The sequence below is a fragment of the Pristiophorus japonicus genome, unplaced genomic scaffold, assembly GCF_044704955.1.
Source record: "Pristiophorus japonicus isolate sPriJap1 unplaced genomic scaffold, sPriJap1.hap1 HAP1_SCAFFOLD_199, whole genome shotgun sequence".
Taxonomy (NCBI): domain Eukaryota; kingdom Metazoa; phylum Chordata; class Chondrichthyes; family Pristiophoridae; genus Pristiophorus; species Pristiophorus japonicus.
The window spans coordinates 41,067-185,245 of NW_027251684.1; the positions used below are offsets into that span (position 1 = coordinate 41,067).

General features: G+C 50.6%; 1 protein-coding gene across 1 annotated transcript; it reads left to right on the forward strand.

Annotated features, from left to right (window-relative positions):
* Positions 1–13,061: 13,061 nt before the first annotated feature.
* Positions 13,062–62,898, forward strand: LOC139244011 (probable G-protein coupled receptor 139; the record flags this gene model as incomplete). The annotated part of the gene is made up of 2 exons (XM_070870946.1): positions 13,062–13,925; positions 62,824–62,898. Coding segments are annotated over 2 exons (939 nt in total), but the record flags the coding sequence as incomplete, so codon positions are not given.
* Positions 62,899–144,179: the final 81,281 nt, after the last annotated feature.

The window sequence follows — 144,179 nt, forward strand, 5'->3', positions numbered from 1 at the left end:
TAGACAAGTCCCCTAGTCCTGATGAAATGCATCCCAGGGTATTAAAAGAGATGGCGGAAGTTATAGCAGATGCATTCGTTATAATCTACCAAAATTCTTTTGAATCTGGGGAGGTACCAGCGGATTGGAAAGCTGCTAATGTAACGCTTCTGTTTAAAAAAGGGGGCAGACAAAAGGCAGGTAAATATACGCCGGTTAGTTTAACATCTGTAGTGGGGAAAATGCTTGAAACTATAATTAAGGAAGAAAAAGTGTGACATCTAGATAGGAATAGTGCAATCAAGCAGACGCAACATGGATTCATGAAAGGGAAATCATGTTTAACTAATTTACTGGAATTCTTTGAGGATATAACGAGCATGGTGGATAGAGGTATACCGATGGATGTGGTGTATTTAGATTTCCAAAAGGCATTCGATAAGGTGCCACACAAAAGGTTACTGCAGAAGATAAAGGTACGCGGAGTCAGAGGAAATGTATTAGCATGGATCGAGAATTGGCTGGCTAACAGAAAGCAGAGAGTCGGGATAAATGGGTCCTTTTCGGGTTGGAAATCGGTGGTTAGTGGTGTGCCACAGGGATCGGTGCTGGGACCACAACTGTTTACAATATAGATAGATGACCTGGAAGAGGGGACAGAGTGTAGTGTAACAAAATTTGCAGATGACACAAAGATTCGTGGGAAAGCGGGTTGTGTAGAGGACACAGAGAGGCTGCAAAGAGATTTAGATAGGTTAAGCGAATGGGCTAAGGTTTGGCAGTTGGAATACAATGTCGGAAAGTGTGAGGTCATCCACCTTGGAAAAAAACATTAAAAGGGAATATTATTTGAATGGGGAGAAATTACAACATGCTGCGGTGCAGAGGGACCTGGGGGTCCTTGTGCATGAATCCCAAAAAGTTAGTTTGCAGGTGCAGCAGGTAATCAGGAAGGCGAATGGAATGTTGGCCTTCATTGCGAGAGGGATGGAGTACAAAAGCAGGGAGGTCCTGCTGCAACTGCACAGGGTATTGGTGAGGCCGCACCTGGAGTACTGCGTGCAGTTTTGCTCACCTTATTAAAGGAAGGATATACTAGCTTTGGAGGGGGTACAGAGACAATTCACGAGGCTGATTCCGGAGATGAGGGCGTTACCTTATGATGATAGATTGAGTAGACTGGGTTTTTACTCGTTGGAGTTCAGAAGGATGAGGGGTGATCTTATACAAACATTTAAAATAATGAAAGGGATAGACAAGATAGAGGCAGAGAGGTTGTTTCTACTGGTCGGGGAGACTAGAACTAGGGGGCACAGCCTCAAAATACGGGGGAGCCAATTTAAAGCTGAGTTGAGAAGGAATTTCTTCTCCCAGAGGGTTGTGAATCTGTGGAATTCTCTGCCCAAGGAAGCAGTTGAGGCTAGCTCATTGAATGTATTCAAATCACAGATAGATAGATTTTTAACCAATAAGGGAATTAAGGGTTCCGGGGAGTGGGCGGGTAAGTGGAGCTGAGTCCACGGCCAGATCAGCCATGATCTTGTTGAATGGCGGAGCAGGCTCGAGGGGCTAGATGGCCGACTCCTGTTCCTAATTCTTATATTATGTTCTTATGTTCTTTTTGCTTTTTGCCTTGGGTTCCTCTGTCCTCCACTTTTACTTTTCTTCTTTCTATCATTTGCTTCTGCCCCCATTCTACTACGCTCTGTCTCCCGGTATAGGTTCCCATCCCCCTGCCATATTAGTTTAACTCCTCCCCAACAGCACGAGCAAACACTCCCCCGAGGACATTGGTTCCAGTCCTGCCCATGTGCAGACCATCCGGTTTGTACTGGTCCCACCTCCCCCTGAACCGGTTCCATTGTCCCAGGAATTTGAATCCCTCCCTCCTGCACCACTCCTCAAGTCACGTATTCATCTGAGCTATCCTGCGATTCCTACTCTGACTAGCACGTGGCACTGGTAGCAATCCTGAGATTAATATTTTGAGGTCCAACTTTTTAATTTAGCACTTAGCTCGCTAAATTCGTCTTGTCGGACCTCATCCCGCTTTTTACCTCTATCGTTGGTACCAATATGCACCACGACAATTGGCTGTTTACCCTCCCCCTTCAAAATTTCCTGCACCCGCTCCGTGACATCCTTGACCCTTCCACCTGATGGTAACATACCATCCTGGAGTCTCAGTTGCACACTACCTTCCTTCCACTGCTCTTCCTGTTGGTCACCCATCCCCTATCTGGCTGTGTAACCTTTACCTGCGGTAAGACCAACTCACTAAAAATGCTATTCCCGACATCCTCAGCATCGTGCATGCTCCAGAGTGAATCCACCCGCAGCTCCAGTGCCGCAATGTGGTCTGTCAGGAGCTGCATCCCGATACACTTCCCACTTATGTAGTCGTCAGGGACACTGGAAGCGTCCCTGACTTCCCACCTAGTACAGGAGGAGCATAACACATGTCCGAGCTCTCCTGCCATGAATTAACCCCTAGATTAACTTAATTTGGCAACAATAATGCTAAAGGTTACTTACTAATAAAGAAAAGAAAAAGAAAAAACTACTCACCAATCAGCAGCCAATCACTTACCCCCTTGGCTGTGACATCACCTTTCGATTTCTTTCTACTTGGACAGGTTAGATGCAGGAAGAATGTTCCCGATGTTGGGGAAGACCTGAGCCAGGATTCACAATCTAAGGATAGGGGATAAGGCATATCGGACCGAGATGAGGAGTAACCTCTTCACCCAGGGAATTGTGAACCTCTGGAATTCTCTATCACAGAAAGTTGTTGAGTCCAGTTCATTGGATATACTCAAAAGGGAGTTAGATGTGGCCCTTACGGCTAAAGGGGTCATGGGGTATGGAGAGAAGGCAGGAATGGGGTACTGAAGTTGCATGATCAGCCATGATCATATTGAATGGTGGTGCAGGCTCGAAGGGCCGAATGGCCTTCTCCTGCACCTATTTTCTATGTTTCTATGTTTCTATGTTTCTACTCCTTGCTCTGCCTGGGCGGCTGGACCGAGTGGACTCATTCCTATAAGTATTTTAATTGGAATAAAAATCCTCCAAAGCAAGGTGCAGGTCCGCTCCCCCAGCGTCAGAGTCCAGTAATACCTACACTGTAACTTTCAACATGCAGGCCACATGCACGCTTTCAAACAGGTTGTAGTCACTGAATCTGATTTCTCATCATTAAACAAGAACTGCGCAGGCACAAGACATTCTGAAGGAAAAGCATGTTTTTTTACAGTGGACTCCCGCTTTAACCTCACATGGTGGGCTCCGCTATCATCGAGGATGGACATGTTCATGATGCCTTCACCTCCCGTTAATTATTCAATAGTCACCGCCATTCACGACTGGATGTGGCAGGACTGCAGAGCTTTGATCTTTGGATCTTCCATGTGGTCTCACTTAGCTTTGTCTGACGAACACACTTGCTGCTTCCACACTTTAGCATGCATGTAGTCCTGTGTTGTTGCTTCACCAGTTTGGCACCTCCTTCACAGGTACGCCAGGTTTTGCTTCTGGCATGCTCTTCTACATTCCTATTTCCACCAATGTTGGTCACTGGCTTGATAGCAATGGGAGTGTGAGGGGTATTCTGGGCCATGAGTTTACAGATTGTCCTCTCCTGCTGATGGTGCATCATGGATGCCCACTTTTAAACGGCTATTTCTGTGCTGAATCTACATCAATCATTTAGATGAAGGAATTGTGTGTAATATCTCCAAGTTTGCAGATGACACTAAGCTGGGTGGCGGTGTGAGCTGTGAGGAGGATGCTAAGAGGCTGCAGGGTGACTTGGACAGGTTAGGTGAGTGGGCAAATGCATGGCAGATGCAGTATAATGTGGATAAATGTGAGGTTATCCACTTTGCTGGCAAAAAACATGAAGGCAGAATATTATCTGAATGGCAGCAAATTAGGAAAAGGGGAGGTGCAACGAGACTTGAGTGTCATGATACATGAGTCATTGAAAGTTGGCATGCAGGTACAGCAGGCGGTGAAGAAGGCAAATGGCATGTTGGCCTTCATAGCTAGGGGATTTGAGTATAGGAGCAGGGAGGTCTTACTGCAGTTGTACAGGGTCTTGGTAAAGCCTCACCTGGAATATTGTGTTCAGTTTTGGTATCCTAACCTGAGGAAGGACATTCTTGCTATTGACGGAGTGCAGCAAAGGTTCACCAGACTGATTCCCGGGATGGCAGGACTATCAAATGAGGAGAGTCTGGATCGACTGGGCCTGTATTCACTGGAGTTTAGAAGGATGAGAGGGGATCTCATAGAAACATATAAAATTCTGACGGAACTGGACAGGTTAGATGCAGGAAGAATGTTCCCGATGTTGGGGAAGTCCAGAACCAGGAATCACAGTCTAAGGATAAGGGGTAGGCCATTTAGGACCGAGATGAGGAGAAACTTCTTTACTCAGAGAGTTGTTAACCTGTGGAATTCTCTTCCACAGAGAGTTGTTGATGCCAGTTCATTAGCTATATTCAAGAGGGAGTTAGATATGGCCCTTATGGCCAAAGAGATCAAGGGGTATGGAGAGAAAGCAGGAAAGGGGTACTGAGTGAATGATCAGCCATGACCTTATTGAATGGTGGTGCAGGCTCGAAGGGCCGAATGCCGACACCTGCACCTATTTTCTATGTTTCTATGTCTCTATCCCATTGATCAGGGCTGGGAACTCAACATCCAGGGGTATTCAACATTCAGGAAGGATAGAATAAAAGGAAAAGGAGGTGGGGTAGCATTGCTGGTTAAAGAGGAGATTAATGCAGTAGTTAGGAAGGACATTATCTTAGATGATGTGGAATCTATATGGGTAGAGCTGCAGAACACCAAAGGGCAAAAAACGTTCGTGGGAGTTGTGTACAGACCTCCAAACAGTAGTAGTGATGTTTTGGAGGGCATCAAACAGGAAATTAGGGGTGCATGCAATAAAGGTGCAGCAGTTATCATGAGTGACTTTAATATGCATATAGATTGGGCTAACCAAACTGGAAGCAATACGGTGGAGGAGGATTTCCTGGAGTGCATAAGGGATGATTTTCGAGACCAATATGTCGAGGAACCAACTAGGGGGGAGGCCATCTTAGACTGGGTGTTGTGTAATGAGAGAGGATTAATTAGTAATCTCGTTGTGCGAGGCCCCTTGGGGAAGAGTGACCATAATATGGTGGAATTCTACATTAGGATGGCGAATGAAACAGTTAATTCAGAGACCATGGTCCAGAACTATTAGAAGGGTAACTTTGAAGGTATGAGGCATGAATTGACTAGGATAGATTGGCAAAGGCTACTTAAGAGGTTGACAGTGGATGGGCAATGGCAGACATTTAGAGACTGCATGGATGAATTACAACAATTGTACATCCCTGTCTGGCATAAAAATAAAAAAGGGAAGGTGGCTCAACCGTGGCTATCAAGGGAAATCAGGGATAGTATTATAGCCAAGGAAGTGGCATACAAATTGGCCAGAAACAGCAGTGAACCTGGGGACTGGGAGAAATGTAGAACTCAGCAGAGGAGGACAAAGGGTTTTTTAGGGCAGGGAAAATAGAGTACAAGAGGAAGCTTGCAGGGAACACTAAGACAGACTGCAAAAGTTTCTATAGATATGGAAAGAGAAAAAGGTTAGTAAAGACAACCGTAGGTCCCCTGCAGTCAGAATCAGGGGAGTCATAACGGGGAACAAAGAAATGGCAGACCAATTGAACAAGTACTTTGGTTCAGTATTCACTGAGGAGGACACAAACAACCTTCCGGATATAAAAGGGGTCAGAGGGTCTAGTAAGAAGGAGGAACTGAGGGAAATCCTTATTAGTCGGGAAATTGGGTTGGGGAAATTGATGGGATTGAAGGCCGATAAATCCCCAGGGCCTGATGGACTGCATCCCAGAGTACTCAAGGACATGGCCTTAGAAATAGCGGATGCATTGACAGTAATTTTCCAACATTCCATAGACTCTGGATCAGTTCCTATCGAGTGGAGGGTAGCCAATGTAACCCCACTTTTTAAAAAAGGAGGGAGAGAGAAAACAGGGAATTATCGACAGGTCAGCCTGACATCGGTAGTGGGTAAAATGATGGAATCAATTATTAAGGATGTCATAGCAGCGCGTTTGGAAAGAGGTGACATTATGGGTCCAAGTCAGCATGGATTTGTGAAAGGGAACTCATGCTTGACAAATCTTCTGGAATTTTTTGAGGATGTTTCCAGTAGAGTGGACAAGGGAGAACCAGTTGATTTGGTGTATTTGGACTTTCAGAAGGCTTTCGACAAGGTCCCACACAAGAGATTAATGTGCAAAGTTAGAGCACATGGGATTGGGGGTAGTGTGCTGACATGGATTGAGAACTGGTTGTCAGACAGGAGGCAAAGAGTAGGAGTAAATGGGTACTTTTCAGAATGGCAGGCAGTGACTAGTGGGGTACCGCAAGGTTCTGTGCTGGGGCCTCAGCTGTTTACTTTGTACATTAATGATTTGGACGAGGGGAATAAATGTAGTATCTCCAAATTTGCGGATGACACTAAGTTAGGTGGCAGTGTGAGCTGCGAGGAGGATGCTATGAGGCTGCAGAGTGACTTGGATAGGTTTGGTGAGTGGGCAAATGCATGGCAGATGACGTATAATGTGGATAAATGTGAGGTTATCCACTTTGGTGGTAAAAACCGAGAGACAGACTATTATCTGAATGGTGACAGATTAGGAAAAGGGGAGGTGCAACGAGACCTGGGTGTCATGGTCCATCAGTCATTGAAGGTTGGCATGCAGGTACAGTAGGCGGTTAATAAAGCAAATGGCATGTTGGCCTTCATATCGAGGGGATTTGAGTACAGGGGCTGGGAGGTATTGCTACAGTTGTACAGGGCCTTGGTGAGGCCACACCTGGAGTATTGTGTACAGTTTTGGTCTCCTAACTTGAGGAAGGACATTCTTGCTATTGAGGGAGTGCAGCGAAGATTCACCAGACTGATTCCCGGGATGGCGGGACTGACCTATCAAGAAAGACTGGATCAACTGGGCTTGTATTCACTGGAGTTCAGAAGAATGAGATGGGACCTCATAGAAACGTTTAAAATTCTGACGGGTTTAGACAGGTTAGATGCAGGAAGAATGTTCCCGATGTTGGGGAAGTCCAGAACCAGGGGACACAGTCTCAGGATAAGGGGTAAGCCATTTAGGACCGAGATGAGGAGAAACTGCTTCATTCAGAGAGTTGTTAACCTGTGGAATTCTCTACCACAGAGAGTTGTTGATGCCAGTTTGTTAGATATATTCAAGAGGGAGTTGGATATGGCCCTTATGGCTAAAGAGATGAAGGGGTATGGAGAGAAAGCAGGAAAGGGGTACTGAGTGAATGATGAGCCATGATCTTATTGAATGGTGGTGCAGGCTCGAAGGACCGAATGCCTACACCTGCACCTATTTTCTATGTTTCTATGTCTCTATCCCATTGATCACAGTGGTAGTGCCACACAGCACGATGGAGGGTGTTGTTAGTGTGAAGACAGAACTTTGTCCCCACATTGACTGTGTTGTGGTCACTGCTACCAATAATGTCTGTGAGAGGTAGATTGGGGAGGACGAGTTCAGGTCTGTTTCCCTGGTGTTGGTTCTCTCACCATTTGCCACATGCCCAGTCTGGCAGCTTTGTCCTTCATGACTCGGCTGGCTCTGTCAGTAGTGGATCTACCGAGCCACTCTTGGTGATGGACATTGAAATCTCCAACTCAGGGTACATTCTCTGACGTTGCTACTCTCAATGCTCCTTCCAAGTGTTGTTCAACATGGAGGGTTCCTCAACTGAGGGCGGGCGATATCTGGTAAACAGCATGTGCTTTCCCTGTACTAACTGTTTGACCTAATTCCACAAGAACTCATATGATCGAGAGTCAGTGTTAGGAATCTCAGAGCCAATCCTTTCCGACTGTTACACAAATGTGCCCCAACTCCACTGGGGCTGTGCTGCTGGAGGAAGTGGACCAACACTGGGATGGTGTTGGGAGAATCCACAATGTTGACTGCGAGGTATGGATCTCTGAATAAGATTATGATTATACAAGACTTCAATGTTTCGAGAGCATTTCATGGTGTATTGAGATATTTACAGAGTACTTATCTCCATGGTTAATATTTAAGCAATTTCCTTTGGTTCCTTGGGATCAAACCTTTGCTTCTTTTATTATTCCTCCCCTCGATAAAGGAGATGCTTGACTGGGTAAGGGCATTCTTTACAAATAACCTGTTGTTCCTGTTCGAGTGTCAGATAATATAGACCGTCCCGGGAATGAAATTCCTGGACTGAAGTGGAAGGACTGTAATCTAGAGGGCTTGGAATGGAATTCCTGGACTGAAGTGGAAGGACTGTAATCTAGAGGGCTTGGAATGGAATTCCTGGACTGAAGTGGAAGGACTGTAATCTAGAGGGCCTAGGAATGGAATTCCTGGACTGAAGTGGAAGGACTGTAATCTAGAGGGCTAGGAATGGAATTCCTGGACTGAAGTGGAAGGACTGTAATCTCGAGGGCCTAGGAATGGAATTCCTGGATTGAGGCTGGAGTTGTGTCACGTACGTGAGTCCCATTGATCCATTACAGCGACCATCGCTCAGATACTGCCGTTTGGGAACATTTATTGATTGGGAATGTTTTGACCCTGGTGGCCTGGGATCCAATGCATCAGAGAACAAGATTGCTGCAATCTGTCTTTTCATCTTTTATCCCTCCTTTGTTTCTGTCACTTTCTCATCTTTTGTTCTCAGTTTTAATTCAATACAGAAATATAAACTATGTTATCTTTGTCCTCGGTATTTTATGGGTGGGTAAAAAAAATCGCACATTATCTCACTTTTAATTTAAAACTGTGTACAATACGGTGAGCTGGATTAAGTTGCAGTGAAATATTGTGGTGACAATGGTTCAATGAGTCTGTTTGTTCAATGTCTGTGATTAATGTCAGTTACAGTGATGCCTAATGATGTCATCGGGGATTTCCCTCTGCTCGATGTAAGGAGCGCCCTTCAATGTTTCACCTCACACAATCAGCAGGTCTCCTCCAGCACAGACACCAAAAGAGAGTCACAGAAGGGAAGTCATGGTTGTGTCTCGCATCCCACCAGCGCCTCCCATGACTGATGAATTTCTAGCCATAGTTGCTAGTTGGCGTCTAGATGAGAAGATAACAGGAGTATTGATGAAAACACAACGTAATTACTATCCTCTAATCACTGCTTTTGGTGTTCCGAGTAAGTATCTATTTTCAGTTATTAAATATATAAACCATGTTTCACTGTAATAACATTCTTGCTCTATAACCGGGGATAATCAGTTATTAATGGTATTCTGGCTTTCAAAGTGTTGCATTTTGTTTACGTACATGTTGTTGTTTAAAAATACTGGTACATCCTCACTGCTGTTAGTGTATCTGGTACCTCGCTGTTAGTGTATCTGGTACCTCGCTGTTAGTGTATCTGGTATCTCGCTGTTAGTGTATCTGGTACCTCACTGTTAGTGTATCTGGTACCTCACTGTTACTGTATCTGGTACCTCACTGTTAGTGTATCTGCTACCTCGCTGTTAGTGTATCTGGTACCTCACTGTTACTGTATCTGGTACCTCGCTGTTAGTGTATCTGGTACCTCGCTGTTAGTGTATCTGGTACCTCGCTGTTAGTGTATCTGGTACCTCACTGTTAGTGTATCTGGTACCTCACTGTTAGTGTATCTGGTACCTCGCTGTTAGTGTATCTGGTACCTCACTGTTAGTGTATCTGGTATCACGCTGTTAGTGTATCTGGTCCCTCACTGTTAGTGTATCTGGTACCTCGCTGTTAGTGTATCTGGTACCTCACTGTTAGTGTATCTGGTATCACGCTGTTAGTGTATCTGGTCCCTCACTGTTAGTGTATCTGGTACCTCACTGTTAGTGTATCTGGTACCTCGCTGTTAGTGTATCTGGTACCTCGCTGTTAGTGTATCTGGTACCTCACTGTTAGTGTATCTGGTATCACGCTGTTAGTGTATCTGGTCCCTCACTGTTAGTGTATCTGGTACGTCACTGTTAGTGTATCTGGTACCTCACTGTTAGTGTATCTGGTACCTCGCTGTTAGTGTATCTGGTACCTCACTGTTAGTGGATCTGGTATCACGCTGTTAGTGTATCTGGTCCCTCACTGTTAGTGTATCTGGTACCTCACTGTTAGTGTATCTGGTACCTCACTGTTAGTGTATCTGGTACCTCGCTGTTAGTGTATCTGGTACCTCACTGTTAGTGTATCTGGTACCTCACTGTTAGTGTATCTGGTACCTCGCTGTTAGTGTATCTGGTACCTCACTGTTAGTGTATCTGGTACCTCACTGTTACTGTATCTGGTACCTCGCTGTTAGTGTATCTGGTACCTCGCTGTTAGTGTATCTGGTACCTCACTGTTAGCGTATCTGGTACCTCACTGTTAGTGTATCTGGTACCTCACTGTTAGTGTATCTGGTACCTCGCTGTTAGTGTATCTGGTACTTCACTGTTCGTGTATCTGGTATCTCGCTGTCAGTGTATCTGGTACCTCACTGTTAGTGTATCTGGTACCTCGCTGTTAGTGTCCATGGTACCTCACTGTTAGTGTATCTGGTATCTCGCTGTCAGTGTATCTGGTACCTCACTGTTAGTGTATCTGGTACCTCGCTGTTAGTGTCCATGGTACCTCACTGTTAGTGTATCTGGTACCTCACTGTTAGTGTCCATGGTACCTCACTGTTAGTGTATCTGGTACCTCACTGTTAGTGTATCTGGTACCTCACTGTTAGTGTATCTGGTACCTCACTGTTAGTGTATCTGGTACCTCACTGTTAGTGTATCTGGTACCTCACTGTTAGTGTATCTGGTACCTCGCTGTTAGTGTATCTGGTACCTCACTGTTAGTGTGTCTGGTACCTCACTGTTAGTGTATCTGGTACCTCACTGTTAGTCTATCTGGTACCTCACTGTTAGTGTATCTGGTACCTCACTGTTAGTGTATCTGGTACCTCGCTGTTAGTGTATCTGGTACCTCACTGTTAGTGTATCTGGTACCTCACTGTTAATGTATCTGGTACCTCACTGTTAGTGTATCTGGTACCTCACTGTTAGTGTCCCTAGGACCTCACTGTTAGTGTATCTGGTACCTCACTGTTAGTGTCCCTTGGACCTCACTGTCAGTGTATCTGGTACCTCACTGTTAGTGTATCTGGTACCTCTCTGTTAGTGTATCTGGTACCTCACTGTTAGTGTATCTGGTACCTCACTGTTAGTGTATCTGGTACCTCACTGTTAGTGCATCTGGTACCTCACTGTTAGTGCATCTGTTACCTCACTACTGTCCATCACCGTGCTGTCGGCTATTGATTCTTTAAATGATATTGTGCCATCAAGATTCAAATGTTCTGTTTTGAACTCAAGCAAAGATATTGGTTGAGACACTTTATTTCCCGAATTTCAGAATCCTCGCCACACTGCACATTTGGATCAGATCAGAAGCAGGTTTTCTGCGTTTCGGGAACTTGTCACCAAATGACGACAGGTGATTGACCTGAAACAGTCACTGTGTTTCTCTCTCCTCAGATGCTGCCTGACCTGTTGATTATATCTCGGATTTTCTATTTTTATTTCGGACGTTCATCATCCACAGTATTTTACTGTTGTGTTCACCGAATGCTCGCCATGTTTACTTACACACAGTGCGAAGAACAAATCCTGACAGATCATACACATCTTCTTAAATCACTGAAATATCTCCTATTTTCTATGTTTCTCCTATTTTCTATATTTCTATAAAGGACATCCAGTGGTATGAGGGAAAAGCGTGGTATGGTGTTGAGATAGAGGATCAGCCTTGATCATATTGAATGGTGGTGCAGACTCGAAGGGCCGAATGGCCCACTCCTGGTCCTATTTTCTATGTTTCTATGTTTCGAATCATTCAGTTCCAGCCAGTGCCTCATTTTCCACATTCTCCAGTTCTGCATTACTGCCACTGCTTCTGATGGTTGGAACAGATTTATCAGGGTCATTTGCATTCTCACTAAATGCTGTTGTACCCTGCTTTCATTCAGCATAAAGAATGTCAGCTGATTGTAACTGAAGTATTAATGATCAAACAATCCTTTGATATTTTTCCATCCAATATACGATGCACAAGTTGGAAAGCAACATGTGAAAGAAAACAAGAATAACTCATATCCATTTGTGTTCAGATACTTTACAGAAACATTGGGCAGCACTTTACCTGTGGAATAAGTCGTCCGATTTCGATGCTAAAACAAAGCATTTTGTTGGACATTCCCTGGTCAATGATAACCATTTATTTTATTCAGAGTCCATTCTTTGCCATGTTATTCGGAAATTCTTACTTTCAATGAACAACAATTTCAACAAAAAGGTGTAAAGCTCATTGTTCAATACACTTCCTGCAGCCCAGTTATCTTTCTAACTGCTGTACATTTGTATTTAATAACCTAACATCGTCATATTAGCTTCATACATTTTAAGTAGAACCACCTGTAATTATTGCACGCCAAAATTGCAGTCGATGTTTATTTCTGTTACACTCACTTTCAGTTCGAATTAGAATCCATATCCTCAGCAGGAGCAAGAATACAATGAGGGTCTCCCTCCCTCTCCCCCCATCACCGCCCCCTCCCACCAACACAGCGGCACAGAAGTGAATCCCACCGCTCTCGGTGCTGACTGATCCCGGGACACGAAGGCTTCCTGAGAGGTTCTTGACCCGTGTGTCCCTGTTACCTCGGGCAGTGTTGTTGCCTGCTGAGCTAAAGGTAGATCTATCATTTAATGTCTCATTGATCAAACATCTGTTCATTTCATGTTGTCTTTATCCCCATTTCATTTATTGATTCCTTATTATTTTTGCAATAAACCCTGCATTCATTTCCTCAGGTACGAGAATTAGATTATATCATTTCATGTCACTAATGATTTGCAGATTGCAGACCGAATCCCATCAATCTTCTGCTCTTGCTCCCAGCCTGATGTTTAATTTAACTGGTTATTTCCTTTCCTCACAGTGAACTTAGTGACGATAATGATCCTGTCCCGGGGAAAGTGTGGACTCTCCAAATGTGTCACTCGTTACCTGGTGGCCATGGCAACAGCGGATCTACTGGTCGTGATCCTGGATCTGATACTGAGGCACATTCCGATTCGTTATGAGGAACAGTTTATTTTCGTGTATTCCATCCCCCCGTGTAATATCCACGCCGTCCTGCTCTATGCAGCCACAGACTGTTCTGTCTGGTTCACCATCACTTTCACCTTCGATCGATTTGTGGCCATTTGTTGCCAGAAGCTGAAAACTAAATATAGCACCGAGAGAACGGCGGCTGTGGTTCTGGGAACAGTGACTGTGCTGAGCTGTTTAAAGAACATACCCTGGTATTTTATGTTCACAGGTTGGTATGTGCTTGGTAACAACCCCTGGTTTTGTGATCTGTATTACACTAATTATGCATCACTGGGCTGGGCAGTATTCGAACTACTTCATTATATTCTAACCCCGTGTGTCCCATTTATTCTGATCCTGCTGCTCAATGCTCTCACTGTCAGATACATTTTACTGGCCAGCAGAGCTCGCAGGAGACTCCGGGGTCACAGCAGTGGGGAGAGTCCCAGAGACCCCGAGATGGAGAGTCGCAGGAAATCCATGATTTTATTGTTTGTTATCTCGGGGAATTTCATCCTGCTGTGGGCAATGTATATGGTGGCTCTTGTGGCAAACCGGCTTGTTTGGATTTCACATCTTGTATTTATACCTGCGTTAGTAACTGAACTGGGATACATGCTGCAGCAGCTGAGTTGCTGTACAAACACTGGGATTTACGCCGTGACACAGACTAAGTTCCGGGAGCAGTGGAAGAATGTGCTGAAATATCCCTTTGTTGTAATTGTAAAATGCATTAAACGATAAGAAGCAGCAGAGACTTTACAGCCTCAGAACTCAATGCCACCAGATAATGGGGGGGAAATCCCGGTTGGGGGCTTCCTTCGGACAAATGCCTCCGACCGGAGGATATTTTACGTAAACCTTCGATTCCCATCCGAGACCTTCATTCCATGTGTAGCGTTAGGGAAATGGCCTTCCCCATACGTACAGTAAAGCTGGAGTCACATGGGCCTGAAGCACCAATCACGCTGCAGTATTCTCAGTGATAATAATGGCAACTCGCTTTTTCAGAGTTCCCATTATTATCAATGTGAATAAACACCTCAATATTGAAAAGCAACAGAATAAATTAAAAAACACCTCACACATTTAAAATTAATTGAAATTAAAGTCAATTAAATGTTTTGTTAAAAAAATGTTTTGGAATTTTTTTAACATGTTTCAATAAGGTTTAAAATAAATGATCCTTGGTGGAAAGGGTTTTTACTGTAAAAATATGTATTTAAGTTTATTTTTGATATGTTTTCGAACTCTTACACTGGTAAAAGTAATGTATCGACCTGCTTTTACCTGGTTTAAGAGTTTGAAGGACATTCTCTGGGCATGATTTGGGCAAATGACCCAATCTCACCCACACAAATGGTCTTCTCCCCGGGATTTGGAGAATCCATATGGAGAAATCTTTGACAGATCGGAAAAGCCGGTTTCCGGGGCATGTACACTTGGGCCTGACCTGGTGAGGCCGGAATTTAAGGCCCATTGTGTCCGAGCCACTCTCCCTCATGGTGAATATTATCACACTCACTCACACACTGTCTACACAGGGCTCCCTGGGCGGGGAGTGACAATCTGTCAGGATCCTCTGCAAGGTCAGCAGTGACCTGCAAAAGGATGGCACCCCCTAAAGTACCACCTAAAGTAGCTGGTCTCCTGCCTGCACTAAGGTGGCAACATCCGTTGCCTAGACAATGGAGTAGTGTTCCTCAGGACCACTCCCTGCCTCACATATGGATGTTCTCACTCGCGCTCGGCACAGCATATACAGCTCTGGTACCCAGCACAAAGCTGGCGGCAGGATCTATTCCCATTGGCTGGTTGATGTCACTGACCTTCCCCTTCCCAGAAGTGAGGCCAGGTGAGTTACAGCGAGAGTCGAGGTCAGCAGCAGATAGAGGTTTGTTCACCAAAGCAGTGAGTGAGTGGCTAGGGGGAGCCACTCGGCCCGGCCCTGCACCAATCCCCACAACCCAGCATGGTAAGGAGGAGGTCCAACACCAGGTACGATGGCAGCTCCTGTCGGCCAGGCTTTCCATCAGTGCCTGAATCTGACTGCAAGAGACCTACGTCTGTCTTCACTAATCGTTTTCTCTTCACATATCTGTGGAAGCTTTTGCAGTAAATAGGAGCACGATTAGTCCATTGAGCCCCTCGAGCCTGCTCTGCCATGCAAGATCATGGCAGATGGAGGCTTGTAATAAATGCACCGAAAGAATCCTGGGCGATTTTAACCTACATATTGATTGGACAAAGCAAATTGGCCAGCGTAGCCCCGAGGAAGAGTTCATAGAGTGTATCCTGGATGGTTTCCTTGAACAGCATGTTGCGGATCCAACCAGCGAGCAGGCTATCTTAGATCTGGTGCAGTGAAATGAATGACCATAACATGGTTCAATTTGAAATTCTGTTGGGCGGTGAGTAAGTTAGTTCTCAAACCAGTGTCCTAAGCTTAAATTATTGAGAAAACAAAGGTATGGGGGCAGAGTTGGCTAAAGTGGACTGGGAAAATAGATTAAAGTACGGGACGGTTGATGATCAGTGGCAGACATTTAAGGAGATATTTCTTAACTCGCAACTAAAATATATCCCAATGAGATGGAAAGACTGTAAGAGAACGGATAACCATCCGTGCCTAACTGAGGAAATAAGGGTCGGCATCACATTGAAAACAAGGGCCTGCAATGGGCCAAGATCAGTGGGAGACCAGAGGATTGGGAAACGTTTAAAAGCCAGCAAAGAACAAATACAAAATTGACAAAGAGAGGGAAGATAGAGTATGAAAGGAAACAAGCACGAAATATAAAAACACAGTAAGAGTTTCTACAGGTACATAACAAGGAAAACAGTGGCTAAAGTAAATGTTCCTCCCCTGGAGGATGAGACTGGGGAATGGTCGAGACATTGAACAAATATATTGTATCCGTCTTCACTGTAGAAGCCACTGAAACACCCCAATAGTGGATAAGCAAGGGGCTGTAGGGAGGTTGGAACTTCATACAATCACTATCGCTAATGAAGTAGTACTCAGTAAAATAATGGGACTAAAGGCGTACAAGTCCCCTGTGTCATGTATTTAACCATCTTGTAATGATTTGGTCATGTAACTGTAACTCATGCACACTGTACCTGTACCCTAGAAATGCACACCCTGACCACAGGGGGTCATCTTGCGGGAGACACTCCTCACCTGGGTTTCCAGGTATAAAAGGGCAGGTCCCACCCAGGGTCAGTACTCCTTAGTCCTGCCAATAAAGGTGAAGGTCACAGAGTGACCGTGTCTGATATATCCATGCCTCGTGTGAGTTTGTAGTAAGGTGCAGAGACACTACATTTGGCGACGAGAAACGGGAATCACCGAACCACGAGGATGGCCACCGGTGGCACAGAGGAACGTTACTGTGTGGGTGAGAACTGGGATGACTTTGTGGAAAGACTCCAGCAGAGCTTTGTCACAAAGGACTGGCTGGAAGAGACAGCGGCTGACAAGCGGAGGGTGCATCTACTGACCAGCTGTGGTCCACAGACGTATGCATCTACTGACCAGCTGTGGTCCACAGACGTATGCATCTACTGACCAGCTCTGGTCCACAGACGTATGCATCTACTGACCAGCTGTGGTCCACAGACGTATGCATCTACTGACCAGCTGTGGTCCACAGACATATGCATCTACTGACCAGCTGTGGTCCACAGACGTATGCATCTACTGACCAGCTGTGGTCCACAGACGTATGCACCTACTGACCAGCTGTGGACCACAGACGTATGCGCTGATGAAAGACCTGCTCGCACCCCAAAAGCCGGCGGACAAGTCTTTTGAAGAGCTCAGCCAACTGATCAGTGAGCATCTCAAGCCGGCAAGTAGTGTACACATGGCCTACACCGGTTCTACTCTCACCGGCACCGGGAGGGACAAAACATCTCGGACTTCGTGGCGGACCTGCAGTGCTTGGCCAGTTTCTGTAAGTTCTCTGATGCCTGCAGGGGGAGATATTAAGGGACTTTTGCCATCGAGGGCATTAATCATGCCAGCATTTCCAGGAAGCTCATAGAGACCAAGGACTTGACTTTAGAAGGGGCGGCGTTGAAAGCTCAGACCTTTATGGCAGGGGAAGAGGAGACCAAGCAAATTTACGCACGCAACCCTGGTCCCAACGTGGCGATGGACCAGGGAGTTAACATGGTGAAAACTGCTCGGGACCCCGCAGGCAGGCAAGGGCATTTCGAAACCACCCAGGCAGCAACAGGCTCTAGGGTGGGCCTGCAACAAGGACAATGGAGAGGGGATTGGCAATTCACGCCATCTCGAGGAACAATGCGTCCCGCGATAGGACCATTAACACCCACCATCAGAGTGCTTAGAAACAGCCAAATGGGCAATCAGAGGGGAATGCTGGGTAATAGTCCCTTTGTTAACCGCAATCTCAATCTCAGCTCATGCTGGAGATGTGGGGGGTAGACACAATGCAAGAAGCTGCAGATTCCAGCAATATACCTGTAGGATTTGTAATATCAGTGGACACTTGGCCAGGATGTGCAAAAAGGCAGTAGCGAGGCTAATCTGTGAGACAGAGGAACCAGACGAGGGATCTGCAATGCAGGATGATGCCTGGGGTAAAGCCATGGATGCTGAAGTTCAGCGGGTTCACGTGGCTGTCGTCCACAGCTCATACACTAAACGTCACCCATGATGATGCAAGTCTTACTGAATGGCATCCCGGTGCACATGAAGCTGGATACGGGAGTGAGCCAGTCACTCATGAGTGCCCAACAATTTAAGAGACTATGGCCACACAGAGCTAGCAGGCCCAAACTGGAACGCAATGAGACGCAGCTACGGACTTACACCAAAGAGATCATCCCAGTGCTGGGCAGTGCAAACTTGGTGGTAACATATAATGGATCACAGAACCGGCTGCCACTCTGGGTCGTTCCGGGAAATGGCCCCGTGCTTTTGGGGAGGAGTTGGTTAGCTGGGATGAAATGGAAATGGGGGGAAGTGCACGTCATTTCATCCGTGGAGCGAAATTCATGCTCACAGGTCCTGCAAAAATTCAGGTCACTGTTTCAACCCGGTGTCAGAACGTTCAAGGGCACTAAAGTAGTGATACACATCACTCCGGACGCCAGACCAGTGCACCACAAGGCCAGAGCGGTGCCGTATGTGATGCATAAAAATATTGAATGTGAATTGGACAGGCTCAGAGAGGGCATAATTTCGGCCGTTGAATTCAGCGACTGGGCCAGTCCCATCGTTCCTGTGTTTAAAGCAGACGGCTCGGTCAGGATTTGTGGCGACTACAAGGCCACCATCAACCGAGTGTCGCTGCAAGACCAATACCCGCTCCCGAGAGCGGAGGACCTTTTTGCCACACTGGCAGGTGGTAAGCTGTTCACGAAGCTGGACCTCACTCTGGCCGACATGACTCAGGAACAGACTGAAGAATCCAAGCTTCTGACCATCATCACGACACACAAGGGATTATTTATCTACAACAGGTGTCCGTTTGGCATTCGTTCGGCAGCAGCTATCTTTCAGAGAAACATGGAAAGTTTGCTCAAGTCCATCCCTGGAACGATTGTGTTCCAAGACGACATTCCCATAACGGGTCGAGACACCGAGGAACACCTCCACAACCTGGAGGAGATGCTACGCCGATTGGATCGGGTAGGCTTGCGGCTGAAAAAGGCCAAGTGTGTGTTTTTGACCCCAGAGGTCGAGTTTTTGGGCAGGAGGGTTGCTGTACACGGGATCAGGCCCACTGAATCAAAAACTGAGGTGATTCACCGGGCACTCAGGCCTGGAAACACGTCGGAGCTGTGATCATTCCTGGGACTTTTGAACTATTTCGGGAACTTTCTGCCGAACTGAAGCACATTGTTGGAGCCGTTACACATGTTCCTGCGTAAAGGTTGTGAATGGTTTTGTGGGGACTGTCAAGAACGGGCTTTCAATAAGGCGAGGAACTGCTGTGTTCCAACAAACGGTTGACTTTGTATGACGCCTGCAAAAAACTGGTTTTAACGTGCGATGCGTCATCCTACGGGGTTGGGTGTGTGTTGCAGGGTAACGATGACGGCCAACTCCAACCAGTGGCTTACACCTCCAGGTCGCTCTCCCAGGCAGAGCGTGGATAGGGCGCGGTCGAGAAGGAGGCACTCGCCTGTGTGTACGGTGTGAAAAAGATGCACCAGTACCTCTTCGGTAGACGGTTCGAGCTAGAGACGGACCACAAGCCGTTAACATCCCTGTTGTCCGACAGCAAGGCTGTCAATGCTAATGCATCAGCTCACATACAGCGCTGGGCCCTCACACTGGCTGCGTATGACTACACCATACGGCACCGGCCAGGCACCGAAAACTGCGCTGATGCACTCAGCAGGCTCCCACTGGCCACCACTGAGGGGGCGTCGGAGCAGAGCGCTGAGATGGTCATGGCCGTTGAGGCTTTTGACACTGCGGGCTCCCCCATCACAGCCCACCAGATCAAACTCTGGACCAACAGGGACCCCCTCCTATCCATGATAAAGAAATGTGTCCTGACTGGGGATTGTGCGCCCACACACAGGGCGTGCCCCGAGGAGGTCAGACCGTTTCAGAGACGGATGGATGAACTCTCCATCCAAGCCGACTGCCTGTTATGGGGCAGCCGGGTATTTATGCCCCAGAAAGGAAGGGAAGCGTTCATCAGGGAACTCCACAGCGAGCACCCAGGCATCGTGTTAATGAAGGCCATTGCCCGGTCACATGTATGGTGGCCGGAGATTGACTCAGACCTGGAACACTGGGTTCGCAGGTGCACGACGTGTGCCCAGCTGGGCAATGCCCCCAGGGAGGCCCCACTCAGCCCGTGGCCCTGGCCCACCAGCCCATTGTCTCGTATTCACGTAGACTACGCGGGCCCGTTCATGTGGAAAATGTTCCTGATCGTTGTCGATGCGTACTCGAAGTGGATCGAGTGCATCATATTAAACTCGTGCACGACATCCACCACCGTGGAGAGTCTGCGTATGGTTTTCGCGACCCAGGGCTTGCCGGATATCCTGGTCAGCGATAATGGCCCGTGTTTCACCAGCCATGAATTCCAGGAGTTTATGTCGGGCAATGGTATCAAGCACGTCTGGACAGCGCCTTTCAAGCCGGCCTCCAATGGTCAGGCGGAACGCGTGGTCCAAGTCATAAAGCAGGGCATGCTACGTATCCAGGGTCCCACCCTTCAGTACCACCTATCGTGCCTCCTGCTGGCCTACAGGTCCCTCCCGCACTCGCTCACGGGAGTCCCGCCAGCGGAACTCCTCATGAAACGCACGCTCAAGACGCAGCTGTCCCTCATTCACCCAGACCTGGCAAACATTGTTGAGGGCAAGCGCCAGTCCCAAACCGAGCTCCATGATCGAGGCTCAAGGGGGAGGTGGATAGAAATAGATGACCCAGTATTTGTTCTTAACCATGCTTTGGGACCCAAGTGGCTTGAGGGCAGCGTAATTGGCAAAGAAAGAAACAGGGTCATGGTGGTCAGACTAAACAATGGGCAGATATGCCGCAAACACTTGGACCAAGTAAAGACAAGGTTCAGTGCAGACACGGAGGAACCTGAAGAAGAGCATGATGGGATAGCACCCACACCACTGCCAGCGCACGAACAACAAAGACAGCCCTCAGCATGCACAGTCCCGGCGGCCAGCCCGGACAGGCCGGAATCACCTCAAGTGACAGAGACACGTGCTGAGGCTCAGCCACCAGAGTCACAACTGCAGCGCTCCACGAGAGAGCGCCGACCACCTGACAGACTTAACCTCGGAAACTAAAAGTCTCAAGGGGGGAGGTGATGTCATGTATTTCACCATCTTGCAATGACATAGTCATGTAACTGTAACTCATGCACCCTGTACCTGTACCCTAGAAATGCACACCCTGACCACAGGGGGGTGAACTTGCGGGAGACACTCCTCACCTGGGTTTCCAGGTATAAAAGGGGAGGTCCCACCCAGGGTCAGTACTCCTTGGTCCTGGGAATAAAGTGAAGGTCACAGAGTGACCGTGTCTGATATATCCATGCCTCGTGTGAGTTTGTAGTGAGGTGCAGGGATACTACACCCTGGACCTGACGCCTACATCTTCGGAGAAGTAGCGGCAGCAATAGTGGATGCTTTGGTTGTAATCGACCAAAATTCCCTGGATTCTGAGGCGGTCGCAGTGGATTACAAAACCGCAAATGTAACGCCCCTATTTAAAAAAGGATGCAGAACAAAAGCTTAATCATACTCCCTATATTCAAATCTAAATTGTTGATATATACCGCAAAAAGCAAGGGACCCAGTACTGAGCCCTGCAGAACCCCACTGGAAACATCCTTCCAGTCACAAAAACATCCATCAATCATTACCCTTTGCTTCCTACCTCCAAGCCAATTTTGGAGCCAACTTGCAATTATACATTCACCTGACTCCGACCGCAAGGGACCTACGTTTGTCTTCACTAATCTTTTTCTCTTCACATATCTATAGAAGCTTTTGCAGTCAGATTTTATGTTCCCGGCAAGCTTCTTCTCATACTCTATTTTCATCCCTCTTAATTAAACCCTTTGTCCTCCTCTGCTGAATCCTAAATTTCTCCCAGTCCTCAGGTTTGCTGCTTTTTCTGGCCAATTTCTATGCCTCTTCCTTAGATTTAACAATATCCTTAATTTCCCTTGTTAGTCACGGTTGAGCCACCTTCCCCGTTTTATTTTTACTCCAGACAGTGTTGTACAATTGCAGAAGTTCATCCATGTGACCTTTAAATGTTTGCTATTGTCTATCCACTGCCAACCCTTTAAGCATCATTTGCCAGTCTATTCTCGCCAATTCACTCCTCAAACCATCGAAGTTACCTTTCCTTAAGTTCAGCACCCTAGTTTCTGAATTAACTGTGTCACTCTCCATCCTAATAAAGAATTCGACCATATTATGGTCACTATTCCCCAAGGGGTCTCGCACAACAAGACTGCTAATTAGTCCTTTTCATTACACACCACCCAGTCTAGGATGGCCAGCTCCCTGGTTGGTTCCTCCACATATTGGTCTAGAAAACCATCCCTAATACACTCCAGGAAATCCTTCTCCACCGCATTGCTACCAGTTTGGTTAACCCAATCAATATGTAGATTAAAGTCGCCCATGATAACTGCTGTACCTTTATTGCACGCATCCCTAATTTCTTGTTTGATGCTGTCCCCAACCTTACTACTACTGTTTGGTGGTCTGTACACAACTCCCACTAGCATTTTCTGCCCCTTGGTATTCCGCAGCTCCACCCATACCGATTCCACATCATCCAAGCTAATGTCCTTCCTTACTATTGCATTAATTTCCTCTTTAACCAGCAACGCCACCCCACCTCCTTTTCCTTTCTGTCTATCCTTCCCAAAATGTTGAATACCCCTGGATGTTGAGTTCCCAGCCTTGGTCACCCTGGAGCCACGTCTCTGTGATGCTAATTACATCATACCCATTAACTGCTATCTGTGCAGTTAATTCGTCCAACTTATTCCAAATACTCCTCACTTTCAGGCACAGAACCTTCAGGATTGTCTTTGTAACACACTTTGCCCCTTTAGAGTTTTGCAGCAATGTGGCCCTTTTTGCTTTTTGCCTTGGGTTTCTCTATCCTCCACTTTTACTTTCCTTCTTTCTATCTTTTGCTTCTGCCCCCATTCTACTCTCCTCTGTCTCCCTGCACAGGTTCCCATCCCCCTGCCATATTAGTTTAACTCCTCCCCAACAGCACGAGCAAACACTCCCCCTAGGACATTGGATCCGGTCCTGCCCAGGTGCAGACTATCCGGTTTGTACTGGTCCCACCTCCCCCAGAACCGGTTCAAATGTCCCAGGAATTTGAATCCGTTCTACACCACTCCTCAAGCCACGTATTCATCTGAGCTATCCTGCGATTTCTACTCTGACTATCACGTGGCACTGGTAGCAATCCAAAGGAAAGAGGTAATCCGGATACTGCTATAGAGGAGGAGTGTAATATTCTGGAGGAAATAAATATACTGAGAGAGGAAGTATTAAAGGGGTTAGCAGGTTTGAAAGTAGATAATTCCCCAGGCCCGGATGAAATGCATCCCAGCAAATTAAAAGAGGAAATAGCCGAGGTCTTGACCATCATTTTCCAGTCCTCTTTGGATCTGGGCAAGGTGCCGGAGTGTTGGAGAACTGCTAATGTAGTACCCTTGTTTAATAAGGGACAAAAGTTATAGGCCGAGTAATTACAGGCCTGTCAGCCTAACGTCAGAGGTGGGAAAATGATTGAAAAAAATCCTAAAAGACAGGATAAATCTGCATTTGGATAGGCAAGGATTGATTCGGGACAGTCAGCACGGATTTGTTCAGGGAAGATCCTGTTTGACTAACCTGATTGACTTTTTTGAGGCAGTAACCAAGAGGGTCGATGAGGGCAATGTGTACGATGTAATATTTGGACTTTAGCAAGGCTTTAGATAAGATCCCACATGTTAGACTGGTCATGAAGGTTAAAGCCCATGGGATACAGGGCAAAGTGGCAAGTTGGATCCAAAATTGGCTTGGAGGTAGGAAGCAAAGGGTAATGGTTGATGGATGTTTTTGTGACTGTAAGGATGTTTCCAGTGGGGTTCCGCAAGGCTCAGTACTGGTTCCCTTGCTTTTTGTGGCATATATCAATGACTTAGATTTGAATATCGGGAGTAGGATTAAGAAGTTTGCAGACAATGCTAAAATTGGCTGTGTGGTTGATAATGAAGAGGAAAGTCATGGGCTGCAGGAGGATATCAATCTACTGGTCAGGTGGGCAGAGCAGTGGCAAATGGAATTTAATTCAGAGAAGTGTGAGAAAGGTGGAAACATCGAAATTAGTTGCAGGAGTAGGCCATTCGGCCCTTCGAGCCTACACCGCCATTCAATAAGATCATGGCTGATCATTCCCTCAGTACCCCATCCCTGCTTTCTCTCCATACCCCTTGCTCCCTTTGGCCGTAAGGGCCCCATCCAACTCCCTTTTGAATATATCGAACGAACTGACTTCAACAACTTTCTGCGGTAGAGAATTCCACAGGTTCACCACTCTCTGAGTGAAGAAGTTTCTCCTCATCTCGGTCCTAAATGGCTTACCCCTTATTCTTAGACTGTGACCCCTGGTTCTGTATCTCCCCAGCAATGGGAACATTCTTCCTGCATCTAACCTGTCTAATCTCGTCAGAATTGTATATGTTTCTATGAGATCCCCTCTCATTCTTCTAAACTCCAGTGGATACAAACCCAATTGATTCAGTCTCTCCACATATGTCAGTCCTGCCATCCCGGGAATCAGTCTGGTGAACCTTTGCTGCACTCCTTCAATAGCAAGAACATCCTTCCTCAGATTAGGAGACCAAAACTGAACACAATATTCCAGGTGTGGCCTCACCAAGGTTCTGTACAACTGCAGTCAGACCTCCCTGCTCCGATACACAAATCCTTGAACTATGAAGGCCAACATGCCATTTGCCTTCTTCATCGCCTGCTGTACCTGCATGCCAACCTTCAGTGACTGATGTACCATGACACCCAGGTCTCGTTGCACTTCCCCTTTTCCGAATCTGTCACAATTCAGATAATATTCTGTCTTCCAGTGTTTGCCCCCAAAGTGGATAACCTCACATTTATCCACATTATACTGCACCTGCCATGCATTTGCCCACTCACCTAACCTGTCCAAGTCAACCTGCAGCCTCTTAGCATCCTCCTCACAGCTCACACTGCCACCCAGCTTAGTGTTATCTGCAATCTTGGAGATATTACACTCAATTCCTCCATCTAAATCATTAATGTATATTGTAAAGAGCTGGGGTCCCAGCACTGAGCCCTGCGGCACCCCACTAGTGACTGCCTGCCATTCTGAAAAGGACCTGTTTATCCTAACTCTCTGCTTCCTGTCTGCCAACCAGTTCTCTATCCACGTCAGTACATTGTCCCCAATATCATGTGCTTTAATTTTGCACACTAATCTCTTGTGTGGGACTTGTCAAAAGCCTATTGAAAGACCAAATACACCACATCCACTGGTTCTCCCTTGTCCACTCGACTAGTTACATTCTCAAAAAATTCTAGAAGATTTGTTGAGCATGATTTCCCTTTCATAAATCCATGCTGACTTGGACCGATCCTATCAGTGCTTTCCAAATGGGCTGCTATTTGATTTTTAATAATTAATTCCAACATTTACCCCACCACCGATGTCAGGCTAACCGGTTTATAATTACCAGTTTTCGCTCTCCCTCCAGTCCATAGGAACTAATCCAGAGTTAATAGAATGTTGGGAAATGATCACCAATGCACCTACTAATTCTAGGGCCACATCCTTAAATACTCTGGGATGCAGCCTGTCAGGCCCTGGGGAATTATCGGCCTTCAATCCCATCAATTTCCCCAACACAATTTCCTGGCTATTAAGGATTTCCTTCAGTTCCTCCTTTTCACTAGACACTCGAACCCCTAGTATTTCCGGAAGGTTATATGTCTTCCTTAGTGAAGACAGATCCAAAGTATTTGTTCAATTGGTCTGCCATTTCTTTGTTCCCCATTATAAATTCACCTGATTCTGACTGCAAAGAACCTACGTTGGTTTTCACTAATCTTTATCTATTCACATATCGATAGAAGCTTTTGCAGTCAGTCTTTATGTTCCCTGCAAGCTTCCTCTCATACTCTATTTTCTCCTCCTAATTAGACAATTTGTCCTCCTCTGCTGAATTCTAAATTTCTCCCAGTCCTCAGGTTTGCTGCTTTTTCTGGCCAATTTATAAACCTCTTCCTTGGAGATTAACACTATCCCTAATTTCCCTTGTTAGCCACGGTTGAGCTACCTTCACTGTTTTATTTTTACTCCAGACAGGGATGTGCAATTGTTGAAGTTCTTCCATGTAATCTATAAATGTCTGGCATTGCCTATCCACTGTCAACCCTTTAAGTATAATTTGCCAGTCTATTCTAGCCAATTCTCGTTTCATACCATCGAAGTTACCTTTCCTTAAGTTCAGGACCCTAGTCTCTGAATTAACTGTGTCACTCTCCATCTTAATAAAGAATTCTACCATATTATGGTCACTCTTCCCCAAGGGGCCTCGCACAACAAGATTGCTAATTAATCCTCTCTCATTACACATCACCCAGTCTAGGATGGCCAGCTCTCTCGTTGGTTCCTCGACATATTGGTCTCGAAAACCATCCCTAATACACTCCAGGAAATCCTCCTCCACCGCATTGCTACCAGCTTAGTTAGCTCAATCTATATGTAGATTAAAGTCGCATGATAACTGCTGTACCTTTATTGCATGCATCCCTAATTTCCTGGTTGATGCCATCCCCAAACTCACTACTACTGTTTGGTGGTCTGTACATAACTGCCACGAGCATTTTCTGACCTTTGGTATTCCGCAGCTCCACCCATACAGATTCCACATCATCCAGGCTAATGTCCCTTCTTACTATTGTGTTAATTTCCTCTTTAACCAGCAATGCTACACCACCTCCTTTTCCTTTCTGTCTAACCTTCCTGAATGCTGAATACACCTGGATGTTGAGTTCCCAGCCTTGGTCACCCTGGAGCCATGTCTCCGTAATCCCAATTATATCATAATCGTTAATAGCTGCGTGCGCAGTTAATTCATCCACCTTATTACGACTACTCCTCGCATTGAGGCACAGAGCCTTCAGGCTTGTCTTTTTAACACCCTTTGTCCCTTTAGACTTTTTTTGCAATGTCACCGCTTTAGATTTTTGCCTTGGGTTTCTCTGCCCTCCACTTTTACTATTCTCCTTTCCATCTTTTGCTTCTGCCCCCATTTTATTTGCCTCTGTCTCCCTGCATTGGTTCCCATCCCCCTGCCATATTAGTTTAACTCCTCCCCAACAGCACCAGCCAACACTCCCCCTAGGATATTGGCTCCGGTCCTGCCCAGGTGCAGACCGTCCGGTTTGTACTGGTCCCACCTCCCCCAGAACCTGTTCCAATGCCCCAGGAATTTGAACCCCTCCCTGCTGCACCACTCCTCAAGCCACGTATTCATCTGAGCTATCCTGCGATTCCTACTCTGACTAGCACGTGGCACTGGTAGCAATCCTGAGATTACCACCTTTGAGGTCCTACTTTTTAATTTAACTCCTGGCTCCCTAAATTCAGCTTGTAGTACCTCATCCCGTTTTTTACCTTTATCGTTGGTACCTGTATGTACCACGACAACTGGCTGTTCACACTCCCCCTCCAGTATGCCCTGCAGCTGCTCCAAAACATCCTTGACCCTTGCACAAGGGAGGCAACATACATCCTCGAGTCTCGGTTGCGACCGCAGAAACACCTTTCTATCCCCCTTTGATGCACTTTGTGAATGCTAATAAGGAAAGGGTATACACATTAAGTGGTAACCCACTTAATCGTGTAGATGAACAAAGGGACCTTGGAGTGCTTGTCCACAGATCCCTGAAAGTAGCAGGCCAGGTGGATAAGGTGGTTAAGAAGGCATACGGAATGCTTGCCTTTATTGGCCGAGACATAGAATATAAGAGCAGGGAGGTTATGCTTAAATTGTATAATACTTTGGTTAGGCCACAGCTGGAGTACTGCATGCAGTTCTGGTTGCCATATTGCAGGAAGGATTTGATTGTACCTGAGAGGGTGCAGAGGAGATTTACTAGGATGCTGCCTGGAATGGAGAATCTTAGTTATGAGGACCGATTGGATAGGCTGGGTTTGTTCTCATTGGAACGGAGGAGGTTGAGAGGAGACCTCATCGATGTCAACAAAATATTGAGGGGCCTGGACATAGTGGATAGTAAGGGTCTATTTCCATTGGTGGAGGGGTCTATTATGAGGGGGCATAGTTTTAAGGTGGTTGCTGGAAGGTTTAGAGGGGATTTGAGAGAGGCTTCTTTACACAGAGGGTTGTGGGGATCTGGAACTCGCTGCCTGGAAGAGTGGTGGATGCAGAAACCCTCAGCACTTTTAAGAGATGGTTGGATGAGCACTTAAAGTGCAGTAACCTGCAGGGTTACAGACCTAGAGCTGGGAATTGGGATTTTACTGGATGACCTTTTGTTGGACGGTGCAGATATAATGGTAAGTACTGCAGGGAATAGAATACGGCCAGGGTGATCTCCTGGACTAGTGTCGATCGCCTGGATGTGTTGGAGAGGAATTTTCCCAGATTTTTTCTCCCTAAATTGGCCTGGGATTTTATCTGGTTTTTGCCTCTCCCAGGGGATCACATGGCTCCGGTTGGGGTGGAGTGTAGAATGTTTCAGTATAAGGGATGTCACAGTTGTGTGAGGCGGACTGGTTGGGCTGGGTGCTCTTTGCCTTTCCGTCATTGTTCATAGGTTTATATATAACCTTCAGGGCTGCTGACCGAGAGCCGTGTGGCTCTTTGTCGGCCGGTGAGGACACGATGGGATGGAATGGCCTCCTTCTGTGCTGTAAATTTCTATGTTTCTATGTTGCTATGGAATTTAGGGTGAGAAGGGTGGACCCTGCAAGGGAACAGACTCTCTGGCTCCCAGGACAAATTGATCAAAGTGAGTGTTACCCATGGGAGCCAGCGCCAGATCCAGTCAATAAAGCGAACCATCTTGCCAGCTTCTGACTGGGGATTGTCGTTGGACTCAGCTATTGACTGGGTGAAGTCTCTGAGCCACACACCAGGCAGGTCCCAGAGACAATCCCCAGTCTGCACATACAAATGTACACAAAGTCTGTCAGTAGATAAAGTCTGTCAGACAGAATAACCTGGCATGTTCCTGTCCCACCTCCCAGTAACACTATCTCTCGGAACATACAAAGAAACGTGGCCAATTCAGGAAAAGCCTCCGGGCAATTGCTCTCCAACTGCCTGAGGCTCCAGGGAGAGCACTGTTGCTCCGGTAACATCACAATCTAAAGTGTCCACTCACTCCCTGTAACTGGCAATGTCCTCTCAGAAACGTTTCAACTTCCCCTTTTAAAGGTCTGTAGTGAGCCCACACTCACTCTGAGTTCATGACCCTCCTGTCCTCCCTCAATCACTCCCTCCATGTAAATTCCTCCACCCATATTCACAGACACCTCCTTGGCCTTGCAATCTCTCGTTGCCTTGTTACTCCAACAGTGTCAATTACAGATGGGACCATCTCTGACCATTTCCTTGTATCGCTCTAGACCCACATGCCCCTTTCCCCAAGACAAACCTACTCCTTTCTGTATCTGCCCCTGGAATAAAACTCTCCCCAAACTCTCTTACAACTGCACTTATCAACTCAAAACGGTCCAACCTTTCGCCCTCTTTTAACAATGGCATTTCTGCAGTCACCGATCTGCTCAGCCAGACCCTCACCACCACCTTTCATTCCCTAGTCCCTATTAAAAATAATACGCTCTCCAATGCTTGCTGTTACCCCTGGTACAACCCTCATCCCACTGCCCCGCTCTCTCCCCATAGCCCTGTATCAATCCCCAAACTAATCCCACTGCCCCGCACTCTCCCCATAGCCCTGTATCAATCCCCAAACTAATCCCACTGCCCTGCTCTCTCCCCATAGCCCTGTATCAATCCCAAACTAAACCCACTGCCCCGCTCTCTCCCCATAGCCCCGTATCAATCCCAAACTAAACCCACTGCCCCACTCTCTCCACATAGCCCTGTATCAATCCCAAACTAATCCCACTGCCCTGCTCTTTCCCCATAGCCCTGTATCAATCCCAAACTAATTCCACTGCCCCACTCTCTCCCCAAAGCCCTGTATCAATCCCCAAACTAATCCCACTGCCCCGCTCTCTCCCCATAGCCTTGTATCAATCCCAAACTAAACCCACTGCCCCACACTCTCCCCATAGCCCTGTATCAATCCCAAACTAATCCCACTGCCCCACTCTCTCCACATAGCCCTGTATCAATCCCAAACTAATTCCACTGCCCCGCACTCTCCCCATAGCCCTGTATCAATCCCCAAACTAATCCCACTGCCCCACTCTCTCCCCATAGCCCTGTATCAATCCCAAACTATTCCCACTGCCCCACTCTCTCCCCAAAGCCCTGTATCAATCCCAAACTCATCCCACTGCCGTGCTCTCTCCCCATAGCCCTGTATCAATCCCAAACTAAACCCACTGCCCCACACTCTCCCCATAGCCCTGTATCAATCCCAAACTAATCCCACTGCCCCACTCTCTCCACATAGCCCTGTATCAATCCCAAACTAATTCCACTGCCCCGCACTCTCCCCATAGCCCTGTATCAATCCCCAAACTAATCCCACTGCCCCACTCTCTCCCCATAGCCCTGTATCAATCCCAAACTATTCCCACTGCCCCAGTCTCAGCCCATAGCCCTGTATCAATCCCCAAACTAATCCCACTGCCCCACTCTCTCCCCATAGCCCTGTATCAATCCCCAAACTAATCCCACTGCCCCACTCTCTCCCCATAGCCCTGCATCAATCCAAAACTATTCCCACTGCCCCACTCTCTGCCCATAGCCCTGTATCAATCCCAAACTAATCCCACTGCCCCACTCTCTGCCCATAGCCCTGTATCAATCCCAAACTAATCTCACTGCCCCACTCTCTGCCCATAGCCCTGTATGAATCCCAAACTAATCCCACTGCCCCACTCTCTCCCCATAGCCCTGTATCAATCCCAAACTAATCCCACTGCCCTGCTCTCTCCCCGTAGCTCTCTGTCGTTTCACAGATACTCTCAGAGTGAGATGGGTCTTCGAGACACCAGTCAGTGTACAGATGCAGTATATTGTAGATAAATGTGAGGTTATCCACTTTGGTTGCAAAAACAGGAAGGCAGAATATTATCTCAAGTTGACAGATTAGGAAAAGTGGAGGTGCAACGAGACCTGGGTGTCATGGTACATCAGTCATTGAAAGTTGGCATGCAGGTACAGCAGGCTGTGAAGAAGGCTTATTGGCATATTGGCCTTCATAGCGAGAGGATTTGAGTATAGGATCAGGGCGGTCATACTGCAGTTGTACAGAACCTTGGTAAGGCCTCACCTTGAATACTGTGTACAGCTTTGCTCTCCTAATCTGAGGAAGGACATGCTTGCTATTAGAAACATCGAAACTAGAAAATAGATGCAGGAGTAGGCCATTCGGCCCTTCGAGCCTGCACCACCATTCAATGAGTTCATGGCTGAACATGCAACTTCAGTATCCTATTCCTGCTTTCTCACCATACCCCTTGATCCCCCGAGTAGTAAGGACTGCATTTAACTCCTTTTTGAATACATTTAGTGAATTGGCCTCAACAACTTTCTGTGGTACTGAATTCCACAGGTTCACCACTCTCTGGGTGAAGAAGTTTCTCCTCATCTCGGTCCTAAATGGCTTACCCCTTATCCTTAGACTGTGACCCCTGGTTCTGGACTTCCCCAACATTGGGAACATTCTTCCTGTATCTAACCTGTCAGAATTTTAAATATTTCTATGAGATCCCCTCTCATTCTTCTTAACTCCAGTGAATACAAGCCCAGTTGATCCAGTCTTTCTTGATAGGTCAGTCCCGCCATCCCGGGAATCAGTCTGGTGAAACTTCGCTGCACTCCCTCAATAGCAAGAATGTCCTTTCTCAAGATAGGAGACCAAAACTGTACACAATACTCCAGGTGTGGCCTCACCAAGGTCCTGTACAACTGTAGCAACACCTCCCTGCTCCTGTACTCAAATCCCCTCGCTATGAAGGCCAACATGCCATTTGCTTTCTTAACTGCCTGCTGTACCTGCATGCCAACCTTCAATGACTGATGTACCATGACACCCAGGTCTCGTTGCACCTCCCCTTTTCCTAATCTGTCACCATTCAGATAATAGTCTGCCTCTCTGTTTTTACCACCAAAGTGGATAACCTCACATTTATCCACATTATACTTCATCTGCCATGCATTTGCCCACTCATCTAACCTATCCAAGTCACTCTGCGGCCACATAGCATCCTCCTCGCAGCTCACACTGCCACCCAACTTAGTGTCATCCGCAAACTTGGAGATACTACATTTAATCCTCTCGTAAATCATTAATGTACAGTGTAAACAGCTGGGGCCCCAGCACAGAACCTTGCGGTACCCCACTAGTCACTGCCTGCCATTCTGAAAAGTACCCATTTACTCCTACTCTTTGCTTCCTGTCTGACAACCAGTTTTCAATCCACTTCAGCACACTACCCCCAATCCCATGTGCTTTAACTTTGCACATTAATCTCTTGTGTGGGACCGAGTCGAAAGCCTTCTGAAAGTCCAAATACACACATCAACTAGTTCTCCCTTGTCCACTCTACTGGAAACATCCTCAAAAAATTCCAGATTTGTTAAGCTTGATTTCCTTTTCACAAATCCATGCTGACTTGGACCTATCATGTCATCTCTTTCCAAATGCACTGCTATGACATCCTTAATAATTGATTCCATCATTTTACCCACTACTGAGGTCAGGCTGACCGGTCTATAATTCCCTGCTTTCTCTCTCCCTCCTTTTTTAAAGAGTAGGGTTACATTGGCTTCCCTCCACTCCATAGGAACTGATCCAAAGTCTATGGAATGTTGGAAAATGACTGCCAATGAGGGAGTGCACCGAAAGTTCACCAGATGGATTCCCGGGATGTCAGGACTGACATATGAGGAGAGACTGGATCGACTGGGCTTGTATTCACTGGAGTTTAGAAGGATGAGAGGGGATCTCATACAAACATAAAATTCTGATGGGATTGGACAGGTTAGATACAGAAAAAATGTTCCTGATTTTGGGGAACCAGGGGTCAGTCTAGAGATAAGGGGGAAGCCATGTAGGACCGAGATGAGGAGAAACTTCTTCACTCAGTTCTCTACCACAGAATGTTGGTGAGGTCAGTTCATTAGATATATTCAAAAGGGAGGTGGATGTGGCCCTAATGGCTAAAGGGATCGAGGGGTATGCTGAGAAAGCAGGAATGGGGTACTGAAGATGAAAGATCAGCCATGATCATATTGAATGGTGGTGCAGGATCGAAGGGCTGAATGTCCGTAACCTGCACCTATTTTCTATGTTTCTATGTTTCTATGTCCGCGAGAGAGAGGGACTGAGAGACAACAGTCAGTGTACAGATATCTCCCTGAGGGAGAGGGGACTGAGAGATACCAGTCAGTGTACAGATATCTCCCTGAGGGAGAGGGACTGCGAGACAGCAGTCAGTGTACAGATATCTCCCTGAGGGAGAGGGGACTGAGAGACACCAGATAGTGCACAGATATCTCCCTGAGTGAGTGGGACTGAGTGACACCAGTCAGTGTACAGATATCTCCCTGAGGGAGAGTGAACTGAGAGACACCAGTCAGTTTACGGACATGTTCCCGAGGCAGAGGGACTGAGAGATACCAGTCAGTGTACAGATATCTCCCTGAGGGAGAAGGACTGAGAGATACCAGTCAGTGTACAGATATCTTCCTGAGGGAGAGGAGACTGAGAGATACCAGTCAGTGTACAGATATCTCCCTGAGGGAGAGGGACTGAGAGACACCAGTCAGTGTACAGATATCTCCCTGAGGGAGAGGGACTGAGAGACATCAGTCAGTGTACAGATATCTCTCCGACAGAGAGGGACTGAGAGACACCAGTCAGTGTACATATATCTCCCTGAGGGAGAGCGACTGAGAGACACCAGTCAGTATACAGATATCTCCCTGAGGAACAGGGGACTGAGAGACACCAGTCAGTGGACAGATATCTCCCTGAGGAAGAGGGGACTGAGAGACACCAGTCAGTGTACAGATATCTCCCTGAGGGAGAGGGACTGAGAGACACCAGTCAATGTACAGATATCTCCCTGAGGGAGAGGGACTGAGAGAAACCAGTCAGTGTACAGATATCTCCCTGAGGGAGAGCGGACTGAGAGATGCCAGTCAGTGTACAGATATCTCCCTGAGGGAGAGGGACTGAGAGATACCAGTCAGTGTACAGATATCTCCCTGAGGGAGAGGGACTGAGAGATACCAGTCAGTGTAGAGATATCTTCCTGAGGGAGAGGAGAGTGAGAGATACCAGTCAGTGTACAGATATCTCCCTGAGGGAGAGGGACTGAGAGACACCAGTCAGTGTACAGATATCTCCCTGAGGGAGAGGGACTGAGAGACATCAGTCAGAGTACAGATATCTCCCTGAGGGAGAGGGGACTGAGAGACACCAGTCAGTGTACAGATATCCCTGAGGAAGAAAGGGGACTGAGAGACAGCAGTCAGTGCACAGATATCTCCCTGAGGGAGAGGGACTGAGAGACAGCAGTCAATGTAAAGATATCTCCCCGAAGGAGAGGGACTGAGAGACACCAGTCAGTGTACAGATATCTCCCTGAGGGAGAGGGACTGAGAGACACCAGTCAATGTACAGATATCTCCCTAGGGAGAGTGGACTGAGAGATGCCAGTCAGTGTGCAGATATCTCCCTGAGGGAGAGGGACTGAGAGACACCAGTCAGTGTACAGATATCTCCCTGAGGGAGAGGGACTGAGAGACACCAGTCAGTGTACAGATATCTCCCTGAGTGAGAGGGGACTGAGAGATACCAGTCAGTGCACGGAAATGTTCCCGAGGGAGAGGGACTGAGAGACAGTAGTCAGTGTACAGATATCTCCCTGAGGGAGAGGGGACTGAGAGACACCAGTCAGTGTACAGATATCTCCCTGAGGGAGAGGGGACTGAGAGACACCAGTCAGTGTACAGATATCTCCCTGAGTGACAAGGGACTCAGTAACACCAGTCAGTGTGCAGATATCTCCCTGAGGGAGAGGGGACTGAGAGACACCAGTCAGTGTACAGATTTCGCTGAGGGAGAGGGACTGAGAGACAGTGTCACTGCACAGATATCTCCCTGAGGGAGAGGGGACTAAGACACACCAGTCAGTGTACAGATATCTCCCTGAGGGAGAGCGACTGAGAGACAACAGTCAGTATACAGATATCTCCCTGAGGGAGAGGGACTGAGAGATAACAGTCAGTGTACAGATATCTCCCTGAGGGAGAGTGACTGAGAGACACCAGTCAGTATACAGATATCTCCCTGAGGAACAGGGGACTGAGAGACACCAGTCAGTGGACAGATATCTCCCTGAGGGAGAGGGACTGAGAGACACCAGTCAGTGTACAGATATCTCACTGTGGGAGAGGGGACTGAGAGACACCAGTCAGTGTACAGATATCTCCCTGAGGGAGAGGGGACTGAGAGATATCAGTCAGTGTACAGATATCTCCCTGAGGGAGAGGGACTGAGAGACAGCAGTCAGTGTACTGATATCTCCCTGAGGGAGAGGGACTGAGAGATACCAGTCAGTGTACAGATATCTCCCTGAGGGAGAGGGACTGAGAGATACCAGTCAGGTTACAGATATCTCCCTGAGGGAGAGGGACTGAGAGACACCAGTCAGTGTACAGATATCTCCCTGAGGAAGAGGGACTGAGAGACACCAGTCAGTGTACAGATATTTCCCTGAGGGAGAGGGACTGAGAGATACCAGTCAGTGTACAGATATCTCCCTGAGGGAGAGGGACTGAGAGATACCAGTCAGTGTACAGATATCTCCCTGAGGGAGAGGGGACTGAGAGACACCAGTCAGTGTACAGATATCTCCCTGAGGGAGAGGGACTGAGAGACACCAGTCAGTGTACAGATATCTCCCTGAGGGAGAGGGACTGAGAGATACCAGTCAGGTTACAGATATCTCCCTGAGGGAGAGGGACTGAGAGACACCAGTCAGTGTACAGATATCTCCCTGAGGGAGAGGGACTGAGAGATACCAGTCAGGTTACAGATATCTCCCTGAGGGAGAGGGACTGAGAGACACCAGTCAGTGTACAGATATCTCCCTGAGGGAGAGGGACTGAGAGACACCAGTCAGTGTACAGATATTTCCCTGAGGAAGAGGGACTGAGAGACAGCAGTCAGTGTACAGATATTTCCCTGAGGAAGAGGGACTGAGAGACACCAGTCAGTGTACAGATATCTCCCTGAGGAAGAGGGACTGAGAGAACCAGTCAGTGTACAGATATCTCCCTGAGGGAGAGGGACTGAGAGATACCAGTCAGGTTACAGATATCTCCCTGAGGGAGAGGGACTGAGAGACACCAGTCAGTGTACAGATATCTCCCTGAGGAAGAGGGACTGAGAGACACCAGTCAGTGTACAGATATTTCCCTGAGGGAGAGGGACTGAGAGATACCAGTCAGTGTACAGATATCTCCCTGAGGGAGAGGGGACTGAGAGACACCAGTCAGTGTACAGATATCTCCCTGAGGGAGAGGGACTGAGAGACACCAGTCAGTGTACAGATATCTCCCTGAGGGAGAGGGACTGAGAGATACCAGTCAGGTTACAGATATCTCCCTGAGGGAGAGGGACTGAGAGACACCAGTCAGTGTACAGATATCTCCCTGAGGGAGAGGGACTGAGAGATACCAGTCAGGTTACAGATATATCCCTGAGGGAGAGGGACTGAGAGACACCAGTCAGTGTACAGATATCTCCCTGAGGAGAGGGACTGAGAGACACCAGTCAGTGTACAGATATTTCCCTGAGGGAGATGGACTGAGAGACAGCAGTCAGTGTACAGATATTTCCCTGAGGAAGAGGGACTGAGAGACAGCAGTCAGTGTACAGATATTTCCCTGAGGAAGAGGGACTGAGAGACACCAGTCAGTGTACAGATATCTCCCTGAGGGAGAGAGGGACTGAGAGACACCAGTCAGTGTACAGATATCTCCCTGAGGAAGAGGGACTGAGAGAACCAGTCAGTGTACAGATATTTCCCTGAGGGAGAGGGACTGAGAGACACCAGTCAGTGTACAGATATCTCCCTGAGGAAGAGGGACTGAGAGACACCAGTCAGTGTACAGATATTTCCCTGAGGAAGAGGGACTGAGGGATACCAGTCAGTGTACAGATATTTCCCTGAGGGAGAGGGACTGAGAGACACCAGTCAGTGTACAGATATTTCCCTGAGGGAGAGGGACTGAGAGACACCAGTCAGTGTACAGATATCTCCCTGAGGAAGAGGGACTGAGAGACACCAGTCAGTGTACCGATATCTCCCTGAGGGAGAGGGACTGAGAGACACCAGTCAGTGTACAGATATCTCCCTGAGGGAGAGGGACTGAGAGACACCAGTCAGTGTACAGATATCTCCCTGAGGAAGATGGACTGAGAGACACCAGTCAGTTGCAGGGGAGGACGAAAACCCCCTCATTTTACCCAGAAGGAAAAGGGCTGTGGGATCAGTCTGTGCTGTGAATTGAAACCGAGACGGTTTGACCTTGGCAGAGCAGTGATTGGACGGGGGAGGATACCGGAGGGGCAATGGTGAGACAGAGTCAGCCCGAAGCATGGGGCTCTCAAGCCAATGGGAGAGCACTTGCTCAAACTGTGGGACTGACCCACAGACATTATCGGACTATTGTCTTCCCCATGTTTACACTATGGAGGGAAATTATGCAGACCTTCAGAAAACTAGGGAACCCAAAACAACCCAAGGGCCTACACAATGGCTACAGGAGGCCAACGCAATCAACACCCACTCAAACCGTGAGTAGGTTAACATCAGTGGAAAAAACCCGCAATTATCTAAAACTGCTGCATTTTTCAAAATCACAAAGCCCACCAGTGGGAAGAATCGATTTCAGCAGGAGAGGCGGACTGGATAATCTGGCTATAAAAAGGGATATCTGACATAGATTGTGTGGTTCCCTGCCCTCGTCATCCAACAACCACAAGCCTCTCGACACTGAAGGAAAACCAATGTCTGAAGACACCAAAGATAGAAGAAACAAACCACCAGACTGCAGAAGGCACAGTAGTGAGTATAACCTCTGGTCCCCGGAACTCCCAACTCAGTTAGGCCAGGAAAGGTGGGAGGTTGGGCATTGTACTGCTAAACTGGTGTAAAGATTTTCGCTGTGTCCGTTTAGTGGGATTTAGGGGGATTCTTTTGTTGGTGTATTGCTGTTTGTTGAGTTACACCTTGTCAAATAAATTGGAAGCCCAAAGTTCCTCTTGGAATCACCTTGTCTCAGTTCTATTGTATTACATCTCCTGATCGTGAGTCTTATGTCAGAACTGTGTAAGGGAAGCGAGGAGCGCCTCGAAAACGCTCAACTGTGTGTCACCGGCTCGGGAAGAAGGGGTTAGGAGTGTTTGACACTCACAGGTGCCTCACAGGCTAGGCATAAGCTGTGGGGACGCACGAGTCTCAAAACCCCCTTCATAAGCTGTGGACACAGTCTCTCCAGGGGTGCTCTTGCAGCACTCGGGGTACCTCACAGGCCAGGCATAAGCTGTGAGGGCAGAAGCCCAGAGAGAGACACCCAAGGCACAACAACAACACTCCCCGAGAACCCCTTACAGAACATGGCGACCACGGCAGGACAGAAGCAAACAGGAGATGTTAATATCACAGATGAGGTGATAAGAGAGGAAACTAAAATGGAGGAGAGAATTTCCTCATACATATTTGGAAAGGTGAACCTCACCAAACCTTGGGTGCAAGCCCTCACTCGGGCAGAGCGCCCAGTGGATGTTGCTGCTTAGTGGACAGCAGGGAAGGACCACAACTGCAGGGTGGAAAAGGCCATCTGGCTTATCTGCCTCACCCGCCAAGTCCGAAAGCTCGACCAGCGGGTGAAGGACTTGGAACAGAGTCTTCAGAAATCAGAGGAGCTCTCTGCTATCCGGGCTGTGGTTGGGGACAACCTGCTGACCGAATTAGCTGGGGAGCAGCAAAGGAACCGGCAGTTGGAGGAGACCTTCCGAAATAGCCGGGACTATCTTCAGTGTCAGGTCACTGAGGCCAAGGGTAGTGAGGGGTCCCTCCGGGAACAGAACTCTCGGTACACCCAGAAAATGTGGGAACTGGAGAATAAATTAAAAGACGTACAGGCAGCCTATAAAGTGGCCAGTCGCAGTGAGTTTGCAGATCACGGTCCCTGCCAGGAGAGGATTAAAACTCTCAGCCACACTCTATCCCAGGCAAAGGGGATGGTCGCCCTGATAGGACCCGGAGGGTCCACAGGGGACAAAGGAGAGTATTGGGGGGTAGAGGAGAACCCAAAGGCAAGAGGCGCCCGACCACCTCCTGAGGCACCGGTGGTTTGTCCGGTGGGGTACCAGGAGGAGTGGGGCACGCAGGTAGTAGCATACCCAGGGCTGGGGGCAGGACCAATGTGTCCCGCTCGGCAGCAGGGATGTGAGGCTCCAGCCGAGGGTCAGTTAAGGGCTGGATCAGGAGACCAGGCACTGTCTGCTGCACCGGGTATGGTGGGACAGCCGGAGGTAGAGGGAACAGCGCAGAAAGATCCTGAACCAGGGCGGATGTGCCCGGTCAGGCAGCACAAGTACGGTCCTCCACAGGGAGGTGGCCAAGGTCAGGGAGCGCTGGAGAGAGACTTTATTATTCCCCATGGAGTTCAATCACTCAGGGCCATGGTGGCCCATTTGGCCAAACTCACTCGCAGTGGGGACCCATCTATCCACTTCATGGAGGTGATGCAGGCAGGGGAAATTAATGGGTGCGACGAGGAAGAGACAGCCAAGCTGCTGCTCTTCTCTCTGGACACCAAATTGTACCAGGCCCTACCGGCAGAATGCCGGAGGGGACAGCGTACATTTACTGAGGTCCAGAGGGCCGTCCTTGAGGCTATGGGCTTCGATGACGGCAGTCCTTTCGAACGGGTCGAAAGGACAAGGCAGCTCGCAGGGGAAACCCCGCAGGCGTTTGTGGACAGGCTGTGGGTGGTATACCACGCAGCCTGTGGGGAGCTCCTCGACCGGGCGAATCTTTCCGCGGTACAGACTGGCCGCTGGCTGAGGATGCTGGGGGCAAACTGCTTGCCCCGGCTCAAGGCCAGGGCAGAACTGTGGTTCGATTCCCGGGACCCCAACCTCACCGAGGGAGCAGTGGTCAGGCAACTGGCACTGGTCCAACGGAATGGAGGAGGGGAGGAGGAGAAAACCTCCAAAGGTTGGGTAAATGAGGTAAAACCCAACTCGATTCACAAAAGGGAATGGGACCAGGAGGGTGGCTGCTCGTCTGATGAAGAGGGAGTGTGCTACGGGTGCGGGAAAGCTGGGCATTTTAAAAGGGATTGCAGGAGCCCAATAAAGAGATATGGGGGGAGAAGTCCTTCAGGAGCTGCCCAGAGTGGGGGAAGTGGAGCGAGCTCCTCACCATCCCTTGACCAGATAGTAGCTGCAGTGAGGACAGTGCTGGAGGGGACTGGGAAGGTAGCCACGGCAACAGGCAGGGAAGCACCAGCAACCCTGCCAGTACAGAGGCCGTGACTAGCCCAGACCCAGCCTGTATACCTGTGTCCACTAGAATACGACCCCTGGGGACGACCCTGGGTCAAGATGGAGGTTGAGGGTGTATTGGGTACTTACCTTTTGGACACTGGTGCTTCCAGCACGATAGTCCATTCGGAGGACCCCACAACCTCACCTCTATCAAACGGGGTGCCGTATCAACTAGTTGGGTTCACAGGTAATGAGAAGGCTGGGTTTTTCTCAGTCCCGCTCACAGTTCGTTTAGGAGCACTCCAAACACAATGGAAGTGCGTCCTGATGAACTGGGAGCAGGTGGGAAAAGGGATTTTGGGGGCTGATTTTATCATCGCTCGCCAGATCCTAGTAGACTTGAGGAATCACTGTCTATGGGGCACAGTGGGCACGGGAGCAGAGGGAGAAGTCATGGTTATTGATAAGAAACAGGGAAAAGGGACTCTGTGAACAATGAAGCCAAAAGGGGGTTACGACCTGGAGGTTCTGGTCGGTAACACCCCGGCTGAGTACCGGGCCTATGTACAAGCAAATCTTGCAGCATTTGCCACCCATAAACACGACTGTGGGAGAGTCACAGGAGTGGAGGTTAGAATAGATGGGGATCCCATGTCCCGCCCGCAAAAGCAGTATGGCTTTCCCCGAGAGGCAGAAGCAGACTTGGAGACAGCTTTAAGCTCGCTTGTCGAGCAGGGTGTTTTGAGACCCATAGCCACCCATGTCAACTCCCCGCTTTGGCCGGTTAGGAAACCGGACAATTCTTGGAGGGCTACGGTGGATTATAGGGTGTTCAATAAAAACATCCCAGCTTGTGCCCCCACAGTAGCGGCGGTTGTGGATCTGATCGGGGAAATCCCTGCATCCACAACCACGTTCAGTGTTGGACATATCCAACGGGTTCTGGTGTATCCCTGTACGGAGGGAAGACCAGTACAAGTTTGCCTTCACCTTCCGGGAACAGCAGTATACATGGAGCTGCCTCCCACAGGGCATTCATAATAGTCCCAGCACCTTTCACCAATGCATGGCGAACTGCTTAACAGGTTCAGCCAGCCACACCAGCTGGTCCAGTATGTGGACGACCTGTTGTTGTTCACAGACAGCAGTGAGGAACACGGTCCACTGCTGGCCGAACTGCTGGTCTTACTGAAGGAAGGGGGTTTTAAAGTTAACCCCAAGAAAGCCCAGATAGGTCTAGGAGAGGTAAAATTCCTGGGCCTGACGATAAGGGCAGGAGAAAGGGCCATTGATGAGGCTAGAAGAAAGGCAGTGCAGGAACTCCCTGTCCCTAGGGATGTGTCGGGGGTAAGGTCTTTCCTGGGAATCACTGGCTACTGTAGGGACTTCATCGAGGACTATGCAGCCACTGCCGCCCCTCTGCTCAGACTCCTACATAAGGGGGTCGAGTGGGAATGGGACGAGGGCTGTGAGGCAGCATTTGTCCGTCTTAAGAGAGACCTACAGGAAGCACCAGCCCTCGGGGCAATTGATGGGGGGGAGGAATTCTTCCTGGAGGTGGCAGCCAGTGGTGACAGCTTAAGTGCAGTGTTGCTCCAGGGGTGAAACGGTCAGCTGAGACCAGTGGTGTACTCCTCCAGGGTCCTCACGGAGGTAGAAAAGGGATACTCCAATTGTGAGAGGCACTTGCTTGCCACCCACTGGGCAGTAAAGAGAGCTCAGATCTTTACCGGAATATCCCCCATTACACTCCTCACCCACCATACCCCGACACAGATGCTGTTGGACGGGAGGATTAAGGACGGGACAGTGAGCAGTGCTAGAATCACTCGCTGGACCCTCCTCCTCTCCCAAATTACTTTAAAGGTCAAGGGCCTCTGCGAGCCCAGGCTCTCAGCAAATGTAATCTATCCAGGGCAGCCGCATCGATGCTCTGTGGAGTGGGTGTGGGACATTAACTTTGGATTTCGGGCAGGGATACACCCCACAGGCCGCGAGATCTACGTTGATGGCTCCAGTTCAGTGTCCGCGGGTACAAGACTCACGGGCTGCGGAGTTTGGGATCCCAAGGCAGGAATTGCCTTGGCTCTTAAACTCCCATGCACGCTGAGCGCCCAGCAGGCGGAACTCTCGGCGGTGATGTATGTGGTCACACACCCCGTGGAATTCCCTACCCCATACACGATTTGCTCGGACAGCATGTTCACTTGCAATTGGTGTACAGAGTATCTGGCGATTTGGTCACGCCGGGGGTACACCTCTGTGGATGGGAAGCCCCTTGTGACCAAACCCCTGCTAGAAAAGATCGTGGCTGCAGTGGGAGAAACCGGGGATGTATATATCCATAAGGTAAAGGCCCACTCCAAAACTGAGCCACGGGGGGAAGGTAACCAGCAGGCAGACCTGCTGGCAAGGGAAGGTGCTCGTACAGGTCGCCCATGGGACCCATACGAGGCAGGCAGGATAGCAGCAGCAAGAAGCAAGCCAGGGACACAAGGGAGCGTAGGGGCAGCTGTGGCCCCGGACCTTAAAGTAGTCCAGATGCAGGATCCGATCCTGAAGGCTGCCTTGGCTGCTATTAAAAGTGGAAAAGGCGGAGGGCCCATACAGTGCTGTAGATATTGCTGTGCGGGAAGGCATGTTGTTTAAAGGGGACAAATGGGTAGTGCCCCCACAACACCGGAGGGAATTCCTTCAGCTGGCCCATGAGGGTCCAGATGCGGGACACCCTGGGCCGGAATCTACCTGGCAACGGGTAGAAAAGGCAGGGTGGTGGCCAGACCTCTGGGAAGACGTCCGCGACTTCTGTGCGGGCTGTCTGGTTTGTGCTGCAAACAACCCAGACCCTCAGAAAAGGAAGGTGTCTATGGGACACGTCAGGCGGGTAGAGGGACCATGGCAGTCGATCCAGATCGACTACATCGGACCCCTACCGGCCGCCCAGGGAGGTTATAAATACTGCCTCGTCCTGGTGGATGTGTTTTCCAAGTGGGTGGAAGCCTTCCCTTGCCGAACAGCTACCGCGGTGGGGGCTGCAGAAATCCTGGTGAGGGAGGTGTTCTCTCGGTGAGGTCTACCTCAAATCGTGGAGTCCGACCGGGGAAGCCACTTCACCGGCCAGGTGATGCAGGCCACCCTAAAGGTGCTGGGGATAAGAGCCAAATGGCATGTGGCCTACAACCCTCAGTCCTCAGGCCCCGTAGAATGCCTGAACCAGACCCTAAAGGAAAGGCTGTGCAAGGAGACGGGAGACTCACCGAACAAGTGGGTGGAGGTCTTACCGTTGGTCCTCATGGGAATCCGGGCCAGTCAGTCAAAGAGCACCGGGTACTCACCCCATGAGCTGATGACGGGCCGGATCATGAGGACCCCAGTGCATGTATTGGTGCCGATTCTCACCGAAGGGCAGCTCCGAGAGGTGAACCGGGACCGGTTTGTCAGGAACCTGTTTGAACACCTGAAACAGATTCACTGGCAGGCTGCTAGTAACATGGGCAGACAGCATCAGAGTAACCGATTGCTGCTAGAACCCAGCAAACACCACGAATGGGAGATAGGGGACCAGGCCATGGTGAGGAACTATGCTCGGGTCGGGGTATTTGAACTACTGTATATGGGACCGTACAGCATCATCGACAAGGCCAGCCCTGTGGTCTATGTGGTTCGATTGCCTCGCCGGGTGAAGTGGTATCACATTAATCAGTGTAAATTGTTTGACCCCAAAAGAGGTAAAAAACAGAGGGGACGAGCAAGGGAAGGGAATCAGGCACTGGGGGAGGAACAGGCCCCGGTGGATTTGGAGGCTCCGGAGGAGGCAGCGGGCCCCGAAACTCTACAGCCGGGGCTGGTTCACTGCTCCTGTAAGGCTATCCCACCACTGGGTAGAGGTTCCCAGCCCACTAACAGAAGTAGGGAGAAAGGCTCTACCATTAGCAAGGTCCAAGGGGAAGCTGAACCTCCCATGGTGGATCAGCTGGGGCTAGCCCAAGAGGTGGAGGAGATGGCATTGCAGCCCATAACGTGGGACTTTGCACCGACAGTAAGGAGGAGTAACAGAGTGCCACAGCCCAGGGCACCGTGGTCCCCTGTTTACTGAGCTCCCCGCCCCAGACCGAGAAGGCGAAAGACAACAGGGAGGGTGCTCTGTTGCACTAGCAAGGGTCTCCCACCGATTATCCGGGGCTCGGGAGGGCCTTGGAGGGCAGCACAAGACTCATTAAGGGGGACTATACGAGCCCCTCAGCGGAGGGCATCCTGGTCCCCAGGGTACGGTCAGACGAGTGGTCGACGACGCCTGTACAGTGACAGGATGTAGCCTGGCCACCCGGGGACGGGTGGCGGTGTGTATATTTTCCCTTCCTGTTTTGTTACTTTGTGTTGTGTGTATATGTGTTTAGGTAAGGCAGTGACGGTTGGGTACAGCATTTTATGTTCGGAACATGTTACGCGGGCCGAGCCTGGAGAGGTCTCTCAAGGCAAGGCCATGTTCTTCTTGCCTTTCAGATGTCAACACCTCCCTACTGGACGTTAGTGATGCTGGTATCGCTAAGGATCTGCACCGGGCACCGAGGGGACACCGAGGACTCCCTAGTTTTCGGATGCTCCGGGGGCAGAGCGCCGACAGTGACCACAGGAGAAGGGACTCCGGTGGTGGATGGCCGGGTCACCTACTCCCACGAGGGGAGATGGCCTGGGTGGTTGGGATCGAACTCCACCAAGTACTCCAACCATAAGGACTTTACCTACGGAGAGACCTCCATCCCCTGCCCGGAGATCACTGTGGCCACTTCCAGAGTGAGAATGACAGAAGGCAGGAAGGTATGCCTAACTTGCCAAGGGGACATACCTCTGGGACGGTGGTGGTGGCTCAGAAAGCTCAAGAGGGACATGGGAGACCGACACTCGGACTGGGAACGTCTGGATAATGATACCTACCGAACCATCATGGGGTCATCTGGCAGGGTCACGGTGTGCTGGGAGAAATGGTGGGCGTACGACCAAGGAATTTATTTGTGTATGTGGGGATCCACTCGCGTGTGTTCAGAGGGGGTCTCCATTGCTTTCTATAGGTGGGGGGAGGATGTCGGGGATGGGGTGGGATGGGATCGCAGCGGGGAGGCGTGTGTGATCCCCAATCCCCGGGTACCAGTAAATGCCACCGAACTTGTAGTTCGGGAAAGGAAGCCCCCACCCACGGCCAAGCCCACCGTCCCACACGAGTGCCCGACAACAACCAGGGGGCCGGGGAATGGTTTAGTGTTGTTCCCTACCGAGAAACTACTTTATCAGGGGGTACACTGCACGGTGACATCAGTGGTGCTAAATCTGACAGAAGTCCACCTACCCACGTGGTGTCCCCGGGAAACCGAGCTGTTAGACCAGGCTCTGCTGCGGGAGATGTTCTGGAAGTTCTCTGAACTGGACTTTGGGGATGTCAGTGTGACAGACTTGTATAAACAGTGGGATCGGGCTGAACCGGGCAGGCAGAGGCGCGGCACTTTAAATGACATTCTTACGGGGTTTAACACCGGGGCGTCCACCATAAACAGTTTGGATAACGTGCAGCTGGTCCTCCAGATAAATGGGTTAAAGAATCAGGTGCGCAAAGTCCTGGGGGACAAGAATACCGTCGTGGGATCCGCGCTCCACCAAGAGGTGGCAATGACAGTTCACTTAAAGGAGATTATCTCTCAATTGGAGGCACAGGCCAGGGCTGTAAACGCCTTGATTCGGGCGGATAGAAACGCCTCCGATCAAGCCGCCCAAAATGAGGTGTACGTGCTCTATGGGGCCTGGTTGCTGGGAGAGGGACGGAGTAACCTCGAGGATCTGAGACAGGGACAGGTCCCCTCCTGGATCAGCAACCAGCACTTAGCAGCACTGCACCCTTATGATAATGTTTTGAGTCCTTGCCAACTTCGTGTAGCGTCGGAAGCCTACCCGGTACCGGTGGACTGTGGAAAGTCAAACCATACCACCATGGGTGTGGTGGTCAGGATGCCCGTGATGGGGGCGTCCCCACGACCAGCACCCTTGTACCGAGTGGAGAATGTGGGAGTCATTCGTGGAGGGGTGCATGTTCGATTCCAAGAGGTCCCACCTTATGTCACAATGTGGGAGCACACTGTGACAGGTACAGACCTCTCGGGTTGTCGGAGCAGGGGAGCACAGGTAATCCTGTGCCCCCAGCACTTGAACGCTTTTGCAAGGCTACAATGTGGGTTCAGCACTGCTGGGGCAGAGTCTATCAATTGCACAATGGAGGTAATGGCCCCTAACCACATGCCTCCACAGGTAGCATATGTAGGCGGTGGGACATATTGTGTCACCACAAGTGCCCATCGGTATGAACACGGACCGGGAAGGTGGTGTCCAATACCATACAGCAGCTTTTGCTTTAAACCCGGGGCAGAGGTTCAAGTGGCACACACCAGAATCACACCCATCCCTGAACCTTCCACGATTCACCTCACGGTACAAAACAACCTCAGCCATCTACAACAATATGTCGCCCAGTTTGGCTATCCCATTGCCCCACTACCTGAGAAACTTACAGCCCTCCTCCAGGAAGTGCATTTGTCTCAAAAACATTTTTACACCATGGAGCAGAAAACTGAAATTCTAGCAGGGGAGATTGCCCAGATTAAATCCCCAGCATGGTGGGATTTGGGAATACGGGCAGACATACCTGCATGGATCCGGGTGGGATCGCATGCCTTAGTAATCGGCCAACTCCTGATTGTAGCTTATCTGCTGGTTACAAGCTGTAAGCTCAGGAGAAAAAGAAAAAGAACGCAGTTCCTCAGGCTACTACACAGCCAGGAGAGCCGTTGCTAAACACTCAAGGTGTGTAAACAAAGCTTGACCGCGACACTTAGGCGGTTTTGTTATTCCCAGGGATGACTGCGTTTTTCATACATGGCCCCTGGGGAGTTTGCAGGGCAGGTTTCTTTGTTTTACGGTTGAGACTGAAATGAGACTCAATGTACAATTACTGCTGTAACCTTAAGTACATATATGTTTCTGTCGTGTATTGTAACCTGTTGGATTTCTGTGTTTAGTACCGCGTTAAAAGGAATTACGATATATATCGACGGGATCAGTTTAGAGTTAAACTGGGGAAAGTTGGGCAATTTGGGAGACCGAGGGTTTTCTCACCACCCTGAACTTTGACACACTCGAGTGGTGTCTGACTGTGTCAGATGGGGGATTATGTAGGGGAGGACAAAAACCCCTCATTTTACCCAGAAGGAAAAGGGCTGTGGGATCAGTCTGTGCTGTGAATATCAAAAGGGCCAGTTTGGACATTGGAACTAATCAAATTGTCTGGGAACTGTATACCCTCGAAACTTGCCCCTTGAAAACATTAGCATTTAAACAATGCCACATACATATTCCAACACCTTTTTCATCAGGCATAGAAATATCTGGCTCAGGCCAGACTAGCACAATGGCTACAGGAGGCCAATGCAATCAACACCCACTCAAACCTTGAGTCGGTTAACATCAGTGGAAAAAAACCGTCAATCTAAAACTGCTGCATTTTTCAAAATCAAAAAGCCCACCAATGAGAAGAATCGACTTCAGCAGGAGAGGCGGACTGGATAATCTGGCTATAAAAAAGGGGTTTCTGACGTAGTGAAAAAGGAGTGAAGATTTTCCCTGCCCTCGTCATCCAACAACCACAACCAGCAAGCCTCTCGACACTGAAGAAAAACCAGTGTCTGAAGACACCGAAGATAGAAGAAACAAACCACCAGACTGCAGAAGGCACAATAGTGAGTATAACCTCTGGTCCCCAGAATTCCCAACTCAGTTAGGCCAGGAAAGGTGGGAGGTTGGGCATTTTACTGCTAAACTGGTGTAAAGATTTTCGCTGTGTCCGTTTAGTGGGATTTAGGGGGATTGTTTTGTTGGTGTATTGCTGTTTGTTGAGTTACACTTTGTCAAATAAATTGGAAGCCTAAAGTTCCTCTTGGAATCACCTTGTCTCAGTTCTATTGTATTACATCTCCTGATCGTGAGTCGTATGTCAGAACCGTGTAAGGGAAGCTAGGAACGCCTCGAAAATGCTCAATTGTGTGTCACAGGCTCGGGAAGAAGGGGTTAGGAGTGTTTGACACTCACAGGTGCCTCACAGGCTAGGCATAAGCTGTGGGGACGTACGAGTCTCAAAACCCCCTTCATAAGCTGTGGACACAGTCTCTCCAGGGGTGCTCTTGCAGCACTCAGGGTACCTCACAGGCCAGGCATAAGCTGTGGACACAGTCTCTCCAGGGGTGCTCTTGCAGCACTCAGGGTACCTCACAGGCCAGGCATAAGCTGTGAGGGCAGAAGGCCAGAGAGAGACACCCAAGGCACAACAACCCTGTGAAAACCCCTTACACCCACAGCCATCTAGCACTGTGATGAGGAAAAACTTTTGCACTATAGAATTGTGAACTTATGGAATGCTCAAACACATAAAGTTGTTGAGTCCAGTTCATTGGGTATATTCAAAGGGAGTTAGATGTGGCCCTTACAGCTAATGGGATCAGGGTGTATGGAGAGAAGGCAGGAGTTGGGTGCTGAAGTTGCATGATCAGCCATGATCATATTTAATAATGGTGCAGCCTCGAAGGGCCCAATGGCCTACTGCTGCACCTATTTTCTATGTTTCTATGTTTCTAATCCATACATTTGACATACGCCACACTTGTAAGAGGGGCAAACTATGAAGAACACTATGCATTGCAAGTGGGTAATATTAGCTTCCTGCAATACTGTGGAATGCTCCGTATCGAATTTGCTGCACATTAAATAGACTTAAAGTAATTGGTCGGAGGTTTAGAGCAGATATGAGTGGGAATGTCTTTACCCAGATTCTGGTGGGGGTCTAAATCTCACTGCCTTAAAGGTTGGTAGAGGCAGAAACCCTCCCACATTTAAAAACATATTTGGATGTGTTTCAGTCTGACTGAATCATCGCCGAGCAGAACCTGGGGAAAGTTAGCAGTGTGTTTAATCATAAAATATCCAACCACATATTGTCCCCCAAATATTTTATAGTTGAAAACTAGTGGGTAAAATGTAAATTAGACTGCATAAGAGCAGCTGCTCAGATCTCAGGTGATATCTTTGTCAGTATCCCAGAGTGCATGTTCCTGTAAGCAGAGCGAAATCAATGATTATTGAAAGACTCCTTCTCTGAGGTGTTCTCGGGATTTCCATGTTCTGATCATTAACATTTGTTACCCAAACACAAATTCTTAAGTTTGTGTTAGATGTTTTAGATGGAAAATCCAAATGGTGTTCAATGTTGTAGAGGTCTTCTCCAAACCTACATTGAGGGCTGAGTCTGACCATTTGAGGGCCAACATTTTAAACTCGCCTGTTTGGTTGAAATATTTTACTCCCCTTCTTCTGTGAGATATGAATTTTATAAAGATGGACAAGCTCTCACTTCAGCGAAAGACCACAAGTATTATATCAAGCAGACATCTCGGCCGGACGGTTGGGGGATTTACTTTGAACAGTGAGGTGAAAAAACCGAGAAATCCGGTTTCAGTTTCAGTCAGACGTCAGTAACATTTACTGCAATTATCATCTTTCTTCCACATTATTCCTAACAAATTCTCACACAGGAATTTCCCAGTCTCGAAGTGGGCCTTACCTATATGTTTAACACATACTTTGTAACATAGTAAATACATCGATACATAGAAAACCAGAGTAATAAAGACATGTATGTTTGTATGGCACACTCATTTGGCCTCAATCACTGCGTGCAATTTATGGCGTCAATTCTAAAGAGAATTTTAAAATAATAGAAAACGGACAGGATGTCACTGGGATGGATACATTTATTCTTCAGGTGAAACTTGAACTACTGGGAAAAATATTGCAAGAGTAACCAAAGCAGCTTTGTCATTTAGCACTGGTTATTTTTAAAGTTAAGGGTGAGGTTAAAGTAAATAGGGGAAGGTTTTTTGTCGAAATGTGAAATATATAAGGATGGATGATCAATGCATAATGATCACTAAAGACGGGAAGTGCAGAGCTTGGAACTTCTTTCTGATGACGAGTGCTGGAGGTTAAGATTTGCCACGTAGAGTGGAGGAGTTGGACACCATTGCTTTTAGTTAGATTAGTGGCCATGGCACGGGGATAGTGCAGAGCTCCTGCCTTTGACGAGCAGAGTCAGTACGAATCAGAACCGGACCAGAGATAGTAGGTTGGCTGCATGAGGACTCAGTAACGTTCCACAATCGCACTTTCCTCAATTACCTCTAACTACTGCTAAAGTAGAAGGGGGAGACGGGCGCCCAATATTGGTGTGGTGATCTCAGTGACCAGGCTCTTAATTACGATGAGAGTCCGATTTGACTTTAAAACTGACGTGACAACTTCAACCAAAGCAAAGTAATTAACAAGTGGATATATTGCCAGGAGTCCCAGTGTCAATTCCAGATTTTTCAATCAGGCCATGTAATGAGTTAATAAAAGGAGGCGAAGCGTTGTTAACCTGCTCAGTGACCAGCAGTTCGACCCGAGGACCTTCCTCGTTCTGCAAAGACCCGGATAAAGAAGTCCACCAAGAGGAGTCCAGTATAACCGGGATTACTTACCAAACCAGTAAATTCAACAACGGCGGCAGAAACTCCTATACACAGCGAATCTGTTGCTGTTTTAGTGAGTTACTATAAGTACCTCTGTGGCAAAACGAAACAAGTGACTCAAAGACAGGCCATTGCTGCCTGGATGTTGAAACTTCTTCTTTCACATTCATCTGTTTGATGGAAGCCACTGCACTATTTATTTTAAAAGACGAATGCCAAAACAGAACAAGGAATGTCATCTGAATATCAAGTATTGAATATAAACCGCAAACATTACTTGATGGTTTCAAGAAGCTGATCACACTGTTTAATTGGCAATATGACAGAAGTTATTCGGATAGCTTAATGCTCCAAAGCGTAATACCGTAGGCACTAATTTCTGGGTTATGAATTTAATTTCATATTTTCTCAGCCATTATTGCTAATAAGAACATAAAAACATATGGAATAGGAACAGGGGTAGGCTATACCGCCCCTGGAGCCTGCTCTGCCATTCTATCCGAGAGGCCTATAAAGGCCGTGAGAGGCAGCGGGAGTTCGTGGTCGCTGAGGCCTGAGTCCGGGGTCAGCGAGAGGCCTATAAAGGCCGCGAGAGGCAGCGGGAGTTCGTGGTCACTGAGGTGTGAGTCCGGGGTCGGCGAGAGGCCTATAAAGACCGCGAGAGGCAGCGGGAGTTCGTGGTCGCTGAGGCCTGTGTCCGGGGTCAGCGAGAGGCCTATAAAGGCCGTGAGAGGCAGCGGGAGTTCGTGGTCGCTGAGGCCTGAGTCCAGGGTCAGCGAGAGGCCTATAAAGGCCGCGAGAGGCAGCGGGAGTTCGTGGTCGCTGAGGCCTGTGTCCGGGGTCAGCGAGAGGCCTATAAAGGCCGTGAGAGGCAGCGGGAGTTAGTGGTCGCTGAGGCCTGAGTCCAGGGTCGGCGAGAGGCCTATAAAGGCCGCGAGAGGCAGCGGGAGTTCGTGGTCGCTGAGGCCTGTGTCCGGGGTCAGCGAGAGGCCTATAAAGGCCGTGAGAGGCAGCGGGAGTTCGTGGTCGCTGAGGCCTGAGTCCAGGGTCAGCGAGAGGCCTATAAAGGCCGCGAGAGGCAGCGGGAGCTCGTGGTCGCTGAGGCCTGAGTCCGGGGTCAGCGAGAGGCCTATACAGGCCGCGGGAGGCAGCGGGAGTTCGTGGTCACTGAGGCCTGTGTCCGGGGTCAGCGAGAGGCCTATAAAGGCCGTGAGAGGCAGCGGGAGTTCGTGGTCGCTGAGGTGTGAGTCCGGGGTCGGCGAGAGGCCGATAAAGGCTGTGAGAGGCAGCGGGAGTTCGTGGTCGCTGAGGTGTGAGTCCGGGGTCAGTGAGAGGCCTATAAAGTCCGAAAGAGGCAGCGGGAGTTCGTGGTCACTGAGGCCTGTGTCCGGGGTCAGCGAGAGGCCTATAAAGGCCGTGAGAGGCAGCGGGAGTTCGTGGTCGCTGAGGCCTGAGTCCGGGGTCAGCGAGAGGCCTATAAAGGCCGCGAGAGGCAGCGGGAGTTCGTGGTCGCTGAGGCCTGAGTCCGGGGTCAGCGAGAGGCCTATAAAGGCCGCGAGAGGCAGCGGGAGTTCGTGGTCGCTGAGGCCTGAGTCCGGGGTCGGCGAGAGGCCTATAAAGGCCGCGAGAGGCAGCGGGAGTTCGTGGTCGCTGAGGCCTGAGTCCGGGGTCAGCGAGAGGCCTATAAAGGCCGCGAGAGGCAGCGGGAGTTCGTGGTCGCTGAGGCCTGAGTCCGGGGTCAGCGAGAGGCCTATAAAGGCCGTGAGAGGCAGCGGGAGTTCGTGGTCGCTGAGGCCTGAGTCCGGGGTCGGCGAGAGGCCTATAAAGGCCGTGAGAGGCAGCAGGAGTTCGTGGTCGCTGAGGTGGGAGTCCGGGGTCAGTGAGAGGCCTATAAAGGCCGAAAGAGGCAGCGGGAGTTCGTGGTCACTGAGGCCTGTGTCCGGGGTCAGCGAGAGGCCTATAAAGGCCGTGAGAGGCAGCGGGAGTTCGTGGTCGCTGAGGCCTGAGTCCAGGGTCGGCGAGAGGCCTATAAAGGCCGTGAGAGGCAGCGGGAGTTCGTGGTCGCTGAGGCCTCAGTCCGGGGTCGGCGAGAGGCCTATAAATGCCGTGAGAGGTAACGGGAGTTCGTGGTCGCTGAGGCCTGAGTCCGGGGTCGGCGAGAGGACTATAAAGGCCGCGAGAGGCAGCAGGAGTTCGTGGTCGCTGAGGCCTGAGTCCGGGGTCAGCGAGAGGACTATAAAAGGCGTGACTTGTGCAGCTACAGGGAGAAGGCAAAAAGAAGAAGAAAGAAACAGAAAGGTGACATCACAGCCAAGGGGGTAAGTGATTGGCTGGTGATTGGTGAGTAGTTTTTCCTTTTGCTTTTCTATATCAGTAAGTAACATTTAGCATTGTTGCTGCCAATTTAAGTGTATCTAAGGGATAAGTCATGGCAGGACAGCTCGGACACGTGTTATGCTCCTCCTGTACTATGTGGAAAATCAGGAAAAAGAGGCGGGGTGGCGTTGCTGGTTAAAGAGGAAATTAATGCAATTGTAAGGAGGGACATTAGCCTGGATAATGTGGAATCGGTATGGGTGGAGATGCGGAATTCCAAAGTGCAGAAAACGCGAGTGGGTGTTGTGTATAGAGCACCAAATAGTAGTAGTGAGGTTGGGGACAGCATCAAAGAAGAAATAATGGATGTGTGCAATAAAGGTACAGCAGTAACAATGGGTGACATTGATTGGGCTAACCTAACTGGCAGCAATCCGGTGCAGGAGGATTTCCTGGAGTGTACTAGTGGTGGTTTTCGAAACCAATATGTTGAGGAATCAACCAGGGAGCTGCCCATCCTCGACTGGCTATTGTGTAATGAGAAAGGACTAATTAGCAATCTTGTTGTGGGAGGCCCCTTGGGGAAGAGTGACCATAATATGGTAGATTTCCTTATTAAGATGGAGAGTGACACAGTTAATTCGGAAACTAGGGTCCTGAACTTAAGGAAAGGTAACTTTGATGGTATGAGGCGTGAATTGGCTAGAATAGACTGGCAAAGGATACTTAAAGGGTTGACGGTGGATAAGCAATGGCAAACATTTATAGATCACATGGACGTACTTCAGCAAATGTACATCCCTGTCTGGAGTAAAAATAAAACTGGGAAGGTGGCTCAACCGTGGCTAACAAGGGAAATTAAGGATAGTGTTAAAGACAAGGAAGAGGCATATAAATTGGCTAGAAAAAGCAACAAGCCTGAGGACTGGGAGAAATTTAGAATTCAACAGAGGAGGAGAAACAGTTTAATTAAGAGGGGGATATAGAGTACGAGAGGAAGCTTGCAGGGAATATAAAAACTGACTGCAAACCCTTCCATAAATATGTGAAGCGAAAAAGATTAGTAAAGACAAACGTAGGTCCCTTGCAGTCGGATTCAGGTGAAATTATAATGGGGAAGAAAGAAATGGCAGACCAATTGAACCAATACTTTGGTTCTGTCTTCACGAAGGAAGATACAACTAACCTTCCGAAGGGACGAGGGGACAGTGGTTCGAGTGAGAAGGAGAAACTGAAGGAAATCCTTATTAGGTGGGAAATTGTGTTCGGGAAATTGATGGGATTGAAGGCCTGATAGTCTGCATCCCAGAGTGCTCGAGGAAGTGGCCCTAGAAATAGTGAATGCATTGGTGATCATTTTCCAACAGTCTATCGACTCTGGATCAGTTCCCATGGAGTGCAGGGTAGCTAATGTAATACCACTTTTTAAAAAAGGAGTGAGGGAGAAAACGGGTAATTGTAGACTGGTTAGCCTGACATCAGTAGTGGGGAAAATGTTGGAATCAATCATGAAGGACGAAATAGCAGCGCATTTGGAAAGCAGTGACAGGATCGGATCAAGTCAGCATGGATTTATGAAAGGGAAATCATGCTTGACAAATCTTCTGGAATTTTTTGAGGATGTAACGAGTAGAGTGGACAAGGGGGAACCAGTGGATGTCATCTATTTGGACTTTCAAAAGGCCTTTGACAAGGTCCCACACAAGAGATTGCTGTGCAAAATCAAAGCACATGGTATTGGGGATAATATACTGATGTGGATAGGGAACTGGTTGGCAGACAGGAAGCAGAGAGTTGGGATAAACGGGTCCTTTTCAGAATGGCAGGCAGTGACTAGTGGAGTGCCGCAGGGCTCAGTGCTGGGACCCCAGCTATTTACAATATACATTAACGATTTCGATGAAGAAATAGAGTGTAATATCTCCAAGTTTGCAGATGACACTAAGCTGGGTGGCGGTGTGAGCTGTCAGGAGGATGCTAAGAGGCTGCAGGGTGACTTGGACAGGTTAGGTGAATGGGAAAATGCATGGCTGATGCAGTATAATGTGGATAAATATGAGGTTATTCATTTTGGGGCAAAAACACGAAGGCAGAATTTTATCTGAATGGCGGCAGACTAGGAAAAGCGGAGGTGCACTGAGACCTGTGTGTCATGGTTCATCAATCATTGAAGATTGGCATGCAGGTACAGCAGACGGTGAAGAAGGCAAATGGTATGTTGGCCTTCATAGCTAGGGGATTTGAGTATAGGAGCAGGGAGGTCTTACTGCAGTTGTCCAGGGCCTTGGTGAGGCCACACCTAAAATATTGTGTTCAGTTTTGGTCTCCTAATCTGAGGAAGGACATTTTTGCTATTGAGGGAGTGCAGCGAAGGTTCACCAGACTGATTCCTGAGATGGTAGGACTGACATATGAGGAGAGACTGGACCAACTGGGCCTTTATACACTGGAGTTTAAAAGGATGAGAGGAGATTTCATAGAAACATGCAAGATTCTGATGGGACTGGACAGGTTAAATGCGGGAAGAATGTTCTCGATGTTGGGGAAGTCCAGAACCAGGGGTCACAGTCTAAGGATAAGTGGTAGACCATTTAGGACCGAGATGAGGAGAAACTTCTTCAACCAGAGAGTTGTTAACCTGTGGAATTCCGTGCCGCAGAGAGTTGTTGATGCAAATTAATTGGATATATTCAAGAGGGAGTTAGATATGGCCCTTACAGCTAAAGGGATCGAGGGGTATGGAGAGAAAGCAGGAAAGGGGTACTGAGGGAATGATCAGCTATCATCTTATTGAATGGCGGTGCAGGCTCGAAGGGCCGAATGACCTACTCCTGCACCTATTTTCTATGTTTCTATGTTTCTAAATATCCCTAGGTCCAGCTGTACTGCAGCACTTTGCAATTTATCTCCATTTAAGTAATAACTTGCTCTTTAATTTTTTTCTGGCAAAGTTCATGACCTCACACTTTCCAATGTTATACTCCATCTGCCAAGTTTTTGCCCACTCACTTAGCATGTCTATGTGCTTTTGCATGTTTTTTGTGTCCTCCTCACACATTGCTTTTCCTCCCACCTTTGTTTCGATGCAAACTTGGCTACATTACACTCGGTCCCTTCTTCCAAGTCGTTAATATAGATTGTAAATAGTTGGGGTCCCAACACTGATCCCTGCGGCACCCCATTAGTTACTGGTTGCCAACCTGAGAATTAACCATTTATCCCGACTCTCTGGTTTCTGTTAGTTCGCCAATCCTCCATCCATGCTAATATATTACCCCCAACCCGGTCAACTTTTATCTTGTGCAATAACCTTTTATGTGGCATCTTGTCAAATGCCTTCTGAAAATCTAAATACACCACATCCACTGGTTCCCCTTTATCCACCCTGTTCATTACATCCTCAAGGAATTCCAGTAAATTTGTCAAACATGACTTCCCCTTCATGAATCGATGCTGACTCTGCCTGACCAAATTATGCTTTTCCAAATGTCCTGTGTCGGGGTAACAGGAGAACTCTCTCCCTCAAGGTGCACTAACTGATATAGTTAATCAATACCTCACCCGTCTGTTGGGGTAACAGGAGAACTCTCTCCCTCAAGGTGCACTAACTGATATAGTTAATCAATACCTCACCCGTCTGTTGGGGTAACAGGAGAACTCTCTCCCTCAAGGTGCACTAACTGATATAGTTAATCAATACCTCACCCGTCTGTTGGGGTAACAGGAGAACTCTCTCCCTCAAGGTGCACTAACTGATATAGTTAATCAATACCTCACCCGTCTGTTGGGGTAACAGGAGAACTCTCTCCCTCAAGGTGCACTAACTGATATAGTTAATCAATACCTCACCCATCTGTTGGGGTAACATGATGCCTCTCTCCTTTGGGTGAATTAACTAATATCGTTAATCGACACCTCGCCCTTCTCCTGTGCTACATCCACCATGGAAGTGAACACACGAAATCGCAGGTCCAACCAGTTTTATTACGAGCGATGCACGGGAAGTTCCGTCGTGGAACCGCCGAAATACAAGAGTTTTCAAGCATACTTTATACAGGTTTTGGAGAGGAGCTATCCTCCTCAACATCTTCGATAGGTTTATTGTTATCACCAAAGTAATGTTGATTTGTGGACTCTTATCATAGAACATAGAAACAGAGAAAATAGGTGCAGGAGTAGGCCATTCGGCCCTTCGAGCCTGCACCGCCATTCAATGAGTTCATGGCTGAACATGCAACTTCAGTACCCCATTCCTGCTTTCTCACCATACCCCTTGATCCCCCGAGTAGTAAGGACTACATCTAACTCCTTTTGGAATATATTTAGTGAATTGGCCTCAACAACTTTCTGTGGTAGAGAATTCCACAGGTTCACCATTCTCTGAGTGCAGAAGTTTCTCCTCATCTCAGTCCTAAATGGCCTACCCCTTATCCTAAGACTATGTCCCCTGGTTCTGGACTTCCCCAACATCGGGAAGCTTCTTCCCACACATAACTTATCCAGTCATAAGAACATAAGAATTAGGAACAGGAGTAGGCCATCTAGCCCCAGGAGCCTGCTCCACCATTCAACAAGATCATGGCTGATCTGGCCGTGGACTCAGCTCCACTTACCCGCCCGCTCCCCGTAACCCTTAATTCCCTTATTGCTTAAAAATCTATCTATCTGTGACTTGAATACATTCAATGAGCTAGCCTCAACTGCTTCCTTGGGCAGAGAATTCCACAGATTCACAACCCTCTGGGAGAAGAAATTCCTTCTCAACTCAGTTTTAAATTGGCTCCCCCGTATTTTGAGGCTGTGCCCCCTAGTTCTGGTCACCCCGACCAGTGGAAACAACCTCTCTGCCTCTATCTTGTCTATCCCTTTCATGATTTTAAATGTTTCTATAAGATCACCCCTCATCCTTCTGAACTCCAACGAGTAAAGACCCAGTCTACTCAATCTATCATCATAAGGTAACCCCCTCATCTCCGGAATCAGCCTAGTGAATCGTCTCTGTACCCCCTCCAAAGCTAGTATATCCTTCCTTCAGTAAGGTGACCAAAACTGCACGCAGTACTCCAGGTGCGGCCTCACCAATACCCTATACAGTTGCAGAAGGATCTCCCTGCTTTTGTACTCCATCCCTCTCGCAATGAAGGCCAACATCCCATTCGCCTTCCTGATTACCTGCTGCACCTGCAAACTAACTTTTTGGGATTCATGCACAAGGACCCCCAGGTACCTCTGCACCGCAGCATGTTGTAATTTCTCCCCATTCAAATAATATTCCCTTTTACTGTTTTTTTTTCCAAGGTGGATGACCTCACACTTTTCGACATTGTATTCCATCTGCCAAACCTTAGCCCATTCGCTTTACCTATCTAAATCTCTTTGCAGCCTCTCTGTGTCCTCTACACAACCCGCTTTCCCACTAATCTTTGAGTCATCTGCAAATTTTGTTACACTACACTCTGTCCCCTCTTCCAGGTCATCTATGTATATTGTAAACAGTTGTGGTCCCAGCACCGATCCCTGTGGCACACCACTAACCACCGATTTCCAACCCGAAAAGGACCCATTTATCCCGACTCTCTGCTTTCTGCTCGCCAGCCAATTCTCTATCCATGCTAATACATTTCCTCTGACTCCGTGTACCTTTATCTTCTGCAGTAACCTTTTGTGTGGCACCTTATCGAATGCCTTTTGAAAATCTAAATACACCACATCCATCGGTACACCTCTATCTACCATGCTCATTATATCCTCAAAGAATTTCAGTAAATTAGTTAAATATGGTTTCCCCTTCATGAATCCATGTTGCGTCTGCTTGATTGCACTATTCCTATCTAGATGTCCCGCTATTTCTTCCTTAATGATAATTTCAAGCATTTTCCCCACTACAGATGTTAAACTAACCGGCCTATAGTTACCTGCCTTTTGTCTGACCACTTTTTTAAACAGAGGCGTTACATTAGCTGCTTTCCAATCCGCTGGTACCTCCCCAGAGTCCAGAGAATTTTGGTAGATTATACTGAATGCATCTGCTATAACTTCCGCCATCTCCTTTAATACCTTGGGATGCATTTCATCAGGACCAGGGGACTTGTCTACCTTGAGTCCCATTAGCCTGTCCAGCACTACTACCCCCCTAGTGATAGTGATTATCTCAAGGTCCTCCCTTCCCACATTCCTGTGACCAGCAATTTCTGGCATGGTTTTTGTGTCTTCCACTGTGAAGACCAAAGCAAAATAATTGTTGAAGGTCTCAGCCATTTCCACATTTCCCATTATTAAATCCCCCTTCTCACCCCTGAATGTTGAGTTCCCAGCCTTGGTCACCCTGGAGCCATGTCTCCGTGATGCCAATTACTTCATATTCGTTAACTGCTTTCTGCACAGTTAATTAGTCCAGCTTATTCCGAATACTCCTCACATTGAGGCACAGAGCCTTCAGGCTTGTCTTTTTCACACACTTTGCCCCTTTAGAATTTTGCTGTAATGTGGCCCTTTTTGTTTTTTGCCTTGGGTTTCTCTGCCCTCCACTTTTACTATTCTCCTTTCTATCTTTTGCTTCTGCCTCCATTTTATTTCCCTCTGTCTCCCTGCATAGGTTCCCATCCCCCTGCCATATTCATTTAACTCCTCCCCAACAGCAAGTGTTACACACATCGGCAATCATACAGACCCTCCTACTACTGATAAGTTCACTACCTTCACCATAATTCTGACCACCTATTTGCAACCTGACAATTTATCCCTTACATTTCCCCCCGAATGGCCCTTGGCTATATGCCCAAGATAAGGTATTTCCCAATTAATCCCTCTTGGGTGACCTTCCAGGGTTGTGCTTTCGCTTGGGTAGCGCTTCTTCCCGAGCTGCAGGATCAACCTATTGACTTTCCCATCAAGTTATACTAAGTAAGTCATTTCTGCCTTTATTCAACGTTTTAACTCTAGTACGAGCTCGGGCCTGCCTCTTATGTCGGTTACACCTTTTTACAGGATAATACGAGCAAGACGAGTTCCCTTGCACTACTACCAGTATATTTAGTGCAGCATAGTTCGTGTATAAGTCCTTTCCAGCCAACATTTTCTCAGTTTTTAATTCCTGCCCCTCCTGGGGTCCTGGGGTATCCTCTGTTTATTCTATCTTTCCTCCACTTGGGGTATTCTGTATCCTGCCGAATTCCTGCCCCTCCTGGGGTATCCTCGATGTTGTGGAATGGTTTCCAATTCTGCCACATTCTGCCGCAGTCAGCATTTATTGCCCATCTCTAATTGCCCCTTTAGTGTGCCACCCTCTTGAACCGCTGCAGTCCGTGTGGTGATGGTAATTCCACAGTGCTGTTAGGGAGGGAGCTCCAGGTTTTGATTCAGTGCCGATGAAGAAACGGCCAATATATTTCCAAGTCAGGGTGGTGTGTATTTTGGAGGGGAACGTGGAGCTGCTCATGTTCCCATGTGCCTGCTGCCACTGTCTATCTCGGTGGTAGAGGTCGCGGGTTTGTGAGCCTTGGCGAAATGCTGTCGTGCTTCTTCACGATGATATGCACTGCAGCCACAGTGCACTGGTGCTGGATGGTGTGAAGGTTTAAGGCAACATCCCATTATGTGAAAAGAAACTTCCTGATTTCCATCCTAAATGGCTTATCACTAATTTTTAAAATGATTGTTTTTGACAGAACAGGAGAACTCAGTGGCTCTCACAACAATGAATAATTTAAATGTTAGACATTTTCCTTTCATCTGACATCATGTTTCCATTTATCCTCAGACCATTAGGATCTTCAAATAAATTATATTTGTTCCTGTGCAGGTAATTTGAATAGTTGGATGCATTCATATTTTACATATACTTCGATTGAACTGAATACGTAACGACACCTATAGACTGGCGGAAAATGTGTAACCGATTGTTCTGCATTCTGCCGCAGTCGAATTTCACCACTGAGTGTTTCTTCTCTTCAGCTGCTTTAGAGTTTAGCAGCTTAGGTTAATCATGTCGATGGTCACAGATAATAAGAAATAGGAGCAGGAGTAGGCCATATGGCCCCTCGAGCCTGCTCCGCCATTCAAGACAATCATGGCTGATCCGATCATGGACTCAGCTCCACTTCCCACCCGCTCCCCGTAACCCCTTCTCCCTTATCGTGTAAGAAACAGTCTATTTCTGTCTTAAATGTATTCAATGTCCCAACCTCCACCGCTCTCTGAGGCAGTGAGTTCCAAAGATCCACAATCCTCTGAGAGAAGACGTTTCTCCTCATCACAGTTTTATATGGTCGGCCCCTTATTCTAAGATAAGGAAATAGGAGCAGGAGTAGGCCATATGACCCCTCGAGTTCTAGTCTCCTCTATCAGTGGAAACATCCTCTCTGCATCCACCTTGTCAAGCCCCCTCATAATCTTATACATTTCAATAAGATCACCTCTCATTCTTCTGAATTCCAATGAGTAGAGGCCCAACCTACTCAACCTTTCCTCATAATACAACCCCCTCATCTCCGAAATCAACCTTGTGAACCTTCTCTGAAGTGCCTCCAAAGCAAGTATACCCTTACATAAATATAGAAACCAAAACTGCACGCAGTACTCCAGGTGTGGCCCCCCCCATACCCTGTATAACTGTAGCAAGACTTCCCTGCTTTTATACTCCATCCCCTTTGCAATAAAGGCCAAGATACCATTGGCCTTCCTGATCACTTGCTGTACCTGCATACTATCCTTTTGTGTTTCATGTACAAGTACCCCCAGGTCCCGATGTACTGCGGCACTTTGCAATTTTTCTCCATTTAAATAATAACTTGCTCTTTGAATTTTTCTGCCAAAGTGCATGACCTCACACTTTCCAACATTGTACTCCATCTGCAAAATGTTTGCCCACTCACTTAGCCTGTCTCTGTCCTTTTGCAGATTTTTTGTGTCCTCCTCACACATTGCTTTTCCTCCCATCTTTATATCATCAGCAGACTTGGCTACGTTACATTCAGTCCCTTCTTCCAAGTCATTAATATATATATTATACATATTTGGGGTCCCAGAGCTGATCGCTCCCTCTCCCGACTTATCTCTCGTCCCCTCTCGCTAGGATTATCTCTCTCCCTTCGGTATTCTCTTCTCCCCTCCCCCACCGCTGGCCAGCACGGATCCCATGCAGGCTATTCTCCTCCGGAGCTGAACAATTTGGCCCACGCTGAACTGCAGCGACAATTGTGGGTTACTGCACATGCGTGGACCAGCTGCTAGTTCGCATATGCCTAAGGTGATCAGTGAATTGCACAGGAAAGCCTGGTCCCACCGCCCGCATGCACACAAGGGCACAATATATTGTGCAGATAATCAGTTTGAGTACATATATAGCAGGATTCTTTAAGCACTAATTTAACTTTAGCACTGGATTGCCTATTCTATGCTCTGCTTAGGAGTTGCTTCCCACCCAGGTGGAACAGCTGGAGATGTACATATGTGGCTTGGATGAGCTGCACGTCCTCATGGTTCAACATGGAACAATCTGACCTCATTAGCGTGGAACTTCATTAGAAACTCTACTCCTCGCCACATTATGTCGTCAGTTAGCTCTCGACGAATAGTTCCCATTTACCAGCTGTTCCCAACATAGTTTAATTTCAGAGATGCAACTTCAGAAGATTTGGGTCGCATAGTGGAAACTTGCGGCTCGAGGAGAGAAATATGAATTAACGGCAATTGAAACCATGCAGCAATTAAACTCAGCTTCCTTCCTGTTCTTCACTTGCCCGAGGCTGGATTGGAGTTCGAATTAGGGCTGGGTGCAGGAGCAGGGACTGTGAAACAGGATTCATGGAAATCGATATTAGTGTTACATTTATTCAGTGCAACAAAGGCAGGACACGGGAAAGTTGGAAACCTGAACTTTAACTTGCCGGTTTTTTTTGGACGGCTTTACAGAAAGATCTTTGTGTGAGTTAAACAGGTGATGCATTCTAACCAGGACACTTTGCTCCCAATTAGATGGCGATGTGACCTTACAGGTCGATCCGCCTTCGGTTCTGGAAGGAGATGCTCTGATGCTCAAGAGTCAGTATAGATTTTACTATTGTGGTATCATTATCACGTTGGATTTTATCAAGACAATACTAGGATCCATTCAATGAAGCTAACAAACCGCGAAAATCTGCATCGATTTAAGATCAATAGTTCCGAACATAACGGACCTTTTCATTGCACAGTTGCCAATCAGAAATCATAAAGTGTCCGCGTTCACGTTCGCGGTAAGTATGGCGGATATTTAAATGGGAGAAACCTGAATTGTTTTTCTCCCTGGTGTACACATCTGAGAATTTCTGAATCTGTACAAAAGTATACATCGCTATATGATCTCCAAGGATGTTGCTGTGTTAGATCGTCTAATATATTTTCTAAGTGCATGCAACTTGAACCAATGATTCATAATTGCTGACACATTTGACTTCAGTTTGATAAGTGTGATTAATAATGTGCCGCTTATTCTTTGTCTATTTAAAAATAGGCACGTATGGTAACTTTTTTACTTTTCCTTAAACGACACCTGTCGACCTAATTGGCAATGTTTTGAATGAGTTAGCCTGATTTCACTCGTTTCCCCCTTCCTTCCTCAGTCCTGCTATCATTGGTCCGCCCATTATACATGTGTCTCCATGATTAACTTCTCACTGCCGAAACTATTTCATAAAGATGCCAGAATGGATGATACCAGAAAGGCAAAGTTATACCAACCAGGAAAAGATGAACAGGCTGCATCTGTGTCTCAAGTGACACACAAGGCTGAGCGGTGAACTAATAGAGGGCATTACATTTACTCGCAGCAGGGAGCGCCTTCCCTCTTGTGGCGAAGAGCAAAACTAGAGGCCATCAATGTAAGATAGACACCAAGAAATCAAATACGGAATTCAGCAGAAAATGATTTACTGAGAGAGTGGTGAGATTGTGGCAGCAGTTGCTCAAACAGTGGTTGAAGCGAATAGTATAGACACATGTAAAGGGAGACTTAGATAAGCATAACACAATAGCTTTTAATTATATAGCTCATTTAACATACAGAAAGGCCCCTGCTGCACAAGAGGTTTGAGTTAAACATTTGGTACCTAGCCACATGGGTAGAAATTAGCGCAGGTGACCAAAAATGTGGTAACGTTTAAGGAATGTCTTCTGTTGCCATGAAGACGCATTTCGACCTGTTCAGCCGCAGCCCCACGTGATCCAGTCGCTGGAGGACCTCCTCCAGGTTTTGTAGGTGCTCGACGGTGTCCCGACCCGTGACCAATATGTCGTCCTGAAAGACCACCGTGTGTGGTACCGACTTGAGTAGGCTCTCCATGTTTCTCTGGAAGATCCTGCAGCCGACCGAATTCCAAACAGGCATCTGTTGTAGATGGACAGTCCCTTGTGTGTGTTGATGCAGGTGAGGCCCTTCGAAGACTCCTCCAGCTCCTGCGTCATGTAGGCCGAAGTCAGGTCGAGCTTGGTGAACGTCTAGCCTCCTGCCAGCGTCATCTGCCTTAGGTAGCGGGTATTGGTCCTGTAGCGAGAAACGATTAATAGTTACTTTATAACCGCCGCAAATCCAGACCGTGCCATCACTTTTGAGTACTGGAACAATGGGACTGGCCCACTCGCTGAATTCCACTGGGGAGATGATGCCCTCGCATTGCAGCCTGTCCAGCTCGATTTCCACTCTCTCCCTCATCATGTGAGGTACCGCTCGCACCTTGTGGTGAATGGGTTGTGCCTCTGGGACCAAGTAGATCCGCACTTTCGCCCCAGAAAAGTTTCCAATGCCTGGCTCAAAAAGGGAAGAAAATTTGTTAAGACCTGGGTACATGAGGCCTTATCGACATGTGATAGCGCTCAGATGTCATCAAAGTTCCAACGGATTTTGCCCAGCCTGCTCCTTCCAAGCAGTGTGGGGCCATCGCCCGGGACAATCCAGAGTGGCAGTTCATGCACCGTGCCCTCGTAGGTGACCTTGACCATGGCGCTGCCCAGGACAGTGATAAGCTCTTTGGTGTACGTTCTCAGTTTCGTGTGGATGGGGCTCAGGGCTGGTCTGAATGTCTTGTTGCACCACAGTCTCTCAAACATCTTTTTACTCATGATGGATTGGCTAGCGCCAGTGCCCAGTTCCATGGCTACGGGTAAGCCATTCAATTTTACGTTTAGCATTATAGGTGGACATTTTGTCAAAAATGTGTGCACCCCTTGTACTTCAGTATCTGCCTCCTCTCTCTGAGGCTCGAAATTGCTTTGATCCACCATGGACCGATCTTCCTCTGCCACGTGGTGGTTAGCAGGTTTTGCAGCTCGTTTGCAAGCTCGTTGGAGGTGCCCCATTGTTCCACAGCTCTTGCAAACATACTCTTTGAAGTGGCATGAATAGGCTAAATGGAAGCCTCCACAACGTCAAAGGTGTGAATTGCCTTGCATTCATCCTTTGTTGGGGACTCTCCGTCATCTGGGTCACCTGAGGCCTGCTGGCAGTTGCAGACTCGTGGGTTCTGACCTGTACATTTCTGCTCGCAAACACAGTTCCAGTTAATTTATGAACATTGTGAACACTTGTGTGCTGAGAGATTTGTTTGGTGTTATCACTGGTGGACATAAGTGCCTGTGCTATCACAATGGCCTTACTGAGGGTCGGTGTCTCTATAGTCAAAAGTTTTCATAGGATGGTCTCGTGGCCAATGCCCAGTACAAAAACGTCTCGGAGCATTTGCTCCAGGTAGCCCTCAAACTCACATTGTCCTGCAAGTCGCCTTAGCTCGGTGACTTAGCTCGCCACTTCCTGACCTTCAGATCGCTGGCACGTGTAGAACCAATACCTCACCATCAGCACGCTCTCCCTCGGGTTAAGATGCTCCTGAACCAGTGTACACAGCTCCTCATACGACTTATCTGTGGGTTTCACCGGAGCCAGAAGATTCTTCATGAGGCTGAAGGTCGGTGCCCCGCAGACCGTGAGGAGGACCGTCTGATTTTTGCAGCGCTTCCTTCTCCGTCCAGCTCGTTAGCTACAAAGTACTGGTCTAGCCGTTCGACATAGGCCTCCCAGTCCTCACCCTCCGAGAACTTCTCCAGGATTCCCACAGTTTGCTGCATCTTTGCGTTGGATTCGTATACTCGTCGCCAGTTATTGTGTTCCTAACACAGATGAGGCTACACACAGGGAGGTTAATGTAACAGTGACCTCAGTCTTTAATAAGACACTCCAGAGTGAGGAACAGGTCTTAGGGGCTGGCTTATATACAGTGCTCCCAAGGGATGCTTTGGGACTTCAGGGGATGAGCCCCCTGGTGGCGGAACATGGGAGTGCATGCTTTACAGATACACAAGAGAACCAAAATAAGGCTCAACACACAAATCTGATAAAGAATAAAAATATATTTATTTTTGAATACCTATAGCTTGGCCAAGGGAGAACAGCAATATAGCAAAATTCACACAACTCGTACCATGCCGTCTCAACCCTTGCTTACCACCGTACAATATTTAAAGCCAAAAACCGCAACGTGTCATCAATACCATTACATTGGGGCCTTTTTACTTTTTCGCGATGAAGCACAGACCATTTTTCCTGTTGTTCAACACCTTGCCTATCCACAAGTCACATTCTGTTACTTTTGCTGTGAAGCACAAGCCATGTTTTCTGTTATTCAATGTCTATCTTTGTCAAATTTGCCACCACATTTTCTTGCAGATAAACTTCTTTCTGATTGGCCTTGCGAGTTGTTGCCAGGCAATAACACTTTACCCAGACCGCACCTGCTTACTGGCTTGTCCAATTTTCTGAACACATTTCCCAGACTGCAACACTTATTGCACTATGGTGGGTTTCTAAAAATCCCACTTCAATTCCCCCTTTGGTCCCTGGCTAACCCCAGCCCATGAGACCACCAGAGCTAATCTTAGATAATGCTTTCGACTTCCCGCCCCATTTTACAGTGATCTGCCGCCAAGTTTGGTTATTGCTTAACAGGGCTTTAAATTTCTCCATGCATCAACAGTCCTTCTTTCTCCTGCATACGAGTGATTGCTTTAGCTTGCTGCCTATGTCTACACTTCCGACAAGCTGCACAAGTCATTATCAACCAGCACAGTGCCAAAATCAGTTGTACTTCCACCAATATGTGCAAAATAACGTTCAGTCCCCAGTTCCATGCCTTCTCGTACCGGGGGGTATGTTAAAGGTCTTTTGCAATGTCCTTGCACAGTTCGTGCAGCTCCTGTTTGAGCACGTGATATTGTTTTGTGCTTGCCAGCAGAGGATTATTTATGTCTTCCAGGTCCTCGGGCAGGTGGGATATTGGTGCAGCCAGTTCACTTTCATATTGGTGCAAATCTTGTTTAATTTCATCAGTCAGGTTCAGGGTAATGGTTTCTCGAGCATGGATATACGTCATTCGTGTTCGTCTGATTGTAACCGGTAGTCTCGGGGTGAAGCAGAAGTTGTGATTAGTGATATTACATTGATAAATACCATTGTCATAAGATGGTTGTTTGGTTAACACAGTGCTCCCCCTTTCCGCGGTCGGCTGTGTGGGTGTATTCGGATTCTGATGGGTTTATTTCTAAGACACACCCAATGGTTTGATTAAAGCCGCACCCATCCCCGCTTCCCTGGCCTACTGGATGTGGACATATCGTTAGGCTTCTTACCCTGGGGGACCCCTCGCATGGTTCCATTCTGTTTGATCGCATATTAATCCATTGGGCAGTACCGCATATAGTTCTCACCCCGGATTAGCCCCAAGTTTTCTACCTCAAACTGGGGATGTGGTCCAGACTCCCCCTTCGCCATTACTGGATTCATTAGGACCATCCCCACCAGGGCAGAATGTGAATCTGTGCATCTGCATGTCACCGGAAAGACTCTTGTCATTCCTTTCATGGTGCATGCGTCCAGTGACCCTGGGTGCTGTGCCAGGCGGACCAGGTGGGTGCTGTTAATCCAGTCTGGGACTTGGCCCCTGTGTATTTGCTCCAGGTTCTCCCTGACCTGCCCATCATCCATCCACTGTAAGCATGACGGGGCTCTCGCTGAACCTCTGCTTTTTCCGCATCGAATTCTTGGTCAATCAGGAGGTTAATGGTGACAGCATGGCCCTCCATCCTTTTGACTAAGCTCCCTGCTGCTTCATCGTCTACCCACACATCCTCTTTGGCTGCGTCTATCTGTCTCTGCAGCAACTTCCTGGCTGTGTCTTTATAGCTTGTATGTCTAGGGCTGTTGACTGCTGTTACGAGGTCATTGAGTAGACCCCGTTTCTGTCGGTGGGTCTGACCCACTTTCAGAGGGCTCCAGTATCTCGATGCCCCCGAGGCATCCTGGGATTCTTTTAACACTATTCGAGTAAAGGTCACATTTTTCTGGTAGCCCTATGTCCGTCAGGTTTACTATTACAGGTAATATCTCATGGTGTACATTTTCATACAATTGAATTCCCTCCCTTCTCAGGACCAACCCGCTTGGGGGTCCTGCGGTAGGTAGGGGACATTCTAACGGTTTTGGTGCTGTCGTTAGTGGCCACTCGCCTGCCCATCTCACCCATATTATTGGCGAGGGACATGACCCGTCTTTATAAATGCAATTGTAATACCTGGGTCGAAATGTTCATTCTGCCCTGAGGCATACCGTAATGACATTAGGCTTATGATTTCTAACGTGTGAATCTATGTCACAGTATTCTTACATTTCTTTTTGCATAAGATTCCTCAAAGTCCTTATGGTCATAATAATGGTTGCGATAATAGTTACAATCGCTGATGGGTGTCCATATAGAGACACTAGCAAGGTTACAGGATATACATGCCGTTCGGTGGGATATCAGAGATTCCTAACATTTTCGGTTGGGCCCCCTTGCATCTTCAGATGATGCCATTTAGTGGCAGACCAAAGTCCACCAGACCTCCTTCGAACCAAAAGATCCCCGATATGTGGGGATTCCATCCACCACAATTATTCATCTGAATTCGGGACCCTTGGGTCTTCGTCATGATGTTCCGTTGTCTGGATCATCCATAACAGTATCATCATCCGCCAGGCCATCCTGTAAAAGGAAGGGACGCCCCTGGGCCATCCACTATATGTCAATGTAGCTTTTCAACTGGGACCAATGTTTCCACCATCCTATTCCATTCATATTCACATATGCAAACGTCTCGCCTCTGACCAATATCTCGTATGGTCCCAACCACCGTGGCATGAATCCGGTTCATCCCGGTAACCATTACTTTCTCCCACACTTGGGGAAGATGCATACGGGATTGTTTCTGAGAACAGTATGTTACAGAACCTACAAGGGAGCAAGCTATCTTAGATCTGGTCCTGTATAATGAGACCGGAATAATAAACGATCTCCTTGTAAAAGATCCTCTCGGAATGAGTGATCACAATATGGTTGAATTTGTAATACAGATTGAGGGTGAGGAAGTAGTGTCTCAAACGAGCGTACTATGCTTAAACAAAGGGGACTATAGTGGGATGAGGGCAGAGTTGGCTAAAGTAGACTGGAAACACAGACTAAACGGTGGCACAATTGAGGAACAGTGGAGGACTTTTAAGGAGCTCTTTCATAGTGCTGTACAAAAATATATTCCAGTGAAAAAGAAGGGCGGTAAGAGAAGGGATAACCAGCCGTGGATAACCATGGAAATTAAGGAGAGTATCAAATTAAAAACCAATGCGTATAAGGTGCCCAAGGTTAGTGGGAAAATAGAAGATTGGGAAAATTTTAAACGACAGCAAAGAATGACTAAGAAAGCAATAAAGAAAGGAAAGATAGATTACGAAGGTAAACTTACGCAAAACATAAAAACGGATAGTAAAAGCTTTTACAGATATATAAAACGGAAAAGAGTGACTGAAGTAAATGTTGGTCCCTTAGAAGATGAGAAGGGGGATTTCAAAATGGGAAATGTGGAAATGGCTGAGACTTTAAACAATTATTTTGCTTCGGTCTTCACAGTGGAAGACACAAAAACCATGCCAAAAATTGCTGGTCACAGGAATGTGGGAAGGGAGGACCTTGAGACAATCACTATCACTAGGGGGGTAGTGCTGGACAGGCTAATGGGACTCAAGGTAGACAAGTCCCCTGGTCCTGATGAAATGCATCCCAGGATATTAAAAAAGATGGCGGAAGTTATAGCAGATGCATTTGTTATAATCTACCAAAATTCTCTGGACTCTGGGGAGGTACCAGCGGATTGGAAAACAGCTAATGTAACACCTCTGTTTAAAAAAGGGGGCAGACAAAAGGCAGGTAACTATAGGCCGGTTAGTTTAACATCTGTAGTGGGGAAAATGCTTGAAATTATCATTAAGGAAGAAATAGCGGGACATCTAGATAGGAATAGTGCAATCAAGCAGAAGCAACATGGATTCATGAAGGGGAAATCATGTTTAACTAATTTACTGGAATTCTTTGAGGATATAACGAGCATGGTGGATAGAGGTGTACCGATGGATGTGGTGTATTTAGATTTCCAAAAGGCATTCGATAAGGTGCCACACAAAAGGTTACTGCAGAAGATAAAAGTACGCGGAGTCAGAGGAAATGTATTAGCATGGATAGAGAATTGGCTGGTTAACAGAAAGCAGAGAGTCGGGATAAATGGGTCCTTTTCGGGTTGGAAATCGGTGGTTAGTGGTGTGCCACAGGGATCGGTGCTGGGACCACAACTGTTTACAATATACATAGATGACCTGGAAGAGGGGACAGAGTGTAGTGTAACAACATTTGCAGATGACACAAAGATTAGTGGGAAAGCGGGTTGTGTAGAGGACACAGAGAGGCTGCAAAGAGATTTAGATAGGTTAAGCGAATGGGCTAAGGTTTGGCAGATGGAATACAATGTCGGAAATTGTGAGGTCATCCACCTTGGAGAAAAAAAACAGTAAAAGGGAATATTATTTGAATGGGGAGAAATTACAACATGCTGCGGTGCAGAGGGACCTGGGGGTCCTTGTGCATGAAACTCTTTTGAGTTCACCTGTGAAAACATAAAAACAATAAACGGTGCCACCCGACCTGGGTGACACTCCAGACATTTTCAAGGCCCTTTTTTTCCCCCCTTTTTTCCTTTTTTTTGTTTTTTTTGTGTTTTTTTTGTTTTTTTTTTTTTGCTTTTTTTTTGGGCACTAAAATCACAATTTCTCCGGTGCCCCCTATAAAAGGGAAGGGGACACTAAAAGCACCGGCAATTAAAACAACTTAAACTTTAAAACGTAAAATCAAATTAAAATTTGGTTGCCGGGCGTGATGATGCACTCCAGTCCCTCCGGTGCCCACCTCTCGCGGAAGGCCGCGAGCGTACCGGTGGACACCGCGTGCTCCATCTCCAAGGACACCCTGGACCGGATGTAAGAGCGGAAGAGAGGCAGGCAGTCAGGTTGAACGACCCCCTCGACCGCCCGCTGCCTGGACCGGCTGATGGCACCCTTGGCCGTGCCCAGGAGCAGTCCTACGAGGAGGCCTTCGGACCTACCCGCTCCCCTCCGCACAGGGTGCCCAAAGATCAGGAGAGTGGGACTGAAGTGCAGCCAGAATTTCAGGAGCAGCCCCTTCAAATAGTGGAACAGGGGCTGCAACCTTGTGCATTCAATAAAAACATGGAACACGGACTCCTCCAGACCGCAGAAATTGCAGGTGGCCTGGGAGTCCGTGAACCGGCTTAAAAATTTATTGCACGGCACTGCTCCGTGCACCATCCTCCAGGCCAAGTCCCCGATGAATAGTGGGAGGACCCCTGCGTAGAGTGCCCTCCATCGGGGACCCCCGCCTCCTCCGGACGGCAAGATGGTACGCCATGGCGTGTCCGGACGGCCGGCGAGGATGGCAAAGTTGAGGGTGTGCAGGAGCAGCCCGTACAGGAAACCCCTCCGCGCGGAACTGAAAGGCACGGAGGGGATTTCCCCGAGGCGGCTCAAGTTGTGAGGCGCCGGCCCCCGAGGGAGGTTCCGGGGTTTGGCGCCGATGAGGAATTCCGTCCGGACGGGGGTCAGTTCGGACGGGATCTCCCCACGTGCTTGAGCCTCCTCGATACACCTAACGGAGTCAGGGCCCAGAGCTGTTTTTAGCGACTCGATGGCATCGGCCGCGCGGCGGACGTTGGCAGAATTTAGGCGCCGCGCCAACGTGACTGGCGCCATCCAGCCCGCTCCTCCGCCATCGAGCAGGTCCCTGACCCTGGTCACCTCACCAGCCACAGCCCTCTCTTCCGACCGCCACATAAAACCTCGGCCGTGGAGGTACGGATTCCCGAGCAGCGGCTCCTGCAGGACGGCCGCCACTCCAGCCGGCGGAGAGCTGCGCTTGGTGGAGACTTTGTTCCAGACCCTGATGAGTTCCCTGTAAAAGACAGGCAGCTCCCGGAGGGCGGTCCTGGCACCCCCCAAGTTCACAAACAGGAGCTGCGTGTCATAATTGAGGTCGAGCTGCTGGCGGAAGAAATACCTCGCCAGAGCACACCACCTAGGAGGGGGCTCGACGTAAAGGTATCTCTGCAGGGTCTGAAGACGGAAAGTCGCGAGCTGGGCGCTGACGCACACCAACGACTGACCGCCCTCCTCAAGCGGGAGACTCAAGACCGCGGCAGAGACCCAGTGCTTCCTGTTGTTCCAGAAGAAGTCCACCAGCTTCTTCTGTATCTTGGCGACAAACGCAGGGGGAGGGGTCAAAGTGACCAGCCGGTACCACAGCATTGCGGCCACCAGCTGGTTTATGACTAGCGCTCGACCCCTGTAGGACAGCACTCGGAGCAGTCCTGTCCAGCGCCCTAGGCGAGCGGCGACCTTGGCCTCGAGCTCCTGCCAGTTCGCCGGCCAGGCTCCCTCGTCGGGGCTAAGGTAGACTCCCAGATAGAGGAGATGGGTCGTGCTCCAGGCAAAAGGCCTGAGCTCCTCCGGCAGGGAGTCCACCCGCCACTGACCCACCAGGAGTCCGGAACATTTCTCCCAGTTGATCCTGGCGGAGGACGCGGCCGAGTAAATCTCCTGGCACTCACGCATCCTCCGCAGGTCAGCGGGATCCTCTATCGCGAGGAGCACGTCATCGGCGTAAGCCGAGAGGACGACCTCCACGCCCGGCCCTTGCAGAGCCAGTCCCGTCAACCTCGTCCGCAAGAGGCGCAGGAAAGGCTCCACGCAAACGGCGTATAACTGGCCGGACATGGGGCATCCCTGGCGCACCCCTCTCCTAAAGCGAAGGGGCGCCGTCAAGGACCCGTTAACCTTAATCAGACACTCCGCGGCGGCGTACAAAAGTCGGATCCGGGCGACGAAATGCGTCCCGAACCCGAAAGCGCGCAGAGTTCCGAGCAGATAGTCGTGATCCACCCTGTCGAACGCCTTCTCTTGGTCGAGGGATAGGAAGGCGACCGACAGACCAGCCTCCTGGGAACAATGGATGAGGTCCCGGACCAGATGGATGTTATCGTGGATTGTCCGGCCCGGGACCGTGTATGACTGGTCGGGGTGGATCATGTGGTCCAGCACGGCACCAAGGCGAGCAGACATCGCCCTGGCGAAGATTTTGTAGTCCGTGCTGAGGAGGGAGACCGGGCGCCAGTTCTTAAGGAGGCGGAGATCGCCCTTCTTAGGCAGCAGGACGATGACTGCCCTGCGCCAAGAGAGGGGCATCTCCCCGGTCGCCAGACTTTCCCCCAGGACCCGCGCGTAGTCGCTCCCCAGGACGTCCCAGAACGCCCTGTGGAACTCCACGGTCAGCCCGTCCAGCCCCGGGGATTTTCCCCTCGAGAGCCGGGCGAGGGCACCGGTCAGCTCCACCAGGCTTAGCGGAGCTTCCAGATTTTCGGCGCCCTCCGGGCCGACCTTCGGCAGGTCCTTCCACAAAACTCTACGCGCTTCCTCGCTGGACGGATCCGGAGAGAACAGAGCCCCGTAATATTCACGGACCCTGTTGTTGACGCCCTCCGGATCCGAGACGAGAGAGCCGTCGTCGGCCAGCAGCGTCAAGAGCTGCTTACGGACACTCTGCCTTTTTTCCAGCGAGTAGAAGAAGGGGGAGCCGCGGTCCAGATCCCGCAGGAACCGGATCCGCGACCTCACGTACGCGCTCGGGACCCGACGAGCTGCAGGTCCTTCAGCGCGGCCTTCTTCGCTTCGTACACCGTCCTGGACGACTTGACCGAGACGGGCTTCCAGGTCGAGCACCTCTTTTTCTAGGCGCCCGACTCTGGCCGCCCGCCTCTTGGTCGACCCCCTCGCGTACGCTTGACAGAAGACGCGGACGTGAGCCTTGCCCACGTCCCACCATAGCCTCAAGGAGGGGAAGCCCCCCTGCTTCCTTCTCCAGTCGGACCAGAATCGACGGAACGAGTCCTGGAACCGCACGTCCTCCAGCAGCCGGTTGTTAAAGTGCCAGTACGCGGATCCCGTCCTCGCGCGGAGCGAAGCGAGCTCCGCCCACACCAGGTGGTGGTCCGAACACGGCACCGGCCGAATGGAGGCCGCCGGGATGCAGGAAACGTACGCCCGAGACACGTAAAGGCGGTCGACTCGAGACCATCCAACTCCAGGCCTCACCCAAGTAAAGGCGCTGGAGTCGGGGTGGAGATTTCGCCAGACGTCCACCAAGTCGAAGGACCCGACCAGGTCCCTCAACTTCTCCATCGCCGTCATGCACTGCGGGGCACCGGAGCGGTCCCTCGCCTCGAGGGTGCAGTTAAAATCCCCCCCGAGGACAATGCAGTCGCCAACGTCGACGGAGCCAAGAAGAGCGGACACCTCTTCAAAGAAGCGCGTCTGCTGCGGGCCGGGATGAGGGGCGTACACGTTCACGAGATGGAGCGGCACGTCCCCCAGGCGAACCGTTACGTGCAGCAAGCGGCCTGGCACGGGCTCCTCGACCCCCAAGATCTCCGGCTGAAAATGCGGGCCCAGCAAGATGGCCACCCCACTAGAAATGGCGGTGAGGTGGCTCATGCGGACCTCTCCTTGCCATTCCAGGAGCCACGTGGCTTCGTCTCCCGGAACGGTGTGGGTTTCTTGCAGGAAGCACACCGCATATTTCCCCTCCCGCAGGAGCGAAAAATTGTCAAATCTACGGCGTGCCCCTCTGCCGCCGTTGATGTTGAGGCTGGCTATGGTTATCTTCATGGCAAAAGCATAGTGCAACCTCTACCTTAACCTATTGTGGGGGAGGGAGCGGAGTCTTTTGTTGAACTCCGCTCCCTCCGCAGCCCAGCGAGGAGTCCCTCGAGCTCGCGCAGCTCAAGGTGTTGCTCCTTTGTCAAGGGCCCGCCCGCGGCCAAGGTTTTGATGGCGGCGCGGACGGACCCCTTGATCAGCTCCGGCTCGGACCATTTTTCCAGGGCCAGTCGGGCTTGGTCGCGGCGACCCCGGCTCTGGGCCAAAAAGTCCCGGAGTTCCTTTGCAGGAATGAGGATGGTCTCGGCGGCGGCCGCGAGCAGATCCACCGCCTCACTGGCGGTGGTCTCTAGTTCTTCTCCCGCGTCCCCCACCGAGTCCCCGTCCTCCTCCGGGAGGTGGCCGCCAGCAGCCGGCCCATCGACCGCACAAGGTACGGCAAATGAACCGGCCGCTCCAACCGGCCCTGGCACTGCCCCGATCCCACCCCCAGGATCGTCGGCAGAGGAGTCCCCACTGGGCTCTTTTAAAAATGGTGCTGGGTCGGGAAATGACAGCGGAAGGGGTTCCCCCTCCGCCCCAGGAACCGGAGAACAAGGAGAGACCCGGCCATAGGAGATCCCCAGGCTCCCCAAGTGCTCCAGCTCCACAGCAAGAGGCGAGGGTGGGTGTTCCTCCCCCTCCCCGCTGCCACCCCCCGGCCCAGCATCTACAGTGTCATTAAAACCACTAAATTGTTTTTCTGCCGGGGCGAGCGACTCCCGGGGGAAGTTGGGTAATAGCTGGGCGGGCTCAGGTCCGGCCTTTTCGGCCTCGCCCGCCTCAGTCCCCGGGACGCCCGGCCCGGCGGCTACGCATTCTTCCACTGGCCCCACGCCCCCCACGACAGGCAGATCTTCCACGCCCTCCCCAGGAGGCAGCGGCTGGGCAGCCTCGACTGCCTCACCCTCCCCGGGGAAAGACTCCTCGCGCCTGCAGCGCAATTTGGGGGCGCTGGTGGGGGACGCGGGACACGCGGCGGGCACCGACTCCTCCGCGGAGGGATGTTGTTCCCCCTCCGCCTCATTGGGGCGGTGCCTCTTTTTGTTCCTGGGGGCGCGCGGAGTCAGGGAGACCTCCATGTCTGCCGAGGCCTCCCGCTCCGCGCCCCCCTTTTCCTTTTCTTGCCCGCGCCTGGGCCCCTCTGTGGTGTTGTTCAAGGGCTCGGGCACGGGCTCGGGGCACCCCGCGCTCGCCGGTGACGGGGTTGGGCTGAGCGCGGTGGTCAAATTATCCGGCGCACTGAGGGGACCCGCCTCTTGATGTTTTGTTTTCTTCCGCGCCTTCTTTCCGGTCGGACGCTCTCCCTCCCCCCCGCCGGAGGCCCTGAAAACAAAGGCCTCCGACGATGCCCGCGCACCTACGGCTCCCGGCACGCGGACGCAACTAGGGGGAGGGGTGGCGGCGGCGCCAGCCTTGGCCGCCTTCGGTGGTTTGGCGGCCTTGGAGGCGGGGCAGTTCTTGCGAACGTGCCCCACCTCCCTGCAGGCATGGCACCGCACGCCGTCCGACGTCCAGAAGACGCGGTAGGCAGTCCCCTCGTGCACCACATTAAAGTGCCCTTCTGTCATGTCCTCCCGCGCCAGCCGGACAAAGAGCTGGCGGCGGAAGGAGAACACGTGGCGCAGGCTGTCCTCCCTGAGGCCGAGCGGTATGGGGTTGATCCCTGACCTTACCTCCCCCAGTTGGTGTAGGTGAGGGAGGAGGAGCTCAGCGGAAACAAAGGGCGGGACGTTTGACACGATGACCCTCTGCGCGGTGGCCTCGAGAGGGTCCACCGGCAGGAACGTCCCGCCCACCGTGAGCCCCTTTTCAAGGGCCAGGGACACCGCCCGCTCAGACCCCAGGAAGAACACGGCCTTCCCAGACATCTTGGAGGCTGCGACAATGGCCGAGGGGCCGACTACCCCAGCCATCGCCCGCACGCACTCCTCGATGGTCATTGTGGGGTGAGTGTAGCTCTTGACCCCGTGTTTTTTAGTAATTAACCTAAATGGTGGCAGGGCAGCGGGTGGCGCAGGAGGTGCCGTGGAAGCGGTTGCCACCTGCGCATACGTCCTTGCTGGCCCTGCCACCGGCGTGGATGGGGTCGCCATCACGGGGTCCCTTTAAGGGCTACACCCACCCCAGAGTCACAGGCCTTAATGGTCTTTAATGGCCTCGTATGTTAACTGAGCAGAGGAGCCCTTAACGAGGCACCTCTCCCCTCGTTGACAATTGGGGAGAGGCCTTGCTCCCTCTGCTCAGTTGTCTTAATTGTTTTTTTTTTTGCAAATTTGGAAGGAAGAGGCCTCAGAGAAAGAGGGGAGAAACAGAGTAGCAGAGAAAGAGAGAGGGGGGTGGGAAGGGGGGGGGGCTGCGAGGGCAGGTCTCCCCTCGCAGCTGTGGGTGGGTGCACTCCCCAGATGGCAAAAACACAAAAGTCCTTGGGGTGGTCTTCAGGTGGGGGGAGAAGACGTCTTCACCTGGGGTAGCTGGAGCCACCAGGCACTCCCAACGATCCTTAATAGGGTGATTAATGACAATCTTCAGCCTGGTAGCTCCAGCTATCCCAGGCTAGGCAAATGTGGGGGGGGTGGGGGGGGTTCCAATTGTGGGGGGGGCCTAGTTGTAAGCAAGGCCCCACACACACTACCACATACACACACACCCCCCGCGATGTTCCGGCCCTCAGTGGTCTTCTTTCCTCCCCCCACCGAAACAACAAAGTCTGTTTGGGGAAATGCACCCACACCCACCTGTAGAATGTAGAGTCTCCCTCCCTCCACACTGGATGGTTGTTGTGGTTTTTCCCCCTCTCTCCAACTCTTTGCAGAATGGTGAAAAAGATGTTGAAAGTTTTCTGCTTTCTCCTCCTCTCCCTCTGGTTAGAAGTTGTAGTGAAGCCCCTTCCTTCCTTCTCCTCCTGGGCTGGTCTCAGGGCTCTCCAGGCAGGAGCTCAAGTTGCTAGCTGCTTCCCTCACTGCTCACAGCTCCAACTGAGCAGGACACGCCTCTACTGCTCCACAATTGGCCCTTGTGCATGAAACTCTTTTAGAGTCTACCTGTGAAAACATAAAACAATAACGGTGCCACCCAACCTGGGTGACACTCCAGACATTTACAAGGCCCTTTTTTTCCCCCCCTTTTTTTTTGTGTTTTTCTTTTTTTGGTTTTTTTTTTGGGCACTAAAATCACAATTTTCCCCAGTGCCCCCTATAAAAGGGAAGGGGGACACTAAAATCACCGGCAATTAAAACAAATTAAACTTAAAAAACGTAAAATCAAATTAAAATTTGGTTGCCGGGCGTGATGATGCACTCCAGTCCCTCCGGTGCCCACCTCTCGCGGAAGGCCGCGAGCGTACCGGTGGACACCGCGTGCTCCATCTCCAAGGACACCCTGGACCGGATGTAAGAGCGGAAGAGAGGCAGGCAGTCAGGTTGAACGACCCCCTCGACCGCCCGCTGCCTGGACCAGCTGATGGCACCCTTGGCCGTGCCCAGGAGCAGTCCTACGAGGAGGCCCTCGGACCTACCCGCTCCCCTCCGCTCAGGGTGCCCAAAGATCAGGAGTGTGGGACTGAAGTGCAGCCAGAATTTCAGGAGCAGCCCCTTCAAATAATGGAACAGGGGCTGCAACCTCGTACACTCAAGAAAAACATGGAACACGGACTCCTCCAGACCGCAGAAATTGCAGGCGGCCTGGGAGTCCGTGAACCGGCTTAAAAATTTATTGCACGGCACTGCTCCGTGCACCACCCTCCAGGCCAAGTCCCCGATGAATAGTGGGAGGACCCCTGCGTAGAGTGCCCTCCATCGGGGACCCCGCCTCCTCCGGACGGCAAGATGGTACGCCATGGCGTGTCCGGACGGCCGGCGAGGATGGCAAAGTTGAGGGTGTGCAGGAGCAGCCCGTACAGGAAACCCCTCCGCGCGGAACTGAAAGGCACGGAGGGGATTTCCCCGAGGCGGCTCAAGTTGTGAGGCGCCGGCCCCCGAGGGAGGTTCCGGGGTTTGGCGCCAATGAGGAATTCCGTCCGGACGGGGGTCAGTTCGGACGGGATCTCCCCACGTGCTTGAGCCTCCTCGATACACCTAACCGAGTCAGGGCCCAGAGCTGTTTTTAGCGACTCGATGGCATCGGCCGCGTGGCGGACGTTGGCAGAATTTAGGCGCTGCGCCAGCGTGTCTGGCGCCATCCAGCCCGCTCCTCCGCCATCGAGCAGGTCCCTGACCCTGGTCACCTCACCAGCCACAGCCCTCTCTTCCGACCGCCACATAAAACCTCGGCCGTGGAGGTACGGATTCCCGAGCAGCGGCTCCTGCAGGACGGCCGCCACTCCAGCCGGCGGAGAGCTGCGCTTGGTGGAGACTTTGTTCCAGACCCTGATGAGTTCCCTGTAAAAGACAGGCAGCTCCCGGAGGGCGGTCCTGGCACCCCTCAAGTTCACAAACAGGAGCTGCGTGTCATAATTGAGGTCGAGCTGCTGGCGGAAGAAATACCTCGCCAGAGCGCACCACCTAGGAGGGGGCTCGACGTAAAGGTATCTCTGCAGGGTCTGAAGACGGAAAGTCGCGAGCTGGGCACTGACGCACACCAACGACTGACCGCCCTCCTCAAGCGGGAGACTCAAGACCGCGGCAGAGACCCAGTGCTTCCTGTTGTTCCAGAAGAAGTCCACCAGCTTCTTCTGTATCTTGGCGACAAACGCAGGGGGAGGGGTCAAAGTGACCAGCCGGTACCACAGCATTGCGGCCACCAGCTGGTTTATGACTAGCGCTCGACCCCTGTAGGACAGCACTCGGAGCAGTCCTGTCCAGCGCCCTAGGCGAGCGGCGACCTTGGCCTCCAGCTCCTGCCAGTTCGCCGGCCAGGCTCCCTCGTCGGGGCTAAGGTAGACTCCCAGATAGAGGAGATGGGTCGTGCTCCAGGCAAAAGGCCTGAGCTCCTCCGGCAGGGAGTCCACCCGCCACTGACCCACCAGGAGTCCGGAACATTTCTCCCAGTTGATCCTGGCGGAGGACGCGGCCGAGTAAATCTCCTGGCACTCACGCATCCTCCGCAGGTCAGCGGGATCCTCTACCGCGAGGAGCACGTCATCGGCGTAAGCCGAGAGGACGACCTCCACGCCCGGCCCTTGCAGAGCCAGTCCCGTCAACCTCGTCCGCAAGAGGCGCAGGAAAGGCTCCACGCAAACGGCGTATAACTGGCCGGACATGGGGCATCCCTGGCGCACCCCTCTCCTAAAGCGAAGGGGCGCCGTCAAGGACCCGTTAACCTTAATCAGACACTCCGCGGCGGCGTACAAAAGTCGGATCCGGGCGACGAAATGCGTCCCGAACCCGAAAGCGCGCAGAGTTCCGAGCAGATAGTCGTGATCCACCCTGTCGAACGCCTTCTCTTGGTCGAGGGATAGGAAGGCGACCGACAGACCAGCCTCCTGGGAGCAATGGATGAGGTCCCGGACCAGATGGATGTTATCGTGGATCGTCCGGCCCGGGACCGTATATGACTGGTCGGGGTGGATCATGTGGTCCAGCACGGCACCAAGGCGAGCAGACATCGCCCTGGCGAAGATTTTGTAGTCCGTGCTGAGGAGGGAGACCGGGCGCCAGTTCTTAAGGAGGCGGAGATCGCCCTTCTTAGGCAGCAGGACGATGACTGCCCTGCGCCAAGAGAGGGGCATCTCCCCGGTCGCCAGACTTTCCCCCAGGACCCGCGCGTAGTCGCTCCCCAGGACGTCCCAGAACGCCCTGTGGAACTCCACGGTCAGCCCGTCCAGCCCCGGGGATTTTCCCCTCGAGAGCCGGGCGAGGGCACCGGTCAGCTCCGCCAGGCTTAGCGGAGCTTCCAGATTTTCGGCGCCCTCTGGGCCGACCTTCGGCAGGTCCTCCCACAAAACTCTACGCGCTTCCTCGCTGGACGGATCCGGAGAGAACAGAGCCCCGTAATATTCACGGACCCTGTTGTTGACGCCCTCCGGATCCGAGACGAGAGAGCCGTCGTCGGCCAGCAGCGTCAAGAGCTGCTTACGGACACTCTGCCTTTTTTCCAGCGAGTAGAAGAAGGGGGAGCCGCGGTCCAGATCCCGCAGGAACCGGATCCGCGACCTCACGAACGCGCCTCGGGACCCGACGAGCTGCAGGTCCTTCAGCGCGGCCTTCTTCGCTTCGTACACCGTCCGCAGGGCCGGGTCCTGGACGACTTGACCGAGACGGGCTTCCAGGTCGAGCACCTCTTTTTCTAGGCGCCCGACTCTGGCCGCCCGCCTCTTGGTCGACCCCCTCGCGTACTCTTGACAGAAGACGCGGACGTGAGCCTTGCCCACGTCCCACCATAGCCTCAAGGAGGGGAAGCCCCCCTGCTTCCTTCTCCAGTCGGACCAGAATCGACGGAACGAGTCCTGGAACCGCACGTCCTCCAGCAGCCGGTTGTTAAAGTGCCAGTACGCGGACCCCGTCCTCGCGCGGAGGGAAGCGAGCTCCGCCCACACCAGGTGGTGGTCCGAACACGGCACCGGCCGCATGGAGCCCGCCGGGACGCAGGAAACGTATGCCCGAGACACGTAAAGGCGGTCGACTCGAGACCATCCAACTCCAGGCCTCACCCAAGTAAAGGCGCTGGAGTCGGGGTGGAGATTTCGCCAGACGTCCACCAAGTCGAAGGACCCGACCAGGTCCCTCAACTTCTCCATCGCCGTCATGCACTGCGGGGCACCGGAGCGGTCCCTCGCCTCGAGGGTGCAGTTAAAATCCCCCCCGAGGACAATGCAGTCGCCGACGTCGACGGAGCCAAGAAGAGCGGACACCTTTTCAAAGAAGCGTGTTTGCTGCGGGCCGGGATGAGGGGCGTACACGTTCACGAGATGGAGCGGCACGTCCCCCAGGCGAACCGTTACGTGCAGCAAGCGGCCTGGCACGGGCTCCTCGACCCCCAAGATCTCCGGCTGAAAATGCGGGCCCAGCAAGATGGCCACCCCACTAGAAATGGCGGTGAGGTGGCTCATGCGGACCTCTCCTTGCCATTCCAGGAGCCACGTGGCTTCGTCTCCCGGAACGGTGTGGGTTTCTTGCAGGAAGCACACCACATATTTCCCCTCCCGCAGGAGCGAAAAATTGTCCAATCTACGGCGTGCCCCTCTGCCGCCGTTGATGTTGAGGCTGGCTATGGTTATCTTCATGGCAAAAGCATAGTGCAACCTCTACCTTAACCTATTGTGGGGGAGGGAGCGGAGTCTTTTGTTGAACTCCGCTCCCTCCGCAGCCCAGCGAGGAGTCCCTCGAGCTCGCGCAGCTCAAGGTGCTGCTCCTTTGTCAAGGGCCCGCCCGCGGCCAAGGTTTTAACGGCGGCGCGGACGGACCCCTTGATCAGCTCCGGCTCGGACCATTTTTCCAGGGCCAGTCGGGCTTGGTCGCGGCGACCCCGGCTCTGGGCCAAAAAGTCCCGGAGTTCCTTTGCAGGAATGAGGAGGGCCTCAGCGGCGGCCGCGAGCAGATCCACCGCCTCCCTGGCGGTGGTCTCTAGTTCTTCACCCGCGTCCCCCACCGAGTCCCCGTCCTCCTCCGGGAGGTGGCCGCCAGCAGCCGGCCCATCGACCGCAGAAGGTACGGCAAATGAACCGGCCGCTCCAACCGGCCCTGGCACTGCCCCGATCCCACCCCCAGGATCGTCGGCAGAGGAGTCCCCACTGGGCTCTTTTAAAAATGGTGCTGGGTCGGGAAATGACAGCGGAAGGGGTTCCCCCTCCGCCCCAGGAACCGGGGAACAAGGAGAGACCCGGCCATAGGAAATCCCCAGGCTCTCCAAGTGCTCCAGCTCCACAGCAAGAGGCGAGGGTGGGTGTTCCTCCCCCTCCCCGCTGCCACCCCCCGGCCCAGCATCTACAGTGTCATTAAAACCACTAAATTGTTTTTCTGCCGGGGCGAGCGACTCCCGGGGGAAGTTGGATAATAGCTGGGCGGGCTCAGGTTCGGCCTTTTCGGCCCCGCCCGCCTCGGTCCCCGGGACGCTCGACCCGGCGGCTACGCATTCTTCCACTGGCCCCACGCCCCCCACGACAGGCAGATCTTCCACGCCCTCCCCAGGAGGCAGCGGCTGGGCAGCCTCGACTGCCTCACCCTCCCCGGGGACAGACTCCTCCCGCCTACAGCGCAGCATGGGGGCGCTGGTGGGGGACGCGGGACACGCGGCGGGCACCGACTCCTCCGCGGAGGGATGTTGTTCCCCCTCCGCCTCATTGGGGCGGTGCCTCTTTTTGTTCCTGGGGGCGCGCGGAGTCAGGGAGACCCCCATGTCTGCCGAGGCCTCCCGCTCCGCCCACCCCTTTTCCTTTTCTTGCCCGCGCCCGGGCCCCTCTGTGGTGTTGTTCAAGGGCTCGGGCACGGGCTCGGGGCATCCCGCGCTCGCCGGTGACGGGGTTGGGCTGAGCGCGGTGGTCAAATTATCCGGCGCACTGAGGGGACCCGCCTCTGGATGTTTCTCCTTGTCCCGCGCCTTCTTTCCGGTCGGACGCTCTCCCTCCCCCCCGCCGGAGGCCCTGAAAACAAAGGCCTCCGACGATGCCCGCGCACCCATGGCTCCCGGCACGCGGACGCAACTAGGGGGAGGGGTGGCGGCGGCGCCAGCCTTGGCCGCCTTCGGTGGTTTGGCGGCCTTGGAGGCGGGGCAGTTCTTGCGAACGTGCCCCACCTCCCTGCAGGCATGGCACCGCACGCCGTCCGACGTCCAGAAGACGCGGTAGGCAGTCCCCTCGTGCACCACATTAAAGTGCCCTTCTGTCACGTCCTCCCGCGCCAGCCGGACAAAGAGCTGGCGGCGGAAGGAGAACACGTGGCGCAGGCTGTTCTCCCTGAGGCCGAGCGGTATGGGGTTGATCCCCGACCTTACCTCCCCCAGTTGGTGTAGGTGAGGGAGGAGGAGCTCAGCGGAAACAAAGGGCGGGACGTTTGACACGATGACCCTCTGCGCGGTGGCCTCGAGAGGGTCCACCGGCAGGAACGTCCCGCCCACCGTGAGCCCCTTTTCAAGGGCCAGGGACACCGCCCGCTCCGACCCCAGGAAGAAAACAGCCTTCCCAGACATCTTGGAGGCTGCGACAATGGCCGAGGGGCCGACTACCCCAGCCATCGCCCGCACGCACTCCTCGATGGTCATTGTGGGGTGAGTGTAGCTCTTGACCCCGTGTTTCCTGGTTATAAGTGTAAATGGTGGCAGGGCAGCGGGTGGCGCAGGAGCTGCTGTGGAAGCGGTTGCCACCTGCGCATATGTCCTTGCTGGCCCTGCCACCGGCGTGGATGGGGTCGCCATCACGGGGTCCCTTTAAGGGCTACACCCACCCCAAAGTCACAGGCCTTAATGGTCTTAATTGGCCTCGTAAATTAACTGAGCAGAGGAGCCCTTAACGAGGTACCTCTCCCCTAGTTGGCAATTGGGGAGAGGCCTTGCTCCCTCTGCTCAGTTGTCTTAATTGTTTTTTTTTTTTGCAAATTTGGAAGGAAGAGGCCTCAGAGAGAGAGGGGAGAAACAGAGTAGCAGAGAAAGAGAGAGGGGGGTGGGAAGGGGGGGGGGGGACTGCGAGGGCAGGTCTCCCCTCGCAGCTGTGGGTGGGTGCACTCCCCAGATGGCAAAAACACAAAAGTCCTTGGGGTGTTCTTCAGGTGGGGGGAGAAGATGTCTTCACCTGGGGTAGCTGGAGCCACCAGGCACTCCCAACGATCCTTAATAGGGTGATTAATGACAATCTTCAGCCTGGTAGCTCCAGCTATCACAGGCTATGCAAATGTGGGGGGGGGTGGGGGGGGTTCCAATTGTGGGGGGGGCCTAGTTGTAAGCAAGGCCCCACACACACTACCACATACACACACACCCCCCGCGATGTTCCGGCCCTCAGTGGTCTTCTTTCCTCCCCCCACCGAAACAACAAAGTCTGTTTGGGGAAATGCACCCACACCCACCTGTAGAATGTAGAGTCTCCCTCCTTCCACACTGGATGGTTGTTGTGGTTTTTCCCCCTCTCTCCAACTCTTTGCAGAATGGTGAAAAAGATGTTGAAAGTTTTCTGCTTTCTCCTCCTCTCCCTCTGGTTAGAAGTTGTAGTGAAGCCCCTTCCTTCCTTCTCCTCCTGGGCTGGTCTCAGGGCTCTCCAGGCAGGAGCTCAAGTTGCTAGCTGCTTCCCTCACTGCTCACAGCTCCAACTGAGCAGGACACGCCTCTACTGCTCCACAATTGGCCCTTGTGCATGAAACTCTTTTGAGTTCACCTGTGAAAACATAAAAACAATAAACGGTGCCACCCGACCTGGGTGACACTCCAGACATTTTCAAGGCCCTTTTTTTCCCCCCTTTTTTTTTTTGTGTTTTTTTTTTTTTTTTTTTTTGGTTTTTTTTTTGGGCACTAAAATCACAATTTTCCCCAGTGCCCCCTATAAAAGGGAAGGGGGACACTAAAAGCACCGGCAATTAAAACAAATTAAACTTTAAAACGTAAAATCAAATTAAAATTTGGTTGCCGGGCGTGATGATGCACTCCAGTCCCTCCGGTGCCCACCTCTCGCGGAAGGCCGCGAGCGTACCGGTGGACACCGCGTGCTCCATCTCCAAGGACACCCTGGACCGGATGTAAGAGCGGAAGAGAGGCAGGCAGTCAGGTTGAACGACCCCCTCGACCGCCCGCTGCCTGGACCGGCTGATGGCACCCTTGGCCGTGCCCAGGAGAATTCCTACGAGGAGGCCTTCGGACCTACCCGCTCCCCTCCGCACAGGGTGCCCAAAGATCAGGAGAGTGGGACTGAAGTGCAGCCAGAATGTCAGGAGCAGCCCCTTCAAATAATAAAACAGGGGCTGCAACCTCGTGCATTCCATAAAAACATGGAACACGGACTCCTCCAGACCGCAGAAATTGCAGGCGGCCTGGGAGTCCGTGAACCGGCTTAAAAATTTGTTGCACGGCACTGCTCCGTGCACCACCCTCCAGGCCAAGTCCCCGATGAATAGTGGGAGGACCCCTGCGTAGAGTGCCCTCCATCGGGGACCCCCGCCTCCTCCGGACGGCAAGATGGTACGCCATGGCGTGTCCGGACGGCCGGCGAGGATGGCAAAGTTGAGGGTGTGCAGGAGCATCCCGTACAGGAAACCCCTCCGCGCGGAACTGAAAGGCACGGAGGGGATTTCCCCGAGGCGGCTCAAGTTGTGAGGCGCCGGCCCCCGAGGGAGGTTCCGGGGTTTGGCGCCGATGAGGAATTCCGTCCGGACGGGGGTCAGTTCGGACGGGATCTCCCCACGTGCTTGAGCCTCCTCGATACACCTAACGGAGTCAGGGCCCAGAGCTGTTTTTAGCGACTCGATGGCATCGGCCGCGCGGCGGACGTTGGCAGAATTTAGGCGCCGCGCCAGCGTGACTAGCGCCATCCAGCCCGCTCCTCCGCCATCGAGCAGGTCCCTGACCCTGGTCACCTCACCAGCCACAGCCCTCTCTTCCGACCGCCACATGAAGCCTCGGCCATGGAGGTACGGATTCCCGAGCAGCGGTTCCTGCAGGACGGCCGCCACTCCAGCCGGCGGAGAGCTGCGCTTGGTGGAGACTTTGTTCCAGACCCTGATGAGTTCCCTGTAAAAGACAGGCAGCTCCCGGAGGGCGGTCCTGGCACCCCCCAAGTTCACAAACAGGAGCTGCGTGTCATAATTGAGGTCGAGCTGCTGGCGGAAGAAATACCTCGCCAGAGCACACCACCTAGGAGGGGGCTCGACGTAAAGGTATCTCTGCAGGGTCTGAAGACGGAAAGTCGCGAGCTGGGCGCTGACGCACACCAACGACTGACCGCCCTCCTCAAGCGGGAGACTCAAGACCGCGACAGAGACCCAGTGCTTCCTGTTGTTCCAGAAGAAGTCCACCAGCTTCTTCTGTATCTTGGCGACAAACGCAGGGGGAGGGGTCAAAGTGACCAGCCGGTACCACAGCATTGCGGCCACCAGCTGGTTTATAACTAGCGCTCGACCCCTGTAGGACAGCACTCGGAGCAGTCCTGTCCAGCGCCCTAGGCGAGCGGCGACCTTGGCCTCTAGCTCCTGCCAGTTCGCCGGCCAGGCTCCCTCGTCGGGGCTAAGGTAGACTCCCAGATAGAGGAGATGGGTCGTGCTCCAGGCAAAAGGCCTGAGCTCCTCCGGCAGGGAGTCCACCCGCCACTGACCCACCAGGAGTCCGGAACATTTCTCCCAGTTGATCCTGGCGGAGGACGCGGCCGAGTAAATCTCCTGGCACTCACGCATCCTCCGCAGGTCAGCGGGATCCTCTACCGCGAGGAGCACGTCATCGGCGTAAGCCGAGAGGACGACCTCCACGCCCGGCCCTTGCAGAGCCAGTCCCGTCAACCTCGTCCGCAAGAGGCGCAGGAAAGGCTCCACGCAAACGGCGTATAACTGGCCGGACATGGGGCATCCCTGGCGCACCCCTCTCCTAAAGCGAAGGGGCGCCGTCAAGGACCCGTTAACCTTAATCAGACACTCCGCGGCGGCGTACAAAAGTCGGATCCGGGCGACGAAATGCGTCCCGAACCCGAAAGCGCGCAGAGTTCCGAGCAGATAGTCGTGATCCACCCTGTCGAACGCCTTCTCTTGGTCGAGGGATAGGAAGGCGACCGACAGACCAGCCTCCTGGGAACAATGGATGAGGTCCCGGACCAGATGGATGTTGTCGTGGATTGTCCGGCCCGGGACCGTGTATGACTGGTCGGGGTGGATCATGTGGTCCAGCACGGCACCAAGGCGAGCAGACATCACCCTGGCGAAGATTTTGTAGTCCGTGCTGAGGAGGGAGACCGGGCGCCATTTCTTAAGGAGGCGGAGATCGCCCTTCTTAGGCAGCAGGACGATGACTGCCCTGCGCCAAGAGAGGGGCATCTCCCCGGTCGCCAGACTTTCCCCCAGGACCCGCGCGTAGTCGCTCCCCAGGACGTCCCAGAACGCCCTGTGGAACTCCACGGTCAGCCCGTCCAGCCCCGGGGATTTTCCCCTCGAGAGCCGGGCGAGGGCACCGGTCAGCTCCGCCAGGCTTAGCGGAGCTTCCAGATTTTCGGCGCCCTCCGGGCTGACCTTCGGCAGGTCCTCCCACAAAACTCTACGCGCTTCCTCGCTGGACGGATCCGGAGAGAACAGAGCCCCGTAATATTCACGGACCCTGTTGTTGACGCCCTCCGGATCCGAGACGAGAGAGCCGTCGTCGGCCAGCAGCGTCAAGAGCTGCTTACGGACACTCTGCCTTTTTTCCAGCGAGTAGAAGAAGGGGGAGCCGCGGTCCAGATCCCGCAGGAACCGGATCCGCGACCTCACGAACGCGCCTCGGGACCCGACGAGCTGCAGGTCCTTCAGCGCGGCCTTCTTCGCTTCGTACACCGTCCGCAGGGCCGGGTCCTGGACGACTTGACCGAGACGGGCTTCCAGGTCGAGCACCTCTTTTTCTAGGCGCCCGACTCTGGCCGCCCGCCTCTTGGTCGACCCCCTCGCGTACTCTTGACAGAAGACGCGGACGTGAGCCTTGCCCACGTCCCACCATAGCCTCAAGGAGGGGAAGCCCCCCTGCTTCCTTCTCCAGTCGGACCAGAATCGACGGAACGAGTCCTGGAACCGCACGTCCTCCAGCAGCCGGTTGTTAAAGTGCCAGTACGCGGACCCCGTCCTCGCGCGGAGCGAAGCGAGCTCCGCCCACACCAGGTGGTGGTCCGAACACGGCACCGGCCGCATGGAGGCCGCCGGGACACAGGAAACGTACGCCCGAGACATGTAAAGGCGGTCGACTCTAGACCATCCAACTCCAGGCCTCACCCAAGTAAAGGCGCTGGAGTCGGGGTGGAGATTTCGCCAGACGTCCACCAAGTCGAAGGACCCGACCAGGTCCCTCAACTTCTCCATCGCCGTCATGCACTGCGGGGCACCGGAGCGGTCCCTCGCCTCGAGGGTGCAGTTAAAATCCCCCCCGAGGACAATGCAGTCGCCGACGTCGACGGAGCCAAGAAGAGCGGACACCTCTTCAAAGAAGCGCGTTTGCTGCGGGCCGGGATGAGGGGCGTACACGTTCAGGAGATGGAGCGGCACGTCCCCCAGGCGAACCGTTACGTGCAGCAAGCGGCCTGGCACGGGCTCCTCGACCCCCAAGATCTCCGGCTGAAAATGCTGGCCCAGCAAGATGGCCACCCCACTAGAAATGGCGGTGAGGTGGCTCATGCGGACCTCTCCTTGCCATTCCAGGAGCCACGTGGCTTCGTCTCCCGGAACGGTGTGGGTTTCTTGCAGGAAGCACACCGCATATTTCCCCTCCCGCAGGAGCGAAAAATTGTCAAATCTACGGCGTGCCCCTCTGCCGCCGTTGATGTTGAGGCTGGCTATGGTTATCTTCATGGCAAAAGCATAGTGCAACCTCTACCTAACCTATTGTGGGGGAGGGAGCGGAGTCTTTTGTTGAACTCCGCTCCCTCCGCAGCCCAGCGAGGAGTCCCTCGAGCTCGCGCAGCTCAAGGTGTTGCTCCTTTGTCAAGGGCCCGCCCGCGGCCAAGGTTTTAACGGCGGCGCGGATGGACCCCTTGATCAGCTCCGGCTCGGACCATTTTTCCAGGGCCAGTCGGGCTTGGTCGCGGCGACCCCGGCTCTGGGCCAAAAAGTCCCGGAGTTCCTTTGCAGGAACGAGGAGGGCCTCAGCGGCGGCCGCGAACAGATCCACCGCCTCACTGGCGGTGGTCTCTAGGTCTTCACCCGCGTCCCCCACCGAGTCCCCGTCCTCCTCCGGGAGGTGGCCGCCAGCAGCCGGCCCATCGACCGCACAAGGTACGGCAAATGAACCGGCCGCACCAACCGGCCCTGGCACTGCCCCGATCCCACCCCCAGGATCGTCGGCAGAGGAGTCCCCACTGGGCTCTTTTAAAATTGGTGCTGGGTCGGGAAATGACAGCGGAAGGGGTTCCCCCTCCGCCCCAGGAACCGGAGAACAAGGAGAGACCCGGCCATAGGAAATCCCCAGGCTCCCCAAGTGCTCCAGCTCCAAAGTAAGGGGCGAGGGTGGGTGTTGCTCCCCCTCCCCGCTGCCACCCCCCGGCCCAGCATCTACAGTTTCATTAAAATCAATATATTTTGTTTCTGCCGGGTCGAGCAACTCCCGGGGGAAGTTGGGTATTGGCTGGGCGGGCTCAGGTTCGGCCTTTTCGGCCTCGCCCGCCTCAGTCCCCGGAACGCCCGGCCCGGCGGCTACGCATTCCTCCGCGGTCCCCACGCCCGCCACGACAGGCAGATCTTCCACTCCATCCCCGGGAGGCAGAGGCTGGGCAGCCTCAACTGTCTCACCCTCCCCGGGGAAAGACTCCTCGCGCCTGCAGCGCAATTTGGGGGCGCTGGTGGGGGACGCGGGACACGCGGCGGGCACCGACTCCTTCGCGGAGGGATATTGTTCCCCCTCCGCGTCATTGGGGCGGTGCCTCTTTTTATTCCTGGGGGCGCGCGGAGTCAGGGAGACCTCCATGTCTGCCGAGGCCTCCCGCTCCGCCCCCCCCTTATCCTTTTCTTGCCCGCGCCCGGGCCCCTCTGTGGTGGTATTCAAGGGCTCGGGCACGGGCTCGGGGCACCCCGCGCTCGCCGGTGACGGGGTTGGGCTGAGCGCGCTGGTCAAATTATCTGGCGCACCGAGGGGACCCGCCTCTTGATGTTTTGTCTTCTTCCGCGCCTTCTTTCCGGTCGGACGCTCTCCCTCCCCCCCCGCCGGAGGCCCTGAAAACAAAGGCCTCCGACGATGCCCGCGCACCCATGGCTCCCGGCACGCGGACGCAACTAGGGGGAGGGGTGGCGGCAGCGCCAGCCTTGGCCGCCTTCGGTGGTTTGGCGGCCTTGGAGGCGGGGCAGTTCTTGCGAACATGCCCCACCTCCCTGCAGGCATGGCACCGCACGCCGTCCGACGTCCAGAAGACGCGGTAGGCAGTCCCCTCGTGCACCACATTAAAGTGCCCTTCTGTCATGTCCTCCCGCGCCAGCCGGACAAAGAGCTGGCGGCGGAAGGAGAACACGTGGCGCAGGCTGTTCTCCCTGAGGCCGAGCGGTATGGGGTTGATCCCTGACCTTACCTCCCCCAGTTGTTGTAGGTGAGGGAGGAGGAGCCCAGCGGGAACAAAGGGCGGGACGTTCGACACGATGACCCTCTGCGCGGTGGCTTCGAGAGGATCCACCGGCAGGAACGTCCCGCCCACCGTGAGCCCCTTTTCGAGGGCCAGGGACACCGCCCGCTCCGACCCCAGGAAGAAAACAGCCTTCCCAGACATCTTGGAGGCTGCGACAATGGCCGAGGGGCCGACTACCCCAGCCATCGCCCGCACGCACTCCTCGATGCTCATTGTGGGGTGAGTGTAGCTCTTGACCCCGTGTTTTTTTGTTATAAGTGTAAATGGTGGCAGGGCAGCGGGTGACGCAGGAGGTGCTGTGGAAGCGGTTGCCACCTGCGCATACGTCCTTGCTGGCCCTGCCACCGGCGTGGATGGGGTCGCCATCACGGGGTCCCTTTAAGGGCTACACCCACCCCAAAGTCACAGGCCTTAATGGTCTTTAATGGCCTCGTGTATTTAACTGAGCAGAGGAGCCCTTAACGAGGCACCTCTCCCCTCGTTGGCAATTGGGGAGAGGCCTTGCTCCCTCTGCTCAGTTGTCTTAATTGTTTTTTTTTTTTTTAATTTGGAAGGAAGAGGCCTCAGAGAGAGAGGGGAGAAACAGAGTAGCAGAGAAAGAGAGAGGGGGGTGGGAAGGGGGGGGGGACTGCGAGGGCAGGTCTCCCCTCGCAGCTGTGGGTGGGTGCACTCCCCAGATGGCAAAAACACAAAAGTCCTTGGGGTGGTCTTCAGGTGGGGGGAGAAGATGTCTTCACCTGGGGTAGCTGGAGCCACCAGGCACTCCCAACGATCCTTAATAGGGTGATTAATGACAATCTTCAGCCTGGTAGCTCCAGCTATCCCAGGCTAGGCAAATGTGGGGGGGGGTGGGGGGGGTTCCAATTGTGGGGGGGGCCTAGTTGTAAGCAAGGCCCCACACACACTACCACATACACACACACCCCCCGCGATGTTCCGGCCCTCAGTGGTCTTCTTTCCTCCCCCCACCGAAACAACAAAGTCTGTTTGGGGAAATGCACCCACACCCACCTGTAGAATGTAGAGTCTCCCTCCTTCCACACTGGATGGTTGTTGTGGTTTTTCCCCCTCTCACCAACTCTTTGCAGAATGGTGAAAAAGATGTTGAAAGTTTTCTGCTTTCTCCTCCTCTCCCTCTGGTTAGAAGTTGTAGTGAAGCCCCTTCCTTCCTTCTCCTCCTGGGCTGGTCTCAGGGCTCTCCAGGCAGGAGCTCAAGTTGCTAGCTGCTTCCCTCACTGCTCACAGCTCCAACTGAGCAGGACACGCCTCTACTGCTCCACAATTGGCCCTTGTGCATGAAACTCTTTTGAGTTAAACTGCAAAAACATAAAACATGTATCCGTGCCACCCGACCTGGATGACACACACAAGACATTTACAAGGCCCCTTTTTTATTTATTTTTTTTGTGGTTTTTTTTTTGGGGCACTAAAATCAAATTTTTCCTTTTTCCAGTGCCCCCTATAAAAGGAGAGGGGGACACTAAAAGCACCGGCAATTAAAACAAATTAAACTTTAAAACGTAAAATCAAATTAAAATTTGGTTGCCGGGCGTGATGATGCACTCCAGTCCCTCCGGTGCCCACCTCTCGCGGAAGGCCGCGAGCGTACCGGTGGACACCGCGTGCTCCATCTCCAAGGACACCCTGGACCGGATGTAAGAGCGGAAGAGAGGCAGGCAGTCAGGTTGAACGACCCCCTCGACCGCCCGCTGCCTGGACCGGCTGATGGCACCCTTGGCCGTGCCCAGGAGCAGTCCTACGAGGAGGCCTTCGGACCTACCCGCTCCCCTCCGCACAGGGTGCCCAAAGATCAGGAGAGTGGGACTGAAGTGCAGCCAGAATTTCAGGAGCAGCCCCTTCAAATAGTGGAACAGGGGCTGCAACCTCGTGCATTCAATAAAAACATGGAACACGGACTCCTCCAGACCGCAGAAATTGCAAGCGGCCTGGGAGTCCGTGAACCGGCTTAAAAATTTATTGCACGGCACTGCTCCGTGCACCACCCTCCAGGCCAAGTCCCCGATGAATAGTGGGAGGACCCCTGCGTAGAGTGCCCTCCATCGGGGACCCCCGCCTCCTCCGGACGGCAAGATGGTACGCCATGGCATGTCCGGACGGCCGGCGAGGATGGCAAAGTTGAGGGTGTGCAGGAGCAGCCCGTACAGGAAACCCCTCCGCGCGGAACTGAAAGGCACGGAGGGGATTTCCCCGAGGCGGCTCAAGTTGTGAGGCGCCGGCCCCCGAGGGAGGTTCCGGGGTTTGGCGCCGATGAGGAATTCCGTCCGGACGGGGGTCAGTTCGGACGGGATCTCCCCACGTGCTTGAGCCTCCACGATACACCTAACGGAGTCAGGGCCCAGAGCTGTTTTTAGCGACTCGATGGCATCGGCCGCGCGGCGGACGTTGGCAGAATTTAGGCGCCGCGCCAGCGTGACTGGCGCCATCCAGCCCGCTCCTCCGCCATCGAGCAGGTCCCTGACCCTGGTCACCTCACCAGCCACAGCCCTCTCTTCCGACCGCCACATGTAGCCTCGGCCGTGGAGGTACGGATTCCCGAGCAGCGGTTCCTGCAGGACGGCCGCCACTCCAGCCGGCGGAGAGCTGCGCTTGGTGGAGACTTTGTTCCAGACCCTGATGAGTTCCCTGTAAAAGACAGGCAGCTCCCGGAGGGCGGTCCTGGCACCCCCCAAGTTCACAAACAGGAGCTGCGTGTCATAATTGAGGTCGAGCTGCTGGCGGAAGAAATACCTCACCAGAGCACACCACCTAGGAGGGGGCTCGACGTAAAGGTATCTCTGCAGGGTCTGAAGACGGAAAGTCGCGAGCTGGGCGCTGACGCACACCAACGACTGACCGCCCTCCTCAAGCGGGAGACTCAAGACCGCGACAGAGACCCAGTGCTTCCTGTTGTTCCAGAAGAAGTCCACCAGCTTCTTCTGTATCTTGGCGACAAACGCAGGGGGAGGGGTCAAAGTGACCAGCCGGTACCACAGCATTGCGGCCACCAGCTGGTTTATGACTAGCGCTCGACCCCTGTAGGACAGCACTCGGAGCAGTCCTGTCCAGCGCCCTAGGCGAGCGGCGACCTTGGCCTCGAGCTCCTGCCAGTTCGCCGGCCAGGCTTCCTCGTCGGGGCTAAGGTAGACTCCCAGATAGAGGAGATCGGTCGTGCTCCAGGCAAAAGGCCTGAGCTCCTCCGGCAGGGAGTCCACCCGCCACTGACCCACCAGGAGTCCGGAACATTTCTCCCAGTTGATCCTGGCGGAGGACGCGGCCGAGTAAATCTCCTGGCACTCACGCATCCTCCGCAGGTCAGCGGGATCCTCTACCGCGAGGAGCACGTCATCGGCGTAAGCCGAGAGGACGACCTCCACGCCCGGCCCTTGCAGAGCCAGTCCCGTCAACCTCGTCCGCAAGAGGCGCAGGAAAGGCTCCACGCAAACGGCGTATAACTGGCCGGACATGGGGCATCCCTGGCGCACCCCTCTCCTAAAGCGAAGGGGCGCCGTCAAGGACCCGTTAACCTTAATCAGACACTCCGCGGCGGCGTACAAAAGTCGGATCCGGGCGACGAAATGCGTCCCGAACCCGAAAGCGCGCAGAGTTCCGAGCAGATAGTCGTGATCCACCCTGTCGAACGCCTTCTCTTGGTCGAGGGATAGGAAGGCGACCGACAGATCAGCCTCCTGGGAGCAATGGATGAGGTCCCGGACCAGATGGATGTTGTCGTGGATTGTCCGGCCCGGGACCGTGTATGACTGGTCGGGGTGGATCATGTGGTCCAGCACGGCACCAAGGCAAGCAGACATCGCCCTGGCGAAGATTTTGTAGTCCGTGCTGAGGAGGGAGACCAGGCGCCAGTTCTTAAGGAGGCGGAGATCGCCCTTCTTAGGCAGCAGGACGATGACTGCCCTGCGCCAAGAGAGGGGCATCTCCCCGGTCGCCAGACTTTCCCCCAGGACCCGCGCGTAGTCGCTCCCCAGGACGTCCCAGAACGCCCTGTGGAACTCCACGGTCAGCCCGTCCAGCCCCGGGGATTTTCCCCTCGAGAGCCGGGCGAGGGCACCGGTCAGCTCCGCCAGGCTTAGCGTAGCTTCCAGATTTTCGGCGCCCTCCGGGCCGACCTTCGGCAGGTCCTCCCACAAAACTCTACGCGCTTCCTCGCTGGATGGATCCGGAGAGAACAGAGCCCCGTAATATTCACGGACCCTGTTGTTGACGCCCTCCGGATCCGAGACGAGAGAGCCGTCGTCGGCCAGCAGCGTCAAGAGCTGCTTACGGACACTCTGCCTTTTTTCCAGCGAGTAGAAGAAGGGGGAGCCGCGGTCCAGATCCCGCAGGAACCGGATCCGCGACCTCACGAACGCGCGTCGGGACCCGACGAGCTGCAGGTCCTTCAGCGCGGCCTTCTTCGCTTCGTACACCGTCCGCAGGGCCGGGTCCTGGACGACTTGACCGAGACGGGCTTCCAGGTCGAGCACCTCTTTTTCTAGGCGCCCGACTCTGGCCGCCCGCCTCTTGGTCGACCCCCTCGCGTACTCTTGACAGAAGCCGCGGACGTGAGCCTTGCCCACGTCCCACCATAGCCTCAAGGAGGGGAAGGCCCCCTGCTTCCTTCTCCAGTCGGACCAGAATCGACGGAACGAGTCCTGGAACCGCACGTCCTCCAGCAGCCGGTTGTTAAAGTGCCAGTACGCGGACCCCGTCCTCGCGCGGAGCGAAGCGAGCTCCGCCCACACCAGGTGGTGGTCCGAACACGGCACCGGCCGCATGGAGGCCGCCGGGACGCAGGAAACGTACGCCCGAGACACGTAAAGGCGGTCGACCCTAGACCATCCAACTCCAGGCCTCACCCAAGTAAAGGCGCTGGAGTCGGGGTGGAGATTTCGCCAGACGTCCACCAAGTCGAAGGACCCGACCAGGTCCCTCAACTTCTCCATCGCCGTCATGCACTGCGGGGCACCGGAGCGGTCCCTCGCCTCGAGGGTGCAGTTAAAATCCCCCCCGAGGACAATGCAGTCGCCGACGTCGACGGAGCCAAGAAGAGCGGACACCTCTTCAAAGAAGCGCGTTTGCTGCGGGCCGGGATGAGGGGCGTACACGTTCACGAGATGGAGCGGCACGTCCCCCAGGCGAACCGTTACGTGCAGCAAGCGGCCTGGCACGGGCTCCTCGACCCCCAAGATCTCCGGCTGAAAATGCGGGCCCAGCAAGATGGCCACCCCACTTGAAATGGCGGTGAGGTGGCTCATGCGGACCTCTCCTTGCCATTCCAGGAGCCACGTGGCTTCGTCTCCCGGAACGGTGTGGGTTTCTTGCAGGAAGCACACCGCATATTTCCCCTCCCGCAGGAGCGAAAAATTGTCAAATCTACGGCGTGCCCCTCTGCCGCCGTTGATGTTGAGGCTGGCTATGGTTATCTTCATGGCAAAAGCATAGTGCAACCTCTACCTTAACCTATTGTGGGGGAGGGAGCGGAGTCTTTTGTTGAACTCCGCTCCCTCCGCAGCCCAGCGAGGAGTCCCTCGAGCTCGCGCAGCTCAAGGTGCTGCTCCTTTGTCAAGGGCCCGCCCGCGGCCAAGGTTTTAACGGCGGCGCGGACGGACCCCTTGATCAGCTCCGGCTCGGACCATTTTTCCAGGGCCAGTCGGGCTTGGTCGCGGCGACCCCGGCTCTGGGCCAAAAAGTCCCGGAGTTCCTTTGCAGGAACGAGGAGGGCCTCAGCGGCGGCCGCGAGCAGATCCACCGCCTCCCTGGCGGTGGTCTCTAGGTCTTCACCCGCGTCCCCCACCGAGTCCCCGTCCTCCTCCGGGAGGTGGCCGCCAGCAGCCGGCCCATCGACCGCACAAGGTACGGCAAATGAACCGGCCGCTCCAACCGGCCCTGGCACTGCCCCGATCCCACCCCCAGGATCGTCGGCAGAGGAGTCCCCACTGGGCTCTTTTAAAAATGGTGCTGGGTCGGGAAATGACAGCGGAAGGGGTTCCCCCTCCACCCCAGGAACCGGAGAACAAGGAGAGACCCGGCCATAGGAAATCCCCAGGCCCTCCAAGTGCTCCAGCTCCAAAGTAAGGGGCGAGGGTGGGTGTTCCTCCCCCTCCCCGCTGCCACCCCCCGGCCCAGCGTCTACAGTTTCATTAAAATCAATATATTTTGTTTCTGCCGGGTCGAGCAACTCCCGGGGGAAGTTGGGTATTGGCTGGGCGGGCTCAGGTTCGGCCTTTTCGGCCCCGCCCGCCTCAGTCCCCGGGACGCCCGGCCCGGCGGCTACGCATTCCTCCGCGGTCCCCACGCCCCCCACGACAGGCAGATCTTCCACTCCATCCCCAGGAGGCAGAGGCTGGGCAGCCTCAACTGTCTCACCCTCCCCGGGGAAAGACTCCTCGCGCCTGCAGCGCAATTTGGGGGCGCTGGTGGGGGACGCGGGACACGCGGCGGGCACCGACTCCTCCGCGGAGGGATGTTGTTCCCCCTCCGCCTCATTGGGGCGGTGCCTCTTTTTGTTCCTGGGGGCGCGCGGAGTCAGGGAGACCCCCATGTCTGCCGAGGCCTCCCGCTCCGCCCCCCCCTTTTCCTTTTCTTGCCCGCGCCTGGGCCCCTCTGTGGTGGTATTCAAGGGCCCGGGCACGGGCTCGGGGCACCCCGCGCTCGCCGGTGACTGGGTTGGGCTGAGCGCGGTGGTCAGACTTTCTGGTGCACCGAGGGGACCCGCCTCTAGATGTTTCTCCTTCTTCCGCGCCTTCTTTCCGCTCGGACGCTCTCCCTCCCCCCCGCCGGAGGCCCTGAAAACAAAGGCCTCCGACGATGCCCGCGCACCCATGGCTCCCGGCACGCGGACGCAACTAGGGGGAGGGGTGGCGGCAGCGCCAGCCTTGGCCGCCTTCGGTGGTTTGGCGGCCTTGGAGGCGGGGCAGTTCTTACGAACATGCCCCACCTCCCTGCAGGCATGGCACCGCACGCCGTCCGACGTCCAGAAGACGCGGTAGGCAGTCCCCTCGTGCACCACATTAAAGTGCCCTTCTGTCACGTCCTCCCGCGCCAGCCGAACAAAGAGCTGGCGGCGGAAGGAGAACACGTGGCGCAGGCTGTTCTCCCTGAGGCCGAGCGGTATGGGGTTGATCCCTGACCTTACCTCCCCCAGTTGTTGTAGGTGAGGGAGGAGGAGCTCAGCGGGAACAAAGGGCGGGACGTTCGACACGATGACCCTCTGCGCGGTGGCCTCGAGAGGATCCACCGGCAGGAACGTCCCGCCCACCGTGAGCCCCTTTTCGAGGGCCAGGGACACCGCCCGCTCCGACCCCAGGAAGAAAACAGCCTTCCCAGACATCTTGGAGGCTGCGACAATGGCCGAGGGGCCGACTACCCCAGCCATCGCCCGCACGCACTCCTCGATGCTCATTGTGGGGTGAGTGTAGCTCTTGACCCCGTGTTTTTTTGTTATAAGTGTAAATGGTGGCAGGGCAGCGGGTGGCGCAGGAGGTGCTGTGGAAGCGGTTGCCACCTGCGCATACGTCCTTGCTGGCCCTGCCACCGGCGTGGATGGGGTCGCCATCACGGGGTCCCTTTAAGGGCTACACCCACCCCAAAGTCACAGGCCTTAATGGTCTTTAATGGCCTCGTGTATTTAACTGAGCAGAGGAGCCCTTAACGAGGCACCTCTCCCCTCGTTGGCAATTGGGGAGAGGCCTTGCTCCCTCTGCTCAGTTGTCTTAATTGTTTTTTTTTTAAATTTGGAAGGAAGAGGCCTCAGAGAGAGAGGGGAGAAACAGAGTAGCAGAGAAAGAGAGAGGGGGGTGGGAAGGGGGGGGGGGACTGCGAGGGCAGGTCTCCCCTCGCAGCTGTGGGTGGGTGCACTCCCCAGATGGCAAAAACACAAAAGTCCTTGGGGTGGTCTTCAGGTGGGGGGAGAAGATGTCTTCACCTGGGGTAGCTGGAGCCACCAGGCACTCCCAACGATCCTTAATAGGGTGATTAATGACAATCTTCAGCCTGGTAGCTCCAGCTATCCCAGGCTAGGCAAATGTGGGGGGGGGTGGGGGGGGTTCCAATTGTGGGGGGGGCCTAGTTGTAAGCAAGGCCCCACACACACTACCACATACACACACACCCCCCGCGATGTTCCGGCCCTCAGTGGTCTTCTTTCCTCCCCCCACCGAAACAACAAAGTCTGTTTGGGGAAATGCACCCACACCCACCTGTAGAATGTAGAGTCTCCCTCCTTCCACACTGGATGGTTGTTGTGGTTTTTCCCCCTCTCTCCAACTCTTTGCAGAATGGTGAAAAAGATGTTGAAAGTTTTCTGCTTTCTCCTCCTCTCCCTCTGGTTAGAAGTTGTAGTGAAGCCCCTTCCTTCCTTCTCCTCCTGGGCTGGTCTCAGGGCTCTCCAGGCAGGAGCTCAAGTTGCTAGCTGCTTCCCTCACTGCTCACAGCTCCAACTGAGCAGGACACGCCTCTACTGCTCCACAATTGGCCCTTGTGCATGAAACTCTTTTGAGTTCACCTGTGAAAACATAAAAACAATAAACGGTGCCACCCGACCTGGGTGACACTCCAGACATTTTCAAGGCCCTTTTTTTCCCCCTTTTTTTTTTTTTTTTTGTGTTTTTCTTTTTTTTTTGGTTTTTTTTTGGGCACTAAAATCACAATTTTCCCCAGTGCCCCCTATAAAAGGGAAGGGGGACACTAAAAGCACCGGCAATTAAAACAAATTAAACTTTAAAACGTAAAATCAAATTAAAATTTGGTTGCCGGGCGTGATGATGCACTCCAGTCCCTCCGGTGCCCACCTCTCGCGGAAGGCCACGAGCGTACCGGTGGACACCGCGTGCTCCATCTCCAAGGACACCCTGGACCGGATGTAAGAGCGGAAGAGAGGCAGGCAGTCAGGTTGAACGAGCCCCTCGACCGCCCGCTGCCTGGACCGGCTGATGGCACCCTTGGCCGTGCCCAGGAGCAGTCCTACGAGGAGGCCTTCGGACCTACCCGCTCCCCTCCGCACAGGGTGCCCAAAGATCAGGAGAGTGGGACTGAAGTGCAGCCAGAATTTCAGGAGCAGCCCCTTCAAATAATAAAACAGGGGCTGCAACCTCGTGCATTCCATAAAAACATGGAACACGGACTCCTCCAGACCGCAGAAATTGCAGGCGGCCTGGGAGTCCGTGAACCGGCTTAAAAATTTGTTGCACGGCACTGCTCCGTGCACCACCCTCCAGGCCAAGTCCCCGATAAATAGTGGGAGGACCCCTGCGTAGAGTGCCCTCCATCGGGGACCCCCGCCTCCTCCGGACGGCAAGATGGTACGCCATGGCGTGTCCGGACGGCCGGCGAGGATGGCAAAGTTGAGGGTGTGCAGGAGCAGCCCGTACAGGAAACCCCTCCGCGCGGAACTGAAAGGCACGGAGGGGATTTCCCCGAGGCGGCTCAAGTTGTGAGGCGCCGGCCCCCGAGGGAGGTTCCGGGGTTTGGCGCCGATGAGGAATTCCGTCCGGACGGGGGTCAGTTCGGACGGGATCTCCCCACGTGCTTGAGCCTCCTCGACGCACCTAACGGAGTCAGGGCCCAGAGCTGTTTTTAGCGACTCGATGGCATCGGCCGCGCGGCGGACGTTGGCAGAATTTAGGCGCCGCGCCAGCGTGACTGGCGCCATCCAGCCCGCTCCTCCGCCATCGAGCAGGTCCCTGACCCTGGTCACCTCACCAGCCACAGCCCTCTCTTCCGACCGCCACATGTAGCCTCGGCCGTGGAGGTACGGATTCCCGAGCAGCGGTTCCTGCAGGACGGCCGCCACTCCAGCCGGCGGAGAGCTGCGCTTGGTGGAGACTTTGTTCCAGACCCTGATGAGTTCCCTGTAAAAGACAGGCAGCTCCCGGAGGGCGGTCCTGGCACCCCCCAAGTTCACAAACAGGAGCTGCGTGTCATAATTGAGGTCGAGCTGCTGGCGGAAGAAATACCTCACCAGAGCACACCACCTAGGAGGGGGCTCGACGTAAAGGTCTCCCCTCGCAGCTGTGGGTGGGTGCACTCCCCAGATGGCAAAACACAAAAGTCTTTGAGGTGGTCTTCAGGTGGGGGGAGAAGATGTCTTCACCTGGGGTAGCTGGAGCCACCAGGCACTCCTAACGATCTTTAATTGGATGATTAAGAAAAACAACAATCTTCAGCCTGGTAGCTCCAGCTATCCCAGGCTAGGCAGATGTGGGGGGTGGGGGGGGTTCCAATTGTGGGGGGGGGCCCAGTTGTAAGCAAGGCCCCCACACACACTACCACACACACACACACCCCCCGCGATGTTCCGGCCCTCAGTGGTCTTCTTTCCTCCCCCCACCGATACAACAAAGTCTGTTTGGGGAAATGCACCCACACCCACCTGTAGAATGTTGGGTCTCCCTCCTTCCACACTGGATGTTGTTGGTTTTTCCGCCTCTCTCCAACTCCTTGCAGAATGGTAAAGATGTTTAAAGTTTTCTGCTTTTTCCTCCTCTCCCTCTGGGTAAAGTTGAAGGTGAAGCCCCTTCCTTCCTTCTTTTCCTGGGCTGGTCTCAGGGCTCACTTCAGGCCTTCCAAACAGGAGCACAAGTTGCTAGCTGCTCCACTCACTGCTCACAGCTCCTACTGAGCAGGACACGCCTCTACTGCTTCACGATTGGTCCTTGTGCATGAATGACAGAAGGATAGTTTGCAGCTGGAGCAGGTATCAGGAAGGCGAATGGAATGTTGGCCTTCATTGCGAGAGGGATGGAGTACAAAAGCAGGGAGGTCCTTCTGCAACTGTACAGGGTATTGGTGAGGCCACACCTGGAGTACTGCGTGCAGTTTTGGTCACCTTACTTAAGGAAGGATATACTAGCTTTGGAGTGGGTACAGAGACGATTCACTAGGCTGATTCCGGAGATGAGGGGGTTACCTTATGATGACAGATTGAGTAGGCTGGATCTTTACTCATTGGAGTTCAGAAGGATGAGGGGGGACCTTATAGAAACATTTAAAATAATGAAAGGGATAGACAAGATAGAGGCAGAGAGGTTGTTTCCACTGGTCGGGGAGACTAGAACTAGGGGGCACAGCCAATTTACGGGGGAGCCAATTTAAAAGCGAGTTGAGAAGGAATTTCTTCTCCCAGAGGGTTGTGAATCTGTGGAATTCTCTGCCCAAGGAAGCAGTTGAGGTTAGCTCATTGAATGTATTCAAGTCACAGATAGATCGATTTTTAACCAATAAGGGAATTAAGGGTTACAGGGAGCAGGCGGGTAAGTGGAGCTGAGTCCATGGCCAGATCAGCCATGATCTTGTTGAATGGCGGAGCAGGCTTGAGGGGCTAGATGGCCTACTCCTGTTCCTAATTCTTATGTTCTTATGTTCTTCAGATTACTATATGCTGTTTCCTGCTCCGGGCCCCATTCTACAGTCTCTATGGAGGGATTCCCCCCTTTCAGCAGTTTCTGTATTGGTTCTGCAATTGCTACGAAGTTGGCTATACAGTTTGTGCAGTAATTGAAGTGTCCCAGTACTTTCTGTACCCCTGGGACTGTCTTTGGTTGGGGCATGATTCTGATAGCTTCTTTCCTATCTTGAGACATTGTTCTCATCCCCTGTGATATCCCCTGTCCCATATATTGTACCACTGTCTGTCCGATCTGGGCTTTCTTGGGACTGGCTTTAAATCCCACCCTTTGTCGGCTTTCTAAGATTTCTATGAGAGCGCCCGTGTGTCACCGTTCATCCTCCGAGACAATCAGCAGATCATCCACATACTGGAGGACTGTGCTTCTGTAAGGGGCTGGTCCACCTTTTCTGGAACTCGACTCATAGGCCAGTGAAATATTGTGGGCTATTGTGGAATCTCTCTGGCACCTGTGTCCAGGTATACTGGTGGTCCCCTACAGTAAAGCCAAACTTGTCCTGTGATTCCCGAGCCAGAGGTATGGACCAAAATCCAGTGGCTATGTCAAGCACTGTGAATATCTTATACTCTGATTTCAATCCGTTAAAGATTGTGGTTGGGCTGGTTACAATGGGGTGGTGAGGAGGCGTTACTTTATTCAGAGCCGTGTAACCTATCAGCCGGTATGAGCCATGAGGCTTCTTTATCGCCCACACGGGTGAATTGTGGTACTCTCAGCGTCCCGGAGTATGCCACTGTCCAGCAGAATTTGTACAATTTGTTTAACTCTCTCCCTGGCTTCAGGTTTGATTGGATATTGTTTGAGGGGTGTGTTCAGGTCCTGGGACAACGATTGGGTCCGTCTCTACCAGTACACAATCTTGTTTGGACCGTGCCCACACTCCGTCAATCTGCACACACATGGGATCATACCCTTTTAATATATCCCAGTCCCTGATGAGTTGTTGTACGATCCACACCTTCACATGGTTGTCCAATTTATTTGCTCCCCGAAGGCAATAGTTTTGCACCCATTTGGGCTTTTCCAAACTATTTTCTTCCCCTGTGGATCAATCAATGCTCCTAATTGTTTGAGGAGATGCTGGAATCAATTATTAAAGATGTAATCGCAGCACATTTGGAATGCAGTGACAGGATCGGTCCAAGTCAGCATGGATTTATGAAAGGGAAATCCTGCTTGACATAGAAACATAGAAAATAGGTGCAGGAGTAGGCCATTCGGCCCTTCTAGCCTGCACCACCATTCAATGAGTTCGTGGCTGAACATGCAACTTCAGTACCCCATTCCTGCTTTCTCGCCATACCCCTTGATCCCCCGAGTAGTAAGGACTACATCTAACTCCTTTTTGAATATATTTAGTGAATTGGCCTCAACAACTTTCTGTGGTAGAGAATTCCACAGGTTCACCACTCTTTTGGTGAAGAAGTTTCTCCTCATCTCGGTCCTAAATGGCTTACCCCTTATACTTAGACGTGACCCCTGGTTCTGGACTTCCCCAACATTGGGAACATTCTTCCTGTATCTAACCTGTCTAAACCCATCAGAATTTTAAACGTTTCTATGAGATCCCCTCTCACTCTTCTGAACTCTAGTGAATACAAGCCCAGCTGATCCAGTCTTTCTTGATAGGTCAGTCCCACCATCCCAGGAATCAGTCTGGTGAACCTTCGCTGCACTCCCTCAATAGCAAGAATGTCCTTCCTCAAGTTAGGAGACCAAAACTGTCGACACTACTCCAGGTGTGGCCTCACCAAGGCCCTGTACACCTGTAGTAACACCTCCCTGCCCCTGTACTCAAATCCCCTCACTATGAAGAGCACGGACTGCCACAGCATCGAGTGGCATTTGTGAGTTTGGTAAGTGGGTGAGTTTTTAAACCATTTGGAGGCTGCAGTAAATTGTTAGTGCCAATTGCCAGCAGCTTCTATGTAAGTAGCAGTTTAATTTAAAGGGGAAAAGCTAAATAGTTGGGAATCTTTCAGGTTTCGGCAGAGAAAAACAAGGTAACTCTCCAATAGGAGGCAATTAGCAGCTGGTTAAAACCAGTTCTGTAAACGACTGACCAGTAGTGAGTCATCTGACCTAGATACAGTTTTAAAAGAGGCAGCTCGTGCAGAGCACGGAGTGCAGCCGCACAGAGTGGCATTTGTGAGTTTAGTAAGTGGTTGAGTTCGGGCAAGCGGGAGTGGCAGGTGCTGTTTTGCCTTGTTTTTCCTACCAGTGCTGACACTAGAGCAGCTGATAAGGAGTGCGAGAGTAGGAGACGGAGGCCCAGAGACCAGCCCAACCAGCTGCAGACAAAGATAGAGGGGTGCGAAATCGAGAGGTGACGTCACAGCCAAGCTGGTAAGTGGTTGGCTGTTCGACTGGTAAGTATAACTCTCTTTTACACTGACTTTTAGATTGGTTTAATTGGCAGCAAACTACTAAGTAACTGTTTGGTGTTTAAGTAAATTTTAGTAAGTAAATTAATTTAAGGGTTAAGTCATGGCAGGAGAGCTCAGGCCCATATCATGCTCCTCCTGTGCTATGTGGGAAGTCAGGGACACTTGTGTGCGGGAAGTGTGTCCAGCTGCAGCTCCTGACAGACCGCATGACGGCACTGGACTGCAGATGGACTCACTCTGGAGCATGTGCCATGCTGAGAATGTTGTGGATAGCACATTTAGTGAGTTGGTCACACCGCAGGTAAGGATTAGGACAGATAGTCAATGGGTGACCAAGAGACAAGGCAAGAGAAGGAAGGTCGTGCAGGAGTCCCCTGCGATCATCTTCCTCCAAAACAGATATACTGTTTTGGATACTGTTGGGGGTGATGACTTACCAGGGGAAGACACCAGCAGCCAGGTTCATGGCACCGTGGGTGGCTCTGCTGCACAGAAGGGCGGGAAAAAGAGTGGGAGAGTGATAGTGATAGGGGACTCTATTTTAAGGGGAATAGATAGGAGTTTCTGCGGCCGCAACCGAGACTCCAGGATGGTATGTTGCCTCCCTGGTGCAAGGGTCAAGGATGTCTCAGAGCGGCTGCAGAGCATTCTGGAGAGGGAGGGTGAACAGCCAGTTGTCGTGGTACATGTAGGTACCAATGATATTGGTAAGAAGCAGGAAAAGGTCCTACAAGCTGAATTTAGGGAGCTAGGAGTTAAATTAAAAAGTAGGACCTCAAAGGTAGTAAACTCTGGATTGCTACCAGTGTCACGTGCTAATCAGAGTAGAGGGAGCAGGAAAGTTAGAATAAATACGTGGCTTGAGCAGTGGTGCAAGAGGGAGGGATTCAAATTCCTGAGACATTGGAACCAGTTCTGGGGGAAGTGGGACCTGTACAAAAGGGACGGTCTGCACTTGGGCAGGACTGGAACTGATGTCCTGGGGGTAACATTTGCTAATGCAGTTCGGGAGTGTTTAAACTAATATGGCAGGGGGATGGGAACCTATGCAGCGAGACAGGGCGAAGTAATATGGAGTCAGAAACAGATGGTAGAAAGGTAAAACGCAATAGTGGAAGGCCGAAGAAACAAAAAGGGCCACACTACATCATAATTCTAAAAGGACAAAGGGTGTTAAAAAAACAAGCCTGAAGGCTTTGTGTTTTAATGCAAGGAGTATCCATAATAAGGTGAATGAATTAAGTGTGCAAATAGATGTTAACAATATGATGTGATTGGGATTACAGAGACGTGGCTCCAGGATGATCAGGGCTGGGAACTCAACATCCAGGGGTACTCAACATTCAGGAAGGATAGAAAAAAAGGAAAAGGAGGTGGGGTAGCATTGCTGGTTAAAGAGGAGATTAATGCAATAGTTAGGAATGACATTAGCTTGAATGATGTGGAATCTATATGGGTAGAGCTGCAGAACACCAAAGGGCAAAAAACGTTAGTGGGATTGTGTACAGACCTCCAAACAGTAGTAGTGATGTTGGGGAGGGCATCAAACAGGAAATTAGGGGTGCATGCAATAAAGGTGCAGCAGTTATAATGGTTGACTTCAATATGCACATAGATTGGGCTAACCAAACTGGAAGCAATACGGTGGAGGAGGATTTCCTGGACTGCATAAGGGATAGTTTTCTAGACCAATATGTCGAGGAACCAACGAGGGGGGAGGCCATCTTAGACTGGGTGTTGTGTAATGAGAGAGGATTAATTAGCCATCTCGTTGTGCGAGGCCCCTTGGGGAAGAGTGACCATAATATGGTGGAATTCTACATTAGGATGGAGAATGAAACAGTTAATTCAGAGAACATTGGTCCAGCACTTAAAGAAGGGTAACTTTGAAGGTATGAGGTGTGAATTGGCTCGGATAGATTGGCGAATGATACTTAAGGGGTTGACTGTGGATGGGCAATGGCAGACATTTAGAGACCACATGGATGAACTACAACAATTGTACATTCCTGTCTGGCGTAAAAATAAAAAAGGGAAGGTGGCTCAACCGTGGCTATCTAGGGAAATCAGGGATAGCATTAAAGCCAAGGACGTGGTATACAAATTGGCCAGAAATAGCAGTGAACCCGAGGAGTGGGAGACATTTAGAACTCAGCAGAGGAGGACAAAGGGTTTGATTAGGGCAGGGAAAATGGAGTACGAGAAGAAGCTTGCAGGGAACATTAAGACGGACTGCAAAAGTTTCTATAGCTGTGTAAAGATAAAAAGGTTAGTAAAGACAAACGTAGGTCCTCTGCAGTCAGAATCAGGGGAAGTCATAACGGGGAACAAAGAAATGTCAGACCAATTGAACAAGTACTTTGGTTCGGTATTCACTGAGGAGGACACAAATAACCTTCCGGATATAAAAGGGGTCGGAGGGTCTAGTAAGGAGGAGGAACTGAGGGAAATCCTTATTAGTCGGGAAATTGTGTTGGGGAAATTGATGGGATTGAAGGCCGATAAATCCCCAGGGCCTGATGGACTGCATCCCAGAGTACTTATGGAGGTGGCCTTGGAAATAGCGGATGCATTGACAGTCATTTTCCAACATTCCATTGACTCTGGATCAGTTTCTATCGAGTGGAGGGTAGCCAATGTAACCCCACTTTTTAAAAAAGGAGGGAGAGAGAAAACAAGGAATTATAGACCGGTCAACCTGACCTCAGTAGCGGGTAAAATGATGGAATCAATTATGAAGGATGTCATAGCACGCATTTGGAAAGAGGGGACATGATAGGTCCAAGTCAGCATGGATTTGTGAAAGGGAAATCATGCTTGACAAATCTTCTGGAATTTTTTGAGGATGTTTCCAGTAGAGTGGACAAGGGAGAACCAGTTGATGTGGTATATTTGGACTTTCAGAAGGCATTCGACAAGGTCCCACACAAGAGATTAATGTGCAAAGTTAAAGCACATGGGATTGGGGGTAGTGTGCTGACGTGGATTGAGAAATGGTTGTCAGACAGGAAGCAAAGAGTAGGAGTAAATGGGTACTTTTCAGAATGGCAGGCAGTGACTAGTGGGGTACTGCAAGGTTCTGTGCTGGGGCCCCAGCTGGTTACATTGTACATTAATGATTTAGACAAGGGGATTGAATGTAGTATCTCCAGATTTGCAGATGACACAAAGTTGGGTGGCAGTGTGAGCTGCGAGGAGGATGCTATGAGGCTGCAGAGTGACTTGGATAGGTTAGGTGAGTGGGCAAATGCATGGCAGATGAAGTATAATGTGGATAAATGTGAGGTTATCCACTTTGGTGGTAAAAACAGAGAGACAGACTATTATCTGAATGGTGACAGATTAGGAAAAGGGAAGGTGCAATGAGACCTGGGTGTCATGGTACATCAGTCATTGAAGGTTGGCATGCAGGTACAGCAGGCAGTTAAGAAAGCAAATGGCATGTTGGCCTTCATAGTGAGGGGATTTGAGTACAGGGGTAGGGAGGTGTTGCTACAGTTGTACAGGGCCTTGGTGAGGCCACATCTGGAGCATTGTGTACAGTTTTGGTTTCCTAACTTGAGGAAGGACATTCTTGCCATTGAGGGAGTGTAGCGAAGGTTCACCAGACTGATTCCCGGGATGGCGGGACTGACATATCAAGAAAGACTGGATCAACTGGGCTTGTATTCACTGGAGTTCAGAAGAATGAGATGGGACCTCATAGAAACGTTTAAAATTCTGATGGGTTTAGACAGGTTAGATGCAGGAAGAATGTTCCCAATGTTGGGGAAGACCGGAACCAGGGGTCACAGTCTAAGGATAAGGGGTAAGCCATTTAGGACCGAGATGAGGAGAAACTTCTTCACCCAGAGAGTGGTGAACCTGTGGAATTCTCCACCACAGAAAGGTGTTGAGGCCAATTCACTAAATATATTCAAAAAGGAGTTAGATGTAGTCCTTACTACTCGGGGGATCAAGGGGTATGGCGAGAAAGCAGGAATGGGGTACTGAAGTTGCATGTTCAGCCATGAACTCATTGAATGGCGGTGCAGGCTCGAAGGGCCGAATGGCCTACTCCTGCACCTATTTTCCATGTTTCTCTGTTTCTATGCTGGCCAACATGCCATTTGCTTTCTTAACCGTCTGCTGTACCTGCATGCCAACCTTCAATGACTGATGTACCATGACACCCAGGTCTCACTGCAGCTCCCCTTTTCCTAATCTGTCACCATTCAGATAATAGTCTGTCTCTGTTTTTACCACCAAAGTGGATAACCTCACATTTATCCACATTATACTTCATCTGCCATGCATTTGCCCACTCACCTAACCTATCCAAGTCACTGTGCAGAGTTAAATTCCTTTGTTTCGAAAGCCAACAAACGCAGACACCATCACTCAATGTCAACTTTCATTGCATGATTTGCAGCCTTTTCAGTTTAACCTTTCTGCTTTTACACTTAAAGAAAAATATAATCTTCCCTTTTTTCCTTTTCATTGAGTTATAACTATCCATTATTCCCAATACACGTGAGTCACTAAAACGAGCACTTTCTCCTCTTTGTTTCGTTACTTCTTCCCTTGATTGCCTTAATTGCTCAATTTTTGGTTCCATCTTGTCACTCGATTGTAAAAACTGTTGCACTATAATTATACCGGCTTTCTGGGCTCTCTCTGTTTTCTCTTTTTCCCACCAAGTCCTTTGTTCGGCTGGTTCTTGTGACGTCCCCACCCGTTTTTTAACATTTTGTCAATTAACCCCTTCTGGTCATTTGCATCGAATTTGGAAAGGCAAGTGTTCGAACCCCAGTCTAATCCTTTCCCCCATGCCATTATATGGTCTGAGTTACCTGCCAATGATTGACATCTCTCCAATCGGTCGTTTAATCCAACCTGTTAACTCTGAAACTTATTCAACCGGTACACTACTTGCACAACACAGTTTTCATCAATGACTTTAAACTAAATTTTTAACTTCAAACTAACTTATCATACTCGCGCGGCAGCAAATTTGTTCTTTACCAGACTTTTACAGTTCAGAATATCCAGTTGACAGACAGTCTTGTCATCGCAAAAATCATGTAATTTTGGAATGGTATTTTAATCTTACTCACTCCGACGTGTTCTACCAACGAATTGGACCTGAGGGTGGATTCACTCTGAAGCATCCACCATGCGGAGAATGATGTGAGTAGCACGTGTAGCGAATTGGTCTTACCGCAGGTGAAGGGTCCACAGCCAGATAGGGAATGGAAGACCATCAGGAAGAGCAGTGCAAGGAAGGTAGTGCAGGGGTCCCCTGCGGTCATCCCCCTGCAAAACAGATACACTGCTTTGGGTACTGCTGAGGGGGATGACTCATCAGGGGAGGGCAGCAGCAGCCAAGTTCATGGCACAGTGGCTGGCTCTGCTGCACAGGAGGGCAAGAAAACTAGTGGGAGAGCGATAGTGATAGGGGACTCGATTGTAAGGGGAATAGATAGGCATTTCTGCGGCCGCAACCGAGACTCCAGGATGGTACGGTGCCTCCCTGGTGCAAGGGTCAAGGATGTCTCGGAGCAGGTGCAGGACATTCTGAAAAGGGAGGGTGAACAGCCAGTTGTCGTGGTGCACATTGGTACCAACGATATAGGTAAAAAAAGGGATGAGGTCCTACGAGACGAATTTAAGGAGCTAGGAGCTAAATTAAAGCGTAGGACCTCAAAGTAGTAATCTCAGGATTGCGACCAGTGCCACGTGCTAGTCAGAGTAGGAATCGCAGGATAGCTCAGATGAATACGTGGCTTGAGCAGTGGTGCAGCAGGGAGTGATTCAAATTCCTGGGGCATTGGAACCGGTTCTGGGGGAGGTGGGACCAGTACAAACTGGACGGTCTGCACCTGGGCAGGACCGGAACCAATGTCCTCGGGGGAGTGTTTGCTAGTGCTGTTGGGGAGGAGTTAAACTAATATGGTAGGGGGTTGGGAACCAATGCAGGGAGACAGATGGAAACAAAAAGGAGACAAAAGCAAACGTCAGAAAGGAGATGAGTAAAAGTGGAGGGCAGAGAAACATAGAAACATAGAAACATAGAAAATAGGTGCAGGAGTAGGCCATTCGGCCCTTCTAGCCTGCACCGCCATTCAATGAGTTCATGGCTGAACATTCAACTTCAGTACCCAAGGCAAAGAACAAAAAGGGCCACTGAATGTAACGGGGCTTGTGGAGGGGTCAAAACTAAAAATCATGGTTTAAAAACTAGTATTAAAACGCACGCAGCATTCGAAATAAAGTAAATGAGTTGATGGCACAAATCATTACAAATGGGTATGATTTGGTAGCCATTACAGAAATGTGGTTGCAGGGTAGCCAAGACTGGGAATTAAACATACAGGGGTATCTGACAATTCCGAAAGATAGACAAGAAGGGAAAGGAGGTGGGGTCCCTCTGTTAATAAAGGATGATATCAGGGCAGTTGTGAGAGACGATATTGGCTCTAATGAACAAAATGTTGAATCATTATGGGTGGAGATTAGAGATAGTAAGGGGAAAAGTCACTGGTGGGTATCGTTTATAGGCCCCCAAATAATAACTTCACGGTGAGGCGGGCAATAATCAAGGGAATAATGGAGGCATGTGAAAAAGGAACGGCAGTAATCATGGGGGATTTAAACCTACATATCGATTGGTCAAATCAAATCGCACGGGGTAGCCTGGAGGAGGAATTCATAGAATGCATACGGGATTGTTTCTGAGAAAAGTATGTTACAGAACCTACAAGGGAGCAAGCTATCTTAGATCTGGTCCTGTGTAATGAGACAGGAATAATAAACGATCTCCTTGTAAAAGATCCTCTCGGAATGAGTGATCACAGTATGGTTGAATTTGTAATACAGATTGAGGGTGAGGAAGTACTGTATCAAACGAGCGTACTATGCTTAAACAAAGGGGACTATAGTGGGATGAGGGCAGAGTTGGCTAAAGTAGACTGGAAACACAGACTAAACGGTGGCACAATTGAGGAACAGTGGAGGACTTTTAAGGAGCTCTTTCATAGTGCTCAACAAAAATATATTCCAGTGAAAAAGAAGGGCGGTAAGAGAAGGGATAACCAGCCGTGGATAACCATGGAAATTAAGGAGAGTATCAAATTAAAAACCAATGCGTATAAGGTGCCCAAGGCTAGTGGGAAAATAGAAGATTGGGAAAATTTTAAACGACAGCAAAGAATGACTAAGAAAGCAATAAAGAAAGGAAAGATAGATTACGAAGGTAAACTTACGCAAAACATAAAAATGGATAGTAAAAGCTTTTACAGATATATAAAACGGAAAAGAGTGACTAAAGTAAATGTTGATCCCTTAGAAAATGAGAAGGGGGATTTCATAATGGGAAATGTGGAAATGGCTGAGACATTAAACAATTATTTTGCTTCGGTCTTCACAGTGGAAGACACAAAAACCATGCCAAAAATTGCTGGTCACAGGAATGTGGGAAGGAAGGACCTTGAGACAATCACTATCACTAGGGGGGTAGTGCTGGACAGGCTAATGGGACTCAAGGTAGACAAGTCCCCTGGTCCTGATGAAATGCATCCCAGGGTATTAAAAGAGATGGCGGAAGTTATAGCAGATGCATTCGTTATAATGTACCAAAATTATCTGGACTCTGGGGAGGTACCAGCGGATTGGAAAGCAGCTAATGTAATGCCTCTGTTTAAAAAAGCGGGCAGACAAAAGGCAGGTAACTATAGGCTGGTTAGTTTAACATTTGTAGTGGGGAAAATGCTTGAAACTATCATTAAGGAAGAAATAGCGGGACATCGAGATAGGAATAGTGCAATCAAGCAGACGCAGCATGGATTCATGAAGGGGAAATCATGTTTAACTAATTTACTGGAATTCTTTGAGGATATAGCGAGCATGGTGGATAGAGGTGTACCGATGGATGTGGTGTATTTAGATTTCCAAAAGGCATTCGATAAGGTGCCACACAAAAGGTTACTGCAGAAGATAAAGGTACACGGAATCAGAGGAAATGTATTAGCATGGATAGAGAATTGGCTGGCTAACAGAAAGCAGAGAGTTGGGATAAATGGGTCCTTTTCGGGTTGGAAATCGGTGGTTAGTGGTGTGCCACAGGGATCAGTGCTGGGACCACAACTGTTTACAATATACATAGATGACCTGGAAGAGGGGACAGAGTGTAGTGTAACAACATTTGCAGATGACACAAAGATTAGTGTGAAAACGGGTTGTGTAGAGGACACAGAGATGCTGCAAAGAGATTTAGATAGGTTTAGCGAATGGGCAAAGGTTTGGCAGATGGAATACAATGTCGCAAATTGTGAGGTCATCCACCTTGGAGAAAAAAAACAGTAAAAGGGAATATTATTTGAATGGGGAGAAATTACAACATGCTGCGGTGCAGAGGGACCTGGGGGTCCTTCTGCATGAATCCCAAAAAGTTAGTTTTCAGGTGCAGCAGGTAATCAGGAAGGTGAATGGAATGTTGGCCTTCATTGCGAGAGGGATGGAGTACAAAGGCAGGGAGGTCTTGCTGTAACTGTACAGGGTATTGGTGAGGCCGCACCTGGAGTACTGCGTGCAGTTTTGGTCAGCTTACTTAAGGAAGGATATACTAGCTTTGGATGGGGTGCAGAGACGATTCACTCAGCTGATTCCGGAGATGAGGAGGTTACCTTATGATTATAGATTGAGGAGACTGGGTCTTTACTCGTTGGAGTTCAGAAAGATGAGGGGTGATCTTTTCGAAACATTTAAAATAATGAAAGGGATAGACAAGATAGAGGCAGAAAGGTTGTTTCCACTGGTCGGGGAGACTAGAACTAGGGGGCACAGCCTCAAAATACGGGTCAGCCAATTTAAAACCGAGTTGAGAAGGAATTTCTTCTCCCAGAGGGTTGTGAATCTGTGGAATTCTCTGCCCAAGGAAACAGTTGAGGCTAGCTCATTGAATGTATTCAAGTCACAGATAGATAGATTTTTAACCAATCAGGGAATTAAGGGTTACGGGGAGAGGGCGGGTAAGTGGAGCTGAGTCCACGACCAGATCAGCCATGATCTTGTTGAATGGCGGAGGAGGCTCAAGGGGCTAGATGGCCTACTCCTGTTCCTCATTCTGATGTTGTTATGTTCTTATGTGACCCCTTTGTACTCGCTGTAAGTACAGACCCGCTCTGTGTCTCCCCTGTTTACTCCCTTTAAGTACTGACCTACTCTGTGATTCCCCCTGTGTAGTCTCTGTAAGTACAGACCCACTCTGTGACTCCCCCTATGTAGTCTCTGTAAGTACTGACCCACTGTGTGACTCCCGCTGAGCAGTCTCTTTAAGTACTGACCCACTCTGTCATTCCTGTGTAGTCTCTGTAAGTACTGACCCACTCTGTGACTCCGCCTGTGTAGTCTCTGTAAGTATAGACCCACTCTGTGACTCCCTGTTTACTCGCTGTAAGTAGAGACCCACTCGGTGACTCCCTGTTTACTCCCTGTAAGTACTGACCCACTCTGTGATTCCCCCTGTGTAGTCTCTGTAAGTACAGACCCACTCTGTGACTCCCCCTATGTCGTCTCTGTCAGTACTGACCCACTCTGTGATTACCCTGTGTCGTCTCTGTAAGTACTGACCCACTCTGTGACTCCCCCTGTGTAGTCTCTGTAATTACTGACCCACTCTGTGATTCCCCCTGTGTCGTCTCTGTAAGTACTGACCCACTCTGTGACTCCCCCTGCGTAGTCTCTGTAAGTGCTGACCCACTCTGTGATTCCCCCTGTGTAGTCTCTGTAAGTACTGACCCACTCTGTGATTCCCCTGTGTAGTCTCTGTCAGTACTGACCCACTCTGTGATTCCCTCTGTGTCGTCTCTGTAAGTATAGACCCACTCTGTGACTCCCTGTTTACTCGCTGTAAGTACAGACCCACTCGGTGACTCCCTGTTTACTCCCTGTAAGTACTGACCCACTCTGTGATTCCCCCTGTGTAGTCTCTGTAAGTACAGACCCACTCTGTGACTCCCCCTATGTCGTCTCTGTCAGTACTGACCCACTCTGTGATTACCCTGTGTCGTCTCTGTAAGTACTGACCCACTCTGTGACTCCCCCTGTGTAGTCTCTGTAATTACTGACCCACTCTGTGATTCCCCCTGTGTCGTCTCTGTAAGTACTGACCCACTCTGTGACTCCCCCTGCGTAGTCTCTGTAAGTGCTGACCCACTCTGTGATTCCCCCTGTGTAGTCTCTGTAAGTACTGACCCACTCTGTGATTCCCCTGTGTAGTCTCTGTCAGTACTGACCCACTCTGTGATTCCCTCTGTGTCGTCTCTGTAAGTATAGACCCACTCTGTGACTCCCTGTTTACTCGCTGTAAGTACAGACCCACTCGGTGACTCCCTGTTTACTCCCTGTAAGTACTGACCCACTCTGTGACTCCCCCTGTGTAGTCTCTGTAAGTGCTGACCCACTCTGTGATTCCCCCTGTGTAGTCTCGGTAAGTACTGACCCACTCTGTGATTCCCCTGTGTAGTCTCTGTCAGTACTGACCCACTCTGTGATTCCCTCTGTGTCGTCTCTGGAAGTACTGACCCACTCTGTGATTCCTGTGTCGTCTCTGTAAGTGCTGACCCACTCTGTGACTCCCCCTGTGTAGTCTCTAAGTGCAGACACACTCTGTGACTCCCCCTGTGTAGTCTGTATAAGTACTGACCCACTCTGTGATTCCCCCTGTGTCGTATGTGTAAGTACTGACCCACTCTGTGACTCCCCCTGTGTAGTCTCTGTAAGTGCTGACCCAATCTGTGATTCCCCCTGTGTAGTCTCTGTAAGTACTGACCCACTCTGTGATTCCTGTGTAGTCTCTGTAAGTACTGACCCACTCTGTGATTCCCCCTGTGTCGTCTCTGTAAGTACCAGTAAGGAGTATCTGTAAGGAGGTGGGACCAGTACAAACCGGACGGTCTGCACCTGGGCAGGACCGGAACCAATGTCCTAGTGGGAGTGTTTGCTGGTGCTGTTGGGGAGGATTTAAACTGATATGGCAGGGGGATGGGAACCAATGCAGGGAGACAGAGGGAAACAAAAAGGAGGCAAAAGCAAAAGACAGAAAGGAGATGAGGAAAAGTGGAGGGCAGAGAAACCCAAGGCAAAGAACAAAAAGGGCCACTGTACAGCAAAATTCTAAAAGGACAAAGGGTGTTAAAAGAACAAGCCTGAAGGCTTTGTGTCTTAATACAAGGAGTATCCGCAATAAAGTGGATGAATTAACTGTGCAAATAGATGTTAACAAATATGATGTGATTGGGATTACGGAGACATGGCTCCAGGATGATCAGGGCTGGGAACTCAACATCCAGGGTATTCAACATTCAGGAAAGATAGAATAAAAGGAAAAGGAGGTGGGGTAGCATTGCTGGTTAAGGAGCAAATTAAGGCAATAGTTCGGAAGGACATTAGCTTGGATGATGTGGAATCTATATGGGTAGAGCTGCAGAATACCAAAGGGCAAAAAACGTTAGTGGGAGTTGTGTACAGACCTCCAAACAGTAGTAGTGATGTTGGGGAGGGCATCAAACATGAAATTAGGGGTGCGTGCAATAAAGGTGCAGCAGTTATAATGGGTGACTTTAATATGCACATAGATTGGGTTAACCAAACTGGAAGCAATACGGTGGAGGAGGATTTCCTGGAGTGCATAAGGGATGGTTTTTTAGACCAATATGTCGAGGAACCAACTAGGGGGGAGGCCATCTTAGACTGGGTGTTGTGTAATGAGAGAGGATTAATTAGCAATCTCGTTGTGCGAGGCCCCTTGGGGAAGAGTGACCATAATATGGTGGAATTCTGCATTAGGATGGAGAATGAAACAGTTAATTCAGAGACCATGGTCCAGAACTTAAAGAAGGCTAACTTTGAAGGTATGAGGCGTGAATTGGCTAGGATAGATTGGCGAATGATACTGAAGGTGTTGACTGTGGATGGGCAATGGCAGACATTTAGAGACCGCATGGATGAACTACAACAATTGTACATTCCTGTCTGTCGTAAAAATAAAAAAGGAAAGGTGGCTCAACCGTGGCTATCAAGGGAAATCAGGGATAGTATTAAAGCCAAGGGAGTGGCATACAAATTGGCCAGAAATAGCAGTGAACCTGGGGACTAGGAGAAATTTAGAACTCAGCAGAGGAGGACAAAGGGTTTGATTGGGGCAGGGAAAATGGAGTACGAGAAGAAGCTTGCAGGGAACATTAAGACGGATTGCAAAAGTTTCTATAGATATGTAAAGAGAAAAAGGTTAGTAAAGACAAACGTAGGTCCCCTGCAGTCAGAATCAGGGGAAGTCATAACGGGGAACAAAGAAATGGCGGACCAGTTGAACAAGTACTTTGGTTCGGTATTCACTGAGGAGGACACAAACAACCTTCCGGATATAAAAGGGGTCGGAGGGTCTAGTAAGGAGGAGGAACTGAGGGAAATCCTTATTAGTCGGGAAATTGTGTTGGGGAAATTGATGGGATTGAAGGCCGATAAATCCCCAGGGCCTGATGGACTGCATCCCAGAGTACTTGAGGAGCTGGCCTTGGAAATAGTGGATGCATTGACAGTCATTTTCCAACATTCCATTGACTCTGGATCAGTTCCTATGGAGTGGAGGGTAGCCAATGTAACCCCACTTTTTAAAAAAGGAGGGAGAGAGAAAACAGGGAATTACAGACCGGTCAGCCTGACATCGGTAGTGGGTAAAATGATGGAATCAATTATTAAGGATGTCATCGCAGTGCATTTGGAAAGAGGTAATATGATAGGTCCAAGTCAGCATGGATTTGTGAAAGGGAAATCATGCTTGACAAATCTTCTGGAATTTTTTGAGGATGTTTCCAGTAGAGTGGACAAGGGAGAACCAGTTGATGTGGTATATTTGGACTTTCAGAAGGCTTTCGACAAGGTCCCACACAAGAGATTAATGTGCAAAGTTAAAGCACATGGGATTGGGGGTAGTGTGCTGACATGGATTGAGAACTGGTTGTCAGACAGGAAGCAAAGAGTAGGAGTAAATGGGTACTTTTCAGAATGGCAGGCAGTGACTAGTGGGGTACCGCAAGGTTCTGTGCTGGGGCCCCAGCTGTTTACACTGTACATTAATGATTTAGACGAGGGGATTAAATGTAGTATCTCCAAATTTGCGGATGACACTAAGTTGGGTGGCAGTGTGAGCTGCAAGGAGGATTCTATGAGGCTGCAGAGCGACTTGGATAGGTTAGGTGAGTGGGCAAATGCATGGCAGATGAAGTATAATGTGGATAAATGTGAGGTTATCCACTTTGGTGGTAAAAACAGAGAGACAGACTATTATCTGAATGGTGACAGATTAGGAAAAGGGCAGGTGCAAAGAGACCTGGCTGTCATGGTACATCAGTCATTGAAGGTTGGCATGCAGGTACAGCAGGCGTTTAAGAAAGCAAATGGCATGTTGGCCTTCATAGCGAGGTGATTTGAGTACAAGGGCAGGGAGGTGTTGCTACAATTGTACAGGGCCTTGGTGAGGCCACACCTGGAGTATTGTGTACAGTTTTGGTCTCCTAACCTGAGGAAGGACATTCTTGCTATTGAGGGAGTGCAGCGAAGGTTCACCAGACTGATTCCCGGGATGGCGGGACTGACCTATCAAGAAAGACTGGATCAACTGGGCTTGTATTCACTGGAGTTCAGAAGAATGAGAGGGGACCTCATAGAAACGTTTAAAATTCTGACGGGGTTAGACAGGTTAGATGCAGGAAGAATTTTCCCAATGTTGGGGAAGTCCAGAACCAGGGGACACAGTCTAAGGATATGGGGGAAGCCATTTAGGACTGAGATGAGGAGGAATTTCTTCACCCAGAGAGTGGTGAACCTGTGGAATTCTCTACCACAGAAAGTTGTTGAGGCCAATTCACTAAATATATTCAAAAAGGAGTTAGATGACGTCCTTACCACTAGGGGAATCAAGGGGTATGGTGAGAAAGCAGGAATGGGGTACTGAAGTTGCATGTTCAGCCATGAACTCATTGAATGGCGGTGCAGGCTAGAAGGGCCGAATGGCCTACTCCTGCACCTATTTTCTATGTTTCTATGTTTCTACTGACCCACTCTGTGACTCCCCCTGTGTAGTCTCTGTAAGTGCTGATCCACTCTGTGATTCCCCTGTGTAGTCTCTGTAAGTACAGACGCACTCTGTGATTCCCACTGTGTAGTCTCTGTAAGTACTGACCCACTCTGTGATTCCCCTGTGTAGTCTCTGTAAGTACTGACCCACTCTGTGATTCCCCCTGTGTAGTCTCTGTCAGTACTGACCCACTCTGTGATTCCCCCTGTGTCGTCTCTGTAAGTACTGACCCACTCTGTGATTCCTGTGTCGTCTCTGTAAGTACTGACCCACACTGTGACTCCCCCTGTGTAGTCTCTGTAAGTACTGACCCACTCTGTGATTCCCCCTGTGTAGTCTCTGTAAGTACTGACCCACTCTGTGATTCCCCCTGTGTAGTCTCTGTAAGTACTGACCCACTCTGTGATTCCCCTGTGTCGTCTCTGTAAGTACTGACCCACTCTGTGACTCCCCCTGTGTAGTCTCTGTAAGTACTGACCCACTCTGTGATTCCCCCTGTGTCGTCTCTGTAAGTACTGACCCACTCTGTGACTCCCTGTTTACTCGCTGTAAGTACTGACCCACTCTGTGACTCCCTGTGTTGTCTCTGTAAGTGCAGACACACTCTGTGACTCCCCCTGTTTACTCGCTGTAAGTACAGACACACTCTGTCACTCCTGTGAGTAGTCGCTGTAAGTAGTTTTCCTGAGCAGACATACAGTGTGACTCTGATATTGAATCCCTATAAATACAGACCCGTTCTATGACTCTCCCTGTGGAATATATTTGAGATCAGAATCACTTTTGACTCCGACATTGAATCTCTGTAAGTGCAGACACACTATGTGATCCCACTGGGAGGTCTATGTAACTACAGACCCACCACCAGCTAACAATCTTCTCCCGCACTCCATCAGGCTATGAATCGTGTTGAACACCACTTGCAAGCAGCACGGAGAGTATCGAGGGCACAGAATGTACTGTGGGTGGGGGACTTCAATGTCCATCTCAAGAGTGGCTGTGCAGTACCACTACAGACCGAGCTGGCCCAGTGCTCAAGGGTATAAGTGCCAGACCAGGCCTGCGTCAGGTGATGAGAGAAACAACACAACAAAAATACCCATTTGACCCTGGCCTCCCCAAACTACCTATCGCCATGTATCTGTCCATGAGTGCATTGATAGCAGTGATCAGCACACAGTCTTTGTGGAGACAAATTCGTTTTTCACACTGAGGTGACACCCAATCGTGTTGTGTACAACTATCACCGTGCTAAATTGAATAGATTCGGAACTGATCTTGCAGCTAAAACCTGGCTGTCCATCAGGCATTGTGGGCCATCACCAGCAGCACAATTTAATTCCAGCACAATCTCTAACCTCATGGACCAACATATATCTAACTCTATCATTACCATCAGGCCAGCGGACCAACCCTGGTTCAATACCAGGGCAGAAGAGCATGCTGGGAGTAACACCAGGTGTACACAAAGATGTGGTGCCAACCTGGGGAAGCTGCACCTGAGGACTACAAGCACCCTAACCAGCAGAAGCAGCATGCTGTTAACAAAGCTAAGTGATCCCACAATTAATGGATCAGATCAAAGATCTACAGTCCTGCCACATCCAGTTGTGAATGGTCATGGATCATTAAACAACTAACGGGAGGAGGAAGCTCCATGAATATCCCAATCCTCAATGATGGCGAAGTCTAGCACACACGTGCAAAAGACACGGCTGAATGGTGTAGAAGCATCTTCAGCCAGAAATGTAGAGTGGGTTTTCCACGTCTGTCTCCTCCGGAGGTAACCATCATCACAGAAGTCAGTCTTCACTCCTGGTGATATCAAGAAACAGCAGCATGCACTGGATACAGCAAAGGCTACGGGATCTGACAACATCCCGGCTATTGTGCTGAAGACATGTGCTCCAGAATTAGCCTCGCCTCTAGCCCAGCTGTTCCAGTCCAGATACAACACTGGCATCTACCCGGCAATGTGGAAAACTGCCCAGGTATGTCTGTCCACAAAAATCAGGGCAAATCCAATCCGGCCAATTACTGCCCCATCGGTCTACTCTCAATCATCAGCAAAGTGATAGAAGGTCTCGTCAATCCTACGATCAAGTGGCACTTACTCACTAATAGCCTTGCTCACAGCAGCCTAGTTTGGGTTCTGCCAGGACCACTCGGCTCCAGACCACATTACAGCCTTGGACCAACATGAACTAAAGAGCTGAATTCCAGAGGTGAGCTGAGAGTGACTGCCCTTGAAATCACGGCAGCATTTGACCGAGTGTGGCACCAAGCAGCCCTAGTAAAATTGAAGGCAATGGGAATCAGGGGCGAAGCTCTCCATTGGCTGGAGTCATAGCTAGAACAAAGCAAGATGCTTGTGGTGGTTGCATGTCAATCATCACAGCCCCAGGACATGGTTGCAGGAGTTCCTGAGGGCAATGTCCCAGGTTCAACCATCTTCACCTGCTCCATCAATGATCTTCCCTCCATCAGAATGTCACAAGTGGGTATAATTGCACAATGTTCAGTTCCATTCACAACTCCTCAGATAATGAAGCAGTCCATGCTCGCATGCAGCAAGACCTGGAGGACATTCAGGCTTGGGCTGATAAGTGGCAAGTTATATTCACGCCACACAAGTGCCAGGCAATGACCGTCTCCAACAAGCGAGAGTCTAACCAGCTCCCATTGATATTCAATGGCATTTCCATCGGTGAATCCCCATCATCGACATCCTGGTGGTTACCATTAACCAGAAACTTAACTGGATGAGCCACATCAACACCGTGGCAACAGGAACACATCAGATGTGGATTATTCTGTGCCGTGTATCACAACTCTCGAATCCCCAAAGCCTTTCCTCCATCTACAAGACACACATCAGGAGTGTGATGGAATATGCTCCAATTGCCTGGAGGAATGCAACTCCAAAAATACTCCAATAGCCCAACACCATCAAGGACAAAGCAGCCTGCATGATTTGTATCCCATCCACCCCTGAATCATTCATTCCCTCCACCACTGTCACACCGTGGCTCAGTGTAGACCCTCTATAAGATGCACTGTGGCAACTCACCAATGCTTCTTTAGTAGCACCTCCCAAACTCCCAAACTCTAAAACCTAGATGGACAAGGGCAGCAGGCGCATGGGAACACAACCACCTGCAAGTTCCCCTCGAAGTTACACACCACCCGGACTTGGAAATATATCGACGTTCTTTCATCGTCGCGAGGTCTAAATCCTGGAACTCTCTCCTTTACAGCACTGTGAGTGAACCTTCAACACACCGACTGCAGGGATGTAATGTCAATTATGGGGGGAAATTAATGCTGGACTTGTCATAGACACCAAGATCCCAGAACGAATAAAGCAAAACACCCAGGGCAGGTACGGGATCGGTTCAATGCAGAGTCATTCGGGATTGTTTAATGCGACAGTGGAGAAGGAAATTTGCATCTAACGCATGCTGCACCTGCCCTGGAAGTGTTTGACGGAATAGTGTAGAGCGAATTTCGATCTGTTTCTAATGTGCACTTTACCTGACCTAGGTATGTATTTCAGGACAGTGGAGAGGGAGCTTTAAAATGTACCGAAGCTGGGCTCTGATTGTCATTGGAGTGCTGGATGTCACCATTTACACGGAACTATCCTCTGTTTCGAACACTTCCATTTTCTGAACATCAAGTGTTGATTGGGACAATGTAAATGGAGAGTTAATGTACACCTAACCCAGTACATTACTTGCCCTGGGAGTGTTTGATGGGACAGTGTAGAGGGAGCTTTACTCTGTATTTAACCGCGTGCATTACCTGCCCTGGGAGTGTTTGATGGGACAGTGCAGAGGGAGCTTTACTCTGTATTTAACCCCGTGCATTACCTGCCCTGGGAGTGTTTGATGGGATAATGTAGAAGGAGCTTTACTCTGTATCTAACACGTGATGTAGCTGCTATGGGAGTGTTTTATGGGGCAGTGTACCAGAAGCTTTACTCTGTCATCTAATGCGTGCTGTATCTGGACTATGAGTTGTGATTGGGGCAGTGTAGAGCGAGCTTTATGTTGTATCTAGCACGTGTTGTATCTGCCCTGGGTGTGTTTGATGGGACAGTGTAGAGGGAGCTTTACTCTGTATCTAACCCCCTGTACCTGCCCTGAGAGTGTTTGATGGGACAGTGTAGAGGGAGCTTTACTCTGTATCTAACCCCGTGCATTACCTGCCCTGGGAGTGTTTGGTGGGACAGTGCAGAGGGAGCTTTACTCTGTATCAAACCCCGTGCATTACCTGCCCTGGGAGTGTTTGATGGGACAGTGCAGAGGGAGCTTTACTCTGAATCTAACCCGGTGCATTACCTGCCCTGGGAGTGTTTGATGGGACAGTGCAGAGGGAGCTTTACTCTGTATCTAACCCCGTGCATTACCTGCCCTGGGAGTGTTTGATGGGACAGTGCAGAGGGAGCTTTACTCTGTATCTAACACCCTGTACCTGCTCTGGGAGTGTTTGATGGGACAGTGTAGATGGAGCTTTACTCTGTATCTCACCCATGCTGTGACTGCCCTGGGAGTGTTTGATGGGAAAGTGCCGAGGGAGCTTTACTCTGTATTTAACCCCATGCATTACCTGCCCTGGGAGTGTTTGATGGGACAGTGTAGAGAGAGCTTTGCTCTGTATTTAACCCCGTGCATTATCTGCCCCGGGGGTGTTTGATGGGGCAGTGTAGATGAAGCTTTACTCTGTATCTCACCCATGCTGTGCCTGACCTGGGATTGTCTGAGGGGACAGTGTAGAGGAAGCTTTACTCTGTATCTAACCCCGTGCTGTACCTACCCTGAGAGTGTTTGATGGGACAGTGTAGAGGGAGCTTTACTCTGTATCTAACCCCCTGTACCTGCCCTGAGAGTGTTTGATGGGACAGTGCAGAGGGAGCTTTACTCTGTATTTAACCCCATGCATTACCTGCCCTGGGAATGTTTGATGGGACAGGTTAGAGGGAGCTTTACACTGTATCTAAGGCATGCTGTACCTGCCCTGGGAGTGTTTGATGGAGCAATATAGAGGGAGCTTTACACTATCTAACCCCGAGCTATATCTGCCCTGGGAATGTTTGATGGGACAGTGCAGAGGGAGCTTTACACTGTATCTAAGGCATGCTGTACCTGCCCTGGGAGTGTTTGATGGGGCAATGTAGAGGGAGCTTTACACTGTATCTAACCCCGTGCTGTACCTGCCCTGGGAATGTTTGATGGGGCAGTGTAGAGGGAGCTTTACACTGTATCTAAGGCATGCTGTACCTGCCCTGGGAGTGTTTGATGGGGCAGTGTAGAGCGATCTTTACTCTGTATCTAACCCCGTGTATCTGCCCTGGGAATGTTTGATGGGACAGTGCAGAGGGAGCTTTACACTGTATCTAAGGCATGCTGTACCTGCCCTGGGAGTGTTTGATGGGGCAATATAGAGGGAGCTTTACACTGTATCTAACCCCGTGCTGTACCTGCCCTGGGAATGTTTGATGGGGCAGTGTAGAGGGAGCTTTACACTGTATCTAAGGCATGCTGTACCTGCCCTGGGAGTGTTTGATTGGGCAGTGTAGAGCGATCTTTACTCTGTATCTAACCCAAAGAGATTAGTGTGCAAAATTAAGGCACATGGGATTGGGGGTAATGTATTGATGTGGATAAAGAACTGGTTGACAGACAGGAAGCAAAGTGTGGGAATAACCAGGGACTTTTTCAAAATGGCAGGCAGTGATGCATGGGGTACCACAAGGTTCAGTGCTGGGTCCCCAGATATTTACAATATATATTAATGATTTAGACAAAGGAATTGAATGTAATATTTCCAGGTTTGCAGATGACAATAAATTGGTGGCGGTGTGAGCTGAGAGGTGGACGCTAAAAGGCTGCAGGGTGACTTGGACAGGTTAGGTGAGTGGGCAAATGCATGGCAGATGCAGTATAATGTGGATAAGTGTGAGGTTATCCACTTTGTTGGCAAAAACAGGAAGACAGATTATCTGAATCATGACAGATCGGTAAAAGGGAAGTTGCAACGAGACCTGTGTGTCATGGTACATCAGTCATTGAAAGTTGGCATGCAGGTACAGCAGGCAGCTCAGAAAGCAAATGGTATGTTGGCCTTCATAGCGAGAGTATTTGAGTGTAGGAGCAGGGAGGTCTTGCTGCAGTTGTACAGGGCCTTGGTGCGACCACACCTGGAATATTGTGTTCAGTTTTGGTTTCCTAATCTGAGGAAGGACATTCTTGCTATTGAGGGAGTGCAGCGAAGGTTCATCAGACTGATTCCAGGGAATGGAGGACTGAAATGAGAAGAAAGATTGGATCGACTAGGCTTATATTCATTGGAATTTAGATGAAGGATAGGGGATCTCATAGAAGCATGTAAAATTCTGACGGGATTAGAAACATAGAAACATAGAAAATAGGTGCAGGAGCAGGCCATTCGGTCCTTCGAGCCTGCACCACCATTCAATAAGATCATGGCTGATCACTCCCTCAGTATCACATTCCTGCTTTCTCTCCATACCCCTTGATTCCTTTAGCCATAAGGGCCATATCGAACTACCTCTTGACTATATCCAATGAACCGGCATCAACAACTCTCTGCGGCAGGGAATTCCACAGGTTAACAACTCTCTGAGTGAAGAAGTTTCTCCTCATCTCAGTCCGAAATGGCCTGTCCCTTATCCTAAGACTGGGTCCCCTGGTTCTGGACTTCCCCAACATCGGGAACATTCTTCCTGTATATAACCTGTCCAGTCCCGTCAGAATCTTATAAGTTTCTGTGAGATCCCCTCTCATCCTTCTAAACTCCAATGTATAAAGGCTCAGTTGATGCAGTCTCTCCTCATATGTCAGTCCTGCCTTCCCGGCAATTAGTCTGGTGAACCTTCGCTGCACTCCCTGAATAGTAAGAATGTCCTTCCTCAGATTAGGAGACCAAAACTGAACACAATATTTCAGGTGAGGCCTCACCAAGGCCCTGCACAACTGCAGTAAGACCTCCCTGCTCCTATACTCAAATCCCCTAGCTATGAAGGTCAACATACCATTTGCCTTCTTCACCGCTTGCTGTACCTGCATGCCAACTTTCAATGACTGATGAACCATGACACCCAGGTCTCATTGCATCTCCCCTTTTCCTAATCTGTCACCATTCAGATAATATTCTGCCTTCGTGTTTTTGCCCCCAGAATGGATAACCTCACATTTATCCACATTATACTGCATCTGCCATGCATTTGCCCACTCACCTAACCTGTCCAAATCACCCTGCAGCCTCTTAGCTTCCCCCTCACAGCTCACACCACCACCCAGCTTAGTGTCATCTGCAAACTTGGAGATATTATATTCAATTCCTTCGTCTAAATCATCAATATGTATTGGAAAGAGCTGGGGTCCCAGCTCTGAGCCCTGCGGCACCCCACTGGTCACTGCCTGCCATTCTGAAAAGGACCCAGTTATCCCGGCTCTCTGCTTCCTGTCTGCCAACCAGTTCTCTGTCCACGTCAGTACATTACCCCCAATACCATGTGCTTTGATTTTTCATACCAATCTCTTGTGTGGGACTTTGTCAAAAGCCTTTTGAAAGTGCAAATACACCACATCCACTGGCTCTCCCTTGTCCACTCTACTAGGTACATCCTCAAAAAATTCCGGAAGATTTGTCAAGCAGGATTTCCCTTTCATAAATCCATGCTGACTTGGTCCAATCCTGTCACTGCTTTCCAAATGCGCTGCTATTTCATCCTTAATGATTGATTCCAACATTTTCCCCACTACTGATGTCAGGCTAACCAATCTATAATTACCCGTTTTCTCTCTCTCTCCTTTTTTATAAAGTGGTGTTACATTAGCTACCCTCCAGTCCACAGGAACTGATCCAGAGTCGATAGACTGCTGGAAAATGATCACCAATGCATCTACTATTTCTCGAGCCACCTCCTTAAGTACTCTGGGATGCAGACTCTCAGGCCCCGGGGATTTATCGGCTTTCAATCCCATCAATTTCCCCAACACAATTTCCTGACTAATAAGGATATCCTTCACTTCCTCCTTCTCACTAGACCCTCGGTCCCCTGGTATTTCCGGAATGTTATTTTAGTCTTCCTTCGTGAAGACAGAACCAAAGTACTTTTTCAACTGGTCCGCCATTTCTTTGTTACCCATTATAAATTCACCTGAATCTGACTGAAAGGGACCTACATTTGTTTTCACTTTTTCTCTTCACATGTCTATAGAAGCTTTTGCAGTCAGTTTTTATGTTCCCAGCAAGCTTCCAATCATACTCTATTTTCCCCTTCCTAATTGAACGCTTTGTCCTCCTCTGCTGTATTACAAAATTCTTCCAGTCCTCAGGTTTGCTGCTTTTTCTGGCCAATTTATATGCCTCTTCCTTGGATTTAACACTATCCTTAATTTCCCTTGTTAGTCACGGTTGAGCCACCTTCCCCGTTTTATTTTTACTCCAGACAGGGATGTACAATTGTTGAAGTTCATCCATGTGATCTTTAAATGTTTGCCATTGCCTATCCACCGTCAACCCTTTAAGTATCACTCACCAGTCTATTCTAGCCAATTCATGTCTCATACCATCGAAGTTACCTTTCCCCAAGTTCAGGACCCTAGTCTCTGAATTAACTGTGTCACTCTCCATCTTAATAAAGAATTCTACCATGTTATGGTTGCTCTTCCCAAAGGGGCCTCACACAACAAGATTGTTAATTAGTCCTTTCTCATTAAACATCACCCAGTCTAGGATGGCCTGCTCTCTAGTTGGTTCCTCAACATATTGATCGAGAAAACCATCCCTAATACATTCCAGGAAATCCTCCTGCACCGCATTGCTACCAGTTAGGTTAGCCCAATCAATATGTAGATTAAAGTCGCCCATGATAACTGCTGTACCTTTATTGCACGCATCACTAATTTCTTGTTTGATTTTGTCCCCATCCTCAATACAACTGTTTGGTGGTCTGAACACAACTCCCACTAGCGTTTTCTGCCCTTTAGTATTCTGCAGCTCCACCCATACCGATTCCACATCATCCAAGCTAATGTCCCTCCTTACTATTGCATTAATTTCCTCTTCAACCAGCAATTCCACCCCGCCTCCTTTTCCTTTCTGTTTATCCTTCCTAAATGTTGAATACCTCTGGATGTTGAGTTCCCAGCCTTGGTCACCCTGGAGCCATGTCTCTGTGATGCCAATCACATAAGAACATAAGAACATAAGAATTAGGAACAGGAGTAGGCCATCTAGCCCCTCGAGCCTGCTCCGCCATTCAATAAGATCATGGCTGATCTGGCCGTGGACTCAGCTCCACTTATCCGCCCACTCCCCGTAACCCTTAATTCCCTTATTGGTTAAAAATCTATCTATCTGTGAATTGAATACATTCAATGAGCTAGCCTCAACTGCTTCCTTGGGCAGAGAATTCCACAGATTCACAACCCTCTGGGAGAAGAAATTCCTTCTCAACTCGGTTTTAAATTGGCTCCCCCGTATTTTGAGGCTGTGCCCCCTAGTTCTAGTCTCCCCGACCAGTGGAAACAACCTCTCTGCCTCTATCTTGTCTATCCCTTTCATTATTTTAAATGTTTCTATAAGATCACCCCTCATCCTTCTGAACTCCAATGAGTTAAGACTCAGTCTACTCAATCTATCATCATAAGGTAACCCCCTCATCTCCGGAATCAGCCTCGTGAATCGTCTCTGTACCCCCTCCAAAGCCAGTATATCCTTCCTGAAGTAAGGTGACCAAAACTGCACGCAGTACTCCAGGTGTGCCTCACCAATACCCTGTACAGTTGCAGCAGGACCTCCCTGCTTTTATACTCCATCCCTCTCGCAATGAAGGCCAACATTCCATTCGCCTTCCTGATTACCTGCTGCACCTGCAAACTAACTTTTTGGGATTCATGCACAAGGATCCCCAGGTCCCTCTGCACCGCAGCATGTTGTAATTTCTCCCCATTCAAATAATATTCCCTTTTACTGTTTTTTACCCCAAGGTGGATGACCTCACAATTTCCGACATTGTATTCCATCTGCCAAACCTTAGCCCATTCGCTTAACCTATCTAAATCTCTTTGCAGCCTCTCTGTGTCCTCTACACAACCCGCTTTCCCACTAATCTTAGTGTCATCTGCAAATTTTGTTGCACTACACTCTGTCCCCTCTTCCAGGTCATCTATGTATATTGTAAACAGTTGTGGTCCCAGCACCGATCCCTGTGGCACACCACTAACCACCGATTTCCAACCCGAAAAGGACCCATTTATCCCGACTCTCTGCTTTCTGTTAGCCAGCCACTTCTCTATCCATGCTAATACATTTCCTCTGACTCCGCGTACCTTTATCTTCTGCAGTAACCTTTTGTGTGGCACCTTATCGAATGCCTTTTGGAAATCTAAATACACCACATCCATCGGTATACCTCTATCCACCATGCTGATTATATCCTCAAAGAATTCCAGTAAATTAGTTAAACATGATTTCCCCTTCATGAATCCATGCTGCGTCTGCTTGATTGCACTATTCCTATCTGGATGTCCCGCTATTTCTTCCTTAATGATAGTTTCAAGCATTTTCCCCACTACAGATGTTAAACTACCCGGCCTGTAGTTACCTGCCTTTTGTCTGCCCCCTTTTTTAAACAGAGGCGTTACATTAGCTGCTTTCCAATCCGCTGGTACCTCCCCAGAGTCCAGAGAATTTTGGTAGATTATAACGAATGCATCTGCTATAACTTCCACCATCTCTTTTAGTACCCTGGGATGCATTTCATCAGGGCCAGGGGACTTGTCTACCTTGAGTCCCATTAGCCTGTCCAGCACTACCCGCCTTGTGATAGTGATTGTCTCAAGGTCCTCCCTTCCCACATTCCTATGACCAGCAATTTTTGGCATGGTTTTTGTGTCTTCCACTGTGAAGACCGAAGCAAAATCATTGTTTCAGGTCTCAGCCATTTCAACATTTCCCATTATTAAATCTCCCTTCTCATCTTCTAAGGGACCAACATTTACTTTAGTCACTCTTTTCCATTTTATATATCGGTAAAAGCTCTTACTATCTGTTTTTATGTTTTGCGCAAGTTTACCTTCGTAATCTATCTTTCCTTTCTTTATTGCTTTTTTAGTCATTTTTTGCTGTTGCTTAAAATCTTCCCAATCCTCTAGTTCCCCACTAACCTTGGCCACCTGAAACGCATTGGTCTTTGATTTGATACTTTCCTTTATTTCCTTGGTTATCCACAGCTGGTTATCTCTTCTCTTACCGCCCTTCTTTTTCACTGGAATATATTTTTGTTGCGCATTATGAAAGAGCTCCTTAAAAGTCCTCCACTGTTCCTCAATTGTGCCACCGCTTAGTGTGTGTTTCCAGTCTACTTTAGCCAACTCTGCCCTCATCCCACTGCAGTCCCCTTTGTTTAAGCATAGTACGCTCGTTAGAGACACTACTTCCTCACCCTCAATCTGTATTATAAATTCAACCATATTGTGATCACTCATTCCAAGAGGATCTTTTACAAGGAGATTGTTTATTATTCCTGTCTCATTACACAGGACCAGATCTAAGATAGCTTGCTCCCTTGTAGATTCTGCAACATACTGTTCTAAGAAACAATCCCGTATGTATTCTATGAATTCCTCCTCCAGGTTACCCCCTGCGATTTGATTTGACCAATCGATATGTAGGTTAAAATCCCCATAACTACTGCCGTTCCTTTTTCACATGCCTCCATTATTCCCTTGATTATTGCCCGCCCCACCATGAAGTTATTATTTGGGGGCCTATAAACTACGCCCACCATTGACTTTTCCCCCTTACTATCTCTAATCTCCACCCACAATGATGCAACATTTTGTTCATTAGAGCCAATATCGTCTCTCACAACTGCCCTGATATCATCCTTTATTAACAGAGCTACCCCACCTCCTTTCCCTTCTTGTCTATCTTTCCAAATCGTCAGATACCCCTGTATGTTTAATTCCCAGTCTTGGCCACCCTGCAACCACGTTTCTGTAATGGCCACCAAATCATACCCATTTGTAATGATTTGTGCCGTCAACTCATTTACTTTATTTCGAATGCTGTGTGCGTTTAGGTAGAGTGTTTTCATCAAAGTTTTTAAACCATGATTTTTAGTTTTTACCCCTCCTGCAGCCCTTTTATATTCAGTGGCCCTTTTTGTTTCTTGCCTTTGGTTTCTCTGCCCTCCACTTTTACTTATCTCTTTTCTGTCTTTTGTTTTTGTCTCCTTTTTGTTTCCCTCTGTCTCCCTGCATTGCTTCCCATCCCCCTGCCATATTAGTTTAACTCCTCCCCAACAGCACTAGCAAACACTCCCCCTCGGACATTGGTTCCGGTCCTGCCCAGGTTTGTACTAGTCCCACCTCCCCCAGAACAGGTTCCAACGCCCCAGGAATTTGAATCCCTCCCTGCTGCACCACTGCTCAAGCCACGTATTCATCTGAGCTATCCTGCGATTCCTACTCTGACTAGCACATGGCACTGGTAGCAATCCTGAGATTACTACTTTTGAGGTCCTACTTTTTAATTTAGCTCCTCGCTCCGTAAATTACTTTCGTAGGACCTCATCCCTTTTTTTATCTATACCGTTGGTACCAATGTGCACCACGACAACTGGCTGTTCACCCTCCCTTTTCAGAATGTCCTGTACTCGCTCTGAGACATCCTTGACCCTTGCATCAGGGAGGCAACATACCATCCTGGAGTCTCGGTTGCGGCCGCAGAAACGCCTATCTATTCCCCTTACAATTGAATCCCCTATCACTATCGCTCTCCCACTCTTTTTCCTGCTCTCCTGTGCAGCAGAGCCAGCCACGGTGCCATGAACTTGGCTGCTGTTGCCCTCCCATGATGAGCCATCCCCCCCAACAGTACTCAAAGCAGTGTATCTGTTTTGCAGGGGTTGACCAGATGGGATCCCTGCACTACCTTCTTTGTACTACTCTTCCTGCTGGTCTTCCATTCCCTAGCTGGCTGTGGATCCTTCTCATGCGGTAAGACCAACTCGCTACACGTGGCACTTATTTCATTCTCAGCATCGTGGATGCTCCAGAGTGAATCCACCCTCAGCTCCAATTCCGTAATGCAGTCCGTCAGGAGCTGGAGGTGGATGCACTTCCCGCACACGTAGTCGTCAGGGACACCGGAAGCGTCCCGGAGTTCCCACATGGTACAGGAGGAGCATATCATGTGACCGAGCTCTCCTGCCATGACTTAACCCTTAGATACACTTAAATTGGTAACAACAATGTTACAGTTCACTTACTGATATAAAAATAAAAAGAAAAGCTACTCACCAATCACCAGCCAATCATTTAACCCATTGGCTGTGACGTCACCTTTTGATTCCTTTCTACTTCTTTTTTGCTTTCTCTCCCGCTGTAGCTGCACCGGTCGGTCTTTTATAGGCTGCTCCGACACTGCTCCCGCTGGGCCTTTATAGGCCTCTCCGACACTGCTCCCGCTGGGCCTTTTATAGGCCTCTCCGACACTGCTCCCGCTGGGCCTTTTATAGGCCTCTCCGACACTGCTCCCGCTGGGCCTTTTATAGGCCTCTCCGACACTGCTCCCGCTGGGCCTTTTATAGGCCTCTCCGACACTGCTCCCGCTGGGCCTTTTATAGGCTGCTCCGACACTACTCCCTCTGGGCCTTTTATAGGCTGCTCCGACACTACTCCCTCTGGGCCTTTTATAGGTCGCTCCGACACTGCTCCCGCTGGGCCTTTATAGGCCTCTCTGACACTGCTCCCGCTGGGCCTTTATAGGCCTCTCCGACACTGCTCCCGCTGGGCCTTTATAGGCTGCTCCGACACTGCTCCCGCTGGGCCTTTATAGGTCGCTCCGACACTGCTCCCGCTGGGCCTTTATAGGTCGCTCCGACACTGCTCCCGCTGGGCCTTTTATAGGCCCCTCCGACACTGCTCCCGCTGGGCCTTTTATAGGCTGCTCCGACACAGCTCCCGCTGGGCCTTTTATAGGCCTCTCCGACACAGCTCCAGCTGGGTCTTTTATAGGCTGCTCCGACACTGCTCCCGCTGGGCCTTTTATAGGCTGCTCCGACACTGCTCCCGCTGGGCCTTTTATAGGCCTCTCCGACACTGCTCCCGCTGGGCCTTTTATCGGCCCCTCCGACACTGGCTCTTGAGATCCCGCTGGGCCTTTTATAGGTCGCTCCGACACTGCTCTCACTGGGTCTTTTATAGGTCGCTCCGACACTGCTCCCGCTGGGCCTTTTATAGGCTGCTCCGACACTGCTCCCGCTGGGCCTTTTATAGGTCGCTCCGACACTGCTCCCGCTGGGCCTTTTATAGGCCGCTCCGACACTGCTCCCGCTGAGCCTTTTATAGGCTGCTACGACACTGCTCCCGCTGGGCCTTTATAGGCTGCTCCGACACTGCTCCCGCTGGGCCTTTTATAGGCTGCTCCGACACTGCTCCCGCTGGGCCTTTTATAGGCTGCTCCGACACTGCTCCCGCTGGGCCTTTTATACGCCTCTCCGACACTGGCTCTCGAGCTCTCGCTGGGCCTTTTATAGGCCTCTCCGACACTGCTGCCGCTGGGCCTTTATAGGCTGCTCCGACACTGCTCCCGCTGGGCCTTTTATAGGCCTCTCCGACATTGCTCCCGCTGGGCCTTTATAGGCTGCTCCGACACTGCTCCCGCTGGGACTTTTATAGGCCTCTCCGACACTGCTCCCGCTGGGCCTTTTATAGGCCGCTCCGACACTGCTCCCGCTGGGTCTTTTATAGGCCTCTCCGACACTGACTCTCGCTGGGCCTTTTATAGGCCGCTCCGACACTGCTCCCGCTGGGCCTTTTATCGGCCCCTCCGACACTGGCTCTTGAGATCCCGCTGGGACTTTTATAGGCCGCTCCGACACTGCTCCCGCTGGGCCTTTTATAGGCCGCTCCGACACTGATTCTCGAGCTCCCGCTGGGTCTTTTATAGGCTGCTCCGACACTGCTCCCGCTGGGCCTTTTATAGGCCGCTCCAACACTGCTCCCGCTGGGCCTTTTATAGGCCGCTCCAACACTGCTCCCGCTGGGCCTTTTATAGGCCTCTCTGACACTGCTCCCGCTGGGTCTTTTATAGGCCGCTCCGACACTGCTCCCACTGGGCCTTTTATAGGCCGCTCCAACACTGCTCCCGCTGGGCCTTTTATAGGCCTCTCCGACACTGCTCCCGCTGGGTCTTTTATAGGCCTCTCTGACACTGCTCCCGCTGGGCCTTTTATAGGCCTCTCCGACACTGCTCCCGCTGGGCCTTTTATAGGCTGCTCCAACACTGACTCTCGAGCTCACTGCGCCTTTATAGGCTGCTCCGACACTGACTCTCGAGCTCCCGCTGGGCCTTTTATAGGCCTCTCCGACACTGCTCCCACTGGGCCTTTATAGGCTGCTCCGACACTGACTCTCGAGCTCCCGCTGGGCCTTTTATAGGCCGCTCCGACACTGCTCTCACCTCTCACCAACTGCCAACATCATATCCGTTAACTGCTGCCTGCGCAGTTATTTCATCCACCTTATTCCGAATACTCCTCACATTGAGGCACAGAGCCTTCAGGCTTGTTTTTTTCAACACACTTTACCCCTTTAGGATTTTGATGTAATGTAGTCAGAGTAGGAATCGCAGGATAGCTCAGATGAATACGTGGCTTGAGCAGTGATGCAGGAGGGAGGGATTCAAATTCCTGGGACATTGGAACCGGTTCTGGGGGAGGTGGGACCAGTACAAACCGGATTGTCTGCACCTGGGCAGGACTGGAACCAATGTCAGTCGAGGAGGTGGGAGCTCGGAGCAGCGCGAGTCCGGGGTCGGCGAGAGGCCTATAAAGGCTAGCGGGAGTCAGGCAGTTCGAGCAGTTCGAGGAGGCGGGAGCTCGGAGCAGCGCGAGTCCGGGGTCAGCGAGAGGCCTATAAAGGCCAGCGGGAGTCATGCAGTTCGAGGAGGCGGGAGCTCGGAGCAGCGCGAGTCCGGGGTCGGTGAGAGGACTATAAAAGGCCAGCGGGAGTCAGGCAGTTCGAGGAGGTGGGAGCTCGGAGCAGTGAGAGTCCGGGGTCGGCGAGAGGCCTATAAAGGCCAGCGGGAGTCAGGCAGTTCGAGGAGGTGGGAGCTCGGAGCAGTGAGAGTCCGGGGTCAGCGAGAGGACTATAAAGGCTAGCAGGAGTCTGGCAGTTCGAGGAGGCGGGAGCTCGGAGCAGTGAGAGTCCGGGGTCGGCGAGAGGACTATAAAGGCCAGCGGGAGTCAGGCAGTTCGAGCAGTTCGAGGAGGCGGGAGCTCGGAGCAGTGAGAGTCCGGGGTCAGCGAGAGGCCGATAAAGGCTAGCAGGAGTCGAGCAGTTCGAGGAGGCGGGAGCTCGGAGCAGTGAGAGTCCGGGGTCAGCGAGAGGACTATAAAGGCCAGCGGGAGTCAGGCAGTTCGAGCAGTCAGTCGAGGAGGCGTGAGCTCGGAGCAGCGCGAGTCCGGGGTCAGCGACAGGCCGATAAAGGCTAGCAGGAGTCGAGCAGTTCGAGGAGGCGGGAGCTCGGAGCAGTGAGAGTCCGGGGTCAGCGAGATGACTATAACGGCCAGCGGGAGTCAGGCAGTTCGAGCAGTCAGTCGAGGAGGCGGGAGCTCGGAGCAGTGAGAGTCCGGGGTCGGCGAGAGGCCTATAAAGGCCAGCGGGAGTCAGGCAGTTCGAGGAGGTGGGAGCTCGGAGCAGTGAGAGTCCGGGGTCAGCGAGAGGACTATAAAAGGCGTGACTTGTGCAGCTACAGTGAGAAGGAAAAAAGAAGTCGAAAGAAACAGAAAGGTGACGTCACAGCCAAGGGGGTCAGTGATTGGCTGGTGATTGGTGAGTAGTTTTTCATTTTTCTCTTCGATAACAGTGAGTAAACTTTAGCACTGTTGTTGCCAATTTAAGTGTATCTAAGGGTTAAGTCATGGCAGGAGAGCTCGGACACGTGATATGCTCCTCCTGTACCATGTGGGAACTCAGGGACACTTCCGGTGTGCCTGACGACTACGTGTGCGGGAAGTGTATCAGCCTCCAGCTGCGGAATTGAAGCTGAGGGTGGATTCACTCTGGAGCATCCACGATGCTGAGAATGACGTGAGTAGCACGTGTAGCGAGTTGGTCTTACCGCAGGTGAAGGGTCCACAGCCAGATAGGGAATGGAAGACCAGCAGGAAGAGTAGTGCAAGGAAGGTAGTGCAGGGATCCCCTGCGGTCATCCCCCTGCAAAACAGATACACCGCTTTGGGTACTGTTGAGGGGGATGACTCATCAGGGGAGGGCAGCAGCAGCCAAGTTCATGGCACCGTGGCTGGCCCTGCTGCACAGGAGGGCAGGAAAAAGAGTGGGAGAGCGATAGTGATAGGGGATTCAATTGTAAGGGGAATAGATAGGCGTTTCTGCGGCCGCAACTGAGACTCCAGGATGGTATGTTGCCTCCCTGGTGCAAGGGTCAAGGATGTCTCGGAGCAGGTGCAGGGCATTCTGAAAAGGGAGGGAGAACAGCCAGTTGTCGTGGTGCACATTGGTACCAACGATATCGGTAAAAAAAGGGATGAGGTCCTACGAGACGAATTTAATGAGCTAGGAGCTAAATTAAAACATAGGACCTCTAACTTAGTAATCTCGGGATTGCTACCAGTGCCACGTGCTAGTCAGAGTAGGAATCGCAGGATAGCTCAGATGAATACGTGGCTTGAGCAGTGGTGCAGCAGGGAGGGATTCAAATTCCTGGGGCATTGGAACCGGTTCTGGGGGAGGTGGGACCAGTACAAATCGGACGGTCTGCACCTGGGCAGGACCGGAACCAATGTCCTAGGGGGAGTGTTTGCGAGTGCTGTTGGGGAGGAGTTAAACTAATATGGCAGGGGGATGGGAACCAATGCAGGGAGACAAAGGGAAACAAAAAGGAGACAAAAGCAAAAGACAGAAAGGAGATGAGTAAAAGTGGAGGGCAGAGAAACCCAAGGCAAAAAACAAAAAGGGCCACTGAATGTAAAGGGGCTGAAGGAGAGGTCAAAACTAAAAATCATGGATTAAAAACTAGTATTAAAACACTCTACCTAAACGCACGCAGCATTCGAAATAAAGTAAATGAGTTGACGGCACAAATCATTACAAATGGGTATGATTTGGTAGCCATTACAGAAACGTGGTTGCAGGGTGGCCAAGACTGGGAATTAAACATACAGGGGTATCTGACGATTTGGAAAGATAGACAAGAAGGGAAAGGAGGTGGGGTAGCTCTGTTAATAAAGGATGATATCAGGGCAGTTGTGAGAGATGATATTGGCTCTAATGAACAAAATGTTGAATCATTGTGGGTGGAGATTAGAGATAGTAAGGGGAAAAAGTCACTGGTGGGCGTAGTTTATAGGCCCCCAAATAATAACTTCAATGTGGGGTGGGCAATAATCAAGGGAATAATGGAGGCATGTGAAAAAGGAATGGCAGTAATCATGGGGGATTTTAACCTACATATCGATTGGTCAAATCAAATCGCACGGGGTAATCTGGAGGAGGAATTCATAGAATGCATGCGGGATTGTTTCTTAGAACAGTATGTTACAGAACCTACAAGGGAGCAAGCTATCTTAGATCTGTTCCTGTGTAATGAGACAGGAATAATAAGCGATCTCCTAGTAAAAGATCCTCTCGGAATGAGTGATCACAGTATGGTTGAATTTGTAATACAGATTGAGGATGAGGAAGTTGTGTCTCAAACGAGCATACTATGCTTAAACAAAGGGGACTACAGTAGGATGAGGGCAGAGTTGGCTAAAGTAGACTGGAAACACACACTAAGCGGTGGCACAATTGAGGAACAGTGGAGGACTTTTAAGGAGCTCTTTCATAATGGGCAACAAAAATATATTCCAGTGAAAAAGAAGGGCGGTAAGAGAAGGGATAACCAGCTGTGGATAACCAAGGAAATTAAGGAGAGTATCAAATTAAAAACCAATGCGTATAAGGTGCCAAAGGTTAGTGGGAAAATAGAAGATTGGGAAAATTTTAAACGACAGCAAAGAATGACTAAGAAAGCAATAAAGAAAGGAAAGATAGATTACGAAGGTAAATTTGCGCAAAACATAAAAACGGAAAGTAAAAGCTTTTACCGATATATAAAACGGAAAAGAGTGACTAAAGTAAATGTTGGTCCCTTAGAAGATGAGAAGGGGGATTCAATAATGGGAAATGTGGAAATGGCTGAGACCTTAAACAATTATTTTGCTTCGGTCTTCACAGTGGAAGACACAAAAACCATGCCAAAAATTGCTGGTCACAGGAATGTGGGAAGGGAGGACCTTGAGACAATCACTATCACTAGGCGGGTAGTGCTGGACAGGCTAATGGGACTCAAGGTAGACAAGTCCCCTGGTCCTGATGAAATGCATCCCAGGGTATTAAAAGAGATGGTGGAAGTTATGTCCGATGCATTCGTTATAATCTACCAAAATTCTCTGGACTCTGGGGAGGTACCAGCGGATTGGAAAGCAGCTAATGTAACGCCTCTGTTTAAAAAAGGGGGCAGACAAAAGGCAGGTAACTATAGGCTGGTTAGTTTAACATCTGTAGTGGGGAAAATGCTTGAAGCTATCATTAAGGAAGAAATAGCGGGACATCTAGATAGGAATAGTGCAATCAAGCAGACGCAGCATAGATTCATGAAGGGGAAATCATGTTCAACTAATTTACTGGAATTCTTTGAGGATATAACAAGCATGGTGGATAGAGGTATACCGATGGATGTGTTGTATTTAGATTTCCAAAAGGCATTCGATAAGGTGCCACACAAAAGGTTACTGCAGAAGATAAAGGTACGCGGAGTCAGTGGAAATTTATTAGTATGGATCGAGAATTGGCTGGCTAACAGAAAGCAGAGAGTCCGGATAAATGGGTCCTTTTCGGGTTGGAAATCGGTGGTTAGTGGTGTGCCACAGGGATCGGTGCTGGGACCACAACTGTTTACAATATACATAGATGACCTGGAAGAGGGGACAGAGTGTAGTGTAACAAAATATGCAGATGACACAAAGATTAGTGGGAAAGCAGGTTGTGTAGAGGACACAGAAAGGCTGCAAAGAGAATTAGATAGGTTAAACGAATGGGCTAAGGTTTGGCAGATGGAATCCAATGTCGGAAAGTGTGAGGTCATCCACCTTGGAAAAAAAACAGTAAAAGGGAATATTATTTGAATGGGGAGAAATTACAACATGCTGCGGTGCAGAGAGACCTGGGGGTCCTTGTGCATGAATACCAAAAAGTTAGTTTGCAGGTGCAGCAGGTAATCAGGAAGGCGAATGGAATGTTGGCCTTCATTGCGAGAGGGATGGAGTACAAAAGCAGGGAGGTCCTGCTGCAACTGTATAGAGTATTGGTGAGGCACACCTGGAGTACTGCGTGCAGTTTTGGTCACCTTACTTAAGGTAGGATATACTGGCTTTGGAGGGGGTACAGAGACGATTCACTAGGCTGATTCCGGAGATGAGGGGGTTATCTTATGATGATAGATTGAGTAGACTGGGTCTTTACACGTTGGAGTTCAGAAGGATGAGGGGTGATCTTATAGAAACATTTAAAATCATGAAGGGGATAGACAAGATAGAGGCAAAGAGGTTGTTTCCACTGGTCGGGGAGACTAGAACTAGGGGGCACAGCCTCAAAATACGGGGGCAGCCAATTTAAAACCGAGTTGAGAAGGAATTTCTTCTCCCAGAGGGTTGTGAATCTGTGGAATTCACTGCCCAAGGAAGCAGTTGAGGCTAGCTCATTGAATGTATTCAAGTCACAGATAGATAGATTTTTAACCAATAAGGGAATTAAGGGTTACGGGGAGTGGGCGGGTAAGTGGAGCTGAGTCCACGGCCAGATCAGCCATGATCTTATTGAATGGCGGAGCAGGCTCGAGGGGCTAGATGGCCTACTCCTGTTCCTAATTCTTATGTTATGTTCTTATGTTATTTTTGCTTTTTGCCTTGGGTTTCTCTGCCGTCCACTTTTACTTTTCTTCTTTCTATCATTTGCTTCTGCCCCCATTCTACTTCCCTCTGTCTCCCGGTATAGGTTCCCATCCCCCTGCCATATTAGTTTAACTCCTCCCCAACAGCACTAGCAAACACTCTCCCAAGGACATTGGTTCAGGTCCTGCCCATGTGCAGACCATCCGGTTTGTACTGGTCCCACCTCCCCCAGAACCGGTTCCATTGTCCCAGGAATTTGAATCACTCCCTGCTGCAGCAATGCTCAAGTCACATATTCATCTGAGCTATCCTGCGATTCCTACTCTGACTAGCACGTGGCCCTGGTAGCAATCCTGAGATTAATATTTTGAGGTCCTACTTTTTAATTTAGCACTTAGCTCGCTAAATTCGTCTTGTAGGACCTCATCCCGCTTTTTACCTATATCGTTGGTACCTATATGCACCACGACAACTGGCTGTTTACCCTTCCCCTTCAAAATTTCCTGCACCTGCTCCGAGACATCCTTGACCCTTGCACCATGGAGGTAACATACCATCCTGGAGTCTCAGTTGCGGCCTCAGAAATATCTATCTATTCCCCTAACAATTGAATCCCCTATCACTATCGCTCTCCCACTCTTTCTCCTGCCCTCCTGTGCAGCAGAGCCAGCCACGGTGCCATGGATTTGGCTGCTGCTGCCCTCCCCTGATGAGTCATCCCCCCCAACAGTACCCAAAGTGGTGTATCTGTTTTGCAGGGGACTGACCGCAGGGGACCCCTGCACTACCTTCCTTCCACTGCTCTTCCAGTTGGTCACCCATCCCCTATCTGGCTGTGTAACCTTTACCTGCGGTAAGACCAACTCACTAAACATGCTATTCCCGACATCCTCAGCATCGCGCATGCTCCAGAGTGAATCCACCCACAGCACCAGTGCTGCAATGTGGTCTGTCAGGAGCTGCATCCGGATACACATCCCACTTATTTCGTCGTGACTTCCCACCTAGTACAGGAGGAGCATAACACGTGTCCGAGCTCTCCTGCCATGACTTAACCCCTAGATTAACTTAATTTAGCAACAATAATGCTAAAGGTTACTTACTAATAAAGAAAAGAAAAAGAAAAAAACTACTCACCAATCAGCAGCCAATCACTTACCCCCTTGGCTCTGACGTCACCTTTCGATTTCTTTCTACTTGGACAGGCTAGATGCAGGAAGAATGTTCCCGATGTTGGGGAAGACCTGAGCCAGGATTCACAATCTAAGGATGAGGGATAAGGCATATCGGACCGAGATGAGGAGTAACCTCTTCACCCAGAGAATTGTGAAGCTGTGGAATTCTCTATCACAGAAAGTTGTTGAGTCCAGTTCATTGGATATACTCAAAAGAGAGTTAGATGTGGCCCTTACGGCTAAAGGGGTCATGGCGTGTGGAGAGAAGGCAGGAATGGGGTACTGAAGTTGCATGATCAGCCATGATCATATTGAATGGTGGTGCAGGCTCGAAGGGCCGAATGGCCTTCTCCTGCACCTATTTTCTATGTTTCTGTGTTTCTGTGTTTCTACTCCTTGCTCTGCCTGGGCGGCTGGACCGAGCGGACTCATTCCAATAAGTATTTTAATTGGAATAAAAATCCTCCAAAGCAAGATGCAGGTCTGCTCCCCCAGCGTCAGAGTCCAGCAATACCTACACTGTAACTTTCAACATGCAGGCCACATGCACGCTTTCAAACAGGTTGTAGTCACTGAATCTGATTTCTCATCATTAAACAAGAACTGCGCAGGCACAAGACATTCTGAAGGAAAAGCATGTTTTTTTACAGTGGACTCCCGCTTTAACCTCACATGGTGGGCTCCGCTATCATCGAGGATGGACATGTTCGTGATGCCTTCACCTCCCGTTAATTATTCAATAGTCGCCGCCATTCACGACTGGATGTGGCAGGACAGCAGAGCTTTGATCTTTGGATCTTCCATGTGGTCTCACTTAGCTTTGTCTGACGAACACACTTGCTGCTTCCACACTTTAGCATGCATGTAGTCCTGTGTTGTTGCTTCACCAGTTTGGCACCTCCTTCACAGGTACGCCAGGTTTTGCTTCTGGCATGCTCTTCGACATTCCTATTTCCACCAATGTTGGTCACTGGCTTGATAGCAATTGGAGTGTGAGGGGTATTCTGGGCCATGAGTTCACAGATTGTCCTCTCCTGCTGATGGTGCATCATGGATGCCCACTTTTAAACGGCTATTTCTGTGCTGAATCTACATCAATCATTTAGATGAAGGAATTGCGTGTAATATCTCCAAGTTTGCAGATGACACTAAGCTGGGTGGTGGTGTGAGCTGTGAGGAGGATGCTAAGAGGCTGCAGGGTGACTTGGACAGGTTAGGTGAGTGGGCAAATGCATGGCAGATGCAGTATAATGTGGATAAATGTGAGGCTATCCACGTTGCTGGCAAAAACATGAAGGCAGAATATTATCTGAATGGCAGCAAATTAGGAAAAGGCGAGGTGCAACGAGACCTGGGTGTCATGGTTCATGAGTCATTGAATGTTGGCATGCAGGTACAGCAGGCGGTGAAGAAGGCAAATGGCATGTTGGCCTTCATAGCTAGGGGATTTGAGTATAGGAGCAGGGAGGTCTTACTGCAGTTGTACAGGGCCTTAGTGAGGCCTCACCTGGAATATTGTGTTCAGTTTTGGTCTCCTAATCTGAGGAAGGACAATCTTGCTATTGAGGGAGAGCAGCGAAGGTTCACCAGACTGATTCCCGGGATGGCAGGACTGACATATGAGGAGAGACTGGATCGACTGGTCCTGTATTCACTGGAGTTTAGAAGGATGAGAGGGGATCTCATAGAAACATATGACATTCTGACGGAACTGGACAGGTTAGATGCAGGAAGAATGTTCCCGATGTTGGGGAAGTCCAGAACCAGGAATTACAGTCTAAGGATAAGGGGTAGGCCATTTAGGACCGAGATGAGGAGAAACTTCTTTACTCAGAGAGTTGTTAACCTGTGGAATTCTCTACCACAGAAAGTTGTTGATGCCAGTTCATTAGCTATATTCAAGAGGGAGTTAGATATGGCCCTTATGGCCAAAGAGATCAAGGGGTATGGAGAGAAAGCAGGAAAGGGGTACTGAGTGAATGATCAGCAATGATCTTATTGAAAGGTGGTGCAGGCTCAAAGGGCCGAATGGCCTACTCCTGCACCTATTTTCTATGTTTCTATGTCTCTATCCCATTGATCAGGGCTGGGAACTCAACATCCATGGGTATTCTACATTCAGGAAGGATAGAATAAAAGGAAAAGGAGGTGGGGTAGCATTGCTGGTTAAAGAGGAGATTAATGCAGTAGTTAGGAAGGACATTAGCTTGGATGATGTGGAATCTATATGGGTAGAGCTGCAGAACACCAAAGGGCAAAAAACATTTGTGGGAGTTGTGCACAGACCTCCAAACAGTAGTAGTGATGTTGGGGAGGGCGTCAAACAGGAAATTAGGGGTGCATGCAATAAAGATGCAGCAGTTATCATGGGTGACTTTAATATGCATATAGATTGGGCTAACCAAACTGGAAGCAATACGGTGGAGG